At 40.1% G+C, this 101,674-nt stretch overlaps 2 protein-coding genes across 8 annotated transcripts; one reads left to right on the top strand and one right to left on the bottom strand.

Annotated features, from left to right (window-relative positions):
- Positions 1-3,027: 3,027 nt before the first annotated feature.
- On the top strand, positions 3,028-65,591 carry mgat3b (beta-1,4-mannosyl-glycoprotein 4-beta-N-acetylglucosaminyltransferase b). Of its 7 annotated transcripts, none has more exons than XM_017481698.3 (4): positions 3,028-3,547; positions 51,738-51,930; positions 54,308-54,677; positions 55,182-65,591. In XM_017481698.3, the coding sequence occupies exons 3-4, from the start codon at positions 54,309-54,311 to the stop codon at positions 56,622-56,624; spliced, it is 1,812 nt and encodes a 603-aa protein (XP_017337187.1). In that variant the 5' UTR covers positions 3,028-3,547; positions 51,738-51,930; position 54,308; the 3' UTR covers positions 56,625-65,591. The 7 variants fall into 7 exon arrangements, 6 of the variants coding, with proteins under 6 accessions (XP_017337187.1, XP_017337190.1, XP_017337182.1 ...); XM_017481701.3 differs by having other exon boundaries at positions 3,028-3,807; positions 55,185-65,591; XM_017481693.3 differs by having other exon boundaries at positions 3,028-3,807.
- A 5,580-nt stretch (positions 65,592-71,171) lies between these two features.
- c1qtnf6b (C1q and TNF related 6b) lies at positions 71,172-90,076 on the bottom strand. Its single transcript, XM_017481702.3, has 3 exons — positions 89,497-90,076; positions 83,613-83,813; positions 71,172-76,088 (listed from the first exon to the last, which is right to left on the bottom strand). Exons 2-3 carry the CDS (start codon positions 83,803-83,805, stop codon positions 75,544-75,546), a joined length of 738 nt encoding a protein of 245 aa, XP_017337191.1. The 5' UTR covers positions 83,806-83,813; positions 89,497-90,076; the 3' UTR covers positions 71,172-75,543.
- Positions 90,077-101,674: the final 11,598 nt, after the last annotated feature.

Here is a 101,674-nt window from a genome sequence, read left to right as displayed (position 1 = left end):
ATGTTTCCACTGAGGTTATTCGCATGAAATTTTCACCAGACATCAGTGTTAACTCAGGAAATCTGGAAATATAAAGAATTCACAACATTAAAGTCTATAAATAAAGTTATTTGTAATAAAGTGGAATGACACAGGAAAAAAATATTGAACACGCTAAGAAAAAGCAGTTCTACTAGGCAAGGTAAGGCAAGGAACCTACTGAAATCCGTAAGTAATTATACCCCTTATCTTTGTAAATTAATATCAGCTGGGTTAATAAATTGATGATCTGTAAAAAGGCTTTTTGTTACCAAGGTGTCACACAAGAAACATCTCATGATGTGTAAAACGCAAAGAACTCTCTCAAGACCTTCGCGACCTTATTGTTGCGAAACATATTGATGGAATCGGATACAGACGTATTTCAAAACTTCTGAATCCTCCAGTAAGCACCATTGGGGCCATTATCCACAAGTGGAAGCAACATCACTCCGCCATCAAGAGTCTATGCACAGGACGGAGCTCCTTGCAAGATTTCTGACCAGGGAGTCAGAAGAATAGTCAGAAGAGTAGCGCAAGAGCCAAGGACCACTCAGAAAGAGCTCCAGAAACACTTGGAGGCAGCAGGTGCCATCGTCACAGAGAAAACAATAGGCAGTGCACTCAACTGCTCATGCTCATCCTGCAAGACTCCAATACTAAAGAAAAGACATGTTGAAACACGTTTAAAGTTTGTTACAACTCATCTGAACAAGCCTTTGAAATTCTGGGAGAGTGTAGTCTGGTCAGACGAGAGCAAAATTTAACTTTTTCTGTCATACTACACACCATGTTTGGAGAAGAAACAGCACTGCACATCACCCTAAAAACACTACACCAACAGTGAAGTTTGGAGGTGGAAGCATCATGGTGTGGGGCTGTTTTTCATCACATGGTACTGGCAGACTTCATCTAATTGAAAGAACAATGAATGGAGCCTTTTACCGCGAGGTTCTTGAGAAGAATCTGCTGCCATCCACCAGGATGATGAAGATGAGACGTGGGTGGAGCTTCCAGCAGGACAATGATCCAAAGCATACAGCAAAGAAAACTCTCAATTGGTTTCAGAGAAAAATAATCAAGGTGTTAGAATGGCCCAGTCAATCACCTGACTTGAATCCAATTGAACAAGATTTAAAGACAATATGTTTAGAAGAATGGACCAAAATCACAACTGAATACTGCAGCCAATTAATTTCTTCATACAGGAAGCATCTTGAAGCTGTCATTACAAACAAAGGCTTCTCCACTAAGTATTAAATAAATTTCAGTTAGTGTGTTCAATACTTTTTTCCTGTGTCATTCCTCGTTATTACACATAACTTCATTTATAGACTTTAATGTTGTGAATTCTTTATATTTCCAGATTTCTTGAGTTAATACTGATGTCCGGTGGAAATTTCATGTGAATAGCCTCATTGGAAACATATTTACTGAAAAAAATGTTGACGCATCCAATACTTATTTCCCCCACTGTGTAGGTTAAAGTGACGATAGACTAATAAAGTTGGGACAAATAAGATTTCACATTTACATATGTACACAATATACCTGTATATCCATATACACCGAAACAGTGCCCACTCTGTGCACCAATGTACACTTATACAATGTCCAATCTGTACACCAATGTACACTTACACAATATCAATATGATGGGCAGAACAGCAGAAGACCACATCAGGTTCCTGTTAGCCAAGAAAAACAATTTGAGGCACAATCATGGGCGCAAACTCAATTAAACTGGAGACCCGAAGACTGGAAAAAGTCCACTGTGGAGTCAGATTGTTGTTCTTGGCTGACAGGAGTGGAAGGTGTTGTGGTGTTCTGCTGGTTTGATGTTTTGTACATGCTGAGATGAGATGCTTTTCTGTTCACCATGGCTGTAAAGAGTAATTATTTGACGTACTATATCCTTCCTGGCAGCTCGAACCAATCTGGCCATTTTCCTCTCACATCAACAAGGTGTTTCAACCCACTGTTGAAAAACTCAGAACTGTTGCTCACTCAGTGGTTTTTTTTTTTCTTTTTCATTCTGTGTAAACTCTAGAGACTGTTGTGTGTGAAAATCGCAAGAGATCAGCAGTTTCTGAAATACTTAAACCAGCTGACCTGATACCAACACCCATGCCTTGATCAAAGTCACAGAGATCACACATACTGACATTTGACGTGAACATTACTTGAAGCTCTTGACTTGCATCTGCATGATTTTTTTTGCATTGTGCTACGGCCACGTGATGGGCCGATTGGATAACTTCCTATATGTGCATATGTACCGGTGTTCGTAATAAAGTGGACGGTGAGTGTACACCTAAACGTCGTCTACTCTGTATGTACACCCCTAAAACACCTACACAATGCCCACTCTGCAAACCCATACACATCTACGCAATTCCACTTTGCATACCCATACACACCTAGCCATTTCACCAAAAGAGCATGAAGCCCCAAACAGCACATATTAATAACAATAACAGTTAGATGTTGCTACCAGTAAAGCTGGGAATTTTCAGAAAAGAGAACTCCTCTACATTTCAGGATCCTCACAGGTGGATTATTTCAAAAGTATACTATAAATACTATAATAATAAAAAAATGTGAAGGATTTTTTTTTTGGCACAAAAATATCCAGTTGCTCAACTAATAATAAAAGACAGAAAAAATGCGTTGTATAATTACAGTGCACTTGTAATGAGCCTAAATTATTGTAGTTGAATAATGATTGTTTATGAATACTTTTTATTTGATTATTTATGAACAGTTCAATGGACTCAATAACATTAAATTATTACACCAATCTGATATCATGAATGCAATGTTGTTATCCCCCCCTCCCCCTATCTTTACTATATGAAATCATACTATCATACACTTATTGTATTCTACTATAGCTCAGTGCTCGGGTTATGTTTACGATGTTGTTATTTCGGGGTGCACACGCCCCTCCGCCCCCGCCCCTTCACGCTCTCCCCTGCGCGTGCGTGCGTGTGTATGTGTATTAAGCGACCAAACTGGGAGGAGGAGGAGCCGTGAGCTCGTGCGATGCCCCTTCCCCGTATTCTTTTCAAGGGAGAATGAAAATAACCGAGCGCGAGGGGGGGAGCTGCTGGTGGTGCTGCGCGAGCGGAAAGGCGTCATTTTAGCCCAAATATACGAGTCACGCAAAAACAAAAAAGGAAAAAAAAGAGCGGCGCGAGCGTCGGTGAACACACGCCGAGCAAGAAAGGGAAGGAGAGGGGTGGCGGCGTGAAGACGTCAAAAACAACAAAAAAAAAACAAACAATTGCTGTGCTTTGAAGGGCACGAGCGTCGGTTTCCTGTTTGACTCCGACCGCATCACCATCACCATCATCATCATCATCATCATCCGCAGCAGCAAAGCAAAGCAAGTGGGATGGCTGCGTCTTCTTCCTCCTCTGTGATCGACCGCACAGGGCAACGCCAGGGCTGCGGCGTCGGTGCGCGGTCGCACGCAGGCGTCGTGTTCACGCGCGGCTGTCAGTGAAGCGCCTCCCCAAAGCTGCAGGTTCGCTCGCGCTTCCTTGCTGAGGGTCTGGAGGCAGGCCGCCGTCCCAACTCTCTCTCTCTCTCTCTCTCTCTCTCTCTCTCTCTCTCTCTCTCTCTCTCTCTCTCTCTCGATTTTAAGGAAAAGCATGCGATTGTGTCCTGATCACCGAAACTGCTCGTGTGTTTAAGTTGAACCGCGCTCGAGACAAAAACAAAGGCCGGATCATCACCGCTTTTAGCTTTCAGTGAATCTCTGGAGACCCCCAAACCGGGCGATGGGTGAGTGTGATCTCCTTACACACTCCTGTCAACACACACACTGCGTCTAGTTAGGGTGACCATGCACACGCGCGTGTGTGTAATTTTCCAAAGCTGTTTGAATGCAGTGTTACCTTGATTTGAAGGCACACGTGATGACAGACACGTGACGATCAACATCAGTCACCTATTACTTGGAATATGTAAATGCAAGTCCTTATAGGCTACACTTTAGTTAGGTTCATCACTCTTGCAGAATAATTGGTGCAAATGTTCCAGATGATTCCGGGTTTTCTGAGGTCAAGCCTCATGTCTCTTGTCAAAGCAGGGATTTCTAACAAAACACTGTAGCTGCATACAATCCCAAGAGAGGTCTGAGATACACGCTCCTCATGAGCACAGTGTCAGTGAAGACGGCTCTTTTCTGGTTTATTTTAAGCAGCTGTGTCAAGTAAGTCTTTGGGGTCTTTGTGCTTTCTGGATTCCTGGTAACAAGACAAGCTGCAGGGGTTTTTGGGGGTTTTTTTTTTTGTTTGTTTGTTTCTTTTTCTCGTCTTATTGACTTCGAGAGAGAAAGAAAACCTGAGGTTTGGGAAAGGCAGCTGTAACATAAGTGATATCAGGAACTTGTCTTGTGGATGTTCTGCATCAAATGTAGCTATAGACGTTGTAAATGCATGGATCAGTGGTAATCAGAGTGGTGGATATGTTATTAGAGCAGCTTAATATGTAGATGAAGCTCTAAATTGGTACATTTTCTTGTTTCTATATGAGAGATGAGGCTATATTTTCCAAGGGAAGAGTGTGTGATTGGGTTAGTCCATTTTGACCTTAACTTGTATGGATAACGGAAACCTTCATAAATGGTATAAGTACCCGGAATTATTTCTTTTCTTTTCTGCTTTATGCTTGATATTTGGATTGTTGTGTTTGTAAAAGTTGTATGGACAAAGTTTAAAAAAAGAAAGAAAAAAAGAAAAGCTGCTCTTAGACTTCCACTGGAAGTCAGTTTCAGCATCATCAGTCTTCATAAGAAAAACACAGAATGGTATACAGAAGACTGTAGGTTCATGCAGCCTATCAGTCGTGTCAGGTGATGACACGGCGTAAAACACCCCCCTAGAACCGGTCTCCATTTGGGCTGATATTTTACAGCCCACTTTGCTGACACATATGTGATGCATCATGAGCAGTGATTGAGAAGTGATCATCCAAAGCTAAAAGTAGACAGACTAAGTACACACTGTCCCAATCAAAGTACCCAAGACACAAATGGACATGCATCAGAATCATAAGTTCAGCTGTGGTTTTTTTTTTTTTTTTAACTTTCTTTCTTTTTTTTCTTTCTTCTTTTATGATTTGCTTGGTGCTGGATCTTGACTGACATGTCAGTTCTTCTATAATCTGATCGGATTTGGACTTGAATCAGCGCCTGACTGAATAAATGTCATGCTTACAAATACAACAGACATTTCTACAACATATTAATCGCACAGGCTTCGGTGAGAGATATATATATATGTATGTATGTATGTGTATGTATATATGTATATATATGTATATGTATATGTGTGTGTGTGTGTGTGTGTGTGTGTGTGTGTATATATATATATATATATATATATATATATATATATATATTATATATATTATATATATTATATATATATTATATATATATATATATATATATATATATATATATATATATATATATATATATATATTATATATATATATATATATATAATGTATGTATGTATAAAATAAGAATTTATATGTAAACCAGTTCTTGATTAAAGTGTTTAAAGCTTGCCTGGGCCTTTAGGCGGCTTGAAGCTGACAGTTTTCTAGTGTGGGCCGTCTCAACACCAGTCTCAGATTCTCGCTGATTTGCATAGCTTCAAGGTCTCCTAACTCCCAACACATCTAATCTAGTTCATCAGCTCATTATTAAGCACTTCGTGGGTTGCATGAGATGCGTTAGGAGCTGTGAATCCTTGAAATTGTACAGAGTCCTGGGGTGGAGATCAGAAAAGGTGCAGTCATGGTCCACATCCAGGCTTTGATTTCCTCTTAACCTGATCACTTGGATCAGCACAGACAGTACTATGTAGGAGTATGTGGGATTAAGAAAGAGCAGTTGATGTAGGGACTCATTCCGACTTTCCTGTATGCCTGGTGTTTTATTTTTTATTTTTTGCCCATCAAAACACTGTCTGAATCAAGTGATCTCATGTAAACGCAGCATAAACCTTTAATCAGTTGAGTCCATGATGGTTGTGTACGTTCTTCAGATATGACTCAGTTACTCCAATTCAGATTCAGATCCATCTATGATGTATGTCTGGTACTTCTTTACATGCTTCAGTATCTTGAAGATCTTTGCTTTTAATTGGCCATCTTGAATCTGACTGCAGTCTTCAGTCTGATTAGGTTTCTTACAGTCAAACGCAGTGAACAGAGTTTTGACCACAGTGAGCTTTTCATATAGATATAGTCACTGGGTTGAAAGTATGCTGCATGACATCTTCAAAAGTTTCAAGAGCGCTTTGTTGGAATTGGTTATTAGTAAGTAAATCTGGTTGACGGTTGTAGTTTCAGTACAAACAACCTCTTCCTGTGAAAATGCATGATCACGTCTAATGACGAAACGTGCCCGACTTTCTGTGGAAAGCTAGAACTTTCTGAGAGCCCTCAGAAATTAAATATCGGGACACTAGATATAGACACAAGTCCGCAAGCTCGAGTAGCAACATAAAAGCTGAAGAGAGTGTGAATAGAAGCTAGCACCACTCATCCACAATTCCGTTTGTTTGTATGACATTTGTATACCATTTTACAGGCCGACATGCAAACCTGATAGGAATGTACTTTTTCAGTCCTAGAGGGCATGTCACCTCATTTTACACCTCATTCAACTTGCCACCCAATAAACGAGGCCTTTAAAGGTTGAATTTGGTGTGTTGGAATTGTGAAAAAATGTCAAGTTCTTGGGTCGTGGTCCTGCAAGACCACCTTGTTCAAAATGGCCGCCCCAAATGGCGCCTCAGTTGCTCGTAAATGCTGAATAGAGATTGCTATTTCGACTCTGAGGTCTCCAAGTGGTTTGGGATTCAGACCACATTTTGTAAGAGGCTGTTGGGCAACCGTGTGCAAATTGGTACACATCAAGAATGGCTCACTCTTTCTTTCTCTGATGTGACATCTAGCTCTAACTGGGCCGCTGGCAAAGTCTCTCTGCTTCTCCCACCTTCTCTTCTGCTTTTCCTGTTTCCCCTGAGGTGTGTTCTCTGAGAATGACAGCTGCCTGTAATGCACCCACATCTCTTAGTTAGAAAAGAAACAAGAGAGGTAAAGCAAGGATGGAAGAGGTGAAAGGAGAGATGAGAGCGCTCTCCCCTGCTGTGTGCGATGAGACCGACTCCTCGTTAATTCTATCAGCAAGGGGTCTGATTCCTCAGAACAGATGGAGCTTGAAGCAGAACCTTAAGCCTGACCAGTTAAACTCTGACTGTCATACACAGAATAAGTTCCAGTTTCTATACCCATTTACTGCTTCAGAATAAGAACACTTAAGTGGGATTTCTTCCTGCATGTCGGTGGTAACTGATTCCTTGCTGTCTAAATGTCAGAATCTGCACTACTCTTATATTTGAACGTTTTCATTTTTGTGTCAAATTTGCTTCTGATTTGATGAAATACCTTTTTGGTCAGGGGGTCACAGTGCCTTAGTGGTTAGCATGTTTGCTTTGGCCCTCTGGGATTGGTGGATTGAATCCCGTCGTGGATTTTGCATGTTCTCCTCGTGCATGTGGTATTTCCTCCAAGTACTCCGTTTTCCTCCCTCAGTCCAAAGACGTGCTGTAGTCTGATTGGCATTTCCAAATTGTCTATAATGTGTGAATGGGTGTGTGAGTGTCTGTGCAGTTGTGCCCTGTGATTGTTTGGCACCCCATCCAGGGTGTCCCTCTAATTGCTCTCCAAGTTTCATGGGATAGGCTCCAGACTCCCCTGCAAACCTGTGTGGAAAATGGATGGATGGTTGGATGGATGGATGGATGGATGGATGGATGGATGGATGGATGGATGGATGGATGGACATTTTTGATCAAATTTGATTTTATATAATAAGTATGTAGAAAAAAAACAACAACGAAAAACACAAAACGTTACAACATTCCATTATGTACATTTACACTACAGCACCACTGAATTCTCCATTCTGATTGGTCTGAAGGCTTTGATTAATTTTTTTGTGTCCGTAGATGTGGCAGTAGTTCCAGCTGCAAGGCAAATGACCGCTTTATATTATTGCACTTGTTCTCTTCCATTATTTTTCTTAATTGTAGTCTACCATCAAAGAGAACCAAATTTGAGTTTATAGAGGCTACAGCATGAGATAACAGAAATGAACTTGTTTCGTAGATGTTCCACAACATTCAGTGTGAACATAAATGGATAAAATCGTTCTTTAATAAATAAAAGCTGCAGTCGTCGGCAAATTGCTGTTGTATAATGGGAAAAAGTGGAATATTTTCCTAAATATTGTTGAATATTTTCCTTAACAGCATGCCTTGCTGTGCTTTGGTCCTTACTTAACATGAACATGTTAAATAACTCTAGACGTTAACTGAAGTATTAGAGTATTAAAACATAACAAATCTAACATTTTATTTAATTAGCTAACTTTTATGTGGTTTGAAGTAGCTTACTTGATGCTGTGCTTACTTGATTTGGAGAAATAAAATAAAAAATGTATTTCAGTATTTTAGAAAAATTTCACCTAAATGTTTGCGTAATGAGATAATGGCAATTTGTACTGCAGTAGTCCGTTAGAAGCAACCCATGTTTCTTGAAGGAAAGTTTCTCATAATGTAGGTCAACACAATTTTAATCACATTTTAACATGGTTAGTTAGGGCTGGCCGATATATTCATATGGTATCCAGCATGTTAAATAATATCACGATACACTTTTCTGAGATATTGTATTTTTACATTTTACAAATTAAATGGTACTGAATGGATGCTTTTGATTTGGACGTCATTAAAAAAAAAACCTTCTTTGTCTTTGTAGGCATTAAAGAAAAGTCAAACTCGGTTTAACAGTTTTAAAAAATAAAAAAAAAAGTATTTGATTTTACTACTGTTTTGGAGACAGTTTGTTAGCTAAATTGGATATTGTGATGCGCATCGTGTGTCCGTAGAAATGTCCTCAAGTATATTGCCCAGCTCTATGGCTAATCACTTTTTGCCTTCCATTAATGGTGTGCTTTGTTCAAAGTTAATTATTTGACCATTTTTCATTACCCACATACATGAACTCACAAGCTCAGTGTTCATAATCTGCCATCAGTTTTATTAATAATAAAACTTCAAGCCAAGTGTGCTTTTAAAGCATTAAACTATATAGATTAATCTATAAGATCCGTCTTATAGTTATTCGGTGATTTAAAAGGCGTATGTGCGATGTGAAAGAAAATCTCCTAAGGTCACTGTTCTATAATTTGGTTAAATAATTGTGATGAATTGTTGTGATCTCAGTATTGAGCAAAATGAATGTGAAGATCGTTTTTAGTGGTTATCGCATAGCCCTATTGTAATGGAAACATTGGCCAAGGATACAGATTACAGAAGCAATTTCTGATTAAGTAGGTCATTTTTTTTTGGTCTTGATCAGCAGCGTTTAATAACGTTGTTGAAAGCAGTGTGTGCTACAGATGGCAGAGATTTTGAAGGAGGCCTGCTGAGATGAGATTTCTTCAGTGAAATCAGCATAAACCTTAGAATACTGAAGGATTAAGCTAGTATTTGAAGCCTTTTTAAAAAAAAAAAAAAAAATTTGGAACCCCTGAAGGGTTTAAACCATTGATATATAAGATGAAAAATGTTAGAGGCTAAATTTATCCTTACTCCTTGAGGTACCTCAGTATCTGATGTTGAGCTCGGCTGCTGTTTGACATGCTATACTAGTAACGCTATAGCGGTTTGATTGCATTTTTAATCAAATTATTTTGTTATGTTTTTCAATTAACATCCTAACATTACATCCTATCATGCTTAACAAGAAGTGAAAGCTCTCAAGCCTTAATTAGCATGAAGCAAATCATGGCATGCTAATGGAGGGCTGCTAGCATTCACTTCTTGTTAGCCGTGCTAGCAGTGTGGTTCTGTAGATTCTTTTTGTAGTCTCTGTTTTTGTCTGTATCTTTTCAGGCTTGTTGATTTTGTTTTCTGTTTTTGGAAAGGTCTTGTTGTTGTTGTTGTTGTTGTTGTTGTTGTTGTTGTTGTTTGATCAGTTTGCTAAAACAAAACTAGTTATTTAGGGGCTGGAAGAATTAGTTGTTGCTATTGTGGCCGGTAATGCAAAAATACAGTAGCTCTCAATCTCCTGTCAGAGCTTAGTATTAATGTCAAAAAATTGGAAAGTAAATATTTTAAGTGTCTGTAACTGAGAAGTACAGATAGATAGTGTTTGATTAATATTACAGCCTGTTTGTGAACAGAAGGCTTGGGACGATTTACTGTAGGATCAGGAATCGCAGATCAAGATGGATGGTTTTAAACGTGTCAGAAAAGAAAACACAGTGTCTGCATCTTTTAATATTAACAAAAATAAAGTAACCTGTAATATGTTTTCTTTTCACCTATTTCGTCTCCTGTCCGAACCTCATTAGCCCGCTGTCTATCTTCAGAGCAAAGCAACAAAAAAACGCCCTTCTTTGATGCATCTTAGCTTCCCTTGTCCGTGCTGCCAAACAGATAAAGCCATGAATGTCTTCGCTCTCAAAACATGAGCCGTGGTTTAAATTAAGAAAATGACACATGCTGTTTATCTTGTATAGTTTCACTACACAAGAATTCAATAGGTATCTCCGCTGCTGTTCACCACAGAGCACAGGCATGCATGGTTTAATATCATTTTATTAGTTAGATGCAGTTAATAGCTCATTACATATATTTTTGTAATGGTCCCGAATTCAGTTTTGCAGCGTTTTTGACCGGCTAATTAAGCCAAAAAACAAAACACTGACTGGAACACTACAGCCAAGTAGTACCCTGGTTCTGTTTTTTTTTCCCCCCACAGTAATGGTGTAACGTACACAACAGTGTTGCATATATCTAGCCACGCCCCTTCTCCCCCCCCCAAGTTATGTCCACATTAATCTGGATGGACTGCATTTTAGTTATAAAACGCTCTCCGTCTACACTGGTGTTTTCAAACGTTTTCCAAAAATTGCTCGTCCACACTGAAACGTCTAAAAACGCTTACATCCCTATACTGCGCACGCATAAAAACGTACTTTCTGGGCTGCGTTATTTCCATCAGGCGTTTATTTAAAATGCAATCTGAAGGTTGTGCAGTTGACATTAATCTTTAACAAAGCTATCAAACTGGATAGCTGCAGCAACTGGAACAACTGCAGTACAACAGTACAACTGCAGTCCACTGTCTTGTTTGTTTTGAGTTGACCTGAATACATATCCATTTTCTCTGGCCACGCTACATCGTGAAAATGGCGTTTTCAAATTTATCCACTTGAGCGTTTTCGGAAAGCTCAGTTTCCGCCGCACATTAAAACGCCGTTTCGGTGTGGACGGAAGGCCAAAACGCAGAGAAAAAGATGCGTTTTCAAATTTATTTGGATTAACTTGGATGTAGCCTCAGATACAGGGCACAATAGTATGATAACATATTACACATGATATCACAAACCTAGTGAACAAATGTTTATTGAATTATGCAAAGGACTGAACGACTGAAACGTTTGAAAGCTAAGCAAGCTCTGTTAGGCTTAGGCTTCTTTTCTAGTCTTTCCTATATAGAATTCTACATTATTTAGAACTAGCTTTAGAGGAGTGCTTAGTATGATTACTACCATTTCTCCTTTTTTGAAGTATAGATAAGTTTTCTTATCTACATACAGACATTCAGAGAAAACCAGTGAACTATAGCAGAGGGTGTATGACACTGATCGGTTGACTGCACCTGCTCACGCTGTAACAACTCGATTTGATGTTTTATTGAGTGATGAGGTGTTAGCACAACAATCAGCATTATGATTATATAACTGGGATATGTGCAATTCATACACATTTAGGACTCAAATGATAGACTTGAGCTACATCGCTAGATAAGAGATGTCTGTTTTGGGTCTTTTATGAACGCCTCACTTGTCTTTGCAACTGTGATGCTATTTGCCAGGCACTTAAGAAATGATGGAAAAGCTCCATCAGCTCACACTTGTCCCTGAGCTGTTTCTATATAAGGCACCACAGCTCTCTCTCTCTCATACACACAAAAACACACACACACATACACTCACACTGTCAAAATGCAGGCAGCAGAATAGCAGCCATTCTGCCTTTTGTCCTGTACGTGTCACCTTACAGAACATACCTACATCAGGGGAAAATGGTGCTAGCCTGGCTTTGACCTCTGTGTGGCGTAGACAGAAAGATGGATAATGGAATGTTCCATTTGAGTTCACTTACAGCAATGATGTGTAAATACAAGTCATTGAAAGGAACACTCACACAAACATGAACAAAGACAGTTCAAGCTAAGTTTAATCATCTTCTGAAACAGAATAAAAGCTTTATTCATCCTTTCTGGAAATGCCGCATATAAATCAAGCCAGGGTTTCTTTTTTTGTTTGTTTTTTTTTTTGTTTTCCCCCCTCCCCCCAATTGTGTTTCTGGAAAGTTGTATTTAGTCCAATGGGCAGCCACACATATTCTGTCAGAAGGTTTGATTTAGTTAATGGCATACAAGTACGCCTTTGTTTAGGGTGTGCGTATGTACTTGGAAATGGGTGTCTTTTTGTTTACTCACTTTGCAAAAAAGGGCCAGACTTAAAACAACGCAAGTCATTTCATAGTAAAATCCAAAAAAACCCAAATTCGGCCATTTTACGGGAGACGTCAGTCCTCGGGGAGAGAGAGAGAGAGAGAGAGAGATGGGAAGGGTCGGCAGCTGTTGGAGCCTCTGTGCCAGCCCTCTGCTGCACTCAATCATTTGAACGAGGGATGAAGAAATATAGGAGGGAAGGACGAATAAAGGACAGGCTTTTCTTTGGGACGGTTTGGTGAAAATGACACATTTGTGAGTTAGCCTGGGAAAATCCATCAGATTTCTGAATTCTGATAAAAAAAAATTTAAAAAAAACATACTTTGACACCTTAGCTTTTAGAAAATGGAAATAGATTCCACAAAATGATGTACGAATGTCTTTCAAAATTATTATTATTATTATTATTATTATTATTATTATTATTATTATTATTAAAATTATTTTTTATATTAACTTCCTAATTGGGTGAATAAGGCATCATGAGATCCCCCTCTCGGCATGTTGTTGTTCCCTTTTGTTCCCTTACACGCTTTTGTTATTGTATTGATTTAGTTTCCTTCTCCCCACTAAGTTCATTGGTTTTTGTTAGTTTGGTCTTTTATCTGTGTTCTGTTACTAGTTATCATCACTTTGTGTATATTTCCAGTGAATGTTCCTTGGGGTGGGGGTATGGTTGGCACGTTTGCTTCGCACCTCCGGTGTTGGCGGCTCGAATCCCGCCTCTGCCCTGCATTGTTCTTTCAGGGTTTCCTTCGGGTACTCCGGCTTCCTCCCCCAGTCCATGCGTTGTGGCTAATCGGTGTTTCCAAATTATCTGTAGTGTGTGAATGTGTGTGCGTTTGTGCCTTGCAGTGGGTTGGCAACCCATCCAGGTGCCCCGAGTTCCCCAGGATAGGCTCCAGCCTCCCCTGCAAACCCGTGTATTATAAGCGGTATGGAAAATCGATATGTTAAAACTTCACTCTTTTATCTTTTCTTTACTTACTGCAAAATGTTATTGCTCAGCTACCGTTGCTAGCATGTAATGGAAATCTGGTATTATAGTTCCCAAATGCAAAATTTCCTGAAAGTTGAATTGAAAATGAAAGTTTGCTCATTCACAACATTTGTCGTAAATGGAAAATTCCTGAAATGTGTGTATGTGGTTTTTTTCTCCAACTGTCTAAAATTCTTAGAATTTCAACTCCTAACCCTCAAGTCAGCAGCACCAAACCTGCACTATATTGCAACTGCACTCCGCTGGCATAGTCACAAGAGCCAGCTTTCCATCCCAACCAGGAAAAAAAAGAGAAAACGACAACAAAAAACAATTTTCCCCTCATAAAATGAATGGTGGCCTTCTACTTTATGTCTTCTAGGCATTTTACAACTCTGGGAATGTAAAAATAATTGACTGCCAGCCATAAAGTGTGAATATTTTTCTCCTGAAAGTTGTTTTTGAAGATTAAATGTCCTTTAAGGACTGAAAGCGGAAGGCTTTAGACAAAAATGCACTTGGCGATGTGAGAGGAAGGAAGACGCACTGTTGGAGATTCGATGCAACATGAATAAAGCTTGTATTCTGTTTGAGATTGAGCCTTTACAAATCGGAGCTTTGTTTAGATGAGAGGCTTGGTGTCTCAGAGGGTTTGAACACACTATACATAGGAGTAAGTTGCACCGTAAACAGGAAGACGGGTAGTAAAGCAAGTAAATGCATGCACGTGGTATGGAGGTATTCGCATTACCAATTACTGTCAAACCTACTACACCTGAGGCTTGAAACCGGACACTACTTGCTTCTGGGAACGTCTGTTTATAGGTGCGATAACAGGCATAACAGGAATCAACTTGTCTTGTAGACGTTCTACTGCATTAAACATGACTATAAATGGGTAAAAATAAAAAAATTAAATGTAATCCTTGGCGAATTGCTGTGGTCTGATGACTGTAACACCACTTTGTATCGGATGCATCACAACACCCGGCGGTCGATAATTTTCCTAGAACAACACACACACACAGGGGTAATTTCTTCCGGCATTCACTTGTGAAAAGTTGTGGTTCGCAAATGGCAGATAAGAGGACGTTTTAAATTTGCTTGCTAGATGTATTGGCATGTTTGTTTGTTTATAGTAGAATACACCGAGATACAGCAAAAGTACACACATCCTTCACTCAAGTAGAAGTACAGATAGTCATGTTTAAAAAGCCTGGTTAAAGTTAAAGAAGTATGGGCTCTGACATATACTTGTGTAAAAAGACATTACTACTTCCTGTTTTAGTGTCACGCTGGTAACTGGACCGTTACATTAATACGATAATACAAAACATTTCAAATTTTGTCAGCTAATGAATGTAGGCCACATTCATTAGCTAGTCCACATCCTCTTGTCCTTGGAAACGACTCGAAACGATTATAATGCTTTAAAAATGACGTGAGTTATACTGTAAATTTGATTGAAATGCAAACCGAAAGAAAATTAGAGTGCAAGTGTAACTGGTGTAGTCTGCGTTGTCTCCAGTCGGCAACTGGGTCGACTTCTCATTTATTCTCTCCTCTCTCTCTCTCCCGTTCAACCATAACACGAAAGGGAAGAAGCACCTGTTGAAACAAAATACAGAAAAATCACTCAATACAAGGGTAAAACAACAAAAATAATCACACGGATAAAATAACACTATACACACAAACTAAAATGGGTATATAAGTATATAAATGATTTCAAATAAAGCTGAAATTAGATTAATCAGAGCTAAATAAAATCCTACCTTTCCCATTCAACCATAACACGAAATGGAAGAGGAGGAGCCAAAACAGGAAATTACACAAACCAATGGCATCACGACAATCAAAAGGAAAAATACTCAGACAAACTGACAGCTACATCAGGTACACATCCTTTTTGTGTAATTCTACGCATTAAGTTTAAGGAGTGTTTTCTATACCCCTTAGACAAGCTTAATTTACACTTGACCTGGTTTACCAGTTCTACAGCATCTGGAAACTATCTGATTTAAACCGGTCAGGTTTTAGATGAAACTTGGCAAATACTTATAACACAAACATGACACGCATGTCTAAGGAAAGCTTGAAATGTCTACTTCTTAAATCCAGCAATTCACAATGCTAATGCTAACGTTAGCAAACATGCATGTTGCGCTAAAGTTGAGCTGCACTAACGCACCCACGTGATTTTATGCTAACACTGCAGACCTAGCAAACATAGTAAATGACTGAAAACATTGAACTGGCTCATGACTATAAAACATGTAATTTACCAGGGTTTTGGCTGAATGCGCGTCGTGATGACGTCACATGACACGTCTCGGCCCAAAACTATGAAAAATCTGTGGTACTTTTTGCAAATTTTCACGCTTCTCCAAATATTAAGTAGTTTACTGGATTTTGCGTTCATTTCTGCAATCGTGAAATCCTTGGAGGGACTGCTTTAAAAGTAAATATATAATCATCTGATCATGAGAAATATTAGATACATTTATTAGATACATTCAAGGATTTTTTATTTTTGCTTGATAAGATGGCTGGGAAATGGTGGAAGACATAAACAGTCTATAAACTATGAAAAAACTACAATAGTAAAGTACAAGGTCAGACAGTTCAGGAAGCTTTAATTTTTTTTTTTTTCTGCGCTGAAAGGAAGCCACAGTCCCGGTCTGTTCACTTCCACAAGCAAACAGTGTAAATCACAGTATCGAATTAAAACCCACACACAGCTGAGTAGTGACCAAAACAGTGGCCTCACTGTGCCGGAGCTGTAACACACAGCGGCGTGTTTGTCTGTAAATAAAGGACGTGTCGCATTCTATTCGCCCTCACACATATTTGTGTTTCAGGGGGTCTCAATGCCCTGAAGATCCATTATTTCATAAACGGCTTCTCAATTTGTGTGTGTGTGTTGAGAAAATGTGTTTTTATACTGTATGTGGGCGACCCATCGTTGACTAAGCTCGCAATGGCGCATATATTAGTCGAGTCCGTTTATGGAGTATGGTTTGTGAAATAGGAGAGAGCTTGAGTCACGTCTTCGTTTTTGTAACTGCTTGACCAGAAAGCTGTGATTTTGGTCTGTAATGCCTCGTTCTCTCTCTCTCTCTCTCTCTCTCTCTCTCTCTCTCTTTCTCTCTTTCTTTCTCTCTCTCTCTCTCTCTCTCTCTCTCTCTCTCTCCCTTACTTCCACCAGACGCTGAGACGAAAAAGCATTTTATATGGTCAGTTCTCCTGCCTACTCGTTTCTGAATTGACTGCTGAACACCTACAACCATTAAACACACTCATGACCAGTCACTGAGTCAAAGATTTTTTTTAAAAAATGTAAATAAAATAAACCCCTTAGTGCAAAACTTATTCTGTAGTTCACGAATAACGTCTATATGTATATACGGCACGTTGGAATTCTAGAATCTGATTGGTCAGTATTATTTTTCTATAACAAGGCAAACCACTGATTTATTTATCCATTAATGCACTTATTCTCATATCGTTTCTATAGTAACAGCTCATTCACAGGGACATGTACGCCCCACAAAGTCCAGCATTAGTAATAAACGGATGTTTTAAAAACGTCTTGTTATTTAGAAAAGCGTCAATTGTCTCAAGATTTCTGTAAGGAGATATTTATTTAACCGGTTATGGAAGGCGTCTCCAGTACATTTTCCTCCATGGGAGAGGTTTCAGGACTTTTCTAGTTTGACATGCTTCTTTTTTTAAAAATTAGATTTATCTTTTTATTTTTTTTATTAACTTCAAGGGAGAGGAAAAAAAAAGAGGCTGGTGAGGGGAACACCTGTGTATTGCTGTTGGAACGTAATAATTATAATAATACGTAATAAAACGTAATAAGAAAATAACCGTAATAACATTTCTGCAGATGTTCCATATCAAGTGTAACTTTGATGTTTAAAAAAAAAACAAAAAAAAAACATGTTAACAACAACAACAGTTAAAAACATGATGTCATTCATTAATAAATTAAAAACTATAAATAATTGTTGTGGTGTGGTGTTCAGAAGTGCTGCTATTGGAAAATAACATCCTTCCACAACTTCCGGGTGGTAACAGTAGCTGCGTTTACATGGACAACAATAATCCACTCTTAACCCGATTAAGAAGATACTTTGATTAAGAAACTACCATGTAAACAGCGATTTTTGCTTACCTTAATCTGATTAAGGTCATACTCGAATTAAGCTCTAATTGAATGAAGACAGGTGGAGTACTCCTGTTTTAGTCGCATTATGGACGTGTATTACAGACATGTAAACACCTTCATCACATTATGAACGTCGTGTGAGAGTTTTCACCACATTTTGCGACAGCACACGATCACACACGGCAGTGCTCAACCGTTTTACGGCGAACAAGAGAGTTCGGCTGCGTCCCAAACCGCATACTTGCCTACTATAGGCCTGTAGTGGGGAAAAATACATGTATTTCAGCTACTATATAGACGATAAGTACGCGGTTTGGGACGCAGCCCACGGCTTCAAGCAGTCGTCTATTAGCACGTACAGCATTACAAATAATTAACTGCACTTAAAGCATTTGTAAAAATTACATAAAAACACCAAAACTGTATACGGTACCATAACGAACACCAACTGTATGTTAATACGTGAAATTCCAGAGGGACGTCGGACGGCGTGGCACGGTGACGTAATGACGCGGGCTGTTGATCTAATTATGTTCTAAAACACGTAAAATGGGAACATGACAGGAGTATTCTAAAAGCGACTCATGTAAACACCTTAATCACATTATTATCTTACTCAGAGTAAGGTCAGTAATTGGATTACTGCTGTCTATGTAAACATCGTCACTGACTCTGGTTTATCTCAGGTCTTATCATACCCTCCATCATTGATTCATTTCCACACCCCAAAATTATTTCATTTCTTTTCTTTATTTAGGATCAAACTCTCAATGATCTGCAGTAGATTATAAATATAAGTCTAACCCAACCTATATTCGCCACTGGCCATTAGTATAATAAAACCATAGTGATGTTTATCTAGAACTTTCCTTCCCATGCCTTTTATTTAGTGCAGAGCGTGTATATATGCACAGCAGTTGGATTACTCTAAATATTTGTAGGGGTGTAGTATTACTACGGTTTAGCATAGAGTGCTTAGTCTGGACAAGTCCCTAAACTTCCACAGTAATGTTTTTGGATTAAACTCAACTCACTCAGGAATTACGTATGATTCATTTCTCCCATCCAGTAAGAAAGAAGAATGCTTTTAAACCTTGCTTTATCATGTATATGTGACTAGAAGACAAGTCCCTCTGATGTCTGTGAGTACTACCTGAGGGGGGGGGGGGGGGGGGGGGGGGGGGGGTGTCTAATTGACACAATTTAACCTTACCCCCAAATGTATTCGATCAGCCTGCACTTGTTCACTGTGTGACTTTTTCATATTTAAGAAACATATAGATCATGTTTGTACTGAAACTACCAGGCTGTTATAGTTCACAAGAAACTGAGTCTGTCTCACCCAAAATCTTTCCTTGCTCATGTTCCTTCTTTCATTTCTTCATCCCTCACTCACTCACTCACTCACTCACTCACTTTCTTTCTCCTTCCATTCTCACTTTCTTTCTCCTTCCTTCCTTCCTTCCTTCCTTCCTTCCTCCCTCACTTACATAGTACTTCCTTCCTTCCTTCCTCCCTCCCTCACTTACATACTTCCATCCTTCCTATCTTCCTCCCTCACTTACATACTCCTTCCTTCCTTCCTTCCTTCCTTCCTTCCCCCCTCACTTACATACTCCTTCCTTCCTTCCTTCCTTCCTTCCTCACTTACATACTCATTCCTTCCTTCCTTCCTTCCTTCCTTCCTTCCTCACTTACATACTCATTCCTTCCTTCCTTCCTTCCTTCCTTCCTTCCTCACTTACATACTCCTTCCTTCCTTCCTTCCTTCCTTCCTTCCTTCCTTCCTTCCTTCCTTCCTCACTTACATACTCCTTCCTTCCTTCCTTCCTTCCTTCCTTCCTTCCTTCCTCACTTACATACTCATTCCTTCCTTCCTCCCTCACTTACATACTCATTCCTTCCTTCCTCCCTCACTTACATACTCCTTCCTTCCTTCCTTCCTTCCTTCCTTCCTTCCTTCCTTCCTTCCTTCCTCCCCCTGATGAGGATCATCTACTCGTGTTTTGGTTTTAATCAGGATCATCCACTAACCTTTTCGTGAAGTAAGTTCAGAATGTAGTGTTCAGAACTTCCAACGTATGACCCGATAATGGTCTTAGCTTACCACATAGCCTACCTTAAGATGTCTTTCTCTGAGATGTTGAAACTGCTTAGGGCAGCTCTGGCAGGCGAATTGAGCAAAATTTCAAACGCTTCACTTTCAGTTTTAGTTAATAATAATAAAAAAAATGTATATATAAAAAAAAATGAAAGCATAAAAAATAAAGTAAGCGCACTGTCTCTCACATCTCAGCAACCAAGGCTTCACCCACAACCCCTTTTATTTCAATCTTTGTCTTTTCAGTCGAAGAACGACACATAAAGGCATGTGTAATAGTAAAATTTCGATTGAGGTAAAAGGATCGTCCATATTTTAAACCAGTCTGTTTATTAAAAAAAAAAAAAAAAAGTTAGTTGGTGTACTGTGAACATGACAGTTGTGATTGTTAATCCAACAACTCTTAACAGTGTTGATGTTGGTAATCCTCAGAACTGCTACCTACCTAGAGGAGTTACTCCCTCGTGGAATTAAGGAGTGTGGGGGTGGTTGAGTGAAATGTGTCACATTATCACCATATCAATAACAGTATTGTGTGTTGAATTTCCTACTATGCAGTATGTGTGTACGGAGTATAATCCATCCCTGCTAGCGTTAAACACTAACCTGCTGCACATTGCTGCTCTTCATCACACTTGCATCTCTTTTCTAAGAGCTAGGCCCACCTGTTCTGGCCACACCCTTTCTGTACCTTTTTGTTTTGTAGAGAAATGTGCAAATCACTGAGACTTTACGACTCCCTGCACGTCCTCGGCAGAGATAATCTCACCCTCTGTAAAGTGTGTGTTATCAGGTTTGAGCTAGGTTCGCTTACACACTCCTGCCCGTCACTTCGCAGCTTGCCTCGGTTCCAAGGTCTTTGGAAAAGCTGGAGCTCTCGTGTGTTCCTGCTGGTTAAGAGTGATAGCGAATGGGGATTAACTTTAGGATCGTATAGAAATACGATCCGTGAGCGTGTTCCACAGAGGGTGTGCCTTGGCAGACTGTTGCGCTGCGAAAAAGGGAATCTCAGGTGAGTCTTGCTGGAATGGGACTAAAGCTGTAGGTAACCACGCGAGCTCGTCTTTATTCACACATCAAGAGTTTACCTCTGAATTCTAATCGGGGCATGCGATCTCCTCAGTTACAACCTGGACCGCTTTGCCTTTTGGGAAAGTTTAACGGTCGGATCGACTTAATAAGGAGCATTACAGGCTGGCGGCAAAACTGAGCATAGAGGCAAGTTTCTTCCTTTCTTGTATGAGCAGCAGAGAAAAAAGACATGAGCTCGAGCTGCATCTTTTATTATTTTTATTTTTTATTTATTTTTAATTTTTTTAAATATCAGTCTAGTACTCTTGCAGTCGAGACTCGGAAGTGTCTGAGAGGTTGAGTGATCTCCCAGTGTCTGCTTCTGTTTTTATGAACACTCTTTAAAGGTGCAATTTGTAAAGTTTAAAAGTTTTTGTAGATGTGTAATGCTGATTATAATTACCAACACACCTTTTATAGAGAGAGAGAGAAAAAAAGGTTGCGCTATTAACATGAATTTTCAAGGATTTGCATTTCATTTCAAGTTCCTATTTGCATTTTTAAGGCCCTGAAATGACCCCCCCCCCAATTCAGAACACAGCTGGTCAGTTCTATCTAAAATATAAAAGGTAACTTTTATATACGATATACATAGATTTACTACACAGGCCTGTTGTTTACGTGTGTCAGAATTTTTGAAGCACTCGTTTAATGATATTTAAGCAGATAATTATGCATTCTGGTTTGTCTTAATATTTTCTCTCTCTCTCTCTCTCTCTCTCTCTGTTTCATTTATTTATTTATTTATTTATTTGTGCCCCAGTGTGTGTGTCTTCCTACAGAACGCTATTAAGATATCATCTGCCGCTTTTAATCTTAGCCGTGTGTGTGTCTTCCTGCTCTGAGTGATATTAACATGTCTCTCTCTCTCTCTCTCTTTCTCTCTCTCTCTCTGGATAATGTCCTTATTATGTCATTTTGCTTCACCACTCCGGTCCTTTCTTAAATTCTGCAAGCCATTAGATTTTTCACGTAACACTCTGCCAGAGACAACACACTCTCCCCGTGGCTGGATCAAGATTCAGTGTGATGAGATTGATATGGTAATTAAAGTGTGTGTAGATGGGTAAGACGAATCCTGGATTAGCACTAATGTAGAGTTTTATTTCCCAAGTAAAGAAACGGGAGATTGTGGTGTGTTGAAGTAGAGACTGTTGATGTTGCTAATGTAGAAAAAAATGAATGAATATCAAGTAAGTGTGTGCGTTTCGTGTTTTGTGAACATGGCGTTATGATCACCAAGGCCAGTTTTACACAGGGCAGTAAGGACATTGGAAGGAAGGAAGGAAGGAGGAGAAAGTGGGAATGTGAGGAAAGAGGGAAAGATAAACAGGAAGGAAGGACGGAGAGAAATTGAGGAAGGAAGACACAGTGAGGAAGAAATGAAAAGAAAGGAAGGGAGAGAAAGAGAGGATGGAAGGAAGCAAGAGAAAGTAGGAATGTGAGTAAGGAAGCAAGGGTCAAAAGAAAAGAGAAATTATGGAAGGAAAGAAGGAAGAACAAGAAAGTGAGGAAGGAATGAAATATAAAAAAGGGAGGAAGGAGAGAGCGAGAGAAAGTGAGGAACGAAGTAAGGAAGGGAAAGTGAGGAAGGACAGAGAAAGTGAGGAAGGAAGAGATAGTGAAGGAATGAAAAGAAAGGAAGAGAGGAAGAAAGGAAGCATGAGAAAGTAGGAATGTGAGTAAGGGAGCAATGGTCAAAAGAAAAGAGAGAAATTGAGGGAGGAAGGAAGGAAGAAAGGAAACAAAGTAAGTGAGGAAGGATGGGAGAAAGGAAAGAAGGAAGAACAAGAAAGCGAGGAAGGAATGAAATATAAAAAAGGGAGGAAGGAGAGAGCGAGAGAAAGTGAGGAACGAAGTAAGGAAGGGAAAGTGAGGAAGGACAGAGAAAGTGAGGAAGGAAGAGATAGTGAAGGAATGAAAAGAAAGGAAGAGAGGAAGAAAGGAAGCATGAGAAAGTAGGAATGTGAGTAAGGGAGCAATGGTCAAAAGAAAAGAGAGAAATTGAGGGAGGAAGGAAGGAAGAAAGGAAACAAAGTAAGTGAGGAAGGATGGGAGAAAGGAAAGAAGGAAGAACAAGAAAGCGAGGAAGGAATGAAATATAAAAAGGGAAGGAAGGAGAGAGCGAGAGGAAGTGAGGAAGGAAACTGAGGGGAAAAAGAGAAAGAAATTGATCAAGAAAGAGAGTAAGGAAGGTGAGAGAGTAAAAAATGAAACTGAGGAAGGAAGAAAGAAAGAATGGAGAGAGGGAGTGGAATGAGGGAGTCTCATAACTGTCTAGATAACTGCTTTTACAGACTGTCGATATCCCAGTGCCTTGTTGACACAGCATTATTCATTTCCTAATGCGTTGACTTTCTGTTTGAAATAAAACTGACATGTTTAACCTACAGAAAGAATTCATTGGGTAATTTCAGGATGCTAAATTCTGATATAACTTTTGTTTGTTTGTTTGTTTGTTTGTTTGTTTTGCATTTCATGCTGTCATGCAAATAGTTAAAAAACAAAACAAAAAAACTCCCATCATGTCAGTCATGTCAGTCCAGTTGTGACAAGCATTATTAATAGTTAGCTACCGGAGTCGCACCAGCCAGCCTCAAGCATTCAAATGAGCAGCCTTTGCTTAGAAAACCTTATCTTGATCCAACTTTACAAAACAACTATAGTCCTATTTCCAAATTGCCTGTTATCTCCAAGTTGCTGGAAATAGTTGTTTATGTACCATTAGAATTTTTCAGATATTTTAGACATGTTCCAGTCAGATTTTAGATCTTTACACAGCACTGAATCGGCCCTGTTAAAGGTTACTAATGATATTTTAATGTCACTTGACTCTGGCACTTATTGTGTTGGTCTTATTGGATCTTAGTGCTGCCTTTGATACTATCGTATTAATTTTTTTAATATTCTTTTAAATAGCTTAGAGTCTGTGGATCGAATCGAGGGTCTGGCTTTGCAGTGGTTTGCGTCTTACCCGAAAGATAGGACTTTCGCAGTAAACATAGGGAATTTCTGTTCTTCGTCGGCCCCCTTATCGTGTGGTGTACCTCAGGGCTCCGTATCAGGTCCTCTGTTGTTTTTCCTTTATATGCTTCCCCTGGGTTCTATTATTCATTTATTTATTTATTTTTTAGAAAGATATTTCCTTTCACTGCTATGCTTATGAGACCCAATTATATTTGCCAGGTAGGTCAAACGGTATCAGTCCTTTTGTGTCATTTTTGAAATGTCTTGAGGACATGAAATGTTGGGTGGCTAACAATTGTCTGCAGTTAAATGAAAGCAAAACTAAAGTCATTATTTTGGGCCTCCCCTACTGCATATTCTGCTCTTGAGGCCTAGTTAGGTCCTCTCTGTGAAAAATCTTGGAGTTATTTTTGGACTCAAACTTGCACTTTGATCAACAAATCAGTGCTGCTGTTAAGGGATGCTTCTTTCATTTAAGATCTATTGCAAAGTTGAAACAGTTTCTCTCTAGAAAAGACCTAGAAACCGCGATTCATGCTCTTGTTACATTACGGTCAGACTACTGTTATTCTTAGTATGTCGGCCTTCCTTACTCTGCCTTATCTCGTCTGCAGCTTGTGTAAAATGCAGCAGCTAGATTTTTAACAGGGACCAAAAAGAGAGCTCTCATTTCCCCAATTCTGACATCTGGCATGAGATCAACAACTTCTTAAGTGCCCCCCCTCGTTGTCATACTAAGACAAAGGGTGATCGAGTCTTTTCTGTGGTTGATCCCAAACTTTGGAACAGTCTCCCTTTACACATGAGGTCCCGCTCCATCTTTAGCTAAATTGTAAATCTCTTCTTGACTTATTTTTATTATTTGTCTTATTTAATATGGTTAATATGATTCATTTGTTTAATATGATTAATGGCCACTGAAGCTTCCTGATGGAAAGGTTAATGCTCAGGAACACCTGCCCTGAACCATTCTCATTCCCTAGTGTTCTCTTCAGGTCCCACATCCCTTTTCTTTACGGCACCAGTTACCTTGGGTTACACCAGCAATCACATGCAGTTTTCATATTAATGCTAGAACATCATCATAAATCTCCAGAACACACCACTTATCAGCCTTGACAAGGGTTACTGTGTCAATGAATAACAGGATGTGGGCCCAGGAACAATAAAACAACTGTACGCTACTTAATAAAACTAATTTACAATATGAATTTGAATTTAGATATTAAAAAAAAAATCCAAAAATGATATCTTGCATATAGTGTATATATTTTGTTGCAGGGAGAGATTTATGCTAATACCCTTAGCATAAAGCATTATGCTACAGGGAGGGGGGGCTTGACTCTCAATAGAAACCATTTTGTTATTATGAGAAAACATTTAACTGTTTATTAAAAGAGAAACGTGTCTTTACAATTAGAAAACATTTCATTATTATGAGAACGCATTTATTTATTATGAGATGTATCTTTTTGTTGTTCTCATAGTTAAGCGGAATCATCTTTTTATTATGAAAAGAACATCTTGTTATGAGAGAACTATCTCGTTATGAGAGATGTATCTCATTACTGTTAGAAAGCATCTCACTGCTACAGGAAAACCTCTTATTATGAGAAGTATCTCGTTGTTATTATTAGAAAACGTCTAGTTATTATGGAAATAAGCATCTTGTTACTACAAGAAAACATCTTGTTATTAAGGGAAAAGCATCTTGTGTTAAAATGCCTCATTATTATGAGACAAATATGTTGGAAGAAGATATTTAATATAATATGTTATAAAAAAAACAAAACATTTCTGGCATTCAGGGGAAAGTTTCAGGAAGAATGGAAGTGATGGAATAGACCTGCGTGCATGTGTGTGTGTGTGTGTGTGTGTGTGTGTGTGTGGTTGATAGCCTGAATAATAAGAGAGAAGGAGCCCATTGTATGAACCGAGTAAAGCTCTGATGGAACGAGATATTTGAGCTCAGAGAGGCCAACGAGGCTGGAGAATGGGCTCCATTGTAGACCTGGACCCATACTGGCAGTTTGGGGACAGCTATTTTGGAACACACGCACACACACACAGGCACGTGTAGTCCGTGCCTGGGTCCAGGAACTGCCCCACCATGCTGTGAATGACACACAAGGAAGGGGCCACAACTGACGTGAGTTGCCACAGCAACATGTGTAGACACTGCAGGTGATGAGGGGGAAAACTGATTTTTTTTCTGGGATTTGTTTCTGTTCTGAATGTTGCTCCAGAGTACACGTACCCTTGTAGATAAAGAACTGATATATACGGTACATTGCATTAATGTAGCAGAGATTTTTTTTATTTTGTTGCCTCTAAAATGATATTTCAGAGAGATCTATTTGTACAGTTGAATTTAGTTTTGGTCATGTTCGCATCACTGCAACTCAGCACTGTATTGTTTCATGAGCCTTTGCTATAGTGGCCATATTAATCCTCATGTCAGGCCTAGAAAGCAATTGTAGTCCTGTAAGCAGTGTGTCTTTTTTTATATATAGCAGTGTTAAATGCTATTGCCTTGTCATTTGCTTCATAAATAAATCCTGCTAGTGCAGCCACAGAATTTTCAGTGTTACATTAGACGGAAGTTAATGTTAATATACTTTTAACGGGTAATATATGCTTCCTAGTGAACTTGCTACATACTGCAGCAAGCTACATTTAACTACTGGAATAGCCGTCCAGTTCTAAGTACAGTAACACAGTGACCTACTGTAACTACTGGAGTAGCAGGTCTACCTTAAATATGCTAATACAGTGACCTACTGTAACTACTGGAGCAGCGGGTCTATCTTAAATATGCTAATACAGTGAACTACTGGAGCAGCAGATCTACCGTAAGTTTGGTAATACAGCGACCTCCTGTAACTACTGGAGTAGCAGGTCTACCGTAAATTATAGTAATACAGCGACCTCCCGTAATTACTGGAGTAGCAGGTAAACCGTAAATGCGGTAATACAGCGACCTCCCGTAACTACTGGGGTAGCACGTCTACCGTAAATTATAGTAATACAGTGACCTCCTGTAATTACTGGAGTAACAGGTCTACCGTAAATTATAGTAATACAGCGACCTCCCGTACTTACTGGAGTAGCAGCTCTACCATAAATACGGTAATACAGCGACCTCCTGTAACTACTGGAGTAGCAAGTCTATCATACGCACAGTGACACATCAACTACTGAAGGAGCAGCTCTACTGTAAATGCACTAACACAGCAACATACTGTAACTACTGGAGTACCAGTAATTGAGTAACAGGTCTTCAGTAAACACCGTAAGACAGCTACCTATTATAATTACTGGAATAGTGGGTCTACTGTAAATATAGTAATTCAGAAACCTACCTGTTTTCTACTTTTTTAATAGTTTCGTATTGATGACCAAAGATATTTCATTCCTAATGTGAATCTCATAGCCAGTGCCACGATAACAGAATGAGTTATGACTCCTATCGAGTGAGACAGAGTGTGTTTGGGTTATCTGGAGGGTCACAGCACTTAATGTTTTCCCAACTGTAGAACCCTTGAATTCGAGTGTGCTTAGGATCATCGGTTGGTACTATGGCACTCGTCTGTTCTCTCATCTCTCATCTCTTTAGCATGGCGCCAGCTCTAAATGGCAAGAATGATTCAGGAAAGAGGACAGAAGACCAATGATGAACACGATAAACACATTTACGTCCACTGCTAAACTGACGCAATCACTTGCATATACACGCGGTCTGGACTTCATTCTGGTCTTCATTCTTGTTTTCACAGGAAGATCTCTGAGTCAGATCTCATTTCACATCTCATAGATATCATCTCCCAACTCTTGTACGTTTTCTATGAGTACTTGTGGGTGGCATATATTGGACTGTCAGATTACCAGCTGTCATATGTAAAAAAAAAAAAAAAAAAAAAAATTTTTAATTCAGTAAAATGAAGAAGGAATAATTGGTGCCTTTGTGACCCTTACGGCATTTTGTTTTGTAAAACATTTGCAATGACCTATTTGAATATCGTTTTAATCCTAAAGATCGAGTCTCAAGTTTCAGTCTCTTGCTCTCAATTTCCCAGCAGTATTATCCTGTATGATATGCCTCGTAAGCTCATAAGATACAACTCATTAGCTGCTTCCTGAGCAGGGGAAAGGCCATTTTGCTATCACATCAGAGAGAGCTTGGGGGTAAAGAGTTGGTTTTGAATGTCAGGAGAGCGAGAGAGAAAGGGACATTGGAATTAGAAAGAGAGAACAAATTTAAGCGAGATGACGTGTGAGCATGTAGAACTGTGCTTTCTTTTTTTTGTTTGTTTGTTTGTTTTTAAAGATGGGGACATAAGACCAAGAAAGATATGAAAAATTATATTATTAAACAGCGTTGTTGAATCGTCAAATCTGATTGGTCAGGATGTGTTAATTTTTTTTGACTGCAAGGCAAATCAGTAACATGTTATAATTTCTGTAGTAACAGCTTACACTGGAACTTGTGTAGACGGTGCTCCATATAAACAGAAAAACATGTTCAGTTGTTGATGTGCAAAAGAGGGAAGAGCCTTGGGGGCACAGTGGCTTAGTGCTTAGCATGTTTGCCTCGCACCTCTTGGGTTGGGGGTTTGAATTCCGAATGCACCCTGTGCGTGTGGAGTTTGCATGTTCTACCCTTGCATTGGGGTTTCTCCAGTTTTCTCCCCCAGTCCAAAGAGACCATGCATCCATGCGATTGTCATTTCTAAATTGTCCATAGTGTGTGTATGGGTGTGCCCCCGATGGGTTGGCATCGTGTCCAGGGTGTCTGGCCTTGTTCCCTGAGTTCCCTGGTATAGGCTCCAGGCTCCTGTGTGATCCTGTATAGGATAAGCAGTATGGAAAATGGATGGATGGAAAGAGCCTCCAGTGTCAACACCCGTTGTTTTATTCCTTACTTAATACATTGTGTCGATTTTGGCCAGGACGAAAGCTTTTAGTCTTGTTGTGGTCATGTACGAGACCTCAAATGCCATCCAGATGGAAGTGCACAAGGACCAACTGAAAATGGAACAATAACTCAAAATAGATCGATTTGTTTGTTTGCTTCTCTAAAGAAATTTCACACTTTGTTGCCACATCCCTCCTTCACATCCGTCGGCTTGCTGCCGAGTGGAGATTTGGTACGAAAACGGAAAATTCAGTATCCTTGAATTTAAAAAGCAATCTGACATTGCTGTTTGCTATTTTATTTTATCACCCGATTGGCTAAAAGCAATGCAGCAGACGGATTCATTTGCGTAATGTCAAGCTCTGCGGAACAATTTTTTTTTTTCCGTTTTGAAGCTATGCATTTAAATAAACCGGGTGCAAGTGTAAGGGGATATGCACCATTACAGGGGATTTGGGGAATGCAAGTGCATTCTTCTCATGCTTGGTAGTGTGAAGGAGTAAGAGATGTACTCCTGGAGTTGGAGAAGGAAATGAGTTTAGATTTACGTTTTATTCATTTAGCAGACGCTTTTATCTTACAAGTGACTTGCAAATGAGGAAATGAAAAAATCTAAAGTAGAATAGGACTGGGTTCAGAAATAGACAGTCGATACTCTACAAGAGAAGTATGATGAAAGACACCAAGAATAAACAATATGTACTGATGAGACTTTCCTGCTGACTTAGAAAAAACATCACCCAAATTAAGTGTGTTGTGTGTGTGTGTGTGTGTGTGTGTGTGTGTGAGAATGTATTAATAGTTTTCCTTTCTTTTCTTTTTTTTTTTTTTAAATGTCATTGTCAACAGATCAACAGTCTTTTTGTGCCTCTGCATCTGTTACATCTGTTACAGTTCCAGTCAGTATTTCTCTTGGAGCATATCAAAACAGTTTCACAAGTCTTTCCTGTTTTTCAGGAATGCATTGTGTTTGCATGTGCATGCATGTGTGTGTTGAGAATGGGTGTGAGGCATGCTTGTCCTTGAATCATCTCGTCTTTTGTGTTGTGTCAAGTAGTGTAGAGTCATTGCTGAGGACGTAACCCATCTCCTCTCCATTCCTTGGGGAGCCGTATTCTTCAGAATGCCCTCTCACTTTTATGCAATATGCATGGGGAAATTAATCAGCCAGTTACATTTGAGAATGGCGATGGAGCCATGTTAGGAATGTAGCCAGGGCAAACAGATTGGTCCACTGTAACCTCTGCTGGGATTACAGTTACAAGAAAACACATGCACTCTGTGAAGCCATTTAGAGATTGAAGTTGTGTAATATTTGGGAGGCCTGATGGCTAAATACAGGACAATGAACCGAATTACTAGATCAACCACAAAACCTGCACAAAACCCCTAACTCGTCACAGGAAAAGCACCAACCAACAAATCAGCACCAGAATCGCTAAGCAGCATGTAACGATCTTCACAGACGGGAAAGGAGGAGGCGGGAACCGGCCGAACATAAATGTAAAGAACTCGAAGATAACATAAAAGACAAACAAACTCTCACTGAGTAGGTCGCTCACAGCCTGGCCCCTCCCTCATCCTCGTCACACAGCACATCACAAATATTTCGATATAAACATATTTAAGTGTCCTTTTCTTTTAATGTCTGAATCAGTAGCATAGAGCAAATTTTTGTGCGTGTGTGCATTATACACCTTAGGAACAAAGTTTTTCTTTAATCTGTCAGTTCGGATGATTTGGGACAAAAATGGAGGGAATGCTAAACAATGGCTAGTTTACTACTTAGCCAGCGAACATGTAGCTTTTCCGTGAAATGCAACATTCAGTCCAGAAACATCTTCCACCAAAAGAGCCAAAAATGTCGCTGTATAGAGAGAAAACGTGTCTTCGTAGCGCCAACATTTTCCCTAGTGCTAGTCCTAGCCTTACTCTATTAACTCTAGTTTCTCTTTGTATTTGTACAATGTACATAAATCCTCTATGATTGAAATGTATACACCTTTACTGCACCAGTAAATCTGCATTCTGTATACCCTGTTTGACTGTGAATGCACACACGGGGAATTGAGTGTCTAGCTATTTATTTTTGCTAATACTTAGATAACATGTACCATGGTTGCTAACTCTTCTTTACATTGATTAGCTAGCTAAGAAGAAGCTCACCTTGGCAATACTCCGTCAATTGTTTAGCACTACAGCCATCATTGCTAAGCTGTCTAATTAATGAAAGAGTGTTTAACTTTCATTTTTCATGCTAATGATATAACATGCTAGTTAGCAGTGACTAGCAAGCTAGCTTAAGTGCTTTCAAATGTTTCGAACACTTAGCAAAACTATACCAGGGGCCTGTAACATATTGTTGGCTTAAAGATGTTTTTTATTACCCTGTTCTGTATTACATTTGACTGAACCCATTAGAGAATTGAATTAGATATAGTGAAGTAGGGGGAAGTGTTAAGCCAAGGGGGGGGGGTGGGGGGGTGGGGGGGAACATGCTAGTTCTAACCAGGATGTGGTTGAGTGCCAAGATATTCATTCACTCAGACTGAATTTCCCCGAATCTTGAGTGGCAGGAAGGGTTGGCTTGATTCTGCATTTTTCTGCTCTTCTGTTTGTTGCTGTAAGACTGTAGTTACCTAAGGAGAGCTAAAGCATTTGGATTAAGTTGCAGTGTTTAGAATTGACTATTTTGATTCAGGAAATGACCTTTTATTGCTGTGTGTATATATGTGGAATGTTCTTTTATTTTTTTTGCTGTTGGTGTTTGCTGTGGTACTTACTATACATTTGTACATAGAAATTCAGCCTTTGATTCATGTTTGATTCTGTTAATGATTCATACCTTACTTGTACAAATAACCAGAATATATGTAGAACATGATTTTTAAAATAAAATAAAAAAATGGATTAAGTCAAGTTGTGGGGAAAACACCATTCCACTCTGGAATACTTGTTTGTGTTTTGATGTGCCTCCAACTAGGCACTATACTCTATGTGTCTCTGAAGATCCTGGGGCGGAGCTTCATGAACATGGGTGGGAATCATTCTAATCAAATTGTTGAATCGAGACTTAATGTTTAAAAAAATAATAATAAAAAAAAGTAATTCTACCTACTGTTTAGTTTTTCTGGTGCTAATTTGTTGGTTGGTGCTTTCTGTATTTTCGTTATTCCTGTGTGTGCCACACCGACATCACAAGGAGACATTGATTGCAGAGTTATAATAGAATTTAATATAAGCAAAAATCAACCATATCAAACCAGATGCTCTTAACAGCAAGACTGAGAGCTTCTTTTCTCACCATTTTCCAGCAAAGGTCATATTAATGCAAAATGCAATCTAGAAGTAGAAAAGACAACGAACACTGAATAGAATACAATGTAGACTCACTGAATTATGATCTATATGATGTCAAGCATGTTGGCATTGATTGCGGTATTAGCATGAAAGTTGAAAAATGCTGCTGCATGATTCTTTTTTGGTAGAGATGACGCAAGGGTTAATGCTGTGCTGAAGGCAGGAATGCAACTTCCCACCTACGTGCTGTTTAAACTCGTCAACTTGGTCGTCTTCTCAACTACCATTTCCTTCCTGTTTTACGGCACTACGTCGGGTCAACATGGTATTTTGGCTTTAGATCAATTAAAATACAGACACAGTACTTGGTTAAATCTATAACACTGACCATACTAATCGCTGTTTTGAAATGATCATCATCATCATCATCATCATCAACATTAGAGTTGATTTTAGCTAGTTGCTAAGCTACTCACTATTGTCTGCTGTTGGTTCTGTACTGCGATAGCTTTTTATTAGCTTCACATGCTCTGACAGAGCAAAGACAAGACGCGTTCATGAATGTTCCTGTTTTCTCACTTTGTGCATGCCTTGGGGAGGAAGTGATGTTATTACAACTTGCAGATTACCACATACGAGGCACCACGAACGCACCATAACTCCCATTAGCGCAACTACCAGAACTTGTGGGTAATGTAGGAAAACAAATAACCAAAGTGAAAATAAGCCAACTGCTCACTCTTGAGTGCTATTATATTAATTCTAAAGATTACCGTAATTTTCGGACTACTGAGCTCACCTGAATATAAGCCGCACCCACTAACTTTAAAAAAATAAATTTGTACATATATAGGCCGCACTTGTCTATAAGCCGCAGGTGTCCACGTTGTAACATGAGATATTTACACAGAAGGATGTTACACAGAGAGATTTTTTTTTAACTTTTAATTAAATACGTACCCTAAATGCTTTTTTCCAAACAGTGCCTGTAACACGGCTGGTTAAAAAAAATAAATATACAGTTGCCTACCAGGAAAAGTCATTGATCGCTATCTTCATATTTCTCCTGTGCACTAAAACCACTAAAGTCGTCTTCTTCAGTGTCGGAATTGAACAGCCTCAGAATTACCAGTACTTCGTCACACACTTTCCTTCTTCGACAGCCAGATCGATCGCCTTTAACTTGAAAGCTGCATCATATGCATTTCTTCGTGTGTTTTCCATGATGAGGGTGTGTGCATGAAGCACAAAATGACTGATCTGAAGAATTTAGTGTGAGTGCGTTTGATTTAATTCGAACAGTTTCATTGGTCCACTGTGACCTGTTGGGTAATTTCATTGGTCCGATGTGACGAGGCTAAATGTTTTGGCGGCATGAAGCTCGTTAGCTCGTAAAAATCCATAAATTAGCCGCATCATTGTTTAAGCCGCAGTGTTCAAAGCGTGTGGAAAAAAGTAGCGACTTATAGTCCGGAAATTACGGTAATAAGCAAGTCATTCAGGGTGGATTTGTCCTTTAACATTATGATGATCTCTATGGGCCTCATTAATAAACGCTGTCTGTGCTTCTTACTCCTCTTATGCCAAGCACAGTGAGGTTATGAAATCTTTTGTCAACATTGATTGTAGATTAAATATTGAATTACACTCCTGAGTCATTATGTTCACCCAATGACTTCCCATTTGTGTACACTGTATCACTGAAAAATTCAAGATGTGTTATGTTTAATTTTCAATGAACATTAAACCTCACACACCTGCAGGTGATGAATAGGTGTGTAGAAAAAAAAGAAAAAAGAAAAAAAAAGACCACAAACCAAGTCAAAATCAAAAAGGAAAAAGTCCCGCACACTAGCAATACTTATTGTATCAGAATAGCTATATTCACAACGTTTCAATCCCGTGACCTTCATCAGGCATATACAAACGATCTATTCAACACAATCTTATTTTAAAATCAACACATGACCAATCACTGCAATGATCCATTATTACTAATCACAATCAGTGACACAATAAATCATTGTAACCACATCGTATAAAAGGGTTACATCACAAATTTACAGATTACATAGATAAATGGACATAATATATTTATATACATAGATAAATGGACGTCACATTAAACAATGTTTCATTGTTCATGCCCATAGGTGATAAAGTCTGAATAGTAACAATCCCAAAATAAGTCACGCCTTTGTAACAGCATTTCTATATCACCCCCTCTCGGTGGCACATTCACATTGTCAATACCACAGAAGCATAAGGTGGAATCATCATGATTCAAAGAAAGAAAAAGGGTCATGGCAGGATAATTAACATCCTTTCTTCTAATAGAACTCTTATGTTCACTAATTCTTTGTTGTAGTTGGCACAGTGTTTTCCCAACATAACCGAGACCACAAGGACAACGGATCAGATCGACAACATAAGTGGAAGCACAAGTAATGACCGAATTAATTCTATATTTTTATAGGGAAAAAAAGAGGATGTTTTGTATGTATTATTGCACTGAGCACAATTACCACATCGATAATTTCCATTCCGTATAGGACTAAGTAATCTCTGAGACGGACTAAGGATATCGCTCTGAAACCGGGCATGTACTGAATAAGCTCTCAAATTTTTAGCCCGTTTCGATACAATAAGTGGATTGGGGGAAAAAACCACTTGGCTCAGGATCAGAAGACAACAAGTAACAATATTTTTTAAAAATATATCATCAAATACGATGAATAAGTTGTAATAGAAGTAAAAGAATGTTTTTTTTTTTTCAGAATGTGCCTTTTGAAAAGATGCATTAAATGCTTCATCGACCCATTTGGAACGGTAACCTCTATCTAAAAAATTTTTTCGTGATTTTCGATTTCTTAGTGAAGTCTAAATCACAATGACAAATCCTCCACAGCCTATAAAACTGACTCAAAACAGCTCATACGGAAAGGCTTAACGCATAATGTTTGTGTTCATTTGATTAACGGAATTCCTCCAATTATCCAGCTTGATCGGATAAGACATGTTTCCTATCTTAGTTTTGCACTGGAGCTATGATTAATGTTGCTCGTAATAAAGAAAGCTGATCTCAACCGTAATCCTTTCAGCAAATATTTGCCTTAAGCTCACACCCAATCCAGTTCTTTAGTAATGTCAAACAGATATGGTGACCTGGTTTAGACCATAGTATGACTATATATATATATATATATATATATATATATATATATATATATATATATACATATATATATATATATATATATATATACATACATATATATATATATATATATATATATATATATATATATATATATATATATATATATATATATATATATATATATATATATATATATATATATATATATATATATATATATATATATATATACACACACAAACACACATATCTATATATATATACACACACACAAAACTTAGTTGTCCTCTTGCTATCATTCTCAGAGGACTTCTAGTCATATGATTGATGGCATAAATAAACATAAAGCTATAAAGGTTGACTATTACTTTCTGTAATTTCTGGAAAAGATTTTGGCTGTGTAAAAACACGTGGCAAATTCCTGAATTACACATTTAATCATGTGATCTCATTGTCTAGTTTATCTATGCAATATACTGTATAAGAAATGATATTTTAACTGACTTCATGATCATTACTATTTGTAACATATAACTGTTGAATTTACCAATCTAAAATTCTGGTCAGAATTTTCTTCAACAGCAGGTTTGACATTAGTTCCGACTGTCATTCAAATCACAGGTTTATATTAATGCACTCGCTCTAATACGTTTTTGTTTTTTGTTCCCTCCCCTGTCTCCCTCTAGCTCATTCACAGGGACTTCTATGGTGGAAGCTTTAAACGTAAATGTAAAGTCTAATAAATAATAAACAGATCAAAAATGTGTTGTTATTTGGCAACAAGAAAACCCCCGAAGGTATACTTGCGGATATGGTTTTATGTTAGATGTTTATTTAACTTTAATTTAATTTTTGGAAGGAGTCTCCAGTGTCCATGCTTTGTAACAGTAGGTTTTCCGCCACCCGCCACATTAGAGTCTTCAGGCCAGAGGACTCGTCGCCTTCTGGTTTCTTAGTAGCAAATGATTTTTTTTTTTTTCTTTTTCCTTTCTTGTATTAACTTAACATTGAATGGAACTTTGTGTTTTAATAAATTAAAAATGATAATCTTTGGCCAATTGCTGTGGTCTAACAGTTATATTGAAACGCTTCAGGACTTGTTGTTATAGGTAAATAATCTACTTCAGGATAATTAACCAGGATATCACACAACACTGACAGTATAAACAGTGTAGACTTCCTTATCACAGCGTACTGTTATAAAACTGCTCACCGCTAACACTGTAGCCATGACATCAGAAAACAGGCAGTGCTGAGGGCAACTCGGGTTCCTGTAACGTTTCAAAACAAAAACAACGTGCATATGACTGTAGGAAAGTGCATGTGTGTGAGAATGGCAAAACTCTGCATGGGGAAAGTGGAAAAGCTTGTTTTGTGTGTGGGCGAGTGAGAGAGCACAATTAGTGTGTGTGAGTGCAAGAAAGAGCACTGAGACCACAATAGGATCGGACACTGACTGTGGGGTGTGTGTATGATTTTTAGTGAGACAAGACCTTATCAGGATGTTAACATGAACTGCACTGGTTTGTACGCATAACACAAGCTCCAGGCTCCAGCGCTTGTGTGTGTCACAGAGAACATTTTGTGCAGAGCAGTTTGTACGTAAATGGCACCTGGATTATTTCTTTATCCTGACTCGCACTGAATGCTTAAACATCAGGCAGTTTGAAGCACATCTCTTGTGTTCAGCGTGTTTCAGAGCCAAACTGAGACTGATGCTAACGTGCAAATGATCAACGTACTGATTCTCTCCATCTCATCTGTTCTTCCTATTGCTCTGTCTCCTGCTTCTCATACCCAAATTTCATTTACTCTCTCACACGCATTATGTAACAAGATTAACATCAGCTGCTCAATCACTCCTTTTCGGTTCGTCTTCCTTTGAGCCTTTATTTATTTATTTATTTATTATTATTGTATTGTCCTACACGTCCGGCAAATGAAATTTCTCATCCTGTTTGGAGCAGAAACATCCTGACTTGAGAAGCCCTCCACCTCCCACGGGCGGCTGTGGCTCAGGAGGTAGAGCGGATTGTTCACTAATCGTATAGTTGGCGGTTTGATTCCCGGCCCACATGACTCCACATACCGAAGTGTCCTTGGGCAAGACACTGAACCCCAAGTTGCTCCCGAGGGCAAGTTAGCGCCTTGCATGGCAGCTCTTCTACCGTTGATGTGTGAATGGGTGAATGAGACACAGTGTAAAGCGCTTTGGATAAAAGCACCATGTAAGTGCAGACCATTTACCATTACCATTTACCTCTCTCTCTCTCCCTCTCTCTCTTCTCTTCATCCTTCCGACTGTTTTTATTCTTACTCTGTCTGCATCCAACAATATGATATGACACTAGTTACTATCTATCTGTCTATCGTGTCTGTCTGTCTGGCTGTCTCTCTCTATCTATCTATCTATATCTGTCTCCGTCTATCTCCAGGTGTCTGTCTCTGTGTACAGTATATGTTGAATTTTCAGCACCCTGCGCGCACACACATACACCTCTACAGTTTCCATCACACTTTGTTACATCTTCCCTTAAGGCCAATCACATGTTTCTCACATATTCAGTCTAGTTGAATGCCTTGTTGTAATTAAACCTCTTCTTGAATTTGTGCAATGCATAACCAAATCATTCCAAACAGCAAACAAGCAAGTTTCAATTTTGCTCTGAACAGACGAATAGGTCAGAAAATACCCTTAAGCCCAATTAAAGATTCATAGAAAAAGAGTATAACAGAAGTAGTAGGGGTATAAAATTACCCTGGTTGAACAAAAATACAAAATGAGCTTGTGTATGTGCTCTAAACCGGCTCTAACCATAATCATATTCACTGTATGCTGCTTCACTCCATTGTGGACTCCATTGTGTCATAGTTGTTAGTGCTAGATTGGCTTGTTTGAGTATTTCACAAACTTCTGCTGTCCTGAGATTTTCACACACAACAGTCTCAAGACTTTACACTGAATGGTGTGAAATACAACAACAGCAAAAAAAATCCCACCGGTTCCACAGGTAGACATGGATAGTTGATGAAAAATAACCAGTCTTTGCAACCGTGTCGAACAGAAAAGCATCTCGGAACACACAACACACCAAACCAAGACGTTTCTACTGCTTTAAAACCGCACTTCTGACGTCTTGATTTTGAAGCGTGTTGAAAATTGTATCCACTCTAACCCAGGCACAGAGCTTCTTTAGTCTATAGTGTGCACTCAGCAAAGTCTCCTAGTGTTATTAAATGGCTGTAGCACACGCCCCTTCAGTTTGAGATATAGGTCATCGTTTGTCATTTGGCAGATGCTTTTAGCCACTTAAGACTGGCTACAATCCAAAGATGCGTCTGAGCAGCTGAAGGTGAACACTTTGAAATCCTTTGAATTCTCGATAAGGATTTACATTAATGTTCTCTTAACTGACGTTTTTTAAGCTATGAACTTCAGAATCAATACACCGTAGGCACCATTAACAAAGTAACTCACACTTGTCTTAATTGAGGTTAAGGCTAAAGTAAGTTCTAATATTTACACCTAGAGACCAGAGTTAAATACATTATCAAAATTTAGTAACGTGCTCCAATAAAATTTTTGCTAATTTACGTGAAGTTACAGTAAACCGAATTCGATGCAGGTACAGTGTGTGTGTGTGTGTGTGGGGGGGGGGGGGGGTATTGAACGCATCAACATTTTTTTTTTTTTTTTTTAGTAAATATTTTTCCAATGAGGTTATTCATATGAAATTTTCACCAGACATCAGTATTAACTCAAGAAATCCAGAAATATAAAGAATTCACAACATTAAAGTCCATAAATAAAGTTATGTGTAATATTAAACATGTAAGAAAAAGCAGTTCTCCAAGGCAAGGAACCAGCTGAAATCTGAGTAAAAAAAAAAACAAACAAAAAAAAAAAAAAAACATAAGTAATGTGGTATCCCCTATCTGTGTAAATTAATATCAGCTGGGTTTGTAAATTGATGGTCTATAAAAAGGCTTTTCATTACCAAGGTGTCACACAAGAAACATATGATGGGTAAAAGCAAAGAGCTCTCTCAAGACCTTCGCTACCTTATTGTTGAAAAACATATTGATGGAATCGGATACAGACGTATTTCAAAACCTTTGAATCTTCCAGCAAGCAACATTGAGGCCATTATCCACAAGTGGAAGCAACATCACTCCATCGTCAACCGGCCACGCACAGGAGCTCCTCGCAAGATTTCTTACCAGAGAATCAGAAGAATAGTCAGAAGTGTAGCCCAAGAGCCAAGGACCACACGGAAAGAGCTCCAGAAACACTTGGATCAGCAGGTGCCATCTTCACAGAGAAAACAATAGGCAGTGCACTCCACTGCTCACACTCACCCCACAAGAGACCCCATTACTAAAGAAAAGGCATGTTGAAGCTTGTTTAAATTTTGCTGCAACTAATTTTTTTATTTTTTTATTTTTATAATGATTTTTATTTATTTATTTATTTTGGTCAAATTTTCCCCAACTGCAAACTTGACAACTTAACAAACTTGACTATAAATCTGGGCTATCTTTTTGTGAAATTATTTGTTCAATTATTATTTTGTTGAATAATAAGCTGTCACTGCTGGCAGCCATCAATGAAAGAAAGTGATTCCAAAACCTGCTTCAGAACCTGAAGTGACTACTTTCCTGTTCTCTCAGCCTCTGAAGGACCATGATTGAAACTTCATCTAGATAGCGTTTTAAACACCTTGTATATGCAGTTTTTGATGCAGGAATACACTTGGTCATTGCTACCTAAAGCAAAATCTGCAAAAGGAGCGAGAATTTACAGAGCAGTAAGCCTATGGCAAGTTAATCAAGCTCTCCAGTAGTCACCTGACCTCTCTGTCTAGTACTATAAAAGGCTAGATTTTGGTGTATTAACCTGTCGCAACAGTGCTATCAATATGAATCTGAGGATAAATAAATGCGACGCTCATTTTAACCCAAAGTGATAATGGCACTGTTTCAACAGTGCTGCATTGGTGCTTTTAATGCGAGTCTCTTTAACTAGCTGGAAGCCGTGCACCAACAGTAAAGAACACCAAAAACACAAGCTTGCCTTAATGTTGTTACTTTCTTCAGGAATCATGCTGAAACACCTCTTCCACCCCTGCAAATCTGCTAACTTGTGACTGACGTTAAAAAAAAAAAAAAAAAGTACTTTTCCACTTTGTCGTCTGGTTGCTGGGAAGATGTCAGTCATTGTTTTTTTTGTTGTTGTTTTTTGACACGCCTACAGCATTCTGAATTTTGTAGCATTTAGTTAGAATTAAATCATAGGTAAGGATATAGGCCATGAAATGAAGGCTTTAAAAGAAAGGATGTTCGATAATGGAATTGTGGCGAGTTTAGCATTATGGCTTTGACAGCTTCATTCATTTTGCCTGATGTTGTGTTAGATTTACATGTAATGCATATTTCCTTTGTTCAGTGGGTATGTGCGCTACAGTAAGAGTGGGAGGGGATAAGGTTCCCATAAACTAAATGTAGCTTTGCCCTGATACGACCTTCCACCACCTGTGTGAAATTTAAAAAAAATAAATAAATAAATAAAAAAAACCCAGTGGAACAGAGATGAGTCAGACTGAATGTGAGAGGGGCGGATGCAGTAGAGATGGAACCAAAAGCGTGGGTGTTGCATACAAAAGTGTCGGAGAGGGAGAGAAAGCCTGAAAAGAGCATTACAATTTGTGCAAGTAAAGCACTAGTGATTTGAATTGAATTAGATGGGGATTAGAACCTCAGCATTACCAGAAATGCAATCTCATTCAGTGCACTTTTTTTTTTTTTTTTTTTTTTTTTTTTTTTTTTTTAAGCAACACAGGTGAACGGCAAGGATGGCTTTTGGGAGGATGGGTAAATCACTATTTGAAATTATATGTTTACTACACGTTCGCAGACACACAAAAAAACATGTATGCAGGCCATTAAGCTATGAGCTAGTTAAACAATGATCTAATCCCTGAATAAACCGATCTTTTTCCTGCTTAGCAAAGCCATTGTACAGAATACTGGTTCCTGAAACAGGGCATCTGGTCCCAGCTGAGAGTGCTTAGACCTGCTATTGATGATTGTTCGGCTAGCGCGTGATTCATCAGTGCTAGTCTTTTTCAAGCTAATAAATGATCCCTGAAACTATAATAAACGTGACCTATGCGATGTAGTTTGGGATGTTTTTGATGTTCAGATACCTTTATGATGTCGTTCACGTCATATATACACTTTATGACACATAAGTAATTTAATCAGAGCTGGTAAAATAAAATAAACACTCAAGTGAAAGTAAAAAACAAAACAAAAACACAATTCTCTGGTGAAGGTTGTAGTACTTATTCTTCACATGTGTTCAATTAGAGATGTTTTAAGTCTTCAGTTGATTAAAAGTGTTAAAGTAAAGACGAGAAGGATTCGCAAAGAAAAATACATGCTTATTATAGTTCCTGATACCAACAGCGTGCCCTAAAGTGTTACTGTGGCAATTTGCTACTGATTTGCAAATTTGAATTTACTACTAATAAAAGACATGTACTTTCTATCCATTTCTAGTTATGTTTAATGTTGTGGAATGTCTGTGGAATAAGTTAGTGCCTGTTATCACTTGTGTTATTGCAGCTATGTACTTCCTTCACCAGCCTCTCTTTTCCCCTCTTTTGAAAATAAAAAACTTTTGTCTTGTGCAGTTCATTGATTTTTTGCTAGCATGCTCCTTCCTATTACGGAAATATTGTGAAATTTCTGTGCATATACTAAATGTTCTGCCATCTGGATATGTTCACATTTGTGTGTCACATAGCTTAGCTAGCAACACAGAATTAATACAATGCTGAAGCGATTAGCAACTCAAAGTTCAAGACACAACAATATACCAGTGACTTTTACAGCTCTTGTTAGCTATGTGTGTTAGCGCTTCAGCTTACCTTAGGTCAGCACTCTCACTCAATTAGCACCTTAGCCTTTGTTAGCAGAGGAGGATAGAGTATCCAGAAAAACGAAGAAACCCTCTAACTCCAACTTCCAGGCACAACAATATACCAGTGACTTTTACAGCTTTTGTTAGCTCTTTGTTAGCGCCTCAGCTTTCGTTAGGTCGGCTCTCTCACTAGATTAGCTTTTGTTAGCAGAGGAAGGGTAGGTAAAAGTACAGTTTAAAAAAGGTTCTAGAGGTGAAAATACTTGCTTGGCATATCTATTACATCATACAGAAGTAATACATTCAATATCTCTCATCTCACCATAGTCCTCTTTACCTCAGCGCAAATAATTAGTACTACTACCTTTGCTAGCCTAGAAAACCAAGAACGTGACAAAAATGAATGTCTTTTAGGTTAAAAAAGGAAAGCCATATTTCATAAGGTGTGTGTGTGTGTGTGTGTGTGTGTGTGTGTGTAAATGCACCAATTTTTCAAGATAACTGTGGCATCTCTGCAAAGCTCTCTCCCCTCCCACTCTTTTGTCAGGTCACTTGCTTCACCCAGATCATTAAATCAATAAAACTGTAATAAATCTTGACATCTCCTATACATTTAGACATTGTTTTCTCTCCCCCACATTAACAGCTTGTTCTCTCTGCTGCACTTGACAATCTGGCTCCTCCTGAACACCAGGCTCGGCTGCAGTAGAGTGACGTTGGCTGAACACACAGTGATCATTGCTAATGCGCTGACCCGCTGTCCAGTGTCCAGACTAGGCATGTGTCTATAATTATATAACACAATATTGTTAATGTTGCCCAAACACTGGCACTACCCCCGTGCTCCATGTGGGAGGAAGCTATAATCTTAAACTGTGGGGTTTTTTGGGGGTTTTTTTGTGTGTGGAATTTGTTTCAGCCTGAGAGAAACAAGGGAACATGAGAGAGATGTCTTTGAAGATACTGTTTTGTGTGTGGGTTTTTTTTAAGCTTAGTGGTTAGCACTTTCGCCTCACGCCTCCAGGGTCGGGGTTCGATTCCCACCGTGGCCCTGTGTGTGCAGAGTTTGCATGTTCTCCCCGGGGATTTCTCCCCCAGTCCAAAGACATGTATGGTAGGTTGATTGGCATGTCCAAAGTGTCCATAGTGTATGAATGGGTTTGTGAATATGTATGTGATTGTGCCCAGTGATGGATTGGCACCCTGTTCAGGGTGTACCCCGCCTTGTGCCCAATGCTCCCTTTGATAGGTTCCCCGTGACCCTGAAGGAAGGATGAGCGGTATAGAAGATAGATAGATGGATGGATGGATGGATGGATGGATTTTCCAAAATTGGAATCTAGTATTGAGTGTACTCATTTCAGCTAAGGAGACCCAATGCTAATTCCAGTCACAAGACTAGATGAAAAACATGGCAGACACTGAGGTGTGCATTTACTATACTGTAAGTTGCTTATTGTTGTTGTTTTTTTTTGTTGTTGTGTTTTTTTGTTTTTTTTTGTTGTTTTAAAAAAAAAAAAAAAAAATTTAATTATTTTTGGCTGTGTATATTGCCAGAAGGTCCACCCTTGCTTCACTTATTCTTAGTTAGAATAACTAGCATACTGTAAGTAGTAATGAACAGAAAATGAGTTCTAAACAGATACAAATAGAAGAAGCACTGTTAGTTCTTTGTGGGGATTTATGTTCTTTTTAAGAAAGTTTAGTTTTTACTTTTCATGTGGGTGTGAGCAAGTGGTCAGATATGATGCTTGCATGACCATGTTCATTAATGAGAATGTGCAGCGATGTGTGATAAATTTACAATGTCCTTAGCAACTGCTTGGTTAGGGTTGCAGGGGTTTATATTGGGCTACAAGTTAACTGTATTTTGGGAAATAGAACTAACTAGAGTAAAATCCTCATATCTGCTGTTTCACATAACCTCTGTACGAAAAAATTAAATAGACAATTTCAGAAAACGTTCATAATTTAAATTGAGTGCCATGCTGAGTAATGTGATGAAATCTCATGTAGTCGAGCCTAGGGCATTAATCATCCCTTTGTCCAGCATAGAAGAAGAATGAAGAAGAAAGGTGAGTGTAGTACGATAAATATTTTAGGGCGAGAGAGAGGCCACATTCACCTAACTTTAATTATTATAATTGTTCTATTTTATTATTAGTTATTGTTGTTAGTCCTATTGTGCCTAGTTTATAAATTAAACTTTATCATAGGTATGTACAGTATATAATGTTCGTTACTATCCACAGTTTCAGGCATCCGCTGGGGGGCTTGGAACCTATCCCAAACAATTGACAGTTAAGCTCAAGTTGTAACATGAGTGAAGTAGCTGAGGTTAAGGAACTGTCCAAGCCAGAATTTACAGACCATTCTGACATTTCTATCTCTGGGGACCTCCAGGGTTGGGGGCTTGAATCCTGGCACCATCCTGTGTGCATGGAGCTCGCATATCCTCCACACTCATATGGGGTTTCCTCTGGGAATTCCGGTTTCCTCCGCCATTCCAAAGACCTGCGTCGTAGGAATGGTTGGCTTTTCCAAAGTTGTCCGTAGTGTGCGAATGTGTGTGTGATTGTTCCCTCCAATGGGCTGGCACCCCATCCAGGGTGTCCCCCGAGTACCCCCGAGGGGTAGGCTTCAGGCTCTGTTGTGACCCTGTATAGGATAAGCAGTATGGAAAATGGATGGCTGAATGATGGATGAACACTTCGATTTAATCCAAATCTTTTCTAAGCCAAGATGCTTGTGCATGATTGCAAGTGAACAAATGCTATGTGTACAACTTCTCCACATACATTTGCATACTCTGATGCTCCATGGCAGCAGTCAGTATAAAGCGCATTCAAATGAATTTTTGCAAGAACTTAATGGTAACAGGAATGGCATAAATACATCCTGCTATTCCCTTAGTGATGAAACTCTCCATAACCAGTGGGTAGATTTTTATTCGATTTATTTATTTATTTATTTATTTGGTGCTCGTCCAACTGCTCTCCCAACTGCTTATGCTCAAGTGCATGTGTGCACAGCTTATTTCTCTCAGGACGGGATTGAGTACCAAGGTCAGTTTGGTTGCAGGCAATTCCGTTAGTTTGTGATTTGATTCAATTAAATAATAATTCAGACCATGTTTGGAACAGCAACACAATACTGTGATAATAGCATTAACCCTGTGAGAAAATATCGACCGATTTCTATGGTTTAGGGGGGTGTAGTGCAGTCAAAGCATCACCTATACGGTTAAGTTAGTATAGATATTTGGTGTAGTGTCGTAAGTGCGTTTACACCGAAAATGTCCTTAAGTGGTTTACCAATTAACAAAACCTCCTCATTTAAACTGGTTAGAACAGTAGCTTTAATCAAGATACCTCATTACATGCTACAGAGAGTACTTAACTACTTTAAAAATATGTGTTTTAGGGAACAGATGGCATGCTTGTGTGCATAGAGCCCAAGTAGTCCTTTTGTTATGTGCAACACAAAGAATGAAGGGGGAAAAAAAGCCTACAGGAGAAACTAAGTCTCACTTAAGCTTAAGTTTGTCGATCTGTGCAGGAGGTCCACTGTTTACAATGCAGTCTGGCAAATAATGACACACACCTGGGGACAAACTATAATAGGACATCTGTAGGCAATGTGTACTCATGTGCCTGTGTGAGATGGTTTTATTTTGCTGAGTGTGTGTATTCGTGTGTGAGTATGAGACACCTGACTACCCAGTGGTATGACCATAGTTAATAAGAAAACCCAAATTACATTGCCTGATTTGATTTGGCAGAAACGGAGCTACTATTTCAGGAAGTTCCGTAATCAGCACTTCTGTGCTCGTCCTCTAAGGAATTTTGTGTGTGTGTGTGTGTGTGTGAGAGAGAGAGAGAGAGAGAGAGAGAGAGAGAGAGAGAACAAAGTCAGTCTCTCTCTTGCTCTCTCACTGTGTGTGTGTGTGTGTGTGTGTGTGTGTGTGTGTGTGTTCATTTACTGTTTAACCAATTATGTCGTACTGTTGAGGCCAAAGTGGTGAGTCAAGAGAAATGTAACAAGATATGTGTCCTGGTGAGGTGAAAGGGGCATGGCTTCTGTGTTAGTCATCGTGAAAAAGGCATAGTCTCTGTTCTTTCAGTCCTAAAACGAGGTGTGGCCGCTGTGGCTAGAAGTCTCAGTAAATGAGGCGTTTTCTCTTATTGTCATCTCTGTGCTGTTACTCCTAGTAAAAGAATTGTGGCCTCTGTTTTTCACAGTAAAGGAGGTGTGGTCTCCGTTTTTCACAGTAAAGGAGGTAGGAGGTGTGGCCTCTGTGCCGTTAAGTCCAAGTAAAGGAGGCGTGGCCTCTGTGCTGTTGGGTTATAAATTATTCTGTGTCTCTAGAATGAATAAGAATGGTGGGGGGTGCTGCAAACTCTGGGAAAATTTGAACCATGAGTACCTTGCAAGGGCACTCAAACGTGATCAAACTGTTATTTTATTAGTTATCTTTCACCTCCTAAACTTAAAGGTTTTCTTGATGATTTCAGGGAACTACTTTCTAAAACTTAAATGAATAGGTGTTAATTACCGGTGATTTCAACATCCACATGGATGTAATCTCTGATTCATTGACTGTCAGCTCCACAGAGTTACTAAACTCTTTCGGCCTTCTGCAGCACGTATCTGGCCCCACACACAAACATAGCCATACACTGGATCTGGTGATCTTGTATGGTTTAGCTAATAATGAACCAAAGATAGTTGACATTGTCATTTCTGACCACTACTGTGTCTACTTTGAAATTTCAGCATATACGAACACTAACTGAGTGATAAGAGGACTGTCACTAAGCGCTGTCTCACTGCTGATACAGCTGCGACTTTCATGGAGCTCAGATCATCCCCCCCTGTTTCACTACCTTCCCTAGACACTCCTAGTGGAGAACTTTAATGCCAGGCTGACCAAGTGTATTAACTCTGTTGCCCCCTTAAAAACAAAAACTGCCTCTGGGATAATTAAAGCTGCTCCTTGGAGAAATAGTACCTCCCTTGTAAGACTTAAAAGAGACTGCAGAAAGGTAACGGAAGCACATGGTTCACTAAGCTATCTATAAAAACAACTTGAAAATACTAAACGGAATGAAGTCTGCTAGAATGTCGTACTTTTCAAGTTTAATTGACCGCCACAAAGACAACCCCAGATTCCTATTCTCCATCATAGATAGGCTGCAAAACCCCTCACCTCACACGTCATCAGACCTTTTCACAGCTGAAAAGTGCAAAGAGTTTGCAGCTTTCTTCAGCGATTTAAAATTACAATCATAAGGCAAATCATAATCAACGCTTGTCCTGCTGGTATGTTTTCTAACTCTCCACCTATTGCTGTTAAATGTAACCGATCCACTTTCTCAGTGGTCAGCCCTAACACGCTTGCACTGGTTATATCTTTTATGAATTCTTGTGGCCTCTGACTGTCACAGTAAAGGAGGTGTGGCCTCTGTGGCCGTCCGTCCCTGTCAAGGAGGCATGGCCACTGTGTTGGCATTGTTATAAACTAGCATAACAAGTCCTTAATATTCAACCTTAATATTAAGTATGTTGTCGGTATCATATTAAATCGCTTGGCTGCATTAAAAGAGTCTTTCACACACTGAATCATCGATCATGTATCAAGATGTTCACTGTATAGTCTCAGGAGGAGAAACTCCATTACTATAGGCTCACTCTTTTTTTTCAAAAAGTCCAGATTTGAGAGGCATTTGGCGGTTCATTCCGAGTTTATCTCTAAACTATCCAGCCATGCTGTGTTTGTTTGCAGGTTTTCTGCTTTGTATGTGCAGAGAGCTCAGAGGAGATCTTTTCCTCCTGTAGCGGCTTAGCTGCATTATTGATAAGGGCATCGAGGTGACTCGGTGGATTGTAGAACTCTATTTCAGAGGAGACCAGATTTGTTCACTTTGTCTCTGGGAGATGGGCTGCAGGAGCATCGCTCGTGCACACGCACACATACGCACACATTCGCACACAGCCCTATCAGGTCTGCGAAATCCTCTGCTCTCAGTCCAGTACACTTCCATTATTGATGAATACTTTGTGCTGGCTAGCCCTTTCCTCACCTTGCCAGTTCCTCTCTCTGCCGATTCTTCCCTGTCTTTCCTCTGCTCCTGCTCTTCCTCCTTATCCCTCGTTTAATCTCGTTGTATTATTCAGTGTGGGTCTGTGCCCTGATCTGCTCCGGTGCCTGCTGGCTGTCTGTCTGCCGCCGTTCTTGGGTGTGAAGCAACATCACGGTGAAACTAGAGAACAGCACGGGCATCATGTAACTGATCCAGCAGACACAAACTACAATTTCAGTGCAGAGGTGTGAAGGTGTACTGGCATTAAGAAATCTGATACAGATGCATCATTAAAGTTAACCCTATTCCAGCATACATGATGATGTCATGAAGAGTCATCAAATTTTGGCCAGTTTTTAAAGAACTCGCCAGATGGCAGTCCAAGGAACGCGTATTGCTATGTTCACTTGATAAATTACAGAAGGATAAGAGCAATCCTCTTAAGTCCATTTTAATAAATAGTTTAGCAGACTGCATCCCTCAAAGAACATTTTAATACTTGCTCCGCCTCTGCAGATTTATTTGACATTTAATTCTGTTTAATGTCATCCTCTTTCATTACATTACATGAGATTTAAAAAAAAACAAAAATCATACCATTTCACCTCTATTTTAGAGCCAAAGTGCATACAATTTGATCTTATTTTTGCCAGAATGATGCTGGATTCAGGGTATCTGGAGCCCAGGTCTATAGGGATGTTTGTTTTTTACGTATTTTTTTTTTACAAGTATCGTCACTTCACGTCAGTTTAATCTGACATGGCAAAACTTCAGTCTTGTGAATCAACAACAACAAAATAACTCTGGTCTCCTTTGTCAGTAAAAAAAAAAAAAAATGGAGAAACCATTTGGTATTATTGTTTTGCTATTTAGTTACTGTTGCTTGGCACAGATCTGAAAAACTAATAGCCATCTCGTCCACATTGTGCCATATTATTATTAGACCATATTCCACACCTTTGGTTGTGCGATTCTAATTGATGACCTTGCAATGATGGGGCAAAATTTTAAATTGCACCCATCAGGAGCCCTTGTTGTCCATTATTTTATCTAAAATTTAAGTGTCATGATATCCAATGATATTGTATGTTATCAGAAGTTTTATCTTCGAGTTTTAGGTTTGATAATATATTCATAAAGAGCTCTAATTCAGATAGGTTGAATGTAAAATTCTTCGGGGTGGGGGGAGCCATTTTGATACCATGGTTTCTGACATGTTCCTGACCTTTACACTTTTTTATGGGTGAAGAAAGGACCAGTTCAGTGGTCAATGGAAAGTAATACTTCATTTTTTTCCAAATATGACCAATCAAGCCATAGATATAGACATATTCATATACCATGAAAAGGACACGAGTAGATTCATGTTAGCAGGACACTGCTAATACAACAGCCAGGTAGCGTATAAAACAGCATAACACGTTTGATCCAACTAAAAGTCTCCAAGCAGGCATGAATATTAAACACTAGAGGTAGGCATGTCACCCAGCAGGAGATTAGGAAAGTGATATGCCTTTGCTGAAAAGCCCATCAACTCGGTCCAAGTCACAGAACATCTGTCGTACTTTAATTGCATGCAAGGCGACAGATGGCCTTCAATGTGGAGAGTCTTAACGAAGCTTGTCACTAAATCCAATAGTCACGCACGATCATTAGTAGCGTCGATTGAGATGCTTACTGAGAAAGAAATCAATGCGCGTGTCAATGTCTTGTCCAGATGATCATAGCCGGCTCACGGTTAAGGAGGTTAACAGCACTGGGATCGTCATGACCAGTTGTTGGCAGCCAGAGAAAGTATGGGATGAGTCCAAGACCAGGGCACTGCAAGGACACAATATTCACTGGCTGTCTGCGAAGTCAGCAAACAATAGCCCAGATTGTGCTGGGGAACATCTGAGCTGTTATGTCTAAATGGTATGTAACGGATACGGACAGAGTTCAGGGTGGACGTGCTCAACAGGGAGCACGTCCACATCTTTATGTCCATAAATAAATACCAGCTATTTCTGGAACATTCCACCATCCATCAGGAGACATTATCTAAGGGCGAGGTCTGTGACCTAGTTTTCAAAAAAAAAAGCTGTAGCATCCATCACACAGAATAGGTTCCTTCCAGTTGGGATATTTTCTATGAAAAACATCAATTGATTGAAATGTTTTGGCCATTTAGGCTACAAATTTCTTTGCAGACTCGTAGTGTTCTTTTATGGTCTTCCAGTCTCCAGTCAGGTCAATTCGGCCTTGAATGGCTCATGTTTTTGTGTGTGTGTATCTAAGGCTCACAGTGGGACAACTCTGTGTGGTTTTTAGATTTTGTTTGTGTTTGTTGAGGAAGTTTATTGTGTTAAACCCAGTTTTGGCTCCCGGGTGCACCCGACTTTCCTTCAGTGTTCCCATGGTTACCCGCTGGGGATGTTGCTGTTTTAAAGTTTCACAGTACGATAACCTAGTCTAAAAATATCATGATTTCAAAGTATTAATTAAACATTTAAGAACTCACACTCTGGAGATGCTCATTTATTTATAAATCTTTGTACATCCTTGTGTATCCTTGTAAATAACAAACGTGTAGATAGTAATAGACAGGCCTACATTTTAATCACTATTTTGAAATCAATGGTGAGGTGACTGTCCAATCATACACCATTGTAATAGTCCTATTACCCACAAAGCCATTAATGTTTATTTCTGCCCACTCCTGCAGCAGCAGCGGCTGGTATGACTGACATTAGGAAGAGGTTTGTTAGCATCAAATTATCACACATTTCACTCCTGAATACACCACGTTCCAGTTATGTGTTTCACTGTCGAGCTATTTCACCCTCTGTTTATTATCAGCAAATCTGCCAAAGCATAAGGTCCAAATATTTGGTTTGTTAATTTGACTGGCTCCCTTGTCTGGCCTGTCCACAATCTCCTTGCCAATCCTGAGATTTGTGTTTCCTTAGATTAACAGGTGGCTATAACAACCAAACCATGGAGGAGAGATGCAGAGGCTCGATTGATGTGTGTTACAGCAGAAGCAACGGAACTGTTTGGGTTCTTGGCAGTGTTAAGAGTCCTGGGGTTTTAAACCACTTCTCACAGGGAGAGTGTTTGAGGAAGCAATATCAGTGCCTGAATAAACTCACACTATAGAGTGTTAGCGGTGTAAGTATAGATCTATGCCCATGATCTATTGAATATGATTAGACAGACAGATAGATGGATTGGAGTGACCCCCCCCCCCCCCCCCAAGTTACACATTGGACAGGGTCACAGTGCACCACTCAACAGGCATGACCTAATAGATGCCCCTGATTGGCTAGCATTTTTCTGATTGGGGCGGTGGGGGGCAAGAGTAAACATTTACGTTTTAGCCGTAACATTTACGATTTTTTAACTTTATGCCTGAAAACTACGCTTTCCTTCTTTTTCAGATAAAGCAGCAGTCAGTCTAAATACGAATAAGTTTCACCTGGCAGAAAAGCTAATTCATCGAAGGGGAAAGGACGCAGGATGTCAAAGGCACACATTTGATAGTGGTTACTTTCACTTCGCCCCAACTTCTAGGTGAACTTTGGCCTGTGAATTGACGATCCTCAGCCTTGTGAGCCAATAGAAACCAAGAAGGTGAGACTGTCATCTCTTTTAATTGGTAAACACACAAAAAAAGACGGCACTCCTTATGATTAAGTAGTGGTCACACCAGACTTTTGTCTTGTTATTTTCTTAGTGTTGCTTTGTAGTCTGGGGGGAGGGGTGTTTGTGCTAGAATTTTTGTGGTAGAATTCTGGGTTTTCACTGTTCTTTTTCTTCCTGCTAGAACTTTATTGTTGGCAATGTTGGCGCCTCTGGTGTAGCCCAGAGAGCGCAGCTAATTATGCTCTCTTGGACCCCTGGCTATTGAAGGCTGTGGCATTGTCAGGATTCAAACTTGAGATCTCTCAATCACCCGGTGATCTAAATTTACCCATATTCAAAATATTTTCACTTCCTAAGATGTTATTGGCAGTGAAAGTTTTCCCATCTTCCATGCACTCTTGTCATGTCTGTATTACTACCATAGCTGCCACCTTATCTAGATTCAGTTCATTAGTAATAAAGAACATGGAACAAAAGGCAGATCCCAGATTAGTATGTTTAAGGAGCAGACAGACTGATGACAAAAAACAATTGCCTGGTGGGGGGAGAGAACCCAGTTCATTTGTATGGGAAAGGTCCCAAATGGTATTGAGTTCATCTAGATGAACTTTGACCATGCAAATTTGTAAACTTTTGAAAGATGAGCCACTGTAAGATAGCAGCATGTGCGATGGTCTCTGGTTTCTAAAAGAGAAAACGAAAAATGTAATTTCACTGAAGGGGAAAGGACATGCATTTGCTTCTAGTAGCATTTACTTTCACTTTGGTATTCAGAAGAAAGCAGATGTGCGAGACTGTCATCACGTTGGTCGATTAAAAAAAAATGGATGAGCTGTTATTGACCCTGACACTTTGCAAACTTTGGAAAATGAGTCAGTGGAAGAGAACAAGATGTGCTGCAGTTTCTGCTTTCTGAAAGAAAGAAAAAAAGGACTTTGCTTTGCTATAATTCAATGGCAGTAATTATGTAGCTACGTTGGTAGCTCACTGAACCAATTTATTCCATTTGAAATGGCATCACACCTCCACGGCAAAGAAGAAAATGGCAAAGCAGGAATAATGTAGTAATGTACTTTAACATACGGTGCTTAGCCAAATAGCTCATGTCAGACATCATAATGATCCAGCAAGCATCCAGCTGCCTTTTTTGTTATGGGCTGTCTTGTGACCTCATACATACCAAAACTGGTGAGAAATAATAAAAAAAAAAAACGGTTAATTCCAAATTCTTTGCACAGATTAGAATACTCCAATAAGAATGGAGCATAGCGTTTAAAGACTTTCGAAACTTTGGTTTCCAAAAAGGCAGTGTCACCATTTCTCTAAAAATGATCTCATCTCTGCAGCGCTTGTTCTGTCCATTATCATAAGTTTTATAATAAATTCATTAATCTAGCAATTACATAAAACCAGCATTGTCTTTGCTTTTTCAGCTGTACATTTTAAAAAGATGCTAACAGCTTTTCTTTCCGAGTGTCCAGGAAATATAATGTTTAGAGGACAGAAGAAGCCTTTTTATTCATACGGACATGCTTGTTCATTCTTTCCTGTCACACTCTCTCCAAGCACTTAACCACCTTCCCTGCTGTTACTCTGTATGAGGAGACAAGCCTAAGGAAAGCAGAAAAAAGAGAGCGGGCATGCATGCCTGAAAAAGAAGACTAGGCAAGTGGGAATAGAAAAGGAATAAAAACACAGAGAAACAGGAAATCAGGCCTGCGGGGGATAAAACGGGCAGAATAAAGCCAAATACACCCTCACTTTTTGTCCTCTCATTCTTTCCCTATTCATGCACACGGCTTGTACAGTTGAAGACAAGCCAGAAGTCTTTTTGACAAGGGTCACATCAGAGCCACAATAGCTTCATTTTTTCCCCCCCATGAGAGCGTCTCTTGCTCTTTTTTTCAGTATCCTTCTGCGGCAGACCCAGCTATGAAAAATATGACCTCTCTAGATTTAGATGCAAAATGGAGGGCCATGGGCTCTAGGCCAGAGCAATTTGACATTCAGCCTGTGTATCAGATGCTATTTCAGCCAGATTGGGTGTCTCTGCTTCTGTCTGGATTTCCTGCTTAAGGTGGACTGCAATCGATACAGAACATAAAGATGAATGAGAGGCTGGGAGCGAGTGAGATGACCTTAAATGATGGGAAAGGGTCCTGCATTAAACTAACCTGACCTTCACTACAAGACAGATACTGTGTGGTCTGTCAATGCTTTTTTTTTTGCATAGCTGAATCTGTATTAAAATGCATGGGTTAGATTAGCATGTGAGGAAGGCTTGTTTTGGAGTATAAAATCTCAATATTTCTAATGAAGTTTTTCTTTTTCAACCCCCCCCCCCCCCCCATTTATACTTTTATAGGATGAAAATGCGACGCCACAGAGTGTTTTTGCTTTGCACCGTGGGGCTGTGTGTCATTTCTTTCCTGCACTATTACAAGGCCCTGCATTATGTGTCTCTGCTTCGGGAACTTACAGCACCCTACCCAAACATCAAGTCGTTTATAATGGTGACTGGATTCTTCTGGAAAGAGAGAGCCACCCCACTGTCCAGCGCCTCTCCTGAAGAGGGACCCCTGCCAGTCCTTAGACCCTCAGAGACCAGGCCCCGGGTTCAAGAAGGAACCGGGGGCATGCGTGCAGGAGTGGAGTTGAACATGGCTGGAGAACCCAGAGCACCACAGCCTTGGGTGAGACCAGAGGAACCGCAACACAAGGATCCAGACCCTGAGGTAAAGAAAATTGTTGCTTTTGTATATTACTGTAATGTCCAAAGGCTTTAATATATGTGAAATCTAATGTGTATATGCAGTATATGCCTAAAAGTATTACGGACACCTGACCATCACACCCATATGTGCTTGTTGAAAGTCCCATTCCTAAACCATAGGCATTAATATGGAATTGGTCCTCCCTTTGCTGCTATTACAGCCTCCACTGTCCTGGCAAAGCTTTCCACTAGATTTTGAAACCTAACTGTAAGGATTTGCCCATTCAGCCACAAAAGCATTATGGAGTCATGACTGGTGAGAAGGCCTATGGCAGTCTGTGTTCTAGTTTTTATCCCAAAGGTGTTCAGTAGGGTTGAGATCATGGCTTTGTGCAGGCCACTCAAGTTCTTCCACACCAACCCAGTCAGGTGTCCTCATAGTTTGGGTCATATAGTGCAATTTATACCTGTGTTTTGAACTTTGACCACATCTTTTTAATTTTTTATTGTCTTTGTGGAATGGAAGCAGAAGGAAGACATGAAGATGATCATGTGGCAACCCAGTAGTGCAGTACAGCAGGGAATGGACCTTGTGAGATCGAATGCTCCCAGTGTGGTAGTGAAGAAGCAGGAACCCCAGCGTGCATCAACTCCAGACCCCATCATGCGTCTGGGTGACTTACACAAGCGCCACTTCATCCTCCAGGAGGACAACAAACCCTATTTTATCCGTACCAAAGCTGGCGCTCTGTGTTTCCGGCAGGGGACAGAGATAGTGCCCGTAAGAGAAGATTCTGGGGCAGGCAAAGGTAAGCCGACAGTGGCTGGGGTCCTTCATAGGAACATCTTGCAAATTGCAGAGGACTCTGGTGCTCGAACAAAATTGGTGGAAGACTCCAGTTCCACTCGATTGAAGCCCAAACGCGGCAAGCGTCTTGTAAAGTGTGTATGCCGTTCTGGTTGGCATGGGCCTTACTGTGGAGTGCCTACAATGGTGTACCACTCAAACCTGCCCACTAAAGAGAGACTGACCCCTCGTGAGAAGCCACGACGTGTCATTAATGCCATTAACATCAACCATGAGTTTGACCTACTCCATGCCCGCTTCCATGAACTGGTTGATGCTGTTGACCTCTTCCTAATATGCGAGTCCAACTTCACAGCATATGGAGAGAGGCGCCCGCTGAGCTTCCTGCATCTGCTGCTCAATGGCACTTATGACTACATGCGTCATAAGATCCTTTATGTATTCCTGGACCACTTTCCTGAAGGTGGCCGGCAGGACGGCTGGATTGCTGACGACTACCTGCGCACTTTCCTTACGAGAAATGGCATGGGTCGAGTGCGGGGTGCAAGGTCTGATGATGTTTTCCTCATCAATGATGCTGACGAGATCCCGGCCCGCGAGGGCATTCTTTTCCTCAAGCTGTTTGATGGCTGGACTGAGCCATTTGCCATCCACATGCGCAAATCACTCTATGGCTTTTTCTGGAAGCAGCTTGGCTCTCTTGAAGTGGTTTCAGGATGCACAGTTGGGATGCTGAAGGAGGTCTATGAAAATGACGGCATCCGCTTGCGCCGGCGCGAGTACTACACCATGCCTAATTTCCGCAAATATGAGAATGACACGGGACACATCCTGGTGCAGTGGTCAGTTGGAAGCCCGTTCCACTTTGCCGGATGGCACTGCTCCTGGTGCTTCACGCCTGAGGGCATCTACTTCAAACTCGTATCAGCCCAGAATGGCGACTTCCCCCGTTGGGGTGACTATGAGGACAAGCGGGACCTTAACTACATTCGTGAGCTGATCCGGACTGGAGGTTGGTTTGATGGCTCTGTGCAGGAATACCCTCCCACAGACCCTAAAGAGCACATGTATGCCCCCAAGTACATGTTAGACAATTATGAGAACTTTCGCTACCTGCTGGAGAACCCTTATGTTAAGCAGCCTGCTCTAAGTGGGGGGTAAAGAGGAAACAAGATGGGGTTTAGTTGTAGTTCATCTGGATAATAAAGGAAAATATGGTCCAGTGGAAGTTATCAGGGGAAGAAGGGAACCAAACTCTGCCTACATCCTTTTTCCCCCCCTTTCTTACTCATTGGATCAAGCCCAAAGGTTAATTACTACCATCCAGTCCCTGGCAGAGAAGGGTCAGACCAGCTGTGGCAATGGATGAACATAAGTGATTATTATTATTATTTTGTTTGTTTCTATTGCTGTTTGCTCAGTGGGTGTGCAGAATCCATCAAGAGACTGTATCAGACAACTTCATTAGTGATGAATTTATTACACTCTGACCCTTTGTGTGTGAGAGATAAAGAGAAAAGAGTGCGTGTGTGTGTTTTTGTGATTGGCCTTCGAGGTTCTTGGTGCACTCCTAACCATACAGATTTGTCTTCTATATTTGACTCTCTTTAAAAACCAAACTAGGCTGATTTATGGCAGTCAGTGGAGCGATTTCTGTATGAAAGAGAGAAAGAGGAAAAGAGTTTCTGAATGTGTGAAACATGGGCTTTAGCTAATGCAGCACTTTCTGTCCAGATTCCGCTCTGATTGCTGAAGCCGGTGTGGTGATGTACTGTTGCGTTCTTGGATAATGGCATGCAGTGCACTCGGAGGGTTCAGTTATGGAGAAAGAAAAATGGCTCAGATGTTGGTGACAATGTTGGTCATGCGTGCAGAATAGAAGAGGAAAGGAGTTAAAGCAGGGAGTAAAGGGTTGGTAGACGTGGAGAAGACAGCAGGAGTACAGTAGATCTGTCCATTCCCCTGCCTAAAGTAAGAACCAATGGATGTTGGTAATGTTCAGCACAGCAGGAGACCATTTCAGTTGAAGAGCAGACCACAGAGGAGAAGAGAATAGTCCCTCCTCCCTTTTTCTACCCTTCTCTCCAGGCCTGTCTTTCTGTCATAAGGCAGATTTAGCATTTTGAAATGTTTGGCTGCGTGGACGACGGAAACCACAATTATCAGTTATATCGACAAACCCTTTACCATTTGAGTTTGTCATATAATTTTTTTGTCCTTCTATGGAATGTTATGGAAAACGAATGGTAACGTTTTTTTGTAAAAGTATTACAATTACACACAATCCATATTTTCATGTCCCTTCTTACAAACAGCGCAAAAAGCAGGACAGCCTGGACTGGAAATGAGAGCAGAAGCTTTGCGAGTTCCACTCTGATTTAACGTGACGTTTAAATGTGATGGGAAATGGACATGCATTTAAAAAGCCAGTGATGAATTCCTCTATCAGGTGCTGTAGGTGATGGGAGAAGTCAGGGGAGCCTAACGAAAGAAATTATGCATGCACTTTGCAATTTAGAAGAAATTCTTAATAGAAATATGTTCAACAGAACCTTTTTCCATTAAAAAACAAAACTCATGGGACAGCAGTTTTCGTATAAAACTAACTTTAAGATACGGAAACTTTGCAAATTTATTTTGAGACTTTTTTTTATTTTTTATTTACACGCACAAAGTCGATGGAAACGCAGCTAACTAGACACGCCCAAATTATTTCTCATAATATCTTATCTCCAGAAGCAGTGTGTTGTGTCATTGTGGGAGTGTGAAAAGCAGGGTAGTAAACCAGCAAGGATAGGAAGTAGGGGGAGTGAGAGAGAGTTCAGCAAAATCCCAGCATTCAAATGAGGTCACAAAGTCCTCAGCATGGGGCGTCCACATCCCGTGTGTGTGTGCGTGTGTGTGAGAGAGGCCGAGCTCCACACTGCAGCAAAACCACTCATGAGTGCCAAATGAAGGGAGGAAGAAAAGAGCCGACACATTTTCTGTATTTTTGGGTTTGCTTTTAAGTAAATAACCATGGTTCCAGCCATGTTTCCTGTTCTACACTGCATCCTTCTTTCCCCTGCATTCCTCTTCCTTGCCAGCTTTTGAGCTCTCCCTGGCTGCCAAAAATAACGTCGGCTTTCTGACAGTGGGATTTTTTTTTCCCTCCCCCCCACGCTAGCTGTGTATGTTATGTGTAGGGTTTGTGCACTCCTCCGTCTTCGCACCAGAGGATGATGAGTGTTTGATGGGCATCATGCTCAACCGGACACGCCAAGCTCTGTCCTGCCGCATCAGGCTGGGCTGTTTCTATGGCAACATACCACCCTGCCTACAAAGTGAACACCATTCAAAACAACGTGTCTACCTTTACATACCTGAATGAAACTTCGTTACGAGTGAAAGGGCTGGATTGTTCGTTTAATAACCTGTTCAACAGATGAATCAATCGTCATGTACACTTTCAAACCCGAATGCTTTTCTAATTAGCATGCAGTCTGTGCAGGTGCATTTTGCTGATAAATGTGGCAGCTAGCAAAAATTGGGCTTTTAAGGAAAGTTTGTTACAAAATGTTTGGGGTTTTTTTTTAATTTTTTTTTTTTTTTTAAATAGCTCCATGAATTCACATTTTTGAAATAGAATGTCACGGAACATGAAATCTTTTGGCCTTTTAAGTAATTAGGAGTAGGCTACTTTTTGCAGAGAACACCCAACATATTGAGCTACTATAAGCTACTGTTATGGTAACATTGAGACTAAATGCCACAGCTTGCATACGCATACATTTTGGATGTATGGATTATATATAATGTACATGTAACGAGAGATTGGGGTTTTGAAGCCAGTAATCCCTTTAACTTTTTTAATATATATAAAGTCAATGGATCCCCCTCAGTAAATCTGTGTTTTATGACCATAATTCAAGTATTAAAATATTAGGGTCAGTAGTAAAAATGTACAATTTAATTTTTGGCTTTTGATTGGTGTTTTTTTTTTTTTTTTTTTTTTTTTTTTGTTTTGTTTTTTTTGTTTTTTCTTTCCCCTGAACTTTTCACTCACTGAGCAAGAATAAGAATTTTTCTTAATCAATTTGATTCAAGGCATTAAACCAATTCAATTCAAGTGACGCAAAAAAAAAAACTGGGTGTAAAATAAAAAAATAATAATAATTAAAAACCTGTTTATGAGCAGGTGTGTCCAAACTATTGACTATAAGAAGTCAAATATAAATAATAGCTTTGATAATGGCTGGGATTTTGTACCACTGTAAAAATAAATTAATTAAATAAAATTATAATAATAATTGCAGACCCTATTTTGAAAACCAAGGCTTCTAGGTGCACAGTTTGTTTGCAGTCGGATCGAAGTCATTCTGGTTGACTTCAATCTGTACATGTTGTGAAACAGACATTGGGTGACTCGGAGGGGAAGAGAGTTTAGAGTATGTTTGTAAACCTGTTCCTTCAATAACTGACCGAAATCTGGAGGAGGATGTTCTAGATGCCTGTGTTCTGCTGTCATCTTTGCTCTCTCTGTGTTTCTGAAGCAGTTTCTCACCCCCCTCGCCCCTCCCGCCCTCCCCCCCCCCCCCCCCCCCAAATGTGCACTTGCTCCGAGCGCTGAGCCAGAACGGCAAGAGGATTAAGAGGATGCACTTTAATAGCGTCACCCTCTAAGCTGCTGCGTTCGGGACAAAGCTCCGCTGTGCCCTGTCACATCTGCAATGCAGCAGTGCTGTGTTTACAACCGGGATCCTGGATCCTAACACGCGTTACAGATGCACGCACACAGCTGGAAATGCGCACGCTTGGTGACACATCAGCCAAGTGAGTCACCGCTGAACGGTAACACAAGTGCAGAATTCTTTTATGCTTCTGAGATGTACTTCATTCAGAAAGAATCAAGCCCGTGTGGACTTTCACTCGAAAGCACGTCCTAATTCTTGCAGAGTTCTTGGGTTAAATAAGGACAAAAATGACCAAACTTGATCAAATGACATTGTTATAATAGTTTAGTTCATCTTAGCTAGCTTGCTATTGGGTTTATAAACATTTTGTGTAATAGATAACATAACTTTAGCTAGCTTGCCAGCAAAATGTATTATGCAATGTAATAGTGAGCATAATGTTAGCTAGCTTGTTAGCGAATCTGGCTCCTGGTCGTACTTCATAATATTCTACGATTCCGGGCCACGGTGGCTTAGTGATTGGCATGTTTGCCTCACACCTCCGGATTTGGGCTTTCGAATCCCGCTTCCACCCTGTTTGCATGTTCTCCCCGTGCTTCGGGGGTTTCCTCCGGGTACTCTGGTTTCCTCCCTCAGTCCAAAGACATGCACTGTAGGCTGATTGGCATTTCCAAATTGTCCATAGTGTGTGAATGGGTGTGTGAATTGTGTCACATGATGCATTGGCACCCCATCCAGGGTGTCCCCCACCTTGTGCCCAGAGTGTCCTGGGAAAGGCTACAGGCTCCCTGTGGCCCTGTGTAGGATAAGCGGTAGAGAAAATGGATGCATAGGTGGATACTACAATTAGTTATCAGGCTTGCTACTTAATTCCCAGGTTCAATTAGACAGTAAAATGGTTGCCTCCTTGTTCATTGTTTCTGTTTTTTGGTTTCTTCTTGTCCGTACCTGCATGCATTTAAACATGTATAAGTTGAGAACGTGCCAATAAGATGGAGCCTATTTCAGGGTTTTCTTTTCCGAAGAAATTTGGAAACGTTGGAACTTTTACACGGCCTCCAGTATTTTGACATTCAACATTTCTAAGGAAGTAACTGATCAGACTTCAAGGAGCCCCACAATACTTGGGGGCCCAGGCCATTTCCTGTCCTATGGAGATGTTAAGTTAAAATTTAAGCTCCGTTCTTGTTGACACAGGGACGCTTGATACTCGGCAAAATCAGGACGTGCACCACTTGATCTGGCTATCTGGTACGGTGAGAGAGCAGATAAGTGTGAGAATTGCACTGCAGGAAATATTGGCTAGCGTAATGTAAACTTGCACAGCCAACTGAAATCAGAAATCCGATTCTCAGTTCTTTCGGAGAAGGGGGAGGGTAGGAAGGCCTTGATGTTTCCAGTTTGGAATGTAGTCTTAGAGCAGGAAACTGCATTTTTAACTTGTACCCAGCAATCTGTACAAACCCACAGTTTAACGCTTTGTGTGTCCTAATCACGCCACTTTACCTCTGATATAAAACAACCATTAGGAATTCTCGATTCTGATTGGTCAGAATTTGTTTTAAGAAGGTTATAACATGTCATGTCTTTTAGTATCTTACGCGTAGACCTGCTCCACATAAGCACACTTGTAAATGTGTAATCATCTGTAACATCAAGTTTTCTGACTCAAGAATGTGTTTACTCTAGAGGGCTTTGCAGTTCCTTGGTAACATGATAAGCTGCATTTTACTGTCTTAACTTCAAAAAACAGAAAAATGAGAGACCGTTTATAACTGTTGGATATATAGGAGTTAACCACTTTCACGAACATTCCACTACATCCAGTCGATCTATAAACAGATAAAAAAAAAGCATGTAGCAATGTTCTTTAATAAATACTAAATTGTTAGCATTTGGAAATTGCTGTGGTGTGAATGGAATTAAACACTTCAGGACATGCCGTTATAGGAAAGTTAACAGAAACTTCAATTCACTTTCTTAGCTAAAGCCAGGTAAAAGACTTGATCGTTCGTATCTCCGGTAGGTTTCCTATGGTGAAAATATATCAAAACGTTCTGAATTCTGTTAACTGTTCCTGCAGGAAAATGTGGCCAAAGTTTCTGAAATTCCTGTTAAAAAAAAATTCCTGTGGTGTCCATCTTCCCAAAGAACTGGTATCCCTGAAAAAGTTCCTGAGATTGAAAAGCTTCCCAAGGTCCTGAATTCCTGTAAAGGTTCCTTTGTTGAAAATGTGGCCAAAGTTTCTGACATTCTGTAACGTATCCCTGAAAATGTCAATGTCCCCAAAGTGATGTTCTGTCTGAAAAGGTTCCTGTCATGGAGAATCTTTCAAAGTTCCTGAATTCCTATAAAGGTTTTTGTGTTGAAAATGTGGTCAGACTTTCTGTACAGGTTCCTGTGGTGAAAATGTTCCCGAAGTGCTTGTATCCCTGAAAGGGTTCCTGGAGTAGAAATGTTCCCAGGTTCCTGATTCCCTGAAAAGGTTCCTGTGGTGAAAACGTGCCTATACTGAGAGAAGGAGGGAGAGAAGGAAGGGTGGGGGGTGGCCTTTTTAATGAAAAGTGCTCCTCGAAGGCTACGAATCAAAACATGGCATCCATTTTAATGGCCTTATAAACGATCTAATTATCTGACATCTTATAATAGGTGAGCACAAATGAGATTTGATTTTTTTTTTCTTTTCTTTTCTTTTGTCGTCCATCATGAGAGTGGGGGGAACGTGTTCAGTGGATGGAAAACAGAAAAGCCTGAAAAGCCAGCGGCGTTCGTGGAAATCTTTTTGGGCCACTATAGAGTGGATGGTTCCTGGGAGATTATTTCTCTTTAAATCATTAAGGTGCCACATTTTATTCGCCTTTATACATCTTATACAGGCTTGTGAGTGAAAAACGGCGTCCCGGAAGGCTTTCGTTTGTTTGTTGAATGTGAGGTGAACAAGGGATAGCTCGCTGATATTGGCTGCTGCCCAAACCTGAGGCTGCTCTTACTAATCATTCATAGAAATTCTCTTCTATAGGAGTTGCACTAGGGATCTCTCTCTCTCTCTCTCTCTCTCTCTCTCTCTCTGTGTCTGTCTCTGTTTTTTTATTTATTTATATATCTCTTTCTGTCTCAGCTGCGGAACATCAACATGTCTAGTTGGGTTTTGTTTGCTCTTCATTGTCTGTTGTAATGAATTATGAGCTATACACATCCTTGTTGCTGTTTACATTAATTATCTAAGTTATTCCAATCGTGTTTATTGAAATTAAAAGGGAAAATAATTGTCTGATGGCGCAGAGAGAACGAAAAAATGATTGTTATGGAGCAGAAAGCTATTTAGTCTATTTAACCCTTTTTTTCTTTTTTTTTTTATAAAGTTTTGAAGCACTGTCTATCCATCTTTGACTTGTTACTGTCTGTTGTTCCTGTTGATGTTAAATCGACATTTTGAACTGATATTACTGAAACATCTGATATGCACTTGTGTTTTTTTTGTTGTTGTTGTTTTTGTTTTGCTTTGGTTTTTTTCAATTTCATATATATTTTTTTTTTTACCTGTGAATTTTAACCCATCTATCAGGGATTTCTGCCTGTCCATATGGTGCTGCTTTCTGGGGTTTTTTTTTTTTCTTTCTGTCTTAGGACCTGACAGCATGCCACAGTTGGATCCTGTGTAAAAATAGCAGCCAATCAAATCATTTTAGAACACAGAGCAGCGGTGAAGATGCAACAAAAAGAGTGAGAGTGTGTGAGTGTCCCATATGTTGTGTCAGAGTAGATCAAAAGCCGTATTGATGATTTTGCACCCAATGACAGATGGACACACACACACACACACGCACACACACAGCAGAGTCAGGACTCTCATCTCAAACCATTACCTGATAGTGTGTGCGTGGTTAACCTGTCTGACTCACCACACACTCTTTCACACTTGACTTCTCGCCACTGAACTGTCATTAGTCGAGGATGCAGGTCTAATCATGCACTGTGTATAATGTGTATAATGTATATTATCAAACCACTTACTATGAAAGTCCAAAGAGGCCATCGGCTTTGTTTTTTTTATTTTATTTTTGTTTTGTTTTTGTTTTTCAGTCCTCTTATCTTATGATCAAATATCATTCTCTAGATAATTTTTTTGTTTGTTTTTTAGTTTTTTTATGAAAGCATGATTTGGTCGGTAGTTTATCTGCATACTGGAAAGAAAAATGGTCCTAAAAAGGAAGAAAAAGATTCCTAAATCTTTAGTTTAGTCATGGAATTAAAAACTTGTTTTCTGGCGATTACAATTATCTTTCTTCGCTCAGGACAGGAGAAATTATAATGATGGATGGCCTCTGTGGATTTCACTAACTTGGATATGTTTTTTTATTTATTTCAATGTTTTTTTTTTTTTTTTGTTTGTTTTTTGCAGACAGTGAATCATCAGGTTTAAATGTGAATCTGATGTTCTCAGTGAAAATCCATTTTACATTTCTGTGATATGTTCAGTGATTTACACTTGTGGCAGCTTGTCTTTTGGGTTTTATCTCTGAAAATGAATTTCTTTTTGCTTGGAAAAACCAATCTCTTTTCCCATACTACTTATCAAACTGGAGCACGGGGGGTCAGTTTTGTCATTAATGCTCATGTTCTGTTATGTTGTGTGCTGTTGATAAGCCTCAAAACGTGACTGTGTCCTCCTAGTGGATCTCAATTATGTCACGTGATGCCAGATTGTAGCCACTAGAGGGCACGAGACACCTCAGCTGAATCTGTTCAGCCTTCGGTCCCACTGTCTCTCACTGCATCATCCAAAAGTGACTGATGAGGCACACAGTGAACCCTACTTACCCTCAGAGTCTAATACAAACCCTCAGTGTCTACAAAAACTTTAATACTTTCAAACATGGGTTGCCAGATTTACACAAAAGTCTCCTTGTGAGTTTTTGGTTCGTTCCTTTCTGGTTGTTTCCTAGGACTGCTACAGAGCCTACAGAAGCCAAAGCACTGAGCAGTCTTGTCATGGTTTTTTGTTTTGTTTTGTTGTTTTTTTTTTGCCTCATTCTTTTGTATCATTTTTTTTATTCTCCTCGAGAGGATGTGGATAAGAAAAAAACCCCACTCTGTGTAATTGTGTGTATGTTTTTCAGTAGCTTGGCATCTCCTTTCTTCTCCTTTCATGCTCATATTTCTGCATTTCTTTCTGCATTTGTGTCCCATTCAGGGTTCAAACCACTTCACTAAAATATTTTTCCCAGCAGAGTGAGAGAATAAAAAAAACAAAAACGCTGATGTATTTACACAAAGAGCGCAGACTAAATGATTTTTTCCCCCTCTCCTCTGTGGGTAAAGATCTGAGTGTACATTTATGAATTAATAAGAAAGACTTTTTGTTCTGTATATGAATGGCTCTATGTTAACCTGAACAGAAAAATAATGAATTCTATGACAAAGAAACTATAATAAATTAATTTTAAAATTGTCATTGCTGTGCCTTGGGTATTCTTTGTAAAACTTGTTTGACATTGTGATCCCAACCAAATCCTGGCTATAAACGAGACATATATCCTTTTATAGCCAAGATTTTTTATAATATTGCACATATTCTTTTATATATAATGTGTTCTCTGTGCCAGATTTCATAATAAAGATGCTTATTATGATGCCCATTTTCAACTTAAATTACTATGCTTAGTTTACATCACTGTGTTCTCTGCACTTGTGCGTTAACACACACTCTCCATAGTGAGCTTGAATTAATGGTAAGAAGGATATTTTTCCGTCCATTAGCATGTTCTATTTGCTTCATCCAAAACCATCTTCCTATTGGTGCTGAGATTTTAATTTAAAAAAAAATTGAACTTTAGCTGTTTTTGGTTGCGTGGGCACGAAATCTACAGTTGAGGTCATAAGTTTCCATACATACATTAGAATCTGCAAAAATAAGAGGGATCATAAAAATTGCATGTTTTTTATTGAGTACTGCTGTGAATGAGCGATTTCACAAGACATAATAATAACTGAAATTACACAAATGAACCAGTTCAAAAGTTCTGAGCAGTTAAACTGCCCACAGTTCTTCAGAAAAATCCTCCAGGTCCTGCACATTCTTTACTTTTCCAGCATCTTCTGCATGTTTGACCCCTTTCCAGCAGTAGCTACATGATGTTGAGATCCATCTTTGTATGATTGATGTAAGTTGTTATTTTGTTTAGTTTTTTTGTTTGTTGTTTTTTTTTCTTCTCCTTTTAGACTTCCCTTCAGTCTCTATATAAGATATTTACATGTTTCCCAGAAGACAAAATAATGACCAAAGAATTCTTACAATGTGCCATTGTTTTACTACAGCAAAACTGGACAGTGTAAACCTGGCTTATCATCATCCAAACACGGATCCGTTTTCCAACATTTGTGGCTAGTTTAGCAAAAAACTTTTGTATAAGCGTTTCTTATAAATTGAGTTAGCTTGTGTATGTGTACCCACTAATGTAATAATGCTTAATATGATTTTAAAAAATTGTGGTAAGAGACCTGCAGACCTGAGGGTTTTTTTTTTGTTTTTTTTTTTGTGATTGTTGCAGCCAAAAATGCTTGATTTGCTGCGGCTTTTTCCGAAAATTTGCGATGCAATTTTTAGTTTTTTTTTTTCTTTTGTGATTTTTTTTGCAGAAAACGACTTGGAATGACGAAATTGTTTTGCACGCAGTGATGTTTGTTGGTAAATGAAAACCTTTTAGCTGTACTCATGTCTGACGCAAGTAAATCGTGATGAAGTCACATGATGCGTCTTGGCTCAAATCTACGGTAATTTTTGAAAAACTGCAAGCTCCTCCGAATATTGTGGAGTTTCCTTGATTTTACGATTACAATGTTGCGAAGTCCTAGAGGGACTTTACAAGTTTCAATACCAAAATCTGACCGGTAGAGATTTCATGCATTGTGAGTCTACAGTATGTCAGTTTACAGTTAACTGCTGATTAGCAAGCAGACTATTATCTTGTTATGATGAACGCTTTTCGTGACGCAAGTATCCTATATCTTGAAATCTCAAAACCCTCTCAACTGTGCTTGTGTGTTAGAATTCCTTCTAGTAAGACCTTAGTAAGACCGAATTGAGGTAAAGTCTGAGCTGTTATGCACTGGAGGTGTGAGTGATTTATATCCTCTCCAATGTTAACTCCTTGGGCAGACACTAAATATGTTAAATTGTAGTGACGGAGAAATAAAGGAGCCACGGTTCTGTCTTCTGGGCTAATTTGTGCTCGATCTCTTGCCAGGGCATAAATCAGGGGATAAATCCAGTCTCTTTCTAGCTCTGACTTTGTAGTAAATAAGTAGAGGGAAACTCTCTAGAGGGCACGGCTTGGCTTTCTCTGCGATAGAGTGGATTGTTCTTGTTTGTGTAGTAAATCTTTGATTCTGGTAAGGTCAGCTACGGGTGGAGCTCCACCGCAGCGTATTGACCACAAAGCCTTTGCTATGTAGTTTGGAAACAGTGTCCACTGCTTTTAGAGTCAAAACAGCTTCAGATCATATACCAGTACACCAAGAGCATCTGGTTTGTGTATCAGAAAATATTCATCCTTTTCCTGTCTTTGTTTCACATTCTTTGTTTTTACAGCTTCTTTTAAGTAACATTTGAACTTGTTAAAATGTGTTTGTACTGGCCTTTGTCCATGCTGAAACTTTCCGTTCTCAAATATCCAGTCACTATGGATTACCCAGCGGCTGCAAGGACATTGAGGCCCTTTTCCTGATCTTAATTGCCCCAGAGCTAGATAGTGTTTCTCTCTCTCTCTCTCTCTCTCTCTCTCTCTCTCTCTCTCCATGACCATATCTCTTTCTGTTATTTGTCTCAGGACTTTCCTCCATCCATTCTTTATCCAGCTTACTTCAGTGTTTTCACTTTAGCTTAACACGTACTGAGCGTTGAAAAGAGAGGATCCATTAGGACACGGCGTCTTTCTCTGAGGTTCTTTAGCTCCTTTGATCATTTTAACACGATGTCCCAATACCAAGCATACTGATTATCCTAGTAATGAGAGAGCACACTCTGTACTGCATGTGTGTGGAAATTATTCCTGTAAATTCAACACATTTGTCATCAGTTGTGTGAGGAAAACAAGCATGTTTCACTCAATTTACATTGAGTCAGCACTGTAGCACTTCTAAAGATGCAATATGTAATGTTCAAAAGTGTTTTTGGACACGTAATAATTTGATTCAATTCCAAGTATGCCTATGTGATTTGCAATGTCATCGTGTTATAAATAAATCTGGATCGTTTTTACATTTCAGGTTTCTGGCTAAAATTTTCTGGCCCAGAAATTAGCCCCGCCCCCTTCTGAAAAAGAGCGGCTCAGCCAAGCTACTTTTTCAGAAAGTTGAAATCTTGTCAATATTTTGCATTTTAACTCTGAGCAAACGGCCCAGCAAACGGAGCAAGCAAAGCAAGCAAGCGGACCAGCAAACGAGCAAACGGGGGTCAAGGAAATATTTTTAAATATATGGGGGAAAATGAAAATCTTTCTCAGCAGGTTATTTCCAACCATAACACGTCTGATTCAGTCCAAGCATCCTCACTTTAGTGTTGCAACCAAAGCTGGTCAGATCAGATAACTGTAGCATATTCTCTGCTCATCTGTGAGTGTCTCCTGATAGAATATCTCTGCTAGGGTAGGGGTAGAGAATGATATTACACTCGTCCAGCCCTATCTGATAGTGTAACAGCAGTTCATAAAGAGGCTAAAACAAAGCCAAGACTCTTCTGGCAGCTGACTAGAAACAATATTGGGGGGGGGGTCCAGTGGATCCTTTAGTGCAATGAATAAAGGCTGAGACAGGATAAGTATGAACAATGGCTATGGGAAGAGAAGAGGTAGGGAAGGGAGGAAAGAAGAGGATGTGCAGATTAATTACACAGGGACGAATGAAAGCAGAGGAGAGAATGTGCAGAATAAACACAGATGAGAGGAAGATGGGAGAAGATCTGCAGATTAGTTACAGAGGAGGGGAAGGGGAGAAGAGAAAAGAGGAGATGAGGGGTAGGTTAATTACAGGGGATGGTAGTAGAAAGGAGAGGAGATGAGGTACAGATTCATTCCAGGGGAGAAGACAGGAGATTAATTACAGAAAAGAAAGAAAGAGAGGGTGGAAAATATTTTACATTTACAAAAAAGTACATATCTGTTAAACTCATATACTTTGTTTGGAAAGTTCAAGACTCCTGTAACCACATAGTTTCCCTATTAATTTCAACGAATAATTCATAGTACTTATGTAAGAAATATAAAATGCTTTTGGGGTGTGCTGCTGTTATAGAAAAATAATCAACTGGAAATACTGATTCCACTCAATTATAAAAAAACAACAACAACAATTATTTTCCAGTAACACCATGATCTGAAGTGTTTTATTCCTCTTCCACCATAGCAATTGGTAGTAACATTCAATGTTTGTTGAAAGACAACAAAACAAGTTAGTTCCTGTTATCACTTATGTTATAGCAGCTATAAACATCCAGTCCATCACAAGCCTCACTTTTTTTCTCGCACTCTTTAAGGAAAAAATACATCCTGTTACCAAAAAATGAAGAATCTTCCATGGCAGAAACATTACTCACACTGGAGACTCCTTCTATAATTGTTAAATAAATATCTCCTTACAGAAAGGTTCACAATATAAACGACGTAAAATCTGTTTATTATTCCCCTTAGATTATGCAGAGCATCCATCAAACAAGTCCATGTGAATTAGCTGTTACTATAGAAACAGTGAGTGCATTCAAGTCGCCTCAGATTTTTAAAAACATGCTTTTATGAAACATTTCTTTCAGAGATTACTTGCACAGGCACAAAACGCATTCTTTTAAGAAACGAGGATTAAAGATTGAAAATCCCATTGTAAAATGTTAGTATTGAATATGTGATAGGAATGTAATAGTATGGCATCATAAAATATCCAGTCATCTTCCACTATGCAAATGCAGGGCATGCAGACAAACAAGTCTACTGAGGTTATGGATGGGCGTTGCAGGATTTTTAGTTTTCAGTTAGCACATTCATAGATTCTGATGAGAGTATATATAATTGGTGGCTTGTGGTACTTTCTTCTGATGTTTTCTGAGATTTTTAGGGAACACTGAAGAATTATTTTCCAATATATGGGGAAAAAACATAAAATCTTTCTCAGGCTGCTCCCCGAGAGCGGGTTATTTCTAAACATAACACGTTTGATTCAGTCCGAGCATCCTCACTTTAGTGAGTTAAAGAAAATCGATCAGCAACCTTGGACCAATCAGATTTGAGAATTCAACAGTGCCAGGTTATAAGGAATAATAATAGTGTTCAAGAGATTACGCAATATTTAATGTATGTAAATAGCCCATGAATCAGGTTATTAGTCATTAAACCAGATAAAGTACTTACGTTTTGTGCATTTTCATGCAATATACAAATTAAATTAATGAAATTATGTACATTTAAAAAAAAAAAAAAAACACTGGTGCAGATTAATTACAGAGTAGAGCACTGTTATTACAGAAGAAGGGAGGTTGAAGAAGTACCAAATAATAACAGAAAGGTGCCAGAGGTGAGATGATGAGAAACTGAAGATTAATTAGAGGAGATGAAAGGTAAGGTGAGGAATTTGGAGAGAAGAGATGAAAAGGAGGGAAATAAAAAGGAGCGGAAGAAACACCATGGGAACAGGAGCTTGATTACAGAGGAAGAGACGAGATGTCTGTAGTGTGCACTCTCTAGTCTGGGTTTATTCTTTCTCTGCCTCCATTAGTGGGCAGGGTGGAGTCTCTCTCGCTCTCTCTCTCCCTCCCTCTCTCTGTAATCACAGACCAGGCTGCACACACTCATGGCAGAGGATAAAGTGAAGCCTGACCAATGTTTGGAGGACATTGAGGGTACACAGCCTGCCAAAGAATTTTTATGGCAAGACACAATAAGAAGGCACAGATGGATGTGCTAACAAGAATGAGCCTACAGGATGTTAGCAGAGCTGTAACATGCTATTTTATACTATCCTGATAAAAACCACAGAAGCTGACCAAGAGTCACTTTGCTGCAGAATTTAATATTGATATTTGGTACATAAAAAAAATATTTACATAATACAAGCAATATTTATATTCATGTATACAAAAAAAGTGCACTTTTGCCAGTAAACCTATAATTCAGCACCATTATAATACAGCACCAATTTCAGTCCCAGCATCAGAAAACCTGGAGAACACCAGGTGTTTATGTCCCAGCTTGAACAAATTTTTTGTAATTGCAAACATGATGTAATTTCAACGGCTGACATGTGTAATTTGCTCAAGTGTGAAACGCAGTATGGAAAGGCTCGGTGTGACAGGCAAGCTGTTATGACACTCTCAGTTCCTGATAGAAGGTCGTAAAAAAAATATTACCTTAATTTAAAAAATTACTTTTAAAGACAAGTCAAACCATTGGGTCAGAAATATAAACAACTTCATGCCTTCTGTGGTAAGTTCTCCAAGGTTGACATTAGACCTTTGCCTTGTTTTATTCCAGTCATCTGAACGTCCATGGTAACATCTGGATTAGCTGTAAAATGGAACAGATTTTGGTGGAGCTAGAAACGCTGCTAGGAAGGTTAAAGTATATGAGCCATGTTTGCTAAACTGTATTTGGACGTAACAGCTTACTTTAATGTTAGCATGGTAATGTCTCCCTGTCAAATGTTTGATCCTATTAACAACCAGCCTCACCCCATATCATGTTTTTGATAGTATGATCACCTAAAAAAATTCTTGTAATATATCAACTCCAGACAATGCTAGCCTTAATCTGAGTCAGTTTTTCAATGGCAAAAACACCTAAAAATCTCATAAATAATCTCTCTTCTCATACGGTAATGGAAGCTAAGGTATGTTTTTGATAGTACTGTAACCTGAAAATGGGATTTCTGTTAATATACTAACTCCAGAAAATACTAGCCTCGCTCTGAGTCAGGTTTTTGATTGCAGGATCTCTTGAAAATATCATAAATTGACTTTTGTGTTATTTGAGAACTCCAGTGCTAATCCCACTTAGAGCCAGGTGGTGGTTGTTGTTGTTGTTGTTGTTTATGTTAGGATCAACTGAAAATCTCATAAATGAACATTCTTGTGCTAACTCCAGCTGATACAAACTTCGCTCTGAGACATGTTTTAATAGTATTATTATTTGAAATGGATCTTCTTGTAATATACAAACTGCAGAAAATACTGGCCTTACCCTGAGTCAATTTTCATGGATAATAGGATCACCTGAAAATCTCATGAAATTGATTTTCTTGTCATATACTAACCATAGCCAATTATTAGCAATTATTCTGAATCAAATGGTAAAATCACCTGAAAATCTTATATTAACCTTCTTGTGATATGCTAACTTCAGCCAAAACTAGCCGCATTCTGGGTCAGTTTTGGTAGCAAAATCACCTGGAAATCTCATAAATTATATGCTAATACTAGCCTCACTCTGAGGCAAGTTTTGATAACAAAATGACCTGAACATGGAATTTGTTGTAATATGCTAGCTACAGAAAATACTAGCCTTACTTTGACGCATGTTTTTGACAGTATTCTCACCTGAAGAAGGATTTTCTTGTAATATACAGATTCCAGACAATGCTTGCCTTGCTCAGATTGTCGGATCACCTGAAAATCTCATATGATGGATTTTCTTGTTATATCCTCACTCAAGCTAACACTAACCTCACCCAGAGTCAGGTTTTTGATTGTAGGATCACCTAAAATCATGTAATTTGGATTTTCTTGTGATGCCCTAACTCCAGCCAGTACTAGCCTCACTCTGAGGCCTTGTTGTGGTTAAGGTTTTTGATGGTAGAAGATTTTTCTAGTTGCACTGTGAAACGAATATAACCGTGTCACATGGCAGTGCCTGAGACAAACACAGGAACTCAATAGTGTTTCAGTCAGAGACTTGCTATATCTATAGTTGTCAAAGGCCTGAGTTTGAGGTTACAGCGGCAAAACAACCTGGAAATCAAGACTAAACAAAACCCAGACTCGCACACATACATGCAGAAAACCGATCCAAAATCAACAAACACTGTAAACCTCCTCAATACAATTAAAACCACATTTATACAGTGGGGAAAATTTAAGAAGATCCGAATGTTTGGAGTTTTCTGTAGACTCTGTCTCACCGTGACCTTCTTGTAGCCCTTTGTTTAATTGTTCATACAGTAAAATAACATCTGTGTTGAATTAAGTCTGCCCCAGCCAAGAGTGGTCTTCTCTGTCCAGAACTAGCCATTTTAGATGTTAAAAATGTCTTTAACAGCAAAAATAATTCCAACCTACACACTTTTTTGGCCTCTACCAACTGTTCTTGGCTGTATGGCTGTATTAGTGACTAATATTGGTTCTGACAGCAGGCTGCTTTATTGTGTAGTGATAAAAAAACAAAAAAAAAAGTGATGTGTGATTTATTTCGAGCAAGGACCCACCCCAATGTCCTTCATTACTCTCTCTCTCTCTCTCTCTCTCTCTCTCTCTCTCTCTCTCTCTCTCTCACTGACTTGACTCTGGTTGTGATTACAGATAGCTGGTCTGGTTTCCTGTTTCTGGTGTCTATAAACATAGCAGGTCTAACGCAGCTGGGTTTCCTTCCAGAGACAGATGGGTGGCCTCTTTTCTTTCAGCTCCAATCAAAATGAGTGATACAGTATTAAGACAGCTCAGTTTAGACACTTTTACACTATTCTGTTTATTTCCTCGACGTTCCGCTGACCCTTAGTTCATGCCGTACCATCCTCCATCCTCGCAATCCACAATGTGATATGAGCTTTACACAATGCTATCATGAGTAATGGGGTGCATTTACACATGAGTCAGAAAAGCATATTTACTGTGCAAGACTGTTTCAAATTGATTGCCAGTTGCCTATTCTTTTTTGGCCATTTTACCATAAAACCTCCTTTTGTCATACTTAAGTGCTAAATCGTGTTAAAATGAATCCATCAGGCTGCATTATCTTAACACACAGAGCGGGTATAAAAGCTTTCAGGATTCATTTTTTGTACAAGGGCAAGTGGTATATCACATCCGTAATGCTAATTTGGTTGGGCATCAGCCAAATTTTCTTGTTCTTGCACAATTGCTATTTTCATGATCATCATTAAAATGCCTAAGCTGATATGAGTGCAGAAAGAGGAGTGACTGTCAATAGCTGCCAATACCAGGATATTTAAACCACTTTGGACCAAGATTGTGATAATATTACAGACTTAGTACAGATGCAAGGGTAATGGTATTTTTCTGATTTATACGCTATTTAAGTCTCCTAACATCAACATCTAATTAAAGAGAGTTGATTTAATGACTTTTTTCCTTTAAAAACCAGTCAAATGAATACAAGGCTTTAGCTAGGACCTACATTGGAAAACCTGCGATAATGCACCAAAAGACTGCAAACATAATTGTTATAGTTATTGATAAATAGCTAGCTGACTGACACTGCAGGCCACTGGTCATTTATACCAGCGAATATATAACTGAAATCCAATCGTATGTCATTACACCAACAGTGTACACACAGTTTTTTAAAGGGAATGGGATAAGTTGATATATCTCATCTAACCATATATCTTCACAATGTATTCATCCTTTACCACATGCCAACTATCTAATCCCTTATTTACGCATTTATGCTAAAAAGAAAATTGGACTGCTTATGACCCCGAAAATGGATTGATTCTTTTTCATTGCGTTTTTGAAAGTTAGCAGGATGGATCTAGTTTTTGGTTCCTGCCTAGGTATTACTGTTGCTGCGCCTTCACCTCCTGTCACTCTGGATAAGGTGTTAATGTCACTCAAAAAGCCTGTCCAGCTGGTATAAGCTAAGACCTCAACAAACATAAGCTCTTACTCAGACCAGGCTGGTTCCAGAAACATGGTAAAAAGTAAAGACGATGATCCAAGCCAAATGCTTATGTAAGTCTGGAGTATTTTCCAGTCAACCCTCTTTCAGGAAGTGAGTTGTTTTTTTTGGAAGGACAGATACAGTACAGGTGACCTGATTTACTTTCACAATGTGCAATGCTGTGCTCAGAAGAAGTTTCTGAGAAGATTTAAAAGATATTCTGCATAGTATTGCCCATTGATAAGTTAATGAAGCTGCTCTGCAGCCAAATTAATCATATTTAACACATCAAAAAACTAAAGGGTTAAAAGGGTACCAAAGGTACCAAATCAAATTGTTAGCGAGTCAGCTATTTTAGCACCAATATGTTAATCATCTGTCAGCTAAATGTACCTAATGCATTTTTATTATTAAATTAGCACTGCTTCCTTCCTCTTCAGAGAACTCCATTGGCACATGCTTTCCCTGAGAGAAGCCTTAATCCATAATTCCTACTCTCAGTATTGGGAAACCATCCATTCGACGCCATTTCTATACGGCAGGAACCACCAGGTAGCCATTGAAGGTGATGTAGACGTCAACGTCATCGCTGTAAATGGCATTCTCACGCTCGCGCTTGAAGAGGCGCACCCAGACTTCATCGTTAAGCTCAAGAGAAAGCATGACACTCTGGCTCTGCATGATGGAGCGGTCACTGGGTTGTGCATACAGGATCACCTGCTCCTGTTCATTCTGCATCAGGTGCAGATAGGTCTCCTTGAAGTTCCATGTGTGGATGTTGATGTTGAAGAAGTAAATACCCGGTACATAACAGTAGAACTTGCCTTTAAACATGTTGAAGTGTTCATCACGGTTGACGAAGACGGTGTCAAAAAGCAGTGCCTGGTAATAGTCGTCACTGTGGAGGGCCTTCCTGCGGCCCACCGAGAAAGACGAGTGCTGTGTCTTGCAGGGGTCTCCTGGAGCCCCAGCCTGCCCTTTGCTGCCTTTAAGGCCAATGGTGCCTCTGGGACCTGGAGGACCTTCTGCTCCTGCCTTACCCGGAGTACCTCTCTCACCTCGATCGCCTTTATCTCCTGTGAGACAGGAACAAATGAATGGATAAAAGGATGGAGGCATGGAAATTTAAAGTGTGTATTAGTGAATGAGTGAGTATTAAAATTAGGGAGTCAGTAAATGAATGACTGAATGAGTGATAGCAAAACTGAGTAAGTAAGCAAGGATAGCAGTGAGCAAGGCACTGGGTGGATGAGTGAGCAAGTGAGTGAGTGACTCCTAACACCACACGGTTCAGATTATGCACTAGGAACCCTACAGCTGTTAGGCAGCAATAATCCATCTAAGTAAAATCCAGCCAAGTCATGCTTAATACACCATGTCCAATAGCCACAGAGTATTATGCTAATTTTCACCTCACTTACCAGGACCTCACTATCCTGATGTGAAAAGCCATGAGAAATGATAAACGTATTGTGTATAGTGTATATAAGGTTTTGAGTGCTGGATATGGATCCTGAATTTCACAAGCACTATTTCACAGTAAAGTTGATCTGCACGTCATCTAACCACATGCTGTTACTGTTACCATTCATGGGTGCTGCAATGAATCCACCAGAACAGCTTTTACTGAGCTCTGAGTAATCACAGGCGGTCTGCAAGAAGCTGAGTATTCTCAGGGCTGTAATCTCAGAACGCAGACAAACACAACACACATGTTCCCGCTTGTAGTTTACTGCCACATAGGCAAGTTTCCTGCCAGGTCTGTATGCCTCTAGAGCCTGCTGTTGCGTCTCAGGATGACTTCTACTTAGTCGGCTCGGTTTTTCTTATTAAGAAAACGGAAGAGAGAAGAGAGCTGTGGTCTACACCATTTTCCAGAACTCAAGGGTTGGTTTGAGTTTCTGTTTATTAGACACTGAGTCAGACAGAGAAAAGCTATGACAGCATGTGTGGGGGAGAGAGAGAGATAAGGGAAAGTAGGCATGTTAGTGGGTGTGGCTAGTGTTTAGGGTCATCGCTGGGTTACATATGATATAGAACTTCTATTCCTCTCTGATCCCAGAAACACTGATAGGACGCCTGTTTAATGTAAGACTAAAGACAGAACACAGAACAGTGTATGTGAGTGGGTGGGTGAGTGGGTGGGTGAGTGGGTGTGCTGAGTGGGTGAGTGAGTAAGAGTGGGTGGGTGGGTGGGTGGGTGAGTGAGTGAGTGAGTGAGAGTGGGTGGGTGAGAGTGGGTGGGTGAGTGAGTGAGAGTGGGTGGGTGTGTGGGTGGATGAGTGGGTGAGTGGATGAGTGAGTGAGAGTGTGTGGGTGGGTGAGTGGATGAGTGATTGAGAGTGGGTGGGTGAGTGAGTGAGAGTGGGTGGGTGAGTGAGTGAGTAAGTGGGTGAGTGAGAGTGAGTGAGCGGATGAGTGAGTGAGAGTGGGTGGGTGAGTGAATGAGTGAGAGGGTGGGTGAGTGAGTGAGAATGGGTGGGTGAGTGAGTGAGAGTGGGTGGGTGAGTGAGAGTGAGTGGGTGGGTGAGTGAGTGAGTGAGTGTGGGTGAGTGAGTGAGAGTGAGTGGGTGAGTGAGTGAGTGGGTGAGTGAGTGAATGAGTGAATGGGTGGGTGAGTGAGAGTAGGTGGGTGAGTGAGTGGGTGGGTGAGTGGGTGGGTGAGAGTGAGTGGGTGGGTAAGTGAGTGGGTGGGTGAATGAGTGGGAGAGTGAGTAGGTGGGTGAGTGGGTGAGTGAGAGTGGGTGGGTGAGTGAATGAGTGAGAGGGTGGGTGAGTGAGTGAGAATGGGTGGGTGAGTGAGTGAGAATGGGTGGGTGAGTGAGTGAGAGTGGGTGGGTGAGTGAGAGTGAGTGGGTGGGTGAGTGAGTGAGTGAGTGTGGGTGAGTGAGTGAGAGTGAGTGGGTGAGTGAGTGAGTGGGTGAGTGAGTGAATGAGTGAATGGGTGGGTGAGTGAGAGTAGGTGGGTGAGTGAGTGGGTGGGTGAGTGGGTGGGTGAGAGTGAGTGGGTGGGTAAGTGAGTGGGTGGGTGAATGAGTGGGAGAGTGAGTAGGTGGGTGAGTGGGTGAGTGAGAGTGAGTGGGTGGGTAAGTGAGTGGGTGGGTGAGTGAGTGAGAGTGGGTGGGTGGGTGAGTGGGTGAGTGAGAGTGGGTGGGTGAGTGAGTGAGTGAGAGTGAGTGAGTGAGTGAGAGTGAGTGAGTGAGTGAGAGTGGGTGGGTGAGTGAGAGTGGGTGAGTGAGTGAGAGTGCGTGGGTGGGTAAGTGAGTGAATGAGTGAGTGAATGAGTGGGTGAGTGGGTGGGTGAGTGAGTGAGAGTCGGTGAGTGAGTGAGAGTGGGTGGGTGAGTGAGTGAGTAGGTGGGTGAGTGGGTGAGTGAGAGTGAGTGAGTGGGTGGGTGAGTGAGTGAGAGTGGGTGGGTGTGTGGGTGAGAGTGGGTGAGTGAGTGAGAGTGGGTGAGTGAGTGAGAGTCGGTGAGTGAGTGAGAGTGGGTGGGTGAGTGAATGAGTGGGTGGGTGAGTGAGTGAGAGTGGGTGGGTGAGTGAGTGAGAATGGGTGGGTGAGTGAGTGAGAGTGGGTGGGTGAGTGAGAGTGAGTGGGTGGGTGAGTGAGTGAGTGTGGGTGAGTGAGTGAGAGTGAGTGGGTGAGTGAGTGAGTGAGTGAATGAGTGAATGGGTGGGTGAGTGAGTGGGTGGGTGAGTGAGTGGGTGGGTGAGTGGGTGAGTGAGAGTGAGTGGGTGGGTAAGTGAGTGGGTGGGTGAATGAGTGGGAGAGTGAGTAGGTGGGTGAGTGGGTGAGTGAGAGTGAGTGGGTGGGTAAGTGAGTGGGTGGGTGAGTGAGTGAGAGTGGGTGGGTGGGTGAGTGGGTGAGTGAGAGTGGGTGGGTGAGTGAGTGAGAGTGGGTGAGTGAGTGAGTGAGAGTGGGTGGGTGAGTGAGAGTGGGTGAGTGAGTGAGAGTGGGTGGGTGGGTAAGTGAGTGAATGAGTGAGTGAATGAGTGGGTGAGTGGGTGGGTGAGTGAGTGAGAGTGGGTGAGTGAGTGAGTGAGAGTGGGTGGGTGAGTGAGAGTGGGTGAGTGAGTGAGAGTGGGTGGGTGGGTAAGTGAGTGAATGAGTGAGTGAATGAGTGGGTGAGTGGGTGGGTGAGTGAGTGAGAGTCGGTGAGTGAGTGAGAGTGGGTGGGTGAGTGAGTGAGTGGGTGAGTGAGAGTGAGTGAGTGGGTGGGTGAGTGAGTGAGAGTGGGTGGGTGTGTGGGTGGGTGGGTGAGTGAGTGGATGAGTGAGTGAGAGTGGGTGGGTGAGTGAGTGAGAGTGGGTGAGTGAGTGAGAGTGGGTGAGTGAGTGAGAGTCGGTGAGTGAGTGAGAGTGGGTGGGTGAGTGAGTGAGTAGGTGGGTGAGTGGGTGAGTGAGAGTGAGTGAGTGGGTAAGTGAGTGGGTGGGTGAGTGAGTGAGTGAGAGTGGGTGGGTGTGTGGGTGGGTGAGTGGGTAAGTGAGTGGGTGGGTGGGTGAGTGAGTGGATGAGTGAGTGAGAGTGGGTGGGTGAGTGAGTGAGAGTGGGTGAGTGAGTGAGAGTGAGTGGGAGAGTGAGAGAGTGGGTGGGTGAGTGAGTGAGTGGGTGGGTGGGTGGGTGAGTGAGTAAGTAGGTAGGTGAGTGAGAGTGGGTGGGTGGGTAAGTGAGTGGGTGAGTGAGAGTGAGTGAGTGGGTAAGTGAGTGAGTGGATGAGTGAGTGAGAGTGGGTGAGTGAGTGAATGAGTGAGTGTGAGTGGGTGAGTGAGTGAGTGAGTGAGAGTGGGTGGGTGAGTGGGTGAGTGAGAGTGAGTGAGTGGGTAAGTGAGTGAGTGGATGAGTGAGTGGGTGGGTGAGTGAGTGGGTGAGTGAGAGTGAGTGAGTGGGTAAGTGAGTGAGTGGATGAGTGAGTGAGAGTGGGTGTGTGAGTGAGTGAGTGGGTGGGTGAGTGAGTGAGAGTGGGTGGGTGGGTGGGTGAGTGAGTGAGAGGGGGTGGGTGAGTGGGTGAGTGAGAGTGAGTGAGTGGGTAAGTGAGTGAGTGGATGAGTGAGTGGGTGGGTGAGTGAGAGTGGGTGGGTGGGTGGGTGAGTGGGTGAGTGGGTAAGTGAGTGAGTGGATGAGTGAGTGAGAGTGGGTGTGTGAGTGAGTGAGTGAGTGTGAGTGAGTGGGTGGGTGAGTGAGTGAGAGTGGGTGGGTGGGTGAGTGAGTGAGAGTGGGTGGGTGAGTGAATGAGTGAGTGAGTGAGAGTGGGTGGGTGAATGAGTGGGTGAGTGAGAGTGGGTGGGTGAGTGAGTGGGTGGGTGAATGAGTGAGTGAGAGTGGGTGGGTGGGTGGGTGAGTGGGTGAGTGAGAGTGAGTGAGTGGGTAAGTGAGTGAGTGGATGAGTGAGTGGGTGGGTGAGTGAGAGTGGGTGGGTGGGTAAGTGAGTGGGTGAGTGGGTGAGTGAGTGGGTAAGTGAGTGAGTGGATGAGTGAGTGAGAGTGGGTGTGTGAGTGAGTGAGTGTGAGTGAGTGGGTGGGTGAGTGAGTGAGAGTGGGTGGGTGGATGAGTGAGTGAGAGTGGGTGGGTGAGTGAATGAGTGAGTGAGAGTGGGTGGGTGAATGAGTGGGTGAGTGAGAGTGGGTGGGTGAGTGAGTGGGTGGGTGAATGAGTGAGTGAGAGTGGGTGGGTGAGTGAGTGAGAGTGGGTGGGTGTGAGAGTGGGTGGGTGAGTGAGTGAATGAGTGAGTGGGTGGGTGAGTGAGTGAATGAGTGAGTGGGTGAGTGAGTGAGTGAATGAGTGGGTGGGTGAGTGAGTGAATGAGTGGATGAGTGAGTGAGAGTGGGTGGGTGAGTGAGTGAGAGTGGGTGGGTGGGTGAGTGAGAGTGGGTGGGTGGGTGAGTGAGTGAGAGTGGGTGGGTGGGTGAGTGAGTGAGAGTGGGTGGGTGAGTGAGTGAGAGTGGGTGAGTGAGTGAGAGTGGGTGGGTGAGTGAGAGTGGGTGGGTGGGTGAGTGAGAGTGGGTGGGTGGGTGAGTGAGAGTGGGTGAGTGGGTGGGTGAGTGAGTGAGAGTGGGTGAGTGGGTGGGTGAGTGAGTGAGAGTGGGTGGGTGAGTGAGTGAGAGTGGGTGAGTGGGTGGGTGAGTGAGTGAGAGTGAGTGGGTGAGTGAGTGAGAGTGGGTGGGTGAGTGAGTGAGAGTGGGTGGGTGAGTGAGTGAGAGTGGGTGAGTGGGTGGGTGAGTGAGAGTGGGTGAGTGGGTGGGTGAGTGAGTGAGTGAGTGAGAGTGGGTGGGTGGGTGAGTGAGTGAGAGTGGGTGGGTGAGTGAGTGAGAGTGGGTGGGTGAGTGAGTGAGAGTGGGTGAGTGGGTGGGTGAGTGAGAGTGGGTGAGTGGGTGGGTGAGTGAGTGAGTGAGTGAGAGTGGGTGGGTGGGTGAGTGAGTGAGAGTGGGTGGGTGGGTGAGTGAGTGAGAGTGGGTGGGTGAGTGAGTGAGAGTGGGTGGGTGAGTGAGAGTGGGTGAGTGGGTGGGTGAGTGAGTGAATGAGTGAGTGGGTGGGTGAGTGAGTGAGAGTGGGTGGGTAAGTGAATGAGTGAGTGGGTGGGTGAGTGAGTGAGAGTGGGTGAGTGGGTGAGTGAGAGTGGGTGAGTGAGAGTGGGTGGGTGAGTGAGTGAATGAGTGAGTGGGTGGGTGAGTGAGTGAGAGTGGGTGGGTGAGTGAGTGAGAGTGGGTGGGTGAGTGAGTGAGAGTGGGTGGGTGAGTGAGTGAATGAGTGAGTAGGTGGGTGAGTGAGTGAGAGTGGGTGGGTGAGTGAGTGAGAGTGGGTGGGTGAGTGAGTGAATGAGTGAGTAGGTGGGTGAGTGAGTGAGAGTGGGTGGGTGAGTGAGTGAGAGTGGGTGGGTGAGTGAGTGAGAGTGGGTGGGCGACAGACAGAGCAGAAGTGTTCATGTGTTAAAATAGAGCCATTAATAATGGCTTAACAAACAAACAAATAAGGGGTGTAACACAGGGCCATTATCTGTCTCTCTTTAGTGCTCAAATTATTCTTATCTGGTTTCATATTTAGATTAAAACCAGAAGTGGGCATGGTCTATACAAACTGTTTTAGATATTTTTATTATTATTAATAAAATATATATATATATTTGTGCTAACCCTACCACTATGCTCTGGAAACACTGGAAAACAGTGTTCACAAATTCTAACAGCAAATAGCAATTTGCAGAGCATGATCTGAACCAGATGATCTGTGGACCTTACTGGAAAACTTTCTATTTTCTGTCTAATGTGATTAAGTAAGAAATCTATCAATGTTTCAAAGCAACAGTGTCTTTCCCAAATCAAGAAACTGTTATTTAGGCTACAGCTGACCACACTCAAACATATTGCTGCCTGAAAACACTCTACACACTCAACTCATTCCCTACACCCTCAACTCACACCCTTACACCCTCAACTCATTCCCCACACCCTCAACTCACACCCTCACACCCTCAACTCATTCCCCACACCCTCAACTCACACCCTTACACCCTCAACTCATTCCCAAACCCTCAACTCACACCCTTACACCCTCAACTCACACCCTTACACCCTCAACTCACACCCTTACACCCTCAACTCACACCCTTACACCCTCAACTCACACCCTTACACCCTCAACTCATTCCCCACACCCTCAACTCATTCCCTACACCCTAAACTCACACCCTTACACCCTCAACTCATTCCCCACACCCTCAACTCATTCCCTACACCCTCAACTCATTCCCCACACCCTCAACTCACACCCTTGCTATCCAATAATATTTTGTTAGATTTCTTTCAGTTTGCTACATTCCAGAAAGATCAGAAAAATCACTGGACATGCTTTCAGTATCTCCTCTAAAGCTGGGACACACTTTAAGTGACAGATGACTATAATGGCTGTATGATATTCTGAGAAGATTTCATTTTAATAACAATGGAGAACGATCATTTAAAAATGACGAAAATGATTACTGCTTCATCTTGCAGGATCACATTTTCAACACACATACCTGTAGTCTGTAGCTTTCTTTAAAAAACAAAACAAAACAGAATACTCCACCTATTGTTTGTCTCTGTATTTGTATTAATTCCAACTAATATAATAAATACATATATATTTTCAACACCTTTTTGGTTAAACTTGCACTGTGCTCACTTACATTTCAAAATGCTGTTTATTTTATTTTATGCAAACAATATAGATATAGTTGGAAAAAAACCTGGATGCTGATCACTCTAATATTAGCACACTGCACAATCACAGTTGATACTAACACTAAAGGATTAACAGTTTTCCCCAAGTTAACGCCTTTAATGAAGCTTCATGCTGCGCTTCATGCCACGCCAGATTTGAGAGCACCTAGAGAAAAATAAAGTCCTTAATTACAGAGAATGAGGTTTTCAATGGAGCAGTTTTTCAATTATTTTATCACCTTTTTTTAAATTCTGTGACACCATTAAATATTCATCTGTGGAGGTGTATGAAGTATGATGTCTGAAGGATCTTGAGAAGGGGCTAAACCTGTACGCTAGCAAAATATAACTGAGGGGAAAAATACATACAGATTTTCAATGTGTGTATGCAGTTTTAGCCCTTACCTTTGAGAATGGTCATGTTAATGTACGTGCGAACCTCTGGTGTTTGATAGGCCACGGGACGGGGTGAGTTGCTGAGGGGAGGATCCAGGTGATCGCAGCACCTGCGGCAGTATTTGGGTGGTGACCTGGAGGGGGAGGGGACAGAGGCCACCAGGGGGAGGAGCAACAGCACAGGTAGAAAGAATCCAGACATGACCACACCTGAAGACAAGAGTCAGAGAGACGGGGGGGGGGCAGGCAGGCAGAGTATAAATAAATAAATATATCTATATACTGAACAGGGACAGAAATTACAGAGTAATGGAAAAATTTTGGCAGTGGCTCAGCATAATTACTGTAGATGCATTCATTAGGAATGGGTTGCTACAAATAAATCAGGCTCGGTCTAATAACAGAATTGACTTTAATAGTTCTAGTGTGGACAGATCTGCGAAGGGTGTACATCCATCCATCCATCTTCTATACCGCTTATCCTTTTCAGGGTCACGGGGAAACCTGGAGTCTATCCCAGGGAGCATCGGGCACAAGGCGGGGTACACCCTGGGCAGGCTGACACTTTAATCCTTTAGTCTGTCCAGCTCTCTCACCTCTTCATCTCTGCACTCTGATAAGGTCCCAAAGCTTCAACTTTCATACAAATATCGCTGTCAGAATCATCACTAACTGGGCTAGCTCAGTCTCTGCACAACTGCTTCACAGTGTTTATGTCTCTAATATTTCTATGTTCTAAGTAGGATTTAGCAGTGAAACCTGACCATTAAACCCTTATGTTTGAGATTTTTTTCCTTTGGTAACTGCACTAACAATGTGATATCAGCGCAGCAGATAACTTCTCTCAAGTTAACCTCTAACCTTTCACTGCTATAACAAAACACACCAGCAACCAACAAATTAGCACCAAAATACAGTAGCTAAATGAATTACAATTATTTCAGAACAACCCCAATTGGATGTGTTTCAGGGTGAAGGTTTCCTTTAAGGCATGGATAGTGTACTTACAAGTTCGTTTGCATCGATTTAAACAAAATCCTACAACAATCGGAGACATTTCACCTAAAAAATAATAATAATAATAGTTTGAATGTTTAACATAAATCAACACGGAACCATTCATTTGAAATAAAATTTGATTCATTTCCACAGCCGGTTTGTAAACCCATTCTGCAGGTGTCAGGCAGAAATGAGTTACATACTGCATGGAAGAAAATGATAGTGTTTGTTAAGTGACTGCATTTATTGTGATAGCCATTCTGTCATAAACAGTGTTTTCTCATGCTGAGCGGACTCCAAGGACACCTGGTCAGTGCTGGTGATTTAACAAAGCCCAGAAAGTGAGGCGTAGGGGGAAAAAACCCATTGAAATGAGACTGTGATGTCTTTTGACAAGGGCAGAAATAGAGGTCAAGCTCTTGGTATAGCAATAAACATTGGAAAGAGAAGGAGACGAGCGAGAGAGTGAGAGAGCTAGATACAAAGATGAGAGACGGAGATGTGGGAGGTGGTGCAGAACTTGGCCCTGTGGGCTTTGTTGATTTTGGCTGTATTTTGCTTGTTTCCTGAGCCCCTCCCCTTCAACCCCTCCTCCACAGAAACCCTTGCAGCGTACATCTGTCGCTGCACTATATTATGTTTATATCCACCCTACCTTTAGATCACAGACGTTACGTAAAGCTTCAGGATGGTGTATGCAGGTGCATAGTATCACTTTTTAAATTAGTTAACCCCTTCATTATGTAGCACTTCAGTATCAGTGCCATCATCATGCATCATATTCATGCTGCCTTCACAAGCTCCACAAAATGCTCTTATTTACTACCTGTAAATGTAGTAAATGAAGTCCTTGCATTTTCTCCTGCCTACTTTTCTTGCTCGTGTGCTTTCTTATGTTTATTGCAGTTGCCAAAAGCTCGACCTCTATTTCTGCCCTTGTCAAAAGACATTACAGTCTCACAAGCTCCGCAAAGCTCATGTTTACTACCTGCCAAGACGCAATTATGAAGTCTTTTAATTCAGTTTTGTCTCCCTGCCTGCTGGAATTATCTTGTTAGCAATGTTGGAACCTCTGATATAGATGCAGGTATAATGTCTTCCTGCTTGGCATCCGTTTAGTATCAAGATTACATGTCAGAGAAGGAATGCATGAACATATAGTGTTGGTTCTGTGTATCCAGTGGGTAGGTTAACCCTCTATTTCATGAAATATTACGTCTTCATTGAAAAAATGTCAATTTTTTTTTTTTTTACAGCTGTAAAAATGATGTGGATGGATTTACTCACTCAAAATACATGCAAAAATTACATCCAAAAAATGTTTTGGGTGACATATCTTTTTAATTCTTTTGCTTGAATTACTATACTATTAGCGAAGTCTAATAGTCTTTGCTGTGTAGGTCCACTTGAATTCATGAATGCACATACCACAGTTCCATTATCGCCTGTTGGTGCCATATGGCAACAATTACATTTCATCAGTTGACAGAATCTTCAAAATATATAAACTTGCTTAAATGACAAAATAAATGTTAACTTATTTCAGATAGTGTTTTAATTTTTTCCATTTAAGTAGTTTTTCCTAAATATTGAAAAATGAATCAAATTTTGAGAGCCCACCTATGATGACCTTCACCATGCCATGTGATTGCAGAAAAGAAAGTGCAAACAGCACTTCCTGGTCATGTGACATGGGATTTCTTATGTCAAAGCCCACCTTTTCCCCCAGTTACATAGGTAAATAGTAGTTTTGTATTATTGCTTATCAAAAAAATTGGAGATGAATGAATTGTTGTCATATGGCAACATCATGCAGTAAACAGTTAAGTAGCTAAGAATTAACACCTAGATTGTGTGCGAGACGCATTCATTTATGTTGCTGATCCCAAATACATCTCATCAGTGTAACCTGTTCTCAGCATTTTACAGGCTCAAATAATTGTTGGCACCCTTCATAAAAAATAAGAAAAATAAATATATGAAATAGCACATTCTTTCTGTAATGTTTTGACATTGAGCACATGGGGATGCTCTATAGTTTTATTTTAACTCAATGGTTGTTTTTTATTTTTTATTTATTTTTTTGTTTGTTTGTTTTTTATTACAATTATAAGAATTATAAGAACTTGTTTCAAAATTATTGGCACCTCCAAAATTAATATTTGCCGAAACTTCCATCTGAAGAGAATAACATCACAGAGCCTCTTCCTGTAATATTCTAACAAGGTTAGAGAACATTTCCTCGCCAAACATTTCAACTCATTTATATTTGTCTTTTTTTTTCTTGTTGTTGCAGATGTGGACTGGGGGTTCAAGGGTTCAAATCAGGGGACTGAGACAGCTTTTGCCCCACAACCATTTCTGTGTGAATTTGAGTGCATGTTTGCTGTCTTTATATTCTAATCTGCAATCTTGTAAATTGTAATCTCTGTCTACTGCCAAGTCTTAAAAGAAGTTTGATGATGCCATCAATCTTCACAGCAACAAAAAAAGATCAATGACCCAAGTATGATAATGTGTCCTTTCCCGGAGCAAATTCCAGATGAAAATTCTTTTTTATTATAGCCATGATTGCACTTAATTATATATTTAACTGCTTGTTAACAATTATTATAACCATTAAATGAATTGTGTAGGTCAAGAACAAGCTATCTGTTTTTGTGTTGAAAGCTCAGCCAATAATGTGGCAGCAGCACAATGCATATCATCATGCAGATACTGATTAAAAGCTCTGGTATACTTCGTTTTTTTTCCATGTATGGTAGCGTATGCACAGTCATACAGATAGCCTTTCAAAGTATACGCCATTTGGCATGCACGAGTATGCAGGCAGTCGAGGAATGCGCATATACTTGCACTACCCCTCCTGGCTCAGAGTCAGTACAGAGCAGTAAAGCAGGTCTTTTGGTGTGAAGGACAACAATGAAGAAGAATCACAACAATACGAAGAACAATGCATGGGCAATCTCTCACCACGATTAGCAGCAATATACAAATCCTTATGCAATTAAAGGCTAGAATTACACAAATGCAGGTACTTTCTAACCTGAACTCCGTCTCTTCCATTTATTCAGTTTTTTCTTCAACTACCTTGACGATCTACAGCCCTGGGTCAATGTTGCCACCTTGTGGAACAACTAAATAGTGCAAAAGAATTGAATGCGTATATCGGGCGGCGTCTGTACTCTGCTGATGACGACATTTGTGTCACGCGTACTGTACGCTGTTCCTATTGTATGCGTAAAAAGGGAAGCATACTTTCTACTTAAGAGCTTTAGTTAATGCTGATCTCGCATTTTCATACAAAACAGTCTCTAGAGTTTTACAAAGCATGGTGCGAAAAACAAAAAACATCCAGTGAGCTGCAGTTTTCATTGCAGAAACGCCTTGATGAGTAAGGGCAGATGAGAGAGGTCAGAGGAGAATGGCCGGACTGGTTTGAGCTGACAGAAAGGCTATAGTAACTCAAATAACCACTTTTTACAATCACGGTGAGCAGAAAAGCATCTCCGAACACTCAACATTTGGTACAGATGGGCTGCCTGACTAGTCACTCTGGATCTTATTCGTGAAATACTTCTAAAGTATACAGAAGAATTCTGTCCTCCTTACAAAACTGTTGTTAACTTTTAGGACCTTAATCGCAAATGTTTTCTTGGAGACAGGCATGTATAGAGTATATCCTCATAACCTGTAATGCACTACATGTTCCATGTAAATAGAAAGCGTATTATATGGTTTTTTTTCCCCCTCTTATAACTCCCCCATTAAAATCCGTGACGGCCAGTGTACTGATATTCATGACCCTGTGTTAGTATAGTGTAGTTACAGTATCCTGGGAATTTTGGCTGGGAATTTTATGACACATGTTCAGACTTTGGCTTTCCTTGGCTTTCACAACATTATGAAGCGGGTGAAAGAGGAAATCTGCCGTGTTTAACTGAGTTGTAGGAATGTTAAACAGAGTCTTTGGGCTGACTCGCTCCACCATTTTTCATGCATGGCAGATTTTTGGGCTCCTTTACAATGATTAAAGATGCTGTCAACTTCTTTTCCTTTTTTTGCGCTTTGGCTTGACGGACATGTCTTATTGGGAATGTTGAACAATGCACTGACTCAGGGCTCAGGTTTCATTGCCTCCTGATACATTTGACTCTAATCCTTCTATGATCCATCCCTCTGATTCTGCATCCATTTCTTTTCTGTTCACATTGGGTGCCTTTAATAAATCATCATGATTTATTCCTATTAATGAAAGTCCACACTAGTCCTTCTAAATCCAGTATCTGGCAGGACTGAATAGAAATGTGCACAAACCACAGTGTGCACGAGTAAATTTACTGAGGACAATTCCCACCGCGCATGCCCAGAACAGCTGTCTCATTACTCTACATAGCTTATTAATTTTTCCTTTTATTTTGTTTTGTGAGCTACAGTACAAAAGTTTTCATATCTATGAAAGATTGTTCTGTGCAACTTTTTGGACGTGCACAAGGGCTTATTAATTGGAACAAGTCAACCCTGCAACACTTTCCAAATCCAGATGTTTTAATACAAAGAGAAGGGGGGGAGAAAAACTGCAAAAAAAGAAAAAAAAAAAGAGCCACGTCCTCACAAAGGAAGCAGCAGTAACGAGTGGAGAAAACTGCATGCACACTTTCTTTGCATCTCATGCATGGCAGGGTTGCCAGCACAACAGACTCGAGATTTTCCTCAAGATTATCATAAATGTCAATCATCTCCGGCTTTCCGACTTTTTCTTTCTTGCTTTCTTTTTTCCCCTTTTAGATATTGATAGTAATTTTCGCGCTGACGTGTCGCGCGCATTTTGCTTAGTAAAAAGCGTGCAAAAGTGCAACACAAATATATTTATGAGCTTTTAAACTTTACTTACCGCAGGATCCAGGATGCAGCCGATCCGAGTGCTGCTGCTACTGCTGCTGTCCTGTGATCAGCTGGAAATTCTCTCTCTCTCTCTCTCTCTCTCTCTCTCTCTCTCTCTCTCTCTCGCTCTCTGTGTGTGTGTGTCTCTCTCTCCCCCCCTCTCTCTCTGTGTCTCTCTCTGTTTCTCTCTCTCTGTGTGTGTCTCTCCCCCCTCTCTCTCTGTGTCTCTCTCCGTTTGTGTGTGTGTCTCTCTCTCTCTCTCTCTCTCTCTCTCTCTCTCTCTCTCTCCCCCCCCCCTCTCTCTCTGTCTCTCTCTGTTTGTCTCTCTCTCTCTCTCTCTCTCCCCCCTCTCTCTCTGTGTCTCTCTCCGTTTGTGTGTGTGTCTCTCTCTCTCTCTCTCTCTCTCTCTCTCTCTCTCTCTCTCTCTCTCTGTATGTGTGTCTCTCTGTGTCTTTCTCCCTCTCCCCCCTCTCTCTCTGTGTCTCTCTCTGTGTGTGTGTGTGTGTGTGTGTGTGTGTGTGTGTGTGTGTGTGAATCTCTCTCTCTCTCTCTCTCTCTCTCTCTCTCTCTCTCTCTCTCTCTGTGTCTCTCTGTGTCTCTCTCCCTCTCCCCCCTCTCTGTGTGTGTGTGTGTGTCTCTCTCTCTCTCTCTCTCTCTCTCTGTGTCTTTCTCACTAAAGGAGTTCCCTCCTTATGAACACTGTATATGATTTTTTTTTTTCTGCTTCTCCTGTAGTGTATTTAGCCCCCCCCCCCCCCCCCCCCCCTCCACTTTTTTCTGCTTTAGCATATTCCCTCCTGAATCCCCACAGCTTCTTACTTTATGTGCAGTTTTTATTTATTTATTTTTAGAAACGCTGTGAATTCCTTGAGTGGGCTGTGACCAAGCAAAGGAAGTCCACTGATGGGCAATAGTTATACTGGGCACAAGCCCCTGGTTGGAAGCAAGAATGAATCCATTTTCAAACAGTGTACTGACTGTAGTCCTATACAAGATTCTCAAACCTATATACATAAGTGAAAAAGACAGATGTTTAGTCAAGGCAGACTAGGACCTAATGGTGATAATGTTGTTTTATGGACAAGAATGCTGGAGTAAAATTGTTTCTGGTCAGTTGCTGCTCAAAGTCTTATTTAGTCTCTGAATATTGCTTAAGAACGCTGTCTGTTCAATACTAAACTGTGAATTTGAAATTTCTACATTTCTGCTTAAATATGACCTAAAACATCATCAGATCTTCTAAAAGTGGGCTAGATAAAGAGAACACACTCAAACAACTGAGACAAAAATATTATACTTTGTCATTTATTTATTGAGGGAAATGATCCAATATTACATATGAGTGGCAAAAGTATGTGGACCTTTGCTTTCAGTAACTGGTGTGACCCCCTTGTGCAGCAATAATTGTAATAGCTAAATGTTTCCGGTAACTGCACTGGAAAACCAGATAAGTTAATTTAACTCAAAAAATTTGAGGAAACTAATTACCTCAAAATTTTTAAGTTGATAAATCAATTTCTTTAAGCCAAATACACTTAAATATAACAAAGAATTAAATCAAACTTGTTATATTTAAGTGTATTTGGCTTAAAGAAATTGATTTACCAACTTAAATCTTTTGAGGTAATTAGTTTCCTCAAATATTTTGAGTTAAATGAACTTATCCGGATTTACAGTGCGTTGATCAGTCCGGCACATCGACTTCGAGGAATTTTATCAACTCTGGGACGTTGGTGGGTTTCCTCACATGAACTGATTGCTTCAGGTCCTTCCACAACATTTCTATTGGATTAAGGCCAGGACTTTGACTTGGCCGTTCCAGAACATTAACTTTATTCTTCTTTAATCATTCTTTGGTAGAACGACTTGTGTGCTTAGGGTCGTAGTCTTGTTGCATGACCCACTTTCTCTTGAGATTCATTTGAGAAACATTTCCTTATTATTATTTCAAGCTCACATTGAAGAACTTTTCTGTTTATATGACCCTATACTTAAGCATAACATAGTAAAATGTTAGAACAGCCTGTTATAGAATTCGGCCAAGATTTTATAGGGATGTCATATGGTGTAATAAGTAATAAACTTTAAAGATGGCTGTAATTGTACATTCTAAAACCAGTGTCACTCATGAATTCAGAGCAAAACCAAAGAAGCAACTATTTGGACACAAAAATGTTTTGGCTGATCAACTTCTTTTGGCTAAGGTAAAAAAAAAATTGTGTGAATTTCATTCAAGGGATTCGTAATGGGGTTTGAAGCTTATGCATGCAAGTATAATATCCATAAGCTTTTAACTTCACTAAAATTTGTCCATGATTCTCTCTAGACTGAAGTTGGAGCTGGCAGTGGAACAACTTGCATTGGCACAACACTGTAAACGCCCTTGAATGAGACGCGTCCCCAGGCTATATTATGAAAATGTTATGACATGCAAGTCCCCACTTTTGGTGAAGCTATTCAGAAAACCTGTTACTGAGTTTAAACCATTCATTGCTAATTCTTGATAGCAAGAACAAAATCTTATAGTTATTGTAAACAGAGAACAGACAAATACCTTTCCAGTCAAACTCTTTGTTAGAAAAATCACCAGATATTTAATCCAGATGCAATGAAAGAGCATAATTAACTTGTCTTAAAGACTTCATAAACATGATTCCTGTTGCTTTGGGTCTGTTTCTGGTTTGTCCTGATGACTACCAGGACTAACAGGTACCAGCTTTTTCTTACACTGACTCAACACAGCGTGGAGGCTTTAGTTAAAATGAATCGTGAACAAACACGATTTTATGTTTGCATCTGATTGGTTGTATAGCATATGGATCATGTTTTTAGGATCATCAAATGTGCAAACTGTAACGAGTATGTAGTATAATGAGCCAACAGGCTCCAATAGGGTGGAACAGTATGGTGAGGAAATGGCTGCCAAAATTAAGTGTGAGATATCATTATGATCATCTTTAATTTTTTGCTTGCGAGAATTACACTATGGGGGCCTGTATGATTGTTCTTTTTTTTCTATTGTACCCAATGGTTTTGGAAATTGTTAGGATGCTTTTTGCTGGTGCATAATATTCTTTATTGCTGAACTGAGACGTCTCATACCATGACTTTGGGTTGTAATTTGGCTTAGGGTAGTCATAGCTCATCAGATACTGTTGTTTTCTAATGAGTGGAAGGTTGTAATATTAAATCCAAGTACTGTCAAAGAGCCACAGCAATACACATCAGTTGCTTATCACTATGCTACGACTTGTTGGTACCAACTTGGTACCGAAGTATTGGTTCTTATGACATCCCTAATGCAGACAGTAACTCTAGCTCAGGATTGGATTGAACTAGGAATCCTGAAGCTATGAGGTGACAAATACTACCTGCATTGCCTTTATTTGCATAAAACATATATTCCTGAACTAATAATAAAGCAGTACTGCTGCTGAGGATGGTGCAGTCTAAAGATAACTGAGATTACTAAGGATGGTACCACTTAAAAACTATAAGATTGCTTTGGACCTCAATTCCTATGAACATTTATGCTATGATGGCTTAGGACTACAACTGCTGCCAACAGTTTTGCACTCAAGTCTCTATCAGTGAACAGTGACCATGTAGTATTAGTGTGTTTATAAGGGAGTGTCACCCAGATGAGGCTCCCTTTTGACACGGGTTCCTCTCAAGGTTTCTTCCTCATATAGTAAATGGTCTGCATTTATATAGCGCATTTTTAACCTTAGCAGTTCTACAAAGTGCTTTACACTAGTCCTCCTTCACCCTCACACACTCACACAACAATGGTAGCAGAGCTTCCATGCAAGGCGCTAGCTTGTCTTGCCCAAGGACACTTCAGCATGTGGAGTCATATGGGCCGGGAATCGAACCATTAACCCTACAATTAGTGGAAAACCTGCTCTACCACCTGAACCACAGCCGCCCTCATATTATCTCAGGGAGTTTTTCCTTGACACCATCGCCTCTGGCTTGCTTATTAGGGATAAATTAATTCACTTAAAATCTATATCCTGAATTTATATATCCATGTAAAACTGCTTTGTCCATTGTTTAAAGTGCTATACAAATAAAACTGAATTGAATTGTATTGAGTATGGTACGTACAATCATGGTACAGTACTGTTTTAGTTACTTGGCCGTGACTAGTAAAGAGAACTTCATGTTTCTCTGTGTTTATATGAGTGCAAGTTCTTCCTTGTAGTAGTTTAACAGATGTTCAGTTCTCTTAAAGCCCCAGTCAAGAATTCCTGCAGCTGGCACGCTGACATGTTCTTATAATTGCAAGTTTGGTATAATTTGCACGAGTCAATGTACATGAAAAGATATGTGGGATTAATGATCGTAGCTTTCCCTATGACTTTATTTATATGAAGTTTTGTTTTGTATATTTTCATAAAATCACTGGTGCCAAAAATATGAACTTTTACTGTGCTCAGGATTAATCCAGATTTAGGGTTTTCCATTCATCATTTTGTTTTTTGATTGAGTGTGATTGACCAAAACCCAGTGGAGCTTTTGTTTTTCCAAATTTTTATTGGTTGTGAACAGAGATGTGTTATATTTGTTTAAAGATCTGAATTTATGCAATGTTACTTGCAATTGTTCCCAGTTTGTCATTGAATGGTTTTAACTGGCGAACTTTTTAGGTCAATTCAAGTAATTAATAGAAACTTTGGTACTTTTGGTACAAGCAGCCACATACCTGCTATTTATTTATATAACTTTTAATTGTGTTTTAGTTCATTTCATTTATTAGAGATTCTTTAGTGGTAACACTTTCTATGAAGCCCATGCTTATAATGAATTACAGCCCCATTTATAGTTATTAATAAGCAAGTATTACTGCTCTGTAAACCCATTTTGTTTCACCTTCTGAGACACAGTGTGTCAGCCACTTGTTCTGTTCATCTCAGGCATTTCTTGATGTCAGGAATTAGTTTGTCAAGTATTTGTTTGACTGGAAAGCTTGACTTGTTAAAAGCTCTAGCTCCTCAGCCATTTGCATGGAAATGCATAATCCGATTTGACATTATACTTCAAAAAATTATGTTACAATGTGTTGATGGTATGTAACATTTAAAAAAAAACAACAACAACAAAAAAAAAGCAATTTATACTGATCATCCTATTCAAAAGTTGACACCCCCTGGCTCTTAATGTATAGTGTGGTCTTCTTGAGCATCAGTGATTTGCACAATTTTAATAGTTGTGTACGAGTCCCTTAGTTGTCCTCAGTGTCAAAAGATGGATCTCAACGTCATATAGCCACTGTTGGAAGATGATGGAAAACCAAAGAATGTGCAGGACCCGGAGGATTTTTCTGAAGAACAGTGGGTAGTTTAAATGCTGAGGACAAACAAAGGACTCATGAACAACTATCACAAAACATCGAGAATCGTTGGTCATCCAGGTAACAACACACAGTGTTAAGAATCAAGCATGTGTAAACTTTTTAACTGTTTCATTTGTGTAAATTTAGTTATTATTATGTCTTGTGGACTATATGTAAACATCTGTTATGTGAAATAGCTTATTCAGGGCAGGACTGAATAAAACACACAATGCAATTTTTATGAATCCTCATTTTATAAAAATGAACATTTTGCAAATTCTACATTCTTCGTATGTAAACTTATGACTGCAACGGTATATATTATTTGGATCTCTACCCTTACCATTTTTGCCAGCCCTTTTCAAACATACATATTGCTTTAATTTAAGTCTGTGAAAACCATCCAAACACAGTAATTACACTCCTAAACACCCTGACTAACCTAGCGAAGTCCTGAAGCTAACAGTTTTGACTTTCCACACCCAGATTCGAAAAGAAAGTAAGTAAATGAAAGTGAATTAAAGATCTTTCCCCCATTGAAGAGTTTCTGCAGATCAAGGCTTCAGAACATCAGGTTATCGAAGGCTATTCAGCACAAATCTGGTTTGAGTTGACGCGTGACGTGTGATTGGAACTCAGACACGGCATGTGTTTCACATCGGGCTGCATATCAATCCATTCATACAATTCCCTGCAGAGTGTGTGTGTGTGTGTGTGTGTGTGTGTGTGTGTGTATGGATGGAGATGGACTTTATTTACTCTATATATCACACCAGAGCATAGTGCTCATAGTGCTAGAAAGGTTTTCAAGTTTTGTAGTACAAATTAAAATACTGTAGCACAGAAATAAAAAGTGATTACAAAGTTGTCCAAGCACTAGGCTTCATATTCTGTGTTCAGAATATTAGCTTAAGATTAGCTCTAAATTTCAGTACTAGGACGTAAAACCATATTTGGATGAAGAGGAACTTATTTAGCACAGGTACAGTTAATCTTTTTTTTGTATTAGAGCAATGAATTTCTCTTAGTATGTATGGCAATATGCCACTCAAACATTTTTAACCACTGAAGTTTCCTATGTTTTTATTCAATTTACTCACACAGACCAAACAGCATGATATTGAATAGCAATTAAATAGCAAATAAATCTTTGTGGAACTTATTAGCGGCTTGCCCGCGGATCCTAATGGGGCTCTCAAGAGTGCTTTATTAATTAAAGGCTAGCCCTGAGGTCTAAAGCCGTTAAGCCTGGTAAAAAATACAACTCAGACAGCACTAGTATTAACTGTAAAACAGTTATGTGCCTAAAGTGCTTAATTGGAGTGATATATATATATTTTTTAGCCTTTTTGATCTAAATCGTTCAAGTATTTTCTAACATTTCTCAGTTCACTTAAATATATCCCTTGGTTTAATATGAGGTCAGTTATACAAAGAAAATGCAAAAATAAATAAATAAATAAATAAAATGCATAGGGTGTTCGATAACTTTTGAATGGCAGCTTATGTTTTGAATAAGTTCTGCTGAGTTCTGATGAATTTGGATCTTTTTTCGGACAGGTTGGCTGTGTTCCTTTCACAGCTGCTAAATCTGAAGCATAGATAGCCGAATACAGATGTTCATGCATGATGTGTGTTTGTGTGTGGACACGTTTTATATCTTGGTGAGGACCAAACATCCCCACAAGGATAGGAAGATCTGATAGCTTGTGCTGAAATTTGACTGGACCCTTTTAGTAAAATTGCAGCTTTTATTTAAAAATAAATAAATAATATAAATTTAAAAAACAACTAAAGGAAAGATTGTTTTGTTTTGGTGACCAAGGTTAGGGTTAAATTTTAATTTTGTCTTAGCATTAATTAGCTGCTTTAACATTTATGTCAGTGGAAGGTCCTCACAAGGATAGTTTGACCGTGTTTGTGTACGTGTGTGTAAGTGATTGAATGAAGGGATGTACTGTAGGAGTAATGTAAGTTGACACCCAACATAAACAAAGGCTTAGATTAAAGACTCTGAGAGAACAGATGTCAAATTTACTTCATCCATAAAGCTAGTCACACAGCTATAGTTAGCAGGCATACTCTGCAAACGTTCCCTGAGCCCGCAGACCTCTGAGAACTTGACGCTGATGTGGTATTTGCTCCAGTAAATAAAATGACCTCTGTAGTCTGGAATGATTCAAAACACACTTGGCAGCCTGAAGAGGTGGACAGGGACTCTCTAAGCATAGCAATTTCAGCAAGGTGATCATGCTATGAAATAAAGATTCACATAAAGAGAAGAACATCAGGTGGTTAACTCACGCACAATAGCTGGAAATATTGCACAGAATCCCATAGAGTCTCACATTCAGGGTTGCTTTGGGATAGAGGAATTTAGGGCAGGTCCACATTGACCATAAATCCTAATGTGAAAAATTCAGACCCTCCTAAGTATGAGAATCCATTCCCATCTGTGATTCACAGCAACAACAACACAACCATGCATTTCCATTGCATTAACATTTTTATTTGTACAACCCCAATTTGAAAAAGTTGGGACAGTATGGAACATACTAATAAAAACAAAGAGTAATTTGTAAATGTACTTTAACTTGTTTTTAAACCAAAAATGTATAAAGACAAGGTATTTGATGTTTTACCTAATCAACTGCATAGTTATTTTTTTGTTTGTTTGTTTTTTAAATTGATGCATGCAACATATTCCAAAAAATTTGGGACGGCGCAATTTAGGACTAATAGTGATGTGAAGTTGAAATAAGAAGGTGATGTGAAACAGGTGAGGCAATGATCTAAACATAGTATATAAGGAGCCTCCAAAACAGGCCTAGTCCTTCAAGAGCAAGGATGGGTCAAGGCTCACTTCCAACAGATGCGTTAGCGAATAATCCAACACTTTGAGAACAACATTCCCCAAAGACAAATCAGCAGGATTTTAGGCATTTCACCTTCTACAGTGCACAATATAATTAAAAGACTCAAGGAATCCGGACAAATCTCGGTGTGTAAAGGGCAAGACCGAAAACCACTTGTGAATGCGTATGATCTCCGATCCCTTAGACATCACTGACTTAGTGATGGGAATTCTTTGGAAAACCTTTGTAAGTTAACACCATTCCAGAAGCAAGTTAAGGCTTTACTATGCAAAGCAGAAGCCACACGTCAACATTGTCCGGAAGCACCGACGATTTCTCTGGGCTCGGTCTCATCTGAGATGGACAGTAGCACAGTGGAATCGTGTTTTGTGGTCTGATGAGTCAACATTTCAAATAGTTTTTGGACAAAACAACTGTCGTGTTCTTGGGCCAAAGAGGAAAAGGACCATCCAAGCTGTTATCAGCATCAGTCTAAAAGACAGCGTCTGTCATGGTATGGGGGTGTGTCAGTGCCCATGGCATGGGTAACTTGCACATCTGTGAGAGCATCATTAATGCAGAAAGATACGTACACATTTTGGAGAAACATATACTGCCATCCAGAGCAGGACAACGCCAAACCACATTCTGCCTGGATTACTAGCACATGGTTGCGTAAACAAAGAGTGCAGGTGCTAGCATGGTCTGCCTGCAGTTCTGCAGCCAAAATTGGGCAATAAAGGCCCAGTACAGTTGCGCAGCCAAAGAAATGCATAATGGATGAATGTGGGAAAATTCTGCTTGCTATACTTAACCAACTGGTGTCTTCAGCACCCAAACTCTTAATAAGTGTTCTATCCATCCATCTATCTATCTTCTACCGCTTACTCCTTTTCGGGTCAAGGGGAACCTGGAGCCTATCCCAGGGAGCATCGGGCACAAGGCGGGGTACACCCTGGACAGGGTGCCAATCCTTAATAAGTGTTATTAAAAGAAAAGATGATGTTACACAGTGGTAAACAGTTGACTGTCCCAACTTTTTTGGAGTGTGTTGCAGTCATCATTTGAAATGAGTGCATATTTTCAAAAAATTCATTAAAATCACATAATGTGTTAATAATGTGTTTTCAGTATAGTGCAGGGTGAACTGAATTTTCAAATGACTCTTTTTGCATTCTCCATACTGTCCCAACTTTTTCAGAATTGCGGTTGTATAACAAGCCACAGGTGACAGTGGCATGGAGAGGAGAGAACCAAACTCAAAAGGGAACTTCTTCTGGGTTACACTGGATAGTGGGATTATAAATAATTACAGTATACAGTTGTTAAAGAGTAAAGACAAACAGTACTAAGGTTGTTTAGGATGTTTGGTATGAGCATATTGTGAATAAAAGTCCTGGGATGAAGCACAGGACAGTCTTTATGATTACAGCAGCAATGGGTACAAATCTACAGTATTCAGGGGAGATTATCCACTGAATTTCCGGTCAATTGGATGGTTTCTGATTTTAAGATGAAGTTTTGGTTAATTGTGTTTGGATTGTTTCACCCATCTTATTGAGCTGCTACACGCTTGGAGGAGCGCACTAACTATCCACTAACTACTCCCGTTTAGCTGGTGACTTTGTCAGGATTGAATTTTTTATTTACATCACATCACAGTTTACACAGTGAAATCGTGAGTGAAATTCTTACATTCCAGACCTCCAATATTAAAGCAATTAGTTTAAAAAAAGTAGATCCTGGAGAACATTTGTGCATAATGGAGAAAGTATTTGCTATATCACTAATATAACTGTGTGTATATTGCACTGAATAGCAATAGAACAACATGTGCTTTTTATCCATTTGTTGTCTATTAAAGGTTGTGGAACATCCACGAAACACGCTAGATCCTGTTATCACTCACATTATAGTAGCTCTAAACAATCCTTTCTCTCTCTCTCTCTCTCTCTCTCTCTCTCTCTCTCTCTCTCTCTCTCTCTCTCTCTCTCTAGTTAACAAGAGAAATATGTGGCTTGTTATGTTACCAAGAAACCAAAATCCACTGTCCTGAAAACTTTCTCATGAAGCAAAAATTTCCAGCTTTACCTCTGACTGTTCCAAAGTGCTGACACTCCAGACTCCTTCCAAGAATGATAAATAAACATCTCCTCACAGAAATCTTCACCATATCAACAATTACATGTTTCTTTTATTTGTTTATGTGCAGTGTCTGTCATACAAAGTCTGTTACTATAGAAATGATACCATATTTGGACGAGTGCATTAATATAAACCTGAGCTTGAGTTTCAACCGAACTACTGTTCTAGCTGCTGTTGGAGAATTTTAATCAATCCCTTCTGACCAGTCAGAAATGAGAATTCAACAGTGCTGTGGTATAGAAAAATATAATGTATTGTAACACGTTCTGAATACCAATCATCACCCCATCCTCTCTCTCTCTCTCTCTCTCTCTCTCTCTCTCTCTCTCTCTCTCTCTCTCTCTGTTTTGTGTTCTATATTTGACTTTCAGGACCCATGAAAGCAGCTGGATTGTGATCAAAGACTATGTATAGAAATGTGCTGCAGGCCTGGAGGTATAAATTTGTTATTTGAAGTGCAATTACATGCGAGGAGATAACTGCAACCCTTCTCAATTTACTGAATTAACATCAATAAAAACCTGCATGTCTACGCCGAGCCTGAGAGGTTTTCCGAATCCATAAAGAAGACAATTGTTATGTAATAACAGTGCCTGTCCTGGTTTTCTCCCTTTCTCAAGGCCTATATTTATTTATGCTTCAGTTTCTCATGCGTCTCTCCGCCTCTTTGTGTTCTTTTGCCCTGTTTTATCCTCCTACTCTCTAATTTCTATTTCAAAGACCTCCTTCTTTCTCTTTTGGTCTTTTGCTGCAGGCCAAGTCTATAGATTCTTGCGAAGGCTCCCCCAACTTCCTCCTCCTCCTCCTCCTCCTCCTGTTGCCTTAATGTATGACTCTTGAGAGGAAGGGTCTGGAAAAACCCAGTGCCCACAGCTGCGGTGTGCATCATCACAAAGACAGATGGGAAACGGAACCCCACAAGGTTGAGATGTGAGGGATAAAAAGAAAGAGAATAAACTAAGAATAAGAAAAGATCTCTAGTAAGATCTTTTTAGTACAGATTGTTTGCATTTCTTAATGTCATCAACCAACCACCATGCTCTCATTATGCTGTCTGTGGAAAAGTAAATTTAAATAAACACAGATGCAATAAACACAGAATTAACATTTGTGGTTTCCCTTTGGGCTCAAACAAAATGGTAAAAATGAGTTTAACACTATAAAAGTTAATTTGAGACAGTAATATGTCAAGCTGTGTAAAGAGAGCTCAAGGACAGTGGTACTATCCTACAATGCGAAGAAAAACTTTACATATAGATGGGAATATGGACGAGAATTGAGCAAGGACAGTTTTACTTGTATTGCATGTGTTTTCTGTCCTCTAGATTCTAAAAGCTCAAAATTAAAGTGGCTGAAAGCAATATTAGCAACAGTTGTAGGATTCATTTGAATTCAACTTTGTTCATGTCTTCATGTAAGTAAAGTTTTGTACTACGTCTTCACCATAAGTGCTTTAAAGTGGCTAGAACCCTGAACCCCCTTTTTGTGTGGCTCTAACATACAGGAAATTGGATTGTGTTTTAAAAGTGGAAATTGGAATATGTTCTGACTTCTCCTTTCTAAAAGCTCTAAATTAAAGCAGCTGTATGCAATATTAGCAAACACTGTAGACTTTATGTTCATTTCAACTTTCCTTCTGTCTATAAAAATAATAATAATAATAATAATAATAATAATAATAATAATAAGAAGAAGAAGAAGAAGAGGAGGAAGAAGAATTCCTTACATTTATATAGCACTTTTTTTTTTCTTCTAGAATGTGCTTTATATAGTATGGGGAGGGAATCTCATCAGGATTTAAAAAAATAATGTTAGGAGGTTGGTGACCTCCACTATTGCAAAAAAGTAAT

The sequence above is a fragment of the Ictalurus punctatus genome, chromosome 12 (assembly GCF_001660625.3).
Source record: "Ictalurus punctatus breed USDA103 chromosome 12, Coco_2.0, whole genome shotgun sequence".
NCBI classification, from domain to species: Eukaryota; Metazoa; Chordata; class Actinopteri; order Siluriformes; family Ictaluridae; genus Ictalurus; species Ictalurus punctatus.
Note: the sequence above shows the minus strand (reverse complement) of the source record. Positions and strands in the feature narration are given on the sequence as shown.

Excerpts from the sequence above, each read along its gene's own strand:
- c1qtnf6b (XM_017481702.3), bottom strand. The coding sequence starts at position 83,805 with ATGTCTGGATTCTTTCTACCTGTGCTGTTGCTCCTCCCCCTGGTGGCC. Across the intron at positions 76,089-83,612 it reads TAACATGACCATTCTCAAAG|GAGATAAAGGCGATCGAGGT; the intron begins GTAAGGGCTAAA and ends CCTGTCTCACAG.
- mgat3b (XM_017481698.3), top strand. The coding sequence starts at position 54,309 with ATGAAAATGCGACGCCACAGAGTGTTTTTGCTTTGCACCGTGGGGCTG. Across the intron at positions 54,678-55,181 it reads ACAAGGATCCAGACCCTGAG|CAGAAGGAAGACATGAAGAT; the intron begins GTAAAGAAAATT and ends GTGGAATGGAAG.